Source organism: Cydia strobilella, chromosome Z, assembly GCF_947568885.1.
Source record: "Cydia strobilella chromosome Z, ilCydStro3.1, whole genome shotgun sequence".
NCBI lineage: Eukaryota > Metazoa > Arthropoda > Insecta > Lepidoptera > Tortricidae > Cydia > Cydia strobilella.
In genome coordinates, this window is record NC_086068.1 from 24,395,868 (window position 1) to 24,540,046 (window position 144,179).

General features: G+C 37.2%; 3 protein-coding genes across 4 annotated transcripts; 1 reads left to right on the plus strand and 2 right to left on the minus strand.

Annotated features, from left to right (window-relative positions):
- Positions 1–1,352: 1,352 nt before the first annotated feature.
- On the minus strand, positions 1,353–65,322 carry LOC134754147 (chondroitin sulfate proteoglycan 4). Its single transcript, XM_063690246.1, has 24 exons — positions 64,953–65,322; positions 64,634–64,770; positions 64,165–64,311; positions 63,601–63,744; positions 63,263–63,444; positions 62,885–63,098; positions 60,742–60,897; positions 60,375–60,602; positions 57,621–57,911; positions 57,179–57,376; positions 48,189–48,295; positions 45,072–45,207; positions 43,267–43,442; positions 36,800–36,959; positions 35,261–36,648; positions 22,752–22,905; positions 21,350–21,844; positions 15,835–16,030; positions 15,076–15,231; positions 13,064–14,922; positions 12,667–12,905; positions 3,433–3,583; positions 2,911–3,058; positions 1,353–2,624 (listed from the first exon to the last, which is right to left on the minus strand). The coding sequence occupies exons 1-23, from the start codon at positions 65,017–65,019 to the stop codon at positions 2,951–2,953; spliced, it is 7,089 nt and encodes a 2,362-aa protein (XP_063546316.1). The 5' UTR covers positions 65,020–65,322; the 3' UTR covers positions 1,353–2,624; positions 2,911–2,950.
- Positions 65,323–69,564: 4,242 nt separating this feature from the next.
- On the plus strand, positions 69,565–82,037 carry LOC134754443 (chromatin complexes subunit BAP18-like). 2 transcript variants are annotated; one of them, XM_063690771.1, is made up of 5 exons: positions 69,565–69,731; positions 69,809–69,900; positions 70,839–70,940; positions 74,833–75,007; positions 79,339–82,037. In XM_063690771.1, the coding sequence occupies exons 1-5, from the start codon at positions 69,711–69,713 to the stop codon at positions 79,444–79,446; spliced, it is 498 nt and encodes a 165-aa protein (XP_063546841.1). In that variant the 5' UTR covers positions 69,565–69,710; the 3' UTR covers positions 79,447–82,037. The 2 variants fall into 2 exon arrangements, with proteins under 2 accessions (XP_063546841.1, XP_063546842.1); XM_063690772.1 differs by having other exon boundaries at positions 69,567–69,731; positions 74,833–74,944.
- Positions 82,038–107,018: 24,981 nt separating this feature from the next.
- On the minus strand, positions 107,019–133,631 carry LOC134754052 (LIM homeobox transcription factor 1-beta). Its single transcript, XM_063690110.1, has 4 exons — positions 133,311–133,631; positions 112,511–112,712; positions 111,676–112,292; positions 107,019–107,605 (listed from the first exon to the last, which is right to left on the minus strand). The coding sequence occupies exons 1-4, from the start codon at positions 133,399–133,401 to the stop codon at positions 107,358–107,360; spliced, it is 1,158 nt and encodes a 385-aa protein (XP_063546180.1). The 5' UTR covers positions 133,402–133,631; the 3' UTR covers positions 107,019–107,357.
- Positions 133,632–144,179: the final 10,548 nt, after the last annotated feature.

Sequence of the window (144,179 nt, forward strand, 5' to 3'; positions counted from 1 at the left end):
CTTTTTACACGACTGCCCAAAAAAAGGAGTGTATTGTTTTCAGGCTTCATGTTTGTATGTGAGTTTCTTTATTCCTCCATAACTTCATAATGCCTTAACCGATTTAGATGTTTGATATATCATTAGAATCCTTACGTCATCCCGGGTGACATAGGCTATATGACGTCATAATAAAATCAACATGGCGGACGTAATACACAGTAACGCGCGACATTTGGAAAAAAAAAATCTGCAATTTTATCGAGTGGGGTATCAAAATGCAGAGCTTTGAGAGACGAGACGAATTCCGAAGTCGTGTTTTTAATTTTTTTATTATTTTCCAATCTTTTTTTATTAAAATGTAGAACCATATGAAAGAAATACAATTGTGTACTATAATTTTATTGTAATTTAGTAAGAGCATATTATTTCCAATCAAACCTTTACATCTAAACCCATGTCATCCAGAAAAAAATAAGTTTTCTATAAGACGATCTTTGTCTCAGAGAATACTAGCAGTCCATCATTCGGACTGCTGTTGATTTTTGACCGAATACTTGGTTCTGTTTGTTTGCTTGAGGCTCTAAAGTCTAAATGATTTTTCGTAGGGTTGTACGTTTTTATAAGAATTTCCATTTTCTTTTTTGTCACTTAGCAACTATCCTTACAGGTTAACCCTAATACAGTAGTGCCTTACTATATATACTACTATGTATAATGTACAAGTAATGCAGAAGAATTAGATAAAAAGATCTAATATAATTGATCCAAAGTTATTATTAATTTCCCCTAATTTTCATTTTCTTATTGACTGCTATTATATTGCACACAACTGTTCATGAATGGACTTATAATCTCGACAACGGTTTTATATAATAACAAATTATAGGTAAAAAAAAAATACCCGATGCCTATAACCATCAATAGGTTCTAAAGATTAAAAATACGCAGATAGATACACCTCAAAAACATACCTCAGCCTGATAATAGTTTTCGTATTTTAGAGCACAGGTCATCAAAATCACTACATATATTTTCTATAATTTAGACATAAATCATTATAACTTCATAAAAATAGCGTACAAGTTAAAACGTATTGAACGTTAATAGGTATCGAACAATCCGTCTTCAGCAAATATACCTATTCCCTCCCAGATATATCATAAGGACGGTATCATTCGTGCAAGAGTGGAAGCCACAAAAACTTCCTTCTTTCTAAACAAAAGTTAATTTTCTACATTGTAAACTTGTAACTTACATGCCAATTCGAACGCACATACACTGACATCAGAATAATATTTGAATCATGTTATTTAGTCAGTTGTTGCAGCCGGACGTCCGTGAAAACTTAAAAAATGTGTCGTTGCATGATAATTAACTGCAACAGCCCAAAAATTGCGAGCACCCAAAGGCAAGAACATATTTCCTATCAAAGATAAGTAATTTTGAAATTAAATGATGTGTAAATTTTGTATGAAAAAGTCGGCACGCTTGGTTTCAATACAAATCGTGGTATTTGCGTCATCTAGCGTATATATTAAACCTGTGTATTTAGTTATCGTGCGTCTCGCCCGCGCCAATACATGTACGGACAAGTATGGGCGAAATGCAAGATAACTGAATAACATCAGTTAGATATCAATGTACGTTCGAATTGGCCTGATCACCAGTAAAGTGTTATCTAGTTGTGTTAATTTATTGCTGTTATTTTCCTACTAACAATTGATTGAGTAAAATTCTAATGCGAAAATTTTGTTGAGATACCAATTCTACTATTAATGAATTATTCTTATGGTTAGGGGTGTGTGACCAAATCTGTCCTTCTCCAATATTATAACCTACAGTGCTCAGTCTTGGTATTTGACCAAAAATCAAATCTAGATTCTACTACGTTTATTGTGTACTTTAAGAACATCCTCGAATAAAAAAATCAAAACCGTACCTACTTTACTTCATTTATGTAGCACAAGTCCCAAACTACTAGGTATTTGTCTTTAAACATTACAAGGATTTTTGTATTCGTCTTTCATATGAAAATAAACATTACAGGCACTTTTATGTAATAATCGCAAACGAAAAGTTATTCATTAGTAGTGTATTGTTACTAGTAGTGTATAACAGCATTGATTGCCAACGGCCTTCATAGAAAGTTACCGGCGCTACTCGTATATCTGCCTGGATCCATCGTTTACCCTTCCTTCATATTATTTAAACTATACATTTACGCCGACCCGCACAGAAATGAGCTCATTAACAACATTAATTTTTCACACTATAATTAAATAATTTGGCACCACAATTGTAAAAAACAGCGAAACGCTCTTAGGCCACACCCACTTTCAACTGCGACCATCCCCAAGTCTCCATGGCGTAACTGATGATCGTAAACATATTTTATTCGGTTAAATTGCTTATTGTTATGAATGTAGAATTCCTAGGAACATGATTATTACAGTATTTTTATTCAATAGTTTTTGGTTTAAACTGTAGGGCTCAGATGGCTCAGAGTGTTACCTCACAGTTTTCGTGCTTCTTCGTAACTCCGTAGTTGCTGAGCAGAAAAGGCGTAGGAACTACGACGTAGCGCCGCTGCTGCAGCCGCCGGTTCAACGTCACGCAACCTTCTTCGTGCGTGGTGAGGATAACTGTAACGCATAACACAAAACACAATTGAGATATAACGCAAACACAATACGCATAACACAAAACATTATAATGGAAGTGGAGGTTTAACCCTAGTTATTCAGGCGTGCTACTTTCACACTGGAAATAGTGAGTTAGAGTCCAGTCCAGACAATTCGACGAATGAGCTTTCGCGGTACTTGATTGGTTGTAGATCAAATTCCAGACTTCTTTATGATGCGATCGAAAGCACTTAATAAGATGTAAGGAAAAAAATGTAATATGGTTGACAGATAGTTTTAGGGTTACCTGGTGGAGGTTGCCTGGGCAGAGTGAAGGTGTGCGTGGGTCAGACCCAGTACTGGTTGCGGCGTAGCATGGGGTTCGCCGGGGCTACCCCTGGTGCCCTGATCGGGTACGCAGTTTCACTGGCTTCGTAGCTGCTCCAGTCCTCCGCCTGTAAAACGAAAACATAATACTAACCTAAAGTTCAATAGAGATTGCAAATAACGTAAACAAACCAATTTACCTTCATTACTTCGTAATCTCGTGTTTTCTTATCACCAGTTTATATACTAAAGTATTTTATTTATATGAATGTTTATTTAAAATATAATGTTAGTTATTAATATCTTAGTGAAAGCAACATTCGTAAAAACGTTATGTTATAATGCTAAAAAGATATGTTTACATTACGAGTATTTGCAATTTATATTAAACGACGATATTATACTTTACGAGTAATTTACATTCTGCAAAAACTCATATACCTAAAGGAGATAAAATAATTGTGAGGTCACGGTTAGATTGAGCTCACAGCAGATCACTTACATCTGTGTGGTCTTCGGTGCCGTAGGGGTACCTCGCGTTGAGGTCGGGGAGCGCCGCGTCGGCCAGCGGCGTCACCTTGCAGGCCACGCTGCCGCCCGACGGCAACGGCGTGCTGGCGCCTGTGTGCACCGACTGCTCCGATGACACGTATCTGTAAATATTACATTTTAGGAAACCAACTCCTTATGTTAGGTTTCTATTAAACGATGGATGAAATATGAAGAATAATTATTTTATGTCAACACATCAATTTGCATTCAAGCTTGCTTGTGAAACAACTATTTATTTACATAACTTAATAATCATTCCCGATTTTTGCTGTATTATATTAATAATTAAAAAAAAATTGTTCCCGATATAATCCCTCTCGACCCTCTTAGAAGATTTACAAGTCCACTACCTATTTAAAAAAAAATTCGCTCCCGAAACTATTAATACAAACTTTTCAAAAACGGTGTAAGTTATCAATTTCCTCTATTTTAATATAATGCCCTTTTTACCAAGTTTCAAGTTCCTAGCTTAAAAGAAAATTTGTACCACATATAAACTTACATCCCCCTTTTAACCCCTTTAGGGGTTGAATATTTAAAAACGCTTAAATCACTTTTCTTGTATTCTAATAATATATGCCTTTATACAAAGATTTAATTCCCGCACTCAAAAAAATATTTGATCTCCATACAAACTTTCAACCCCATTTTTACCACCTTGGGGGATGAATTTTCAATAATGCTGAAATAAGTTTTTTTCTCTTTTAATTATATATATTTCTATGAAGTTTCAAATACCTAGCTTAAAATAAAATTAGGACCACGACAAAATTTCAACCCCTTTTTAACCACTTTAGGGGATGAATTTTTAAACACGCTGAAATCACTTTTCTTGTATTCTAATAACATGCCTTTATGCAAAGATTCAAGTCGCGCACTTAAAAAAATGTTTGACCTCCATACAAACTTTCTACCCCTTTTTCACCACCTTAAGGGATGAATTTTCAAAAACGCTGAAATTACTTTTCTAGTATTTTAGTAATATGCCTTTATACAAAGTTTCAAGCCCCGCACTCAAAAAAAATTATGATCTCCATACAAACTTTCAACCCCTTTTTCACAACCTTAGGGGATGAATTTTGAAAAACCCCTTCTTAGTGGATACTAACATCATAAAAGCTATCTATTGTGAAAAATTCAGCTCTCTAGTTCCAACAGTTTGGGCTGGGCATTGATTTAAGTGAGTCAGTCAGTCAGTTAGTCAGGACTTTTACGTTTATATATATAGATTTTCACAGAAAAAAGTAAAAAGATTTGCTTTGCCGCCGCTTTATTTTTTAATTAAAAATTGATGTGTATTTTTCTGCTGAAAATTCGCCAACCTATTTGAGACACCTAAATAGTCGCGGTACTAACATTATAATAATCATGAATCTAGTATTAACTCTGGATCGGTAATGAGGGGTGGGGCGAAATTACCGAATGACAGAGAGCAATATATTACCTTTGTTTTTGTCATAGTTTCAGTTTTCCACCGCTTCCACAACCGAATTTGTGGCAAACAAATAAGTACGTGACATGTAATGCTTGTTCGTTGCTTGTTTAATTATTGTTGTTTTCTATGAAATTATGCTTTCTCTTATAAAACATAGTGATGGTTAGCGTTTTGAATTGATAAAATAATGGTGGATTGTTCTGTAATCGGCTGTAATAGCCGCTCAGAGCAAAAATATGAGAACATAACCTTTCACACGTAAGTACGGTATTTTACACCTTCCTCTTAACGCAATATGTGAGAATAAAATTGTAAAATTACGTTACACTCAAAGCAATGTAGAATCAAACGATTTCAATAAAAATACAGTGGAAACTGGATAAGTGGAACCTGGGTTAGTGGAAAACCTCTTTAAGTGGACCCAAGTTCTCGGTTCCAGTCCCTTGGCTACGAATTACCTCTATAATTGGAATTTTGGGACCTCTATAAGCGGAATCCATTTTTTCGAAAATTTCTTATTTTTACCTCTGTAACTGGAAGCAGCCGTCTCCGAAACCTCTATGAGTTGAATAGCTCGGCGTTATAAAATTTGTATTTTTAATAAACCGTCACAAGGAGGGAAGTTTGTTTCGTTAACATTATGGTTCGTGTTTTAACTACGTATTTTGTATGAGATCAAACATCGTTCTCAGTTTGTTTCTTTTAGCCGTGGTGCGGATTTTTTCCATTAAAGTACAATCGGTACATTGCTTTATTTAACTATACTGGTTTCTCTTGCATAAATAAATATTAGGAGTGATTTTGTTTAAATATAAGTTACTTCATAACAAAGAACAGCTATTATTTTTGTATACGAGTACTGTGGATTATTTACAGTATTGCTTTTTTAAAGTCGGGATTACATACCTATTTTTTGTTAATACATATCTACATACATATTTAATAAAAGATGATTATTTCAGTCTTGATCTTTTATTTGACCATGTACGTGACCTCTATAAGCGACATTACTAGCATCCACAACCTCTGTTAGCGAGAGCCTCTGTAAGTGAGAAAACGTTTTATTTAAACCTGGTTACGTGGAAAACTGGATAAATGGAAAACCTGGATAAACGCAACTAAACAGCCGGTCCCTTGCGATTCCACTTATCCAGTTTCCACTGTATCACAATTATTTACGCAAATTAACAAAATATTTTTTGTAAAATTATCCGCCCAAATTACGTAGGTAGGTAGGAGTCTGAGGTCAGCCATTTTTAAACTTCTTCTTAATTTAGCTTCATAACAATCATGTTAGGGATACCAGATGAAAATATCATAATTTTATGGGTAATTTTGACCTCGAAGTTTTTTCGTACTTCTAATTCCAAAAAATAAATAAACAAATGTTGTGAAGATTAAATGTGGTGTACATTAATTGGTGTGAATAATGTGATTGCGATTTGTGATTTCTTAAAATTAAAACTCATAATACATTTTTTAATACAGTTGCTCAAAAAGTGCTACTTTTCGTGGCTGTTTAGCGTGCGGAAAGTTGGTTTTCGCGAACTAGTGTTCTTTACTTTTCCAATTTTTTTTAATTTGTACTTGTTCCAATTCATGACTACTTATGATAGAGTAACTTATACTAGAGCGGTACTGTCATAGTACATTTTGTAACCCCAGTAAATTCACTGCCATCTGTCGACACACTTTAAAACTAAAAATGAAGATTTATAAAAATACGATAAAATGTATTTAAATATGGATAAATGTTTTTTTTTATTTGCATTTATTATTTTTATAATTTTGACCCATGTTCTTTCACTTATATGCGTTAAAATTGTTAAGTAACAAACGAAACCGTCAACGCCATCTATACGACAGTAGGCCAAAGCTAGTAGCGCCCTCTGAACGAGAATCAAATTTTCTTGATTTTCGAGGCACGTTTTTTCCTTAGACTGTATCCATCTATTACGGAGTAATCAACATAAAAACCTACTGTTAATGTATGAATACGAAAAATATGCATATTTCATAATTTATTACTTACCTTTTCATCATTATAAGTATTATAACACGTTTATTTTTTATTGTTGAAAAACCGTTCTTAACAAGTTGTCTGAATGAAACGGAACGCCTGTCAAAGAAGAGGCGTATTTTCTTACTGCAAGAATGTTTTAATTTTCCAAAGGCAACATTCGATATTGTTGTTTTTATAAATATACGATACACAAATAATCATAAATAACGATATTTAGGAAATAATAGTACAATGTTTTAATATTTACAATTGTTTCTGTATTATAGAACATGCATTTGAAAAAAAAACTTGCATTGAAGAGGGTTCAATAATATAGTTTGTCAAAGGACTGTCTTATTTCAAACATAGACAGAGAGAATCATACTATCTTTATCTTACACTAGTACTAGCACCCGAAAGAAAAGGATGAGTATAGTTTTTTTTGTTCTTATTTACTGCCAATTTGGTTTGACCAACTATAATAACAAAATCTATTCTAGTCGAATAAAAGCTAGAAAAAACACTTCTTCATAATGTCAATGTCAATGATGTCACAGAATTAATAATATAAAAGTTTCGAATTCCGTCCCTTACTTGTTGCTTTTCTTATTTTTTCGCAACTGTATTAAAAAACGTCGTTCGATACACGTGCGGAAATGTCATTCTTCACTCGTTCCGAGTCTTGCCACTCGCCTACGGCTCGTGGATGGCCCCACCTCGTATCCCTGTCATTTAATTTAATTATATACATAGCTTTAGCGTGAGCCAATTCATGCCTGAATGGAGCCCCATTTCCTTTACATCAGATATTTTTGATACCTAAGACATATATGTAAAATAATACTGCTTGCACTTGGCGGGCCATAATTCTGTAACTTAAATTATATAAAATAAAGTTTTATTCTGTTCTATTCTATTCTACGGCTCGTGGCAAGATATCTCGGTACTCGTGAAATAATGACATACTTTCCGCACTAGCATCGAAATGTACTATTATTTTAAGTTTTATTTACTAAACATATTTAGTTTTGTACCACCTGCGCGAATTATAGGAGGTATTTCATTGTTCATACGCCTAAAAAGAACGGCCCATTGACATTTTATTCAACAATTTTAATACCGTCAAACAAGGGACTGACACTCTTTGATAGAGAAAGATAGTCTTATTGCGATTCCTATAAGAGGAAAGAGAAAATAGTGCCATGCTTTGTCCTTATCACCGACCGGGTTTTTTTCATGGTCGGGTTATGGCAGCATAGGAGGCGATGGCGAAATACCGAAATTTATAAGAGTGAAAGAGAAAAAGGATTATGCTGCCATACATTAACCTGTCAATACATGAATATGTCTTTCTCTTACCCCTGGTCGCTCGGTTTACATGTCTATAACTACTATACTATGTCTATGCCGTCAAACAAGCTAACTTTGCCTCCAGGGTAATCGCCCCAACGTGATATCAAATATTGGGGTAATTTTTAGCAATATGGTATCCCCACGTTTATGACGTCATCTATGTCTGTCCCTTACGGGCGCACGCGGTAGGCCGCATCTATAGAAAATATACTAGATCTATGATAATAATAAGTACTGATCATCTAAATATTTATCAGTACGGTTTTTACTCACTATTATTTTTAGTCGCTTTTGGCGACATGTTTCGGATTCTTTGGGAATCCATCCTCAGGCACGAGTGTCCGCGGCGGTTGTTCGTCGTGCACTGCCCGCGCCGCCCGCCTCGTCGCTCGTTGCGCACGCGCTGCGGGGGCGGGGGGCGCGGGGCAGTCCGCAGATGGAGTCGTCAAGTGAAGGTCTGGTAGGGCGGCTGTATCGAACGAAGTCAAGCACACTGCACTCACTATGTCCCCGTGATCGTCACAACCCACTTGCCGCTTGACCCTAGGTATTATAGGCTTCCATGCAGGTGGCAACATCCAGCCTCCGTCCCGATTGAAATTAGGGCGGCGTGAAATTTCAATCGCCTCGCGAATCTTACGCGGCACAAAACATTTTTCCCGTACCAGTAATCTCGCTTTATCGAAACGAATGAAATGGGACGCGCCTATATCGTTCGCATGCTCTGCCACAGCTGAGTTCCTGGTGTCCATGTTCTTTACGCTGCGTATGTGTTCCGACAACCTAGTGGAGACATTCCTTCCGGTCTCACCGACATACGCCCTACCACAATCGCAAGGTATCTCGTATACCCCCGGGCTCCCCAGCGGGTCCTTGTCCTTTGGAGAGCGCAGCAACTGCCTGACTTTGGTATGGGGTCGGAAGATTGTCCTAATGCTAAAACTTCGGCGTAATAGGCGTCCAATTCTATCCGTTATCCCCTTAATAAAAGGCAAGACGACAGGTGCTCTCTCGACCGTTTGTACTTGCCTTAATGTACCCGTACTTGCTGCTCGCTGACTCTGTCTCCAATTGTACCCATTGCTCTCTAATACCTGCCTTACATGCTGCAGCTCCTCTTGCACGTACTGCGGGTCACATAGCCGTAAAGCCCTATTGATGAGCGCGCGTGGAACCGAAGACAAATGTGCGGGGTGATGGTGTGAGTCAGCTTGCAGGTACCGCTCAGTGTGTGTGGGCTTCCGATACACTTTATGAGTCAACCGGCCATGCTCGTCCCGCTGCACCAAGACATCCAGAAACGGGAGTGCCCCATTGCACTCCCTCTCAATGGTGAACTTAATCTTGGCATGCCGCGCGTTCAGATGTTCGAGTAACGGGTCCAGATCCTTGTGTGGCACCACAGCAAACACGTCGTCCACATATCGCAGCCACAGTCTGGGTCTATGTGGGCAACTCTCCAAAGCCCTTTGCTCAAAATCCTCCATAAAAATGTTGGCCACCACTGGTGCTATCGGAGAACCCATTGCTACCCCTTCTATTTGCAGGTAGTGTAAAGAACATGGACACCAGGAACTCAGCTGTGGCAGAGCATGCGAACGATATAGGCGCGTCCCATTTCATTCGTTTCGATAAAGCGAGATTACTGGTACGGGAAAAAATGTTTTGTGCCGCGTAAGATTCGCGAGGCGATTGAAATTTCACGCCGCCCTAATTTCAATCGGGACGGAGGCTGGATGTTGCCACCTGCATGGAAGCCTATAATACCTAGGGTCAAGCGGCAAGTGGGTTGTGACGATCACGGGGACATAGTGAGTGCAGTGTGCTTGACTTCGTTCGATACAGCCGCCCTACCAGACCTTCACTTGACGACTCCATCTGCGGACTGCCCCGCGCCCCCCGCCCCCGCCCCATCAGCGCGTGCGCAACGAGCGACGAGGCGGGCGGCGCGGGCAGTGCACGACGAACAACCGCCGCGGACACTCGTGCCTGAGGATGGATTCCCAAAGAATCCGAAACATGTCGCCAAAAGCGACTAAAAATAATAGTGAGTAAAAACCGTACTGATAAATATTTTGAAATATGTCTCACGATAGTTTAAGTGCGATTACTGATCATCTGTTTGGCTGTTTAATGGACCTATGCCTTCATTTGAGATGGCCACTTCAACTTTTAAAAAGTTTGGAACTCGACAAATAATGGAATTTGTATGCAACATTGCAGTCCCGAAATCGAGACTGCAATGTTTTTAACTTTTTAATTTTTTGACTGATCATAAACTACGCACTTCGCGACCTACTTTTTAACCGGCAACGTCGACTTTGCCGTCCATTTTTGAGAAAAATACATTGTATAACGTGGATGGGTTCTCCTACTGGTTCTCCTCCTCGTAGTTACACGCAATATTTTTCATCATAATTGCTAGGCAACAAATATTTGTAAGCACAAATAAATGTGAAGTATAAGAAATAAATTTCATATAAGAAGTAAAAGTGACCAAGGCCTCCAGTGCCCAGGGCTGGAATCGAACCAGCGTCCTCTGTTATCGCGACAGGTACCTAAGCCCCCCGGCCACCCCGGCTGGCAGCGGCGGCGGCATGGGTCGAATTTTCCAAGTATATACAATTTTCTGAGGGCTTATGGCGCCCCCATTAATGTGCCAATTTTATTTTTGGCGTGAAGCATTAAGGCGGAGGCCCATTCGACTTCGGCATTCAGCAATAATGTCTCATTACTACAGAGGCTGGGAAGTAAGGGGTTGTCGGCCGAATGCATATAGACGGCCGAACGTAGTGAGGCCGGATAGTTATGAGGTCGACAACCCCGTTTTACGCCGATGTATGTATAGTGCTTTTCTCAAACATGCAATGAAATAAATAAAGAAATCTCCACGAAATCAAATTTTATTTCTAAATAAACTAAAAGTAAACTAGGCACAAAATATAACTACTGAGACCGAACATTTTTTTGAGAGCGGGATTTGAATTTTTGTATAAGGGCATGTATAAATGACAGCAATCTGACGAATGCTCGACTCCAAAGTCTGGAGCATCGTCGCAAGGTTGCCAGCCTGTCGATCTTTTATAGGATACATTTCGGATGTTTCGGAGAGTGTGCCGAGGAACTGCACAACCTTATTCCTCCGTCCCATTTTTACCATCGGACCACACGACAAACGGCACTCAGGCATCGCTTCATGGTAGGAACTCCAAAAATACGCACGAGGCGTTTTGCTTCCACATTTCTTATGCGAACTGCCAAGGAGTGGAACGCCCTGCCAGAGTCTGTGTTTCCGCATGAGTACAATTTGGAGCTCTTCAAGGCAAGAGTTAATAGGTATTTCATAGGTAAGCGTGCTCCACCGTAGACCACATCATCACTTACCATCAGGTGAGATCGTGGTCAAACGCCTGCCTATTCATCATAAAAAAAAATGTTATTAGAATACAAGAAAAGTAATTTCAGCGCTTTTTAATATTCATCCCCTAAAAGGGTTAAAAAGGGGTTGATAGTTTGAATCTATTACAAATGCGTTAAAACTTCTTAGAAAGGCATAATATAAGATTTAATAAAAAAAGTTATTTCGACGCTCTTGATAATTCAACCTAAGGGATATGGATGGTATAGAAAGGATGCCAATCTCTTATGGCAAAATTGTTGCAAAAGTGACCGCTTTCAGCTTTAAATAATAGTTCCTAATTTCTCCGGTGGCACTAGGTAGGCTCTGAGACCTACTGATGACATGAACCATAGAGGTATAATAATGTAGAGATGAAATGGGGGAGGGACAGCAAATAACCCGACCAAATTACGTAGGTTGTTTCTGGTATGTTGTCAGGAATGTTAAAACGTGTTTTTAATTTTGTCGCATTGCGTATGATCTGTCCCTCACGGTCGCACGGGCGCACATCTATATAAAATACTAGGTGTATGGTCTAGGTACTTCAGTGTATGGTGGCGCCGCATATTTACTGTTTTTTACGGTCACATTTTGATACATGAAGATTCATTTCCTTACCTCTACCTTCCATACTAAGGGAGTTAAAAAGGGGATAGACGTTGAAACTTGGTAAAAGGGCATTACATAACCACCAACATACAAATCCACGCGTACGAAGTCGCGGGCACCAGCTATTCGGCACTAAAAGTTCGAGTCCTGTTTATAACCATAAATTAATAAGTTAGCTATAATTAATATGTACACTTGTATTTTCATCGTAACTCTTTCAGCTTTAAAAGAAATGATATAAATGAAACATAATCTTTTGCTTCTCATGAAAAAAGCGTTGGAAGGGTCTAAGATTCAAATATAGACTCAGCCACGGCACACATTGCTCCTAGCAGCTCGTGTGGTATGTACTGGGTTTTATTAATCTCCACACTTCAACACCTACCTCTTTATGGGTGGTGTGGGGTGGGCCGGTGAAGGCATGAGATGGTCGGGCGGGCGCGGCAGCGGGATGGGAGCCACGGCGCCCTGGCTCTGGCCGTGCGCCTTGGCTCGCGCGCGGCGGTCGCTAGCCATGCAGCGGCGGCACCGCACCAGCGCCAGCAGCACAAGCATGGCCAGCACCACGCCCGACAGGGCCATCAGGATCGTCAGGTAGTACGACGCAGAGTCGCCGTTCGCCACCTGGATTTCAGCTCGAGTAAGACCATCAAAATTATAAAAACAGTAAATTATGTAAATACAAACTAGTATCTCCTAAGATTGAATCAATTCGTAAAATCTCTACTAATATAGAATCAGTATTTATTTATAATTACTAGGAAACAATATTATTAACTTACGGGTACTCCCTCGTGACTCTCAGGATCATTAGGCCCTGGCAAGTTCTTTTTCGATTTGCTCCCAATGAATATTTTAACTTCGCCTGCGGCCGGCTGGAATATCGTCGCCGCCAGTAGGAATCTGAAACTGTCCTCCATGCCGACAAGCTCGTGTGACCTCTTCTTGGTCACGTAGTAGATAACCCCCGCTTTGATATCTTCATGCGTAAAGTACGGAACTTCTCTTTCCCTCGCACTTGTATTTCCTCCAGAACTTCTAATTATGTTCTTGACAGTACCATGTTTAGGTTTACTTAAGATGGTATATATTGGATTACTTCCAGTCAACTTGGCTAGACCGGTTGCGTCCATATTGCTAAGAGTTATTCTCGACTTGTCACCTTCGACTTTTATATATTTCAAAACCATGAGAGGCTGAACCAGAACGTTTATTGTGAAAGGGTTTGTGGAATTACTGTTGTGGATGTATGCGATAAGGTCGAAGCTGTCACTAGCTGCGGTCATATCGTTCTGCATGTAAATGACCACCTTGTCCATCAAATCCCTATGGGAAAAGTAAGTGATTGGATTCCTGCCCACGTATATCATGCCGTGCAGAGGTTGTCTAGTGATATTGTACCATACTTTGTACTTTTTGGCGTTGGTTTCGATATATATTTGCTCGGTGGTCACCGTAGCAACATTAGAGCCTTGTTGTAATAATACTGGATGCAATGTAGACGCGTTCAGTGATACCGGCAACACGTCAATCGTAAATATCTTATACATAGGCTTGAACTGTCCGTCCCATACCCTAAAGTAGAAAGTGGCCGTTTGAAGCATGCCAGAATGCTCGTAGATTACACGTCCATTGTTAATATCATCTTGAGTGAATTTATTTATTGATTGTGCATCATCAATGCTCAAATTCTTGTCCATCATGACGATCCTCCCTTGAGTGGGACCACTTATAATATCGTAAAGTATGCCGGTGGGACTAGTGTCAGCGTCCTCGGTGATCAAATCTTTTTTAGTGATGGTATAATTCTCACCCTGTACCACCTGTATTTGCGGCGTTTCAGTCAAAAGTCTAAAAGGTTGGTCGTTGATTGGAATAACATGAATAGTAATAGTGACGTTACATAGGAGAACATACTCCGGTAGAAGAAAGAGGGACATTTCTATTTTGTCTTGTGTAGTATCGGAATCGTCGTGTTGGTAAAGGACGGCGCCGGACTCGAGCTGCGGCTGCGTGAGCGACGACACGGCCGGCTGCAGCGTGCCGTGCGCCGGCTGCGACCACTGCGCTTCCACCTGAGGCTGCCTCAGCCCCGCTTGACTCTCCAGGTATACTATTACGTTCGTAACGTTCACTTTAATGGGAACTTTATCACCCTCGTTCACCTTAATCTGAGGTATATGCACATATTTAGCCAAGCCTCCGGAAGATACCGATATATCGATGTTGAAAACTTGATCAGTTATAGGTTTAGCTAGGGCGGCTTCAACCGTAAATATAAAAGAGTCGTTCGTGTACAGATCTGAAAAAGGATGCGTATGTTCGTAGTAGACGAGGGTGTTATTGACGTCTTCCTGTGTAAACTGTTTGATGGATCTGTGGTGACTGTCTTCACTGAGCATAATCAGTCTGCCGAGAGATGGTGTCCTGTCTATTTTATAGACAATTGTTCTGGTGTAATCTGAGCATTTAGCCATCAGCAAATAATTGTTTAACGGTTCTCTCATTAGAGGGAAAACTCGAAGATTATGCTTTCTGATAAGTTTCAAAGATACCGATTTTGTTGTTATGAGAAACGTTATTTTAGACAGTTCGTGTAGCCCGTCAGTAACGTTGAAGATCATTTTGCCTTTTGAGCCATCTGCAACAGGTTAAAACAACCTTATAAATAGAATAGTAACCCTATTTTTATTTTTTCATGTAATTTTTTGATGAAATATTCATCATTCCAACAGTTCAAACATGGCGTGTGCCACCTGAAGGGATGACAATGATACAAATGTAATGCACTTACTTTTGTGGACAAATATCACATTCCCGTTGTCAATGTCAGCCTGAGTGAAGCGTGTGACAGGCTCGTGGATATTGCCCTTCATAGCAATATGTCCAGAAACTATATCAACCACGATTATTGTAACATTTTCTAGTGGCGTATCGATGTCGTTAACATCTGTATATGAAACAAAAAAAAGAACAAGTTTAGATTCGATTAGTAGTAGTGTTGCTATTGTTGAAGAGGCTAGAAAGTGACCAATAGATGGACGTATTAGTTTGAAGGCCGACCCAACAGGGGAGGCCCTCGAAGATACGAGTCCATCTATTGCACTTTCGACCGAGTCATTACTAAGTGCTTTTCACGACTACTGCGAGGAAATTTATTCATTATATATTTTACAATCGTTTTACGGGAGACGATAATTTCGTCTGTAAATACTTAATGATGGTCACAATGACAGTACCATTCAACTGACTTTTGACAGGGTTTAATTTAAAAAAAATTAAGAAAACAAAATGTTTTTACCATATTCATATTACTATTTATAATGTTACATTTATAAATAAATTTCTAGAAACATCTTTCGTGACAGCTTCTCCATATAAAAATTAACTACCATAGGGACCATAACGCGAGAGGTATAATGAAAATGGAAAATGATTCAGTATCCTATCAAGTCCGACGTCCGCGCAGTATACCGAAGCCGTCAAATGAGAATAGAATGCCTAACATGTGAACGTGTATATGTAGTTGTTGTAATCCACTTTATCCACTTACACAGCTCGTTCCTAGTGAACGTGAAGGTGCCGCCCTCCCAGACGCAGAGGCCGGTGTTGGCAGCCACGATGGGCGTCTCGTCGTTGACCGGCGCGATGCTCACGCGCACCACGAACGGCTCGCTCTCCTTGTTGCTCTCCGTCGCCGCCAGCAGCTTGAACGAGTCCAACGACTCCTCCGACCCGTCGTTTACATACTGTCAATAACGTAATTCTGATCAATGTTATATTTTTTAATTATTGTATTTTTCCGAATGTACAAAAACTTACGTTGAAGGTTTAACTCAATTTCCTTTGAACAAAGAGCGTGTAAGGGCCCATTACAAAAACAGCGCCCATTTTCTAGACTTCTAAATTATATTTTTAAGCATACAATCAAAGCGTCCCTTTGCCTTTAGCAAAAATACCCTTCTTGCAAAATATGTCCAGTGTGCGAAATATTTTTCTTGGGATACAAAATTAAGACTAAAAGCTCGATAGGATATAGTCACATGCCTATTGTGGAGAGTAAGATAAAAATTGTAGACGGAATGTTTTGCGACAACTAAGGCCATCATAAAAACTTGTTATGAGAAAGGTACAAAGAGATGCACAGCACACCAAAATGTAATTGTAGGGACGGGCAGCGAGGATCATCATATTAAGGCGGTGGAAAACTATAAATACCTGCAAGCTTGGTCATTCAGGCCAGAAACTACGACAGAAAATGTGTTAAGTTTCTTAAAGACAACAAAAAACTCAGGTGACTACTTCGTACAGAAGAGGGATATTAAAACCAATCAACATGCTTCATTCCTCATCGGAATTCCGGAAAATTATTTCGATGTGTTTAACACGCCCGCGGTGTCGCCACCGCGCGTCGAATTCACCGAGTGGTTGCGGAGCCAGCCCCGCTCGCCGCGGGGCCGCACCGCTGCGCGCAAGCAACAATGCGAATGAAATACCCGCCACCGCCGCAATAAATACGATCGCTCAACCAATTTCGCATGATATAATTATATGCCATCAGAACATCCGCGCTTTAGACAATAAAACGCAATGACTTGAACTTCTGCTTCAAAATGACTTGGCGTGTGATGTCCTAGGAATTACAGAACATTGGTTGACCAAGAGTAAATTGAAGTGCATTAATATTGACGGTTTCAAGTTAATATCTAGTTTTTGCTTAGCGGATATCGAGCACGGAGGCTCATGCATATATGTACGCGAAAATATATTAGTTAATTAAAATCATGACTTAACCGCTGTATCCGAGAAACGCTATTGTGAAATTTCCGCAATAGATCTCTTAGATTTAAATTTAACTGTGGTATGTTGTTTATACAGATCTAATTGTAAAGTCAGTAACAATGAATTCCTGTGGTATTTGGAACGCTTGCTTGACAAAATATCCGATCTCGACCGGGATTGCACTATAGTAGGAGACACTAATATTGATGACATGCATAATTCTGGACTGGCACTGAAAAGGTTAACGGACCTTCTTAGCTCCCACGACTTTAAAAACGAAGTGAATTTCCCTACGAGAATCACAAGCGCGACCGCCACAAATCTAGACCACGTATACAGGAATGGAACGCGCGGCGCGCTGCGCACGGCACCCGTGACCACGCTACTCAGCGACCACCACGCCGTGCGCGCCGCGCTGCGCCGCCCGCCGCCGCCGCCGACGCGGCCGCGCCACGGTCGCATATACTCGCGATCGTTTTTGGAAGTCCTTATTACATCTCCAAATTGTCTGAGCTGGTGGCACCTAGAATTTTCTTTGATGGTATACCAATTCCTTTCTCACCCACTGTCAGAAATCTAGGGGTCACCATGGATCAGACACTTTCCTGGGCGCCTCATGTCACTGAATTGAGCAAAAAGCTGTTTGGATCGCTCCATTCTTTAAGGCGCCTGCAGAACTTTCTTCCACTTGACACCAAAGCCATGCTCGCTCGCTCTCTGTTACTGCCTTTACTCGACTACGGCGACGCTGTGAATCTTGACATGACAGAAGAACTCTTGGACAAGTTAGATCGCTTACAGAATGTCTGTATAAGATTTATTTTCGGCCTACGGAAGTACGATCATGTATCTTACTACCGTCAAAAACTCAATTGGCTTCCAATCCGCCGCCGTAGAGATCTTCACACTCTTTCTCTTCTCTTCAATGTTCTTTTTACACCTTCTTCTCCTGTATACCTCTCTCAAAAATTTCAATTTCTGGCTGAAGGCAGTGGCCACCGTCTCCGTTCTAGCGCGAATTTATCACTTGCCATCCCCTCTCACAAATCTCGTGGATACAGCAAGTCCTTCGCAGTGCGTTCAGTGAAGCTGTGGAATGAGCTGCCAGTTTCGCTCAGACAGGCGCAATCGCTTGCGTCGTCCAAGGAGAGGTTAAAGAAGCTATGATTATCTGATTGATTAATGTGCCTATATTTGTATTGTATGTTGCTTTATATTTTTCTACTTCTTTCCAATTTTTAGTGTATTTTCCCCATTCCTTTTTGTGTAATATTTATATGTTTATCCTATTAATTTTGTATGTATTTATATCCTTTATCTTTCTGGTACCTTGTTGTACATTTTGCTACATTTGTCACACTCTTTTCACTTTCTCCTCTCATCTACTCAAAGGTTAACTGGAAGAGATCCCTCAAATGGATAAGTTCGCCTTTGTACATCTTATTATTTGTACCATGTAATTTTTAATATGTATATTTGTACAATAAAGAGTTTATAATATTTAAAACTTTCGCGGTTTAAACACATATTAAATCACATTTAGAAACGGGTCTACGGGTATAACGGACAAAGTAGGAGCAGTACTTAAGAAATTCTCCATTAAGGCTGTATACAAGCCGTTATTCAAAGTAGCAGATCTTTTACGCAGTCCAAAATATGTCATTCCGTACCAAAATCCGGGCGTTTACAAAATAGAATGTAGTTGCGGAAGTGTGTACATTGGTCAAACCAAACGAAGTGTGCAAGAGAGAGTGAAAGAACACATAGCGGCAGTAAAAAATCGCCAAGTAAACAAGTCCGCGATCGCCGAACATCTACTTACATGCGGCGCAAATCACTGGATTGAGCTTCATAAACCAAAAGTTGTCTCCACTGAACGCCATTATTATCCTCGAGTTGTGCGAGAAGCGATTGAAATCAAGAAGCACCCCAGAAATTTTAATAGGGAAGATGGTTTTAACTTATCGGCAACTTGAGGACCAGTGATCCAGAAGTTAAAGCCAAGGGATCTATCTTCGGATGTGTGCGCGGATGTTGTGAGTGTTGTGTCGGACTCATCATCATCTTCCTCGCGTTGTCCCGGCATTTTTGCCACGGCTCCATGGGAGCCTGGGGTCCGCTTGGCAACTAATCCCAAGGATTGGCGTAGGCACTAGTTTTTACGAAAGCGACTGCCATCTGACCGTCCAACCCAGAGGGGAAACTAGGCCTTGTCGGGATTAGTCCGGTTTCCTCACGATGTTTTCCTTCACCGAAAAACGACTGGTAAAATATCAAATGATATTTCGTACATAAGTTCCGAAAAACTCATTGGTACGAGCCGGGGTTTGAACCCGCGACCTCCGGATTGCAAGTCGCACGCTCTTACCGCTAGGCCACCAGCGCTACACTACACTACTCGGACTATTGACAATAATTAACTTTTATGTGTAGTGGGTGGTTTGAAAATGTGATGTCTACCTCGAACTTTAAATGCACTTTTCGTGGGGTAGTCACACAAATCTCTGTTTTGACATTTTGCTGGGACGTCAGTTAGCCGCGACCACGACCAGTGAAACCTGTGTCGAAACGTCGGTAAATAAAGGTAACAAAATAAATTCGCGATAGACCCGTTTCTAAATGTGATTTAATAAAGAGTTTACTACTACTACTATACTCGCCGCGCAACTACGCTAACTTTACCTCCGCCATACAAAGCGTGGACTGGAGAGCGATCTCACAACGGAACGAAACGTCGACCCAAAACTTGATCATGTCCATAATGAAATTCGAGCTATGTTTTCCCATTGTTTTGAATAATAATCGTAAAAAAGATTCCTGGGTGACGGATGACATTTATCAATATAAAAAAATATTATTTGACATTACCGAAATTGAAAAATTAGTGCCCGACAACAGCACGAACTCAAATCTAATATACGACATGAATAATAAATACTTGAAACTATTGTACATTCAAAAATCTTCTTATTACACTAATAAAATACAAGCTAGCGGGAATACTATAAAGTCCATGTGGAACGTAATCAATCGAGAAAAGGGTAAAGCTGTCCGCGAACCGCTCGAGTTCACGGACGTTATCAGGGACTCCGCAGGTAATCCGTTTCCTTGCAAGAAAGATGCGGCCGATACGATGAATTGCAGATTTGTCGCGGCGGCGGAAGCGTGCGGCGCGCGACCCGCGGCGCGCACTGCCGCGCTCGACGCGCTGCGCGCCGCGCGCCCGCCCGCCGACCGGTGCATCCGACTGAGGCCTTTCACGCCGAGCGACGTGTTTACCATCATCACATCAGGTATTGCAAGGAAAACCACGAGAGATATATTTGATATTTCTGTTGTCATGCTCAGGGCGGTGGCCGCAGACCTAGCACCGATACTGGCAACTGCATACAATAGGTGTATTCGTGAAGGAGTTTTTCCGGAAGCCCTAAAGCAAAGTCGGATAGCGCCACTATTCAAGGGCAAAGGCAAGAGGGAAGACATGGACGCGTACCGACCGGTAGCGATCATCCCCGTTCTAGCCAGTCTTTGAATATGGTCTCAGCGCAAGGATAACGGACTTCCTCGAATCCACCGATGCACTCTCCGAGCAACAATATGCGTATCGCAAAGGCCGATCGACGTCAGCGCTAAAGCGCGAAGTTGTGCGCCGGATTTTAGGGGCTCGTAAAAACAAAAACCAAGTCGCAGTGATATGCTGCGACTTGTCTAAAGCCTTCGACTTGGCGGATCACGGTGTCCTGGAAGATAAGCTGCGCCAATACGGCTTCGATAACCGAGCCCTGAGTCTAATGATCGATATGTTGTGTAACAGGACGCAAGTCATCGTGGCGGACGGGGGACGTCTGCGTTCTGACCCGGTTCGAACCCCGTGCCGCATAAGCTGGCCAAGTCGGACAAGCTCATTCACATATTGGGCCCAAAAGTATACAATCGTCTCCCGGACTCAATAGTAGTTGCTAAAAGCGTAGCAGTATTTAAAAACAAATTAAAAAAATGGTTAATCGAGCAAGCGTTCTACGACCATAAAGAGTTCTTTAAATTATAGGAACTAAGGTAGATGTAAGATATTAAATACAACCTACATTATGTAGCGAAAATTCATACTTAAATATAATCTTTATACACTGTATAAAATGTGACATGTAATTTATATTATTAATAAATATTATGATTATGATTATGATGTTTCTAAAAGGGTCAATATGGCCCCTAGCCAAAAGAGTAATAAAAGATTAGTGTGAATCAGAAAAATAAAACCACGTAAAAAGTATTGTAAAGCATACCTGAATATTTCCAGAATTAAGTTTAAGAACAGGCAGTAAACTCAATTCCTGGTCGCCCATCAAAATCTTTCCATATTTAGGTTTTTCAAGTACCTTATAGGACACCACTTTTCCTCTATAGTACTCTGTTATCGTGCGGAACATTTCTGGTTTAATACTGATGGCTTCTCCTTCGACAACAGTCAAATTAGACACAGTCACGTAGAAATGTTCTGGAATAATTATTATATTCAATTCGACATCCCTCAACCATACGATGCCATTAGTGACGTCCATTAGGATCTTGTCTCTCGTGCGGTTGACGCCAGACTGCATGTACACCAGGCGGTTGCCATTGATGATCGACTGGTCGAACACGGTCGTGTGTGCTGGCTCTTCGTTCGAGGTCTCCACCTCAACCACACCGGGGGTGGCGGTGACTTCTAGCCAGCCATGATACGGACCTTGAGTTATTTGGAAAATTATGTTCGACGGTTCGATTTGTGGATGCATGACCTGTTGACATTTTATCACATTAGCAATGAGGATATAATAAGATAGAGCGGTACTGTCATAGAAAAATTTGTAACCACTGTAAATTCACTGCCATCTATCGACATACTTTAAAACTAAAAATGAAGATTTATAAAAATACGTTAAAATGTAGTAGTAGTAGTAGTAAATCACTTTATTGTACAAAACAAAAATTGTTAACATGAAATTCATATAAATTTAGGTACAAAGGCGAGCTTATCCCTATAAGGGATCTCTTCCAGCTAACCGTAGAGTAAATAGTATTTAAATATGGATAAATTATTTTTTACCTGCATTAATTATTTTTATATGATTTTGACCCATGTTCTTTCACTGGTATGCGTTAAAATTATAAATAACAAACGAAACAGTCAACGCCCTCTATACGAGAGTAGGCCACAACTAGTGGCGCCATCTGATCGAGAATCAAATTTTCGTGATTTTCGAGGCACGTTTTTTCCTTAGACTGTATCCATCTATTACGGAGTTATATCTATCTTTGACATTAGTAACATAAGTTTTTCACAACATGACCGTTTAAAAGGAAAGGGGACAGCCGCTTCTCCATACAAACAGTCCTCATTTTCCTCTGAATATTGACATTACAAAAAGTATTTTTGCTATTATATTAACGTAGGGGCGTTTGACTTTTTCGACTTTTTGATTTTTGACGAAAAATTAGGAACGAAAAACAGATTTCATACAAATTTTTAAATGTTCCTAACTCTCATAATAATTAAAAATTAAAAAATACAGGTAGGGGCACAGCTGTGGTTGATATAATAATAAGATAACTTTAATATCCAGAGAGGAAAATGTGGACTATGTTTGTATGAAAACCGATTTCGCGCGGGTCCTCCACTTTCGTCTTAGTGAATGTTTACTTTACCTCCAAGACATCTCTGGTGATGTTGACACTTGTAGATTCCTCGACAACTAGAGCTCGGTTAGTTGTCACTTTAAGCGGTTCCCAGTAACTTGATGGGAATATTTTGATTGGATATGTCCCTTCACCCCACGCTTCCAGACACTTGACTTTAAACCTTAAACAGCAACAATTAATGTTATTTAAAAATATTCCTCAGCTATACTGACTATAATAGTATTTTATGCAAACCGTTGTTTAAGAGAGGTCAAAAAAGGCGAGTGGAGTGAGTAACAATTTGAGGCGAAGCTGAAAATTGTTAATAAAGACGCCACGAGTATTTTTTGACTCAGTTAAACAACGTTGCATACAATACTTTTTCTACGACCAAGCACTAACTTTGAAATAAAATTGTAAATTTAACAAATATTTTTCATGTCATCTAGTGGACTTCTACCTACGGTATCTACCTATTTTAATTTAAATAGTATTATCTGAGATACTTCTGTTGGAGTATGGATGGTATAGAAAGGATGCCAATCTCTTATGGCAGAATTGTTGCAAAAGTGACCGCTTTCAGCTTTAAATAATAGTTCCTAATCTCTCCGGTGGCGCTAGTTAGGCTCTGGGACATGAGTATAACATGAACCATATAAGGCAACAAATAACCCGACCAAATTACGTAGGTTGTTTTTGGTAGTATTTCGGTGTATGGTGGCGCCGCCTAATTACTGTTTTTTGATGGACACTTTTCATACATAGAGATTTGGCTCCTTTATATGTATAGGTATAGTCTCCATGTGTTGGAGGATTAAAAATAAAAATACTTTTTCTATGGTTCACTTATTTGTCAGAGATGACATTTAAAATAAGGTTGGCAAATAGTTGGCAACAATGTATTTCATACAATATTTTTTAAGTGGTAATTACACAAAGTATCGAAAAGTGCCAAAAAGATACTGGGTGTATGCACAAATGCGTTTTTGGGGAATAGACTAGACATGTCTTGACAACTAAGGTTTTAATGTGTGCACGACCCTTTAAATGACAAATAAAAGTACGGGAGTAGAAAAAGTAGTAAACAACACGAAAGCGTTAAAAAAATTACTGCCGTATTTGTTATATTATAAAATATATAAACCCTTCCTTCGCCCCATTTTGTTGGATTGTAATCCCAGTGAAAATGTAAGTAATGGTTACAATAGGTATTAGGTATTATTTTTATGTATCAGATTGCAAGTCAGGTATAGTACATTGTGCAACGTGAGGGGTAAGTGTAATTTTGCAAATGAGGTCTTAGATGCACGACAGCCGCAGGCTTACCCCCGGAGTTACACACAATATTTTTCCCCTCACTAGCTCGGAAAGTTGTCTTTTAACCTTCAAAACAAGCGGGGAAAAACGCGTTTCATCCACTAGTGGGGAAAGTAATTTGACCTTGGATGGAGCGTGTTTAAGTAGCTTGACAGATAACAAAACGTAAAACGCTCATGATAATGGTTCGTTCGATATTAATTATCATTAAATAAATGGTTTGAGAATCTAATAAAAAATATCAAATTTAGCTTTATTTAATGATTTTAAATCATAAACCTTAAAATTCCATAAGAAACGTTTGTTTTTTTATAATGATGTTAAATATAATTCTGAACGCACAAGTTGAGTCGATGCAATTTCAAAACGCATCGTTGACATTTCATACGTCAGAAATGTCAACATTGTCAACAAATTTTTTACTTAAAAACTAAAAATACACAACTTCCAGAGTTTTCTGTTATAATATCGAAAAAAATGAGTGATTCTAGTGATAAAGATGCCTGTGGATGTTGCACTTTCCTCGCTATAGTGAGGGGAAAAGTTTTGTGTTCCACACGGGTGCAAATGTATTTTACTTCTCGTGTGTTGAAGCACTCGCTACGTTCAGGATTCTATTTTAGAACCACTCGCTTCGCTCGTGGTTCAACTATAGAATCCTTTCGCTTGCTCGTGTTTCAATTCTACAGTCGCGGGTATTACGTTCCTTATATTAGACTGGGAAGTATCACGTTTCAGGCGCGGCTAGACGAGAGGTCTGTAATGAAATTTCATACAAAGTTGCAGGCCTAGGCCGGGAAGTGGCTTTTTTTAAATTTCTATTTCACATATAATTGTGGCACAGCATCATGGCATTCAGCCATTTTTTTTTTTAACCTGACGGGCTCTATGGCACTATGGCCATTCGAGCGGTAGGACTGTGTGGGGGATGGTAGCCTGGGGAAAATCCAGGACCCTTCCGCATCACACGAGACGGTTTTGCTACGCTGGAAGCTGGAATACTCCTAGTTTAAAAAAAAAACGATATTTGATTGATATATATAGTTGGTCAAGCAAATCTTGTTAGTAAATAAGAACAAAAAAAACTATACTCATCCTTTTCTTTTGGGTGTTAGTACTAGTGTAAGACAAAGATAGTAGGATTCTCTCTGTCTATGTTTGAAATAAGACAGTCCTTTGACAAACTATATACCTATATTAAACGTTTTAGAAAAGCACTATACATACATCGGCGTGAAAACGGGTTGTCGGCCTCATAACTATCCGTCCGGCATATATTCTATTCGGCCGGCAACCCCTTCCTTCCCGGCCTCATTAGTAATGTACTATTAAACGGCTCACTCGCGAGTTATAGCTTTTTTTTTCACAATCCATAACTCACGCGGGAACAATATAGGCCTTTGTCCTTCAGTACATCTGCATGAAATAAGATCTTTTTTCTACTCGTCGAGTATAATCTGTGTTACAACTTCATATGCAACACTACAACCTTACTCTTTTCAACGTTGGATAGTCTATGGCACTTCCGACTCAAGCATAAGAATTTTATCGATACGGTTTAGTCAATAGGGTATTTGACAACATTAAAAATATATAACGAATTGCTGTCATCCTGAAAGATAATAAACTAATAACCCTTCGGGTGGCAGCACTGTTACATCAAAAAGCTGTCAAGTGGCGGCGCCATTTTGCGCGAAAATGCTTAAGTGTCAGAGGGTCTGACGTAGTCTGACGGGTGGTCAATAAGAAATTGTCGGGTGTTACAAATTTGACGATTATTGTTTATTTTTGTATGAAGGTTACACATAAAACGCATGGCGCTATAATAAGAATGAGATAGGCTATTAATTACGTTGACAAACATATATTTTCGATATATGTGCAATTCGCTAGTCCTCATTTAACCTAGGCCGAGCAAAAGTTTTCCGGATTTTTATATAGAAGAGTCTAGAAATACAAAATAAAAGCACTATTTCAAAGAAAAATAATTTTATTGACAGTATTACACATGTATATACAAGGAAAGGTAATAAAATTATACCTTTGCATAAATCTTTTATACATTACAAGCATGTCAAAGTTGGATCTGAAATCTGTCACGTAAAACATCAGTCAAAAACTGAGTAATCTTTCAAATCTTGTTTTGTTATCATTTATTAATCAAGCGTTTCAAATTATATATTTATTTTGCAGAATGCCTCATAAAATATGTATTTTCACCGACTTTAGTAACAAAACTTCCGATTTCAAAAAAAAAAGAGTCGATTAATATGGCACTTGAAAGCTAAAGTAGAAAGATGACCTTCGTACATTGTTTCATAATACCAAGTTCCTAAAGTTGTTCAAATTACAATTTGTAGGTTTTACAACTACATTAAATAACATTACAAAAATTTATAAATACAATGCCTTTTTTTATTAGAAAACTGCATAACACTGTGACAAAAATCGAAAAAATTATTACTAACCCTTTTTTACCAGGGCTACATTAGTATGGATACGACTTCTGATATTTTTTTTATGTTGAATGTGAACTACTAATAAGAGGTAAATTGTACAAATTTTAGCCCAGCTTAATAAAAAAACCAGTGGTTAGCTAGATTAAAAACAAATATAGCCAAACTGAAACTTTTACGTTTTAGTTAATTAGTTAGTTAGTATTGCTGGGCATTTTCCGCAACTCGACATCCAATGTGTCTATTTTGCGTGAAACGAGGTAGCGCTACTCTAACCACCCCAGCTCCTCCACGAAGCCGAGCAAAGTCTTCAGGTTGCTAGTTGCCTCCTTTAGTGTGCATGGATTCCCTAGGTATTTGCTCCTATATACTTCTACCTGTTTACAGTCTAGGAGAATATGTTTTGTTGTTTCTTCTGCTGCCATGCACGCTCTGCACATGGGGCTGTCAGTTTTACCCATATTATGTAGGTGTTTGTTTAGTGTGTTATGTCCTGTTATTAATCCTACTTTTTTACGTAGTTGAATTCTTGGTGTTTTCAGTAATATTTTGGTAAGCTTGTGGTTCAGTTTCGGTAGAATTTCTTTGGTTTGCCTGCATGTCTTCATTTCATTCCAGTACTTTTTGTGCAGTTGTCTGTGATGTTGTTCTAGCTGGTTGTGTATGTAGGATATTGGTAGGGGCATGATTGGCTCGGGTCCATATGTGTTTCTGAACCTTTCCTGGCCAGTTCATCCGCTGCATCGTTTCCTCTTGATCCACTATGCCCCTTTATCCATTGTACTGTTACTTTGTTGCCTTCTTTGCTCACTTCAGTGAGACTCCGATGACATTCAAGTATAAGCTCTGAAGTAAGTTTGTCGCTGCATAGCGCTTGTAGTACCGATTTACTGTCTGACAGTATTAGTATGGGTTCGTGTTTCACTTGTCGTCTTGTAATAGCATTGCAAGCTTCTATTATTCCTACACATTCAGCTTGGAATACCGTATTGTGTTCACCAAGGGATTTTATGATGTGTATGTTCAGGTCCTCTGAGAAGACACCACATCCTGTCCCTTCATTTGTTTTTGAGCCATCTGTAAATATTCTTAGGTTTATTTGGTTTAGTCCTTCTTTCGGATCTTCTGTTAACGATATGGCGTAATCTCTCCAGGAGATCATAGTTTTTGGTATTTTGTCGATAGGCGCTTACAGCATGGGCAGTTTTGAGATCGTATTTTCATAGATCTTCTTGTGCGATGAGCTGAAAGATGTCCATAGGTTTAGATTTTTCAAACGAAGAGCTGTGGCAGCCGCTTCTTTCTGCTTTTACGTTTGTATCTGCTAGTGCTTTAAATCAAAGTAACCAAACGCATGCAAAACTTTTACATGTGTGTATCTAATAGGGATTCAAATTATACAAAGAAACGTACAAAGATATGGTACACGACCATCCATACTTCCATTCCATACTAATATTATAAATGCGAAAGTGTGTATATCTGTCTGTCTGTGTGTTACCTCTTCACGCTTAAACCGCTGAACCGATTTAGTTGAAATTTGGCATAGAGTCCAGGAGAAGGACACAGGATAGTTTTTATTCCGAAAATCGTCCCATAAGAGGAAGAGGGTGAAAAGCGGGGTGTAATTGAGATAATTAATGAATTGCCTGATAATTCGTTTAAACAATTAAGCATACGCTGAAATTGAATGATTGCCATTAGACTATATCCAGGCGCTATTCTTACTCTAGCTGTGGTTACTAAGTCCACGCAGACGAAGTCACGGGCCAAATCTAGTAATATATGCATAAATGATACTTACACTAAAATAATGTATATAAGCTAAATACTTTATTTTAGTGTGTGTAAGTAGATACTTACAAAATATAAGTGCATATTTACAAAGCAAGGGGAGAAACAAACAGGTTTGTTGCAGCCCACACAGTACATAGTTGTGCGCTTTTTTTGCATACAACACACACTAGTCGGTGGCGTCCTTTACTATGCGGTATGAACGGGTATTCAGCCAGGTGGTGTTGTCGCACGCTGTACACCTTTGTACTGGCAGAGCTGGCAGGTGGTGCATGGATCGGAAGACGTGGGGTGTGGCAATCTATTAGTTCTCTGATCAAGTGGCATCGGAATTCTCTATGAGGTATTTGGTTATTGGCTTTGAACAATATGCAGCAATATGCAGCATGTGCTGCCCCCTCTACCACCACGAGTACGCACACCTCTACTTCTGCTTCTTCCTCCTCGCGTGCGTGCACTTCATTAGAATCAAAGCAAAGCAAATAAACATAAATGCATGTTAGTACAAGCCAAATCCCTTTAGCGTAAAAAAAAATCTTAACCAAATCAAACGAGATAAAAAAATAAACACTAAACAGAAGTATTATCCATACTTTTCTATCTTCTTTTAAAACTGAACAAAATGGCCACACTCGCGACCTTGAATCTTGAGTGTCGGTATGTGGAGTATGGCACTTTTAAATGAAATATTATTGAGTTTTCAATTAAAATATTTTAGACTATCGTTGCCAAATAGTTAACCCAGCGATTTTAGTTTTACTTTAGGTTATTAGTATTATATATACCTAAATAAACGCCCAAATCCTCAGAACCAAACTCGTTCATGGCCCGATTCTTAGAATTAAAATACCAAAGTAATATGTAAAAACCAGTAAAAACATAACAAATGGACGGTAAAACTACTGTAAACTGTTTATTACTTACCCAGGCATATTATATTAAATCCGCATACACTTCTTTAAATAGATACACACTTAAAATCATGTTTTATTGAGCACCAAATATTTGATGATTGCCCTGTGTCCAGACGCTTTATAAATCAATGTGTTTCTACGAATATTTATATTAGAGACACTTGTTTTTATTGCTAGAAATGTTTCTTGTGTTTTCCATAAGCTATTGATAAAGTTTACGCAGCTTAGCTGCGCGCGCAAACGTTGAATTTTCCGCCAAAATATGCAATGACCAATTGCGACCAATCCGTCGACTCCCGACGCCATAGCACTTGCGAACTTTTTAAATCGGTCGGGAGTCGACAGCTTGGCACTCGCGGATTTTTGAAATATACTTTAATGAAAAGTGATTAAAGTATATTTCACTATATTTGAATGTAAGTTATGTTTATTTTTTGGAAAATAAACGAAAGAAAATTTAATATTTTTTGAAATTTCATCAGGGACGTGAACGCTCTGTGATTGGTCAACGCTCGGATGACGTCACACGCGGGTAAATTCTTGATTGTCTTGAGTGTTTTAGCAGTTTTATTTGTATTTAGTTAATTTAAGTTATTGTTCCACAGTTTTCTGATATATTCCGATTTATCCGTTTGTCGGTTTATTCGTATATTTATCGTGTAGTGGCACAATATTTATAAGAATCTCAAAATAGAGCCGAAATATGTGAAAGCTGATAGCGGCAACCTACCAGACATAGACGCATCAATGGTTGCATTTTTCTTTAAAGATAATCCGGATTACTATGCTGCGGAACTTAGAAATTTCGATGATACGAATACGACGACGATATATATATATATAATACGATGACGAGAATAGTACCTCCATACTGCACTTTAGTTTGAAAGAAAAAGTATGCTACTAACTACCTACTAATGCTGAAAGAGCTATGTTATGAGGTTATGTAGTAATACATTAAGGTGGTTCGACTAGGTTACCCAAAGCTTAAACCCCGCTAGATGGCGTCACTTTCGCAAATTTTCAGGTTTTATTTTTTTGTGGAATAGTGTTGGTATCTGTATACTTAAAAGTATGTTTAGCGCACTCTTTACATAAATATTGAACTATTATAATAAACATTGAATACTTCATTAGTGCAAAAAACACTTTTAAAGTCGACAGAGTGTTTCTGTCATGCTATTTCCTACTATTACTCACACATGCAAACAGTGTTTCCGTGATGCTTGTAGTAGACAATTTCATGCAGTGTAAGTATGCTGCAATGGCGTTGCGGTATGTTCGTGGAAATACGTGCAAGAGGATTCGGGTTCGAGACTGGTACGTCAGGGGCACTTTTTTTTGTCCTTTTTGTGTTATCTTATGTTTCTTATACCTTTTATTCTTCGAATTCTTGTCCGATTCCGATATAACCGAAATATATTTCAGTGATATCGGAAACGGCTCTAACGATTTCGATGAAATTTGCTGTAAGGGGTTCGATCTAGCTAGGTCTTATCTCTGGGAAAACGAGCATTTTTGAGTTTTTACTTATGTTTTCTTTTTCTCCCAGATATTCAGTATTATTAATAAATTAGTTTATAACGTTTTATAAAAATATGTGACGTTTTAAACTAAAAGGTACCACATTGTCGGTTGTCGATTAGGTTGATTTCATTTTGAAGCTTTATGGAAATATGACAACAATAAGTAGGTACCCGTTTGGTTGAAAACGCCACATATATTGAAAACCTGACTTTCACAAATCTCACCTTTTTGGGTTCTTCCAACTCAGAAAGGATGGAGAATACTGACGATTCTTAGTAGCACTAGCCCAAGGAAGTCCAGGTTTGTGTCAGGTATCAGTTTTTTTTTAAAGCGCTTAATATAGTTCTACAAGTAAAGCAATCCCTTACTGCCCAGCCTCTATAGTATTTTTCAAACTGGAAGGGTACGATGATAGATTTCATCTCCATACAATTTATAACCTAATAATGCCAAATGTTGCAAAATTATATTGAATTGAGATCTATCATCGTACCCTTGCAGTTTGAAATAGTTATTTACGATACTAGTGCGGAAAAGAGAAAATTCGAAAAGAGTGGCGACAGATTAAAACACGACCGCAGAGAGTGTTTTAAATCGACACGAGTTGCGAATTACCTATTCGCACGTGTATCGTACAACGTTTTACAATACATATGGCCCTTTAAACTTTCGACATATGCATGAAAAGTGCTCTTTACGCACTAGGGCGAGAAAGTTGCACCATATGTACTGTAAAATACTTTTTAGTACATATGGTGCTACATATACGTTACCGCCCTAGTGCGGTAATTAGTACAATACGTGCATATGTCGAAAATGTAAAGGGCCATAATTATGTACTGTAAAACGTTGTACAATACACGTGCGAAAAAGTAATTCGCAACTCGTGTCGATTAAATCACTTCCTTCGGTCGTGTTTCAATTTATCGCCACTCGTTGCCAATTTCCTACTTTTCGCACTTGTATCGTAATGTACTAATAATAAAGTAGTAATTGTAAAATAAAATTAAAACTTTTTTTATTTTATTTTTTTGGATTCAAGTAGGTACAGTGAGTAACAACATTGCATGGCCTTCTAATTATAACTATTATAGAAAACGGGATATTTATCATGTTTATTTATATTATTTATTTCTCGATATTTTGGCCGGTCTTGCAAGACCAGTCGTTGTGGAGATCCCTGGGGAGGCCTATGTCCAGCAGTGGATGTCTTGTTGGTGTAGATGGATTCACACAACAAATGAAATAACATTTTTTCATATTTGTTATCCGTAGTTGTCCCTGTACCTGAAAGAAAAATAATATCATGATAGCACAAATTCTCTAATGTTATAGAAAGAAAGATGATGCAACAATATGGATTCTAATAAAGTTATCATTTACTTACCTAGTAATAATTGTGTTTTTCATTCATAGACAAAATTCCATAATTTTCATCCCCAGGAAATGTTTTATTTTACTTTATTGCAGTGAGGATATCCTGATTTTTTCTGGCTAATGAAGGAAAACATTTTATTTCCAAGAATGCCTCTTCATTTTGCACAATACCTAAAAAAACCTAGAGTTAGTGACACATTGACTATTCGGCAACCAAAACAGTAATAATTACATTATATAGGTATTGTTCACTGCTTATATCTACCATTACGGAAGAAGTGAGAATTATTTTCTAAAAAGATCGGCACGAGAAAATTACAATGTACAATGAAGGAATGAAACTGTACCTACCTTACGAAACTTCACCATCATGAATTCCGCTTCAATTGAGTCTGAATTTTTCTGGATTTTCGCGGACCAGAACACCGATGATTTTTGTAACTTGATTTAGACGTTGCTATCATTTTCAATTTATACAAACAAATTGATGTCACAATAAACATGACCCTATGTGTCAGTGTCAACACTGTCAAATAAAAATGCACTAAACATGACGGCACTGCAAATCCTGCCAGGTCGGCCAGGCAACGTCGCCAACGTCATAGAGTGGCAACGCCGCACGCAACGTATTTGTACACGACATTTGTGACACACACATACGTAAAATTGATGAAAAAATTACGTTGATTTATGTATGATTTCTGTATGAAACAAAGTTTTTCTATTAATTTAGCGCAAACGAATATTCGAAAGTAGATAAATGAGCAAATATTTGTGTAGTAATAGTTTTGTATGAAAATCGAACCACCTTAAATACCTAGATCTTGTTTCGTTAAATAACAAAATCCGCTGCTTTAATTACCATATTTATTTACAGTTAAATATTACTTACATCGAAGTGGTTTTCGCACATAAAAACATTTGTATGCGCAAAAATGCTCTTTGAGGTCTCTTCGCGCTAGTTTTAAACACATTTTTATTTTTTTGGAATTCATTGGAACGGAAACAAACGATTTGTCTGGATTTTTTATAGTCGTACTTGAACATTGCGGCACTATACACTATTTATATACCATTTTACCATAGACCTAGCATTACATAGACAAGCTATACGCGTGCGCCCGTAAGGGATAGACATAGATGACGTCATAAACGTGGGGATACCATATTGGTAAAAATTACCCCAATATTTGATATCACGTTGGGGCGATTACCCTGGAGGCAAAGTTAGCTTGTTTGACGGTATTAAAAAATTGTTAAATAAAATGTCAATGGGCCGTCCTTTTTAGGCGTATAAACAATGAAATACCTCCTATAATTCGCGCAGGTGGTACAAAACTAAACATGTTTAGTAAATAAAACGTAAAATAAAATGTATTATGGGTTTTAATTTAAAGAAATCACAAATCGCAATCACACCAATTAATGTACACCACATTTAATCTTCACAACATTTGTTTATTTATTTTTTGGAATTAGAAGTACGCAAAAACTTCGAGGTCAAAATTACCCATAAAATTATGATATTTTCATCTGGTATCCCTAACATGATTGTTATGCAGCTAAATTAAGAAGAAGTTTAAAAATGGCTGACCTCAGACTCCTACCTACCTACGTAATTTGGGCGGATAATTTTACAAATAATGTTTTGTTAATTTGCGTAAATAATTGTGATATTTTTATTGAAATCGTTTGATTCTACATTGCTTTGAGTGTAACGTAATTTTACGATGTTATTCTCACATATTGCGTTAAGAGGAAGGTGTAAAATACCGTACTTACGTGTGAAAGATTATGATCTCATATTTTTGCTCAGAGCGGCTATTACAGCCGACTACAGAACAATTCACCAGTATTTTATCAAAGTTCAAGCATTCAAAACGCTAACCATCACTATATTTCATAAGAGAATGCACAATTTCATACAAAACAACGATAATTAAACAAGCAACGAACAAACATGACATGTCACGTACTTATTTGTTTGCCACAACCTCGGTTGTGGCAGCGGTGGAAAAGTGAAACTATGACAAGGACAAACAATAACAGCGCTTTCTCTGCTACTCCTACTGAAAGATACATAAGACTATCCCGTTCGTTCATTTTCCCCCACTCCTCATGACCGATCCAGTTATACTAGATTCATGCATTTTACAGTGAAATAATGAATTCAATGCACATAAACCATAAGATTAACTAAGGTCATTGACTGAGTTTACTTGCGCGTGACGTCACACGTGTCACGTGATTAGCCCCTTTGCGAAAACAGCGTTTAAGGCGCGTTCAAAATAAATAAACTAACATTGTTTTTTTATATTTAATACAGGAAATTTCACGGAAATATCAATGTAGTGTAATTATTAAGTCATAAACAACCAATTAAAACCATTTTCAAAAATTAGTCAAATAGCCTATTATAAAAAATTTGAAAATAGAACTTCATACATTTCGATATAAACACGCTGCTGCGTCGTACTGCTTTGTGATTGGTTGGCCAACAAAAACATTTTATTTTAAGTATGTTGTAGTAGAAACAATTGCTTCATAAGTCAGAAACGCGCATGTGACACCCTTCATATAGCAACATCCATACCCTACGAAAACCGCTTAGGGTCGGTTGCACCAACTGTTTGTCATTGTTAAAGAGTTCGCTAAATTTTATTGTATGGAAAGTTTCATAGTAAATCGCCGAGGCGCGCCGGTTGACGTTGATCAGTCTGTCAAGTGCGGATGGTGCAACTGGCACTTAGTGATGCTTGTTAGTCTCCATAGGCTACGGTGGCCAAAATCGAGAAAAAAACTGTCTTAAAATTGAATTTAGCGCGGAGCAGGTACCAGGGCCTCATGAGTTACGAGGAGGTGTCGTTGACCAACCCGCCGGGGGCGCCGGGCCCGGCGGCCGGAGCGCGTATGAGTATTAAGGTTTTGCGGGCTGCGGCAGCTCGCGTATCTTAGCTGTATACTTTTGGTTTGTTTACCTATATGATTCTACTAGTTGAAAGTATTATTTTGTTGTCTCGTAGAAAAAGTATTGTACACAATAGTGATATAATCAAGCTTTCCAATCTCGTACCTTACTTAAAAGCTGTCTATATATCACGATTGTATAAAATACTATTTCGAGCAAGTGTGATGAAAAGTATATATGTACCTGAACTGGTCGGCAGGAGTCCTGGGCTCGCGGTGGCGGTAGGCTACGCGGCCGGCCGCCACGTCCAGCTGCGAGAACGTCACGGCGCCCTGCCCCTCCCCGACCTCGATGGCGCCGTGTTTCGGCTCCAGCCTCACCTCGTACCGGATGTCTTCTTCCAGGCAGTTCATATTTGTATCCACTTGCATATCCCTCGTCGTAATCACAACCGCTTTACCGTTTTCAACAATTGACCCGTTTGTCGGGTACATTCGAATAAACGGTGGCGATGCTTGAATTTCAAGATTTCCATTCACGTCAAATAAACCGTCCGATATCCAAAACGCCATCTTACCATACTCTTTACCTTGATGTTTGAATAGAACCAGGTTTTTATTAATATCATCCTGGGAAAATTGAGCGAGCATTTCGGCGGGGTTATCGGCTCTGTATATACCTCCGTTTGGAGGGTCTTTAGTGAATCTTTGAATCGTGTAGATGATATCGGCCGGCTTCGTGTCTAGGTCGGCGTCAGTGTAGCTCAGGTCCCTGGCAGTGATGAGGCGGGCACCTCCGTGTACAATGTGAAACACTTTATCGTTCGCCCTCACCGGGCTGTTGTCGTTCTTTAGTATTATATCGATGTGAAATACCCCTACGTACTGAAAATCTTCGGGTTCAGGACTGAGTGCCATAAAGTGAAAAGAATCGTGTCTACTTTCGGAATCATCGTGTGAGTAGTAAACCCTATCTGAATTCAGTTCCTTTAAAGTGAAATAAGTGGTGTTATCTCTTAATATTTTTAAGCTTTCGCTTATTACTTCGATTTTTCCGTGGCGCGGCAAATGGGTTATATTGAAAACAAGATTTGTAACAGACTCCGTTCGGAAATTTAGATGAGTAGCAGGAATGACCATTCTAGAGCCTTCCATAACCTGCAGTCGTTCTAAAGTCGTATGTACACGACCCAACGAATGTTCCGAGATCGAGTAGGCTGGTGTGTGTCGGATCGTCATTACTCCAGTGATGTTTTCGCACTCGGTGGCTCCAACTACAAAAGAGAATTCGTCTTGGATGTGAGAGTATGCACGTCTATGCAGGCGGTACCACAGCTGGTCGGTGTCGATATGTTGCTGAGTAAACGTGCTGTGTGTTTGCAGATGATACTTCCCAGAAGACAGGTGCAGTATACCATACTTAGGCGACTTAAGTATCGTATAAAGAATTCTATCGCTCGGTAGGCCAATTGGCTTCGTCTTGAATTTCAAATGATGCGCCGAAATGAACGCTTCTCTGGTATTGTTTAACACCAGTTCTTCATTAACCGATTGGTAAAGATCAAGTTTGATGAAAGTAAGTCGAAAGTCGTACAAAGTGTTCGTTCGAATCGTGCCCACCGAAGCTTTAAACTGTCAACATCAAAAATATGGCGTTAGTGGGTAAGTTTCTACGGCAAGGGAACAAAAATATACATATACACGGTGGCTAAAAAATAAGTGCATTCCCGTTGCCACCCTGTATACAGTTCCGTTGAGTATACTCAACGGAAAAAATGAGTACCTTGAATTCGTCGTGGGAAGGGTTTCCGAGCAGATGCATGTACCGAACGCGGCGGAAGGTGACCATCTCACTCGTGAACGAGTCTACTGTCTGCCACGTGCCGTCCTGAACTCGCAGCCTCTCTAACACTCCAAATTGAGGAGGTTTCACTATGTCATACCTACAAAATTAAATGTCATCAATACCTAAACGTCAACGTCGTAGCTTAAAATATAATATGTAGTATAAATATACTACATATTATATTTTAATACGGACATTTCTTTTTTTATTCATACTTGTTATGAACAAAATGCTGCACTTCATGATAAAAGCAAGCCGCTTTGCACAGTGATAGTAGGGACCCAACTGAGCGATTTGACCCGCAGCAGCGGCAGTTTCACCCCTTAGGAACAGAGATGGCGCCACTTTTTTTTTAAATAGTTCAAAAAATTCTACAAACTAAACCAATGAACCGATTTAAATATTTAATATCTCAAATGAAAGCTCATTATATACATTAAATTTAAAAAAAATACATAAAAAATATATACTGAATACTTTTGACAAAAAACGGCATCTTAAGTTTTGTTTTCTTACTCGATTGATAGGTTTTACTTGATTTCTCAAAAAAATGTATGGAACATGAATAGTTTAATGCATGTGTATATTACTGAATAAATAACAAGTATTATAAAAAAACCCGACACCGATACCTCTCATACTTCACAGTTTGAATGTGAGTGTAAATTTCTTCAAAATATATTTCAAAAAATTCTACAAGCTAAACTATTTGACCGATTTCAATGTTTAATATCTCAAATAAAAGCTCATTATATACATTAATTATAAAAAAATACTCAAAAAACATAACTGAATATTTTTGGCAAAAAACGGCATCTTAAGTTTTTTTTTCTTACACGATTGATAGTTTTTCCTTGATTTCTTAAAAAAAAATATGGAACATGAATAGTTTAATGCATGTATATATTACTGAATAAATAACAAGTATTATTTAAAAAACCCGACACCGATACCTTTCATTCTTCACGAAATATTTAAGTTCAATTATGCACGCTCTTACAAATAAATTTATTTAGAAGAAATCTTCAACCGCAGTAAGTGCACTGATTTTAATTTGAAATGTGTCATATGAAAAGAAATCACCTGATTTATTTTAATAAATGAAAAATAAATAAATAAAACCTGAATAAAGTTTTTTCCGGGTGCTGAATTTCAAAAAAAATATAACAAAATAGAAATTATTTTTATTTTAGCTCGTGAAAATAAACAAACATTGTGGATGATCTTCATAGATTTAGAAAAAGCTTTTGACCGAGTACCCCGAACACTGATATGGCAGGCTTTAAGGTCGCAAAACGTTCCTGAACGATACATAAAGCTTATAACAGACATGTATCCCAACGTGCAGACAAGCGTTCGAAGCCCAGCAGGTATGTCAAAGAGCTTTGATATTGAAGTTGGGGTTCATCAGGGAAGCGCTCTTAGCCCTCTACTATTCAATACCATTATGAATTACCTCACCGAGAGAATCCAGAAACCCTTACCGTGGAACCTATTGTATGCTGACGACGTGGCTCTGATATCAGACAATGAACAAGAAGTACAGGATAGTTTAGATCAATGGAGGAGATCTCTGGAGCAAAACGGATTGCGCATAAGTAGAACCAAGACGGAGTATATGGTGCTCAACTTCGGCACTGACAAATCTAGCACGACACACACTGAGCTGAAGCTTGATGGAGAAATCCTACCAAGAGTAAAAAAGTTCAAATACCTAGGTTCTGTTATTGCTGAGGATGGCACGATTACAGCCGACATAACAACGTCGTCAACGTTAAACGTCGTAATCAACATAAAAACCTACTGTTAATGTAAGAATACGAAAAATATGCATATTTCATATTTTATTACTTACCTCTTCATCATTATAAGTATTATAACACGTTTATTTTTAATGTTGAAAAACCGTTTTTAATAAGTTGTCTGAATGGAACGGAACGCCTGTCAAAGAAGAGGCGTATTTTCTTACTGCAAGAATGTTTTAGGTTTCCAAAGGCAACATTCAATATTGTTTTTATAAATATACGATACACAAATAATCGTAAATAACGATATTGAGGTAATAATAGTACAATGTTTTAATATTTACAATTGTTTCTGTGTTATAGAACATGCATTTGAAAATATGCTGCATAAAATTATTACCAGAAAAGAAAAGGACTACGACTCTTATAAAATTTATGTACCTAAAAACAAGTTAAATGTATTTATGAGTAAGTCGCTGTGGCCGGAAGGTGTCACTTATAGGAGTTTTGTGGAATTTAAGTACAGGAAATCGGATGAGATAAACCGTGATAAAAATACGAAAAATAATGCATAAAAACGACAAGATTAGTTGTGCGTGTTACTGCAATTAAAGTTACTGCGTCAGAGCGCGCGTTCATAGTGTTTTCGGTATACATGCCTACGGATTGCGCAGACAATTTGACGGAATTCACACAGTGTTTGGGTGAAATTAACGCCGTAATAGAAAGTTATGATGTAGAATCAGTCTATATTTTAGGGGATTTTAATGCACATCCGAACGAGCCTTTTTGGAACGAACTTGTAACCTTTTGCAATTATCAAAACTGGGTCTGTGCAGATATGGAAAAACTTCAATCGCACGTATGTAACACATATACCTTTGTTAGTGATGCGCATGGCTGTACAAGGTGGTTGGACCATTGTGTGGTCACAAAAGCAGCTTGGGAGTCTGTTATTGATGTAAGCGTAAAATATGGTACATATTGGTCTGACCACTTCCCGTTGGAAATTACGTGTAATTTAAAATTGTTAAGAATTAAATTGCAAATGAAACCCACGCTTGTAAATAGTGTTGTTTGGGGTGAAAGGGACAGTCAGCAAATAGATAACTATACTAAATTGTGTAATAAAAAGCTTATAAGTGTGGATTTTCCTGAATCTCTCCGGCAGTGCTCTAGTGGTATGTGTAGTGATGTTGAACATAGGAAAGTTTTAGATGAGTTGTACAACACCATTATACAAGTACTGAGTGGAGCGGCTGTGGAGTGTTCCGGTAACAGGACGCGCAAAGGTAAGCGACGGGTTGTGGGTTGGAATAAACATGTGAAGGGTGGGAATAAACATGGGGAGGCTCGTCAGTATTTCCACGCCTGGGTTTCGGCTGGTAAACCTTCTCAAGGCCCCATTTACGAGGAAATGCGCGCGTCTAGAAAAGCCTTTAAATCACGACTCAAGTGGTGCCAAGCGAATGAAGAGCAAATAAAAATGGACATTTTAGCCTCACACCATGCCAATAAAGATTTTCGCAGGTTCTGGAATGAGACAAGTAAACACAGTCCGCGAACGAGCCTTCCTATGAGCGTAGATGGTGAAGTAGAACCCGCAAACATCGCGAACCTGTTTATGGAACACTTCAAGGTCGAGCCGCCGGACCGGCTGCCTGTGATGGGGGGGTTCGATGCTCAAAACCGTTGTGTCATGACATCGATTGTCAATATTACGGCGGCAGATGTCGCCTCTGCAATTAAGAATATGTCTAGGGGTAAGTCCCCAGGGCATGATGGGTTGAGCATCGAACACCTGCAGCACGCGGGGGTCCATTCGTACTTGCCCGAAAATCTAATGCGAACGGTTATTATTCCACTAGTTAAAAATAAAACCGGAGATGTGTCTGACAAGTGCAACTATAGGCCAATATCGTTAGCCACGATAACAGCCAAAATATTGGACAGTTTGCTTGATCGCATCTTAACAAAGTACCTTTCTTTCCATGACGCCCAATTTGGCTTTAGACCTGGGCTATCCACTGAGGTAGCGGTGCTATGCCTCAAGCATACTGTCCAATATTATACAGCTAGGAAGACACCCGTATATGCGTGCTTCCTAGACCTCTCAAAAGCATTCGATCTCGTGGCGTATGATGTACTTTGGAGTAAGTTGCGCTGTGAGACGGATCTCCCGGTCGAAGTTATCGAACTGTTTCGCTTTTGGTATGAAAACCAGATTAATACAGTCAGATGGGCGGGAGCTTATTCAGACGAGTACAGGTTGAAGTACGGAGTTAGACAAGGTGGGTTAACCTCACCTAAGTTATTCAACCTGTACATTAATAGCCTTATTGTGGGACTCAGCAATACCAAAGTCGGCTGCTCTATTGATGGCACCATCATCAACAATTTAAGCTATGCAGATGACATGGTGTTGTTGACTCCCGCAATGAGTGCTCTGAATAAGCTGCTGAAAATTTGCGAAACATATGCGGAGAGCCACGGGCTAAGGTATAACGCAAAAAAAACAGAGCTCCTCGTGTTTAGGCCGCAAGGTGGTCACGTGGGTGCGGTGCCACCAGCGTTCCTGTCCGCAAATGAGATTAAGCGCGTGTCACAATTTAAATACCTGGGCCACTGGCTCACCGATGATTTATCCGATGGAGTTGATGTTGAGAGGGAGAGAAGAGCTCTGGCGGTAAAATGTAATATGCTCGCTCGCGGGTTCGCACGTTGTACGAAACAAGTAAAAACCTCCCTTTTTAAGGCATACTGCCAAAGCTTCTACACGTGCAGCCTGTGGGTGAAGTATACGCAGAGAACGTTGAACACTATAAGAGTTCAATATAATAATGGGTTCAGGATGTTAATGGGGCTGCCGCGACACTGCAGTGCCTCGGGTATGTTTGCAGAAACGCGTACAGATGGGTTTCACGCGATTATACGTAAGCGAGTCGCATCCCTGGCGCAGCGTGTTCGTGGCAGTACCAATGGCATCCTGACCGTAGTGAGCAATAGGCTAGACTGTCCTTTTCAGAAGCACTGGATAGAGCTTCATGTTAGAGCGCCTACCCAGTCTAGGATGTCATTTTATGTTGTGTAACTTTAATATTTTTTGTAATTGTTTTGTTTTGTTTTGTTTTGTGTCCTATGTAATAACTAACCATAATTTAATTACCTATGTTACCTACATGTAAATATTAATTGTACCTATACTAACACACTATGGACCAGGGTCTGCAATAAATATTTCAATTTCAATTTGAAAAAAAAACTTCCATTGAAGTGGGTTCAATAATAATAACAAAATTTATTCTAGTCGAATAAAAGCTAGAAAAACACCTCTTCATAATGTCAGTGTCAATGATGTCACAGAATTAATAATATAAATGCTTCGAATTCTATTCCTTACTTGTTGCTTTTCTTATTTTTTCGCAACTGTATTAAAAAACGTCGTTCGATACACGTGCGGAAATGTCATTCTTCACTCGTCCCGAGTCGATGTACTATTCTATTTTGTTATATTTTTTTGTAATTCAGTACTAGGAAAAAACCTTATTCAATTTTTATTTATTTATTTTTTATTTATTAAAATAAATTGGGTATTTCTTTTCATATAACACATTTCATATTAAAATCAGTGCACTTACTGCGGTTGAAAATTTCTTTTAAATAAATTTATTTGTAAGAGCGTGCATAATTGAACTTAAATATACATTTATTAAACTATTCATGTTCCATAATATTTTTTTTTAAGAAATCAAGTAAAAACTATCAATCGAGTAAGAAAAAGAAACTTAAGATGCCGTTTTTTGCCAAAAGTATTCAGTATATGTTTTTTGAGTTTTTTTTATAAGTATTGTATATAATGTGCTTTTATTTGGGATATTAAACATTGAAATCGGTCAAATGGTTGAGCTTGTAGAATTTTTTGAAATATATTTTGAAGAAATTTACACACATTCAAACTTTCATATTTCGTGAAGTATGAGAGCTATCGGTGTCGAGTTTTTTGTATAATACTTGTTATTTATTCAGTAATATACACATGCATTAAACTATTCATGTTCCATAAACGTTTTTTGAGAAATCAAGTAAAAACTATCAATCGAGTAAAAAAAACTTAAGATGCCGCCTTTTGTCAAAAGTATTCAGTATATATTTTTTTGAGTATTTTTTTAAAAGTAACGTATATAATAAGCTTTCATTTGAGATATTAAACATTTAAATCGGTTCATTGGTTTAGCTTGTACAATTATTGAAATATTTTTTAAAGAAGTGGCGCCATCTCTGTTCCTGAGGGGTGAAACTTGCGCTGCTGCGGGTCAAATCACTCAGTTTGGTCCCTTCTAGCACTGTGCAAAGCGGCTTGCTTTTATCATGAAGTGCAGCATCCGGGCAAAAAGTGGCCATAACAAGTATATATTAATTATTAACAAGCAGAAACGTCTGCGATCGATGCTATTAAGCTTAGAATAAATTTAAAAGTGGAAAAATTACTGCCTTGGGTGAGACTTGAACTCACTGGAGTATCTATCCAGAAGTATGACTATTTTAAGCTAGACATTTTTGAGGACGATAACTAACGATTTACAAAATATTTCGCAAAAGGGATGTATTTCAGCTGTTAAACAAAAAAATTGTCTATCAGATAAATAGGCAATAACATACTTGACTTGCACATTGCTCTCGTCAGCGTTAGTGGTGAATGTCAGATTATCAGCCGTGATAATAGCGTACGAGTTGTGCACCAGTTGGAGTCCAGTGTTGTTTATTAAGCGGACTTGGAGGGGCACTATTGATATGCGCAGAATCGCTGGACCGCTAGTTTCTATGCCGTCCGAGACCTGTCAATGAGTACAAAACTTTAAAAAGGCGTGATAATAATTAAATTTTAATTATCGTGATTCATTTATCAACCCTCTTATGATAGCAGTGTTAGCTGCTATCATACGAGGGTTCCATAAATGTTTTAGAAACTTGTTACCAGTGTTTTTTTTTCTTTGTGACTGCTGCTTGTATAAAGTTAGGTTTTTTTTTTTCCACACAACTATTTTTACAGGTAAACCTAAGACAATAGTGTAACTATTAATAACAAATATCTAGAGTATGTCATCACGTCTATAACATAATATATACAATGCTGATTTTGTGAATTCATTCAGAGAACATGAGAATATGTCAATATTTTCCGCTGTTATGTTGAGGGTCCGCACAGCGCGCGTCAACGGCGCCAGACCGAGCAAGTTGGTGCGCCCGCGCGGCTCGGCCAGTAGTCGCGGCCGAAGCCGGCGCCACACATACCTGTCGGGCACATAGACACTCACATAACTCAACACCTGACTGTTGTACAATTTGCCCCTGAGTAGCTTAAAAATATATGTTACCAGGCATAGTTCCCTGCGCACCCGCAGCTCGTTGTATCCCACCATACCAAGCACATATAAAGTTGGATACATTAAGGGGTAGAAAGGGTATACACCATATTTCCGCCAGTACAAAAAACGTACAAACTTGTTCTGGATACGCTCCACCATTAAGCTATATTTCGTTTCATAGGGAGCCCAGATCACTGCGTTGCATTCAAGGCTACTATGGACTAGTGCATTGTACAAGGCGATAATAGCGCCAATATTTGTAAAGCCATGGGACCGCCGAAGCACAAAACCCAGCATTCTATCTGTAGATATTGACGATATGATCCCTAAACCTTAGATCAGCTGTGAATTTAACTCCCAAGTCTTTAACTTCTGTCACTATTTAAAATCTCCGCGTTAACTTGGTAGTCATGTGCAATGGGGTCTCGCGCGCGAGTGAAACTAATAGTCACGCACTTGGACGTATTAAAATACAACTTATTTGCTTTACTCCATGAAACCACCCTATCTATGTCACACTGTAATTTAGCACATTCCGAAGTATTTTTAATGGTTAAATATATCTTTAGATCGTCAGCAAAAAGCAGGCAAGCCGAATTTTTGATAACCTGAGGCAAGTCATTGACCATTACTATAAATTCCAGCGGACCAAGGTTATTTCCTTGACTTACGCCAGATCTAACGAAATAAGACTTAGACCTGAATCCCGCGTACTCAACATACTAAAGTCTGTCGCTCATGTAGCTTGCAAAAAAATATAGTAAATGGGGGGTAAAGCCGACGCCAGCTAATTTGCTTAGCAGAATATCATTGTCAACGACATCAAACGCTTTACGAAAATCAAAATAAGCGGCGTCAACCTGCCCCCCACTGTCCACTTCCGGTGTAATTTGGGCCACGTAACTGAGCAAGTTGCTAGTTGTACCGAAAACCGTGCTGCGCGTCGGACAGTTGACTCCGCAATTGGTTATAAATAATACTATGCAACGCGGACTCAAATGCTTTAGCGGGGGTAGACAAGACTGCGACGGGCCTGTATCCCTCAACCCCTACACTTCCCCCTCCTTTCTTTAACAATGTGAACCCATATAAACTTACCTGTAACGTGACTCTCAAAGATGTTTTGTTCAGTTGTTTCTCATTGTTCGAGCCGTGGACGTACGAGATGACTCCGGAATCAATATCTTGTTGTGTGAAGGAGTCAACTGGTTGTCCGGATATCTCAACGTGGCTACTAAAAAATAGACGTTTCCTACAGTTAATGATTAAAGTAAATGTGTTATTAATCAAAGCTTGGGCAGCTTTAAATTCCACCTAAAGCAGTGGCTTATCGAGCAATCGTTTTATAGCTATGACGAATTCATTGCGTGTAAGGCATATTGCTTACTATTATCATATGTTAATTCCACCATTTGCGGTATTCATTATTATATTGACAATTATTATTAAAACATTTAGTTAATTATTATTAATCAGAACTGTTTGTACCTAATAACTAGATCACTATTATTGGGAAATCACTATTATTAATTATTTATTATTGACGTGTAAATTGGTTTTATAAATAAATTATTATGATTATGATTATGATTCCTTTATTTATTTTTTTATGATTATTATTATTAGTGCATTTTAGTAATTAAATAAATAGTTTTCGTGCGAATGATTTCGGGGACGTAATTGAGTGAATTAAAAAAAAAGCGTTTGTAATATAACAGCTAGGAAGGCATGTATTCCCCCTATAGCTAGCTATTAAGATATTCTTTTTTAAAAGCAATGAGATAGGTACGGGCTAAAAACAGGGCTGTGCAGTAGCCAGACTCGCGGCACAAGCTGAGTCTAAATATTAACTATAATTCTAAATTGTATATGTATAGTTAAGTAGTTCCTCATATGTGTATACTGCTGTAATTTAAGCTTATTGTACCTATACTCTATAGGGTAGTTGCCTGTCAATTCAAAATAGTCAAATTAACTTCCTTTTCGAACTGTCAAGGGGTCATCCATTAATTACCTACATCACACGTTTAGTTATCAAGAAAATGTGACATGGTGTGTCATGGGGAACCCCTCCTTTAACTTATTTAAATTATTTTATTCGCTGTACAGTTAAATAACAATTTTTGGAACGATAATCGTTTTTAATCGTTTAATTTTCTTTCCTTATCAGTTTTGGGTTATAAAATTACTAATATTTCTTTTGTCATAAATATTTTGATAAAATATTAATAATACTTAATTCGATTTGCCGATTTCATTGAAAAAATGTGACGTCACACCAGGGGGGGCGTTGCCAAATGTGACCAAGTGTGACAAGGAGGGGGGGAGGGGTCAAAAAACCTCGAAATTCATGTGACGTAATGGATGAACCCCAAAACGATTAACGCCTATCAACTCCGATAATGCGTTTTCTTTATAGTTACTTCCGGTTAAATAAATAGAAAGTGTGTCAAAAGTACCTACAGAGCTACATTTTGCTTTTATTGCTATTTTGATTGCTATTGATGCGTGATACTTTTTTTATTATTATTTAAATAGTGCTTACTGTGCTTATAGTTATTGTGCGTTATTTTTCTTTGAGCATTGCTGTTTTTTGAAGTTTTCCGTTTTTTGCAACAATACATGACTTTTAATAGTTGGTCAAGCAAATCATGTCAGTAGAAAAATACGGCAAATTTGAAAAATCGCGGGTTAGTAACACTACGATTGAATTGTTCAAAAATTGCGTGTCATCTATAATCAAGGGCCTGACACTCTTTGATAGAGAAAGATAGTCTTATTGCGATTCCTATAAGAGGAAAGAGAAAATAGTGTCATGCTTTGTCCTTATCACCGACCGGGTTTTTTTTCATGGTCGGGTTATGGCACCATAGGTAGGAGGCGATGGCAAAATACCGAAATTTATAAGACTGAAAGAGAAAAAGGATTATGCTGCCATACATTAACCTGTCAATACATACATATGTCTTTCTCTTATCCCTGGTCGCTCGGTTTCATGTCTATAACTACTATACTATGTCTATGTCTATAATTATGTTATCTGTGCGTGTCATTTGTATCTTGTTCGACATACATTGCTGCTTTTTGTCCGTTTCCTAGGGATACCATACTTTAGTTTGCTTTACATTGCTACTGACATCCAGCTTGACAGACTATATTTGTTTATTTTTTCAAAATGCCTAAAACGAATGTCTAAGAAGTTATAAACCAGATAAGAAAAATGCATTAAAATCGTGTTGTCTAAGATTTAAATTGTCTAAAACGCAAAATCCTTTATAATTACTGTAAGTAAATTAGTCCATCTTTGTAAATTAAAAAAAAAAGTAAACAAAATAATTACATAGCAAATTGAATTGCATGTAATTGAATTTTCATGTAATTCAATTACAAACTATTTAATTACATGCATTTCAATTAGTAATTCAATTACACAAGTAATTAATTGCGCCCAACACAACAGCAGTATGAGTTGTGCCTTTAACTTTAAAAAAAAATAATTAAAGAGGGTAATTGTTTTTGACGTTTTTGACATGAAGGTTCGATTTGAGTGATGCTTGTTGCTTAAATAAAGATTATTTTACCTTATCTCCTCGCATGTTTGAAGAAAAGCACTATATATGCCTCGGCAGGAATAGCAATTCGTGGAGCTCTGCTTGCGTGCAGCTTTTGTCGAACTCTGCTTCGCATCGTCCAACAAAATCGATACTCATCCACGAATTGCCATTTCCCGGCCTCTGCAATAATGTACTATTTCGTTTTTTTTTTTATAATTAAAGCATTGTTTTACTGTAAAAGTGTAAAATTCCTTTTAGCATTTGAGTTACACTATAATATCTAAGTGTTTAAAATAATTGTATGTGCAATATTGATTTTTTACAGATATTTTAATGTTCAAGACATTTCTGATTGGGGAAATTACACTTCTTTTGCAATTCACTCAATTAGCAATATATTTCTTTGTCAGTTTTGGTAATAGGTATAACGTCATTTCAAATAAAACAAACTGATCTTATATTTTCGAAGAAACCTTGACACTACAATTCAAGTTTCAATGAGGTATTTTTAAAATAAAATGACCCGTTTACTAGAATATCATTATACATTGTATCACTACGTGTATAGTTGTAATTTTTTAAGCTGACCGTTTAGGACTATGAGAGCTCATAATCGTAAACGGTCAGTTGAAAAAATTTCAACTATAATGTTCCAGTTTACCTCTGCAATTCATTTTTTCCGTGCAACACAGTGTATAGCAGATCCTCCGGCGGTGTGTCAGGGTCTTCCGCTTTTAGAATATCTGAAGTTATTACTTTACGCGTTCCCTGAAATTAAAAAAGTAATTAAGTCCGACTCACGCTTGACTGCACATTTCTAATAGGTTTTCCTGTCATCTATAAGTAAATAACTATTTTGAGTATTTCTTTTTTCTAAATTTTAGACCCAGTAGTTTCGGAGATAAAAGAGTGGAAAGGTCACTGCCTTCTTTCTTGAATAACTTCTAAATGATTTATCCTAAAATTATTAAAAAAAAAACATTTGAGATTTTCATAATGAGCTCTTAAATTTTCATTTCTTTTCACGCTATGTTTTTGAAAAACCACGGAGTAGGATGGAGATGGCAAGTGGGCGTTCCCGTCTAGCCGACAGTTAGTAGCGACCGACTCACTTTATGCACAGATTATGCTCAGTTGTTGTGTAAACTTCATGCTCGAATGACATTCACGTCGTACGTACGCTCGTCTAACAAAAATTGATAATTAAATTTAAAATGCCGTATTGTGCAGTATTAAGCTGCAGAAATCACAGCGGTTTAAAAAATCTTTCACGTGGAGGTATTTCCTATCACCGGTGGTTATTTATTTAAATATAATCCGATAAATACGAAAAATCTGTTTTTAATACAGTTGCTCAAAAAGTGCTACTTTACGTAGCTGTTTAGCGTGCGGAAAGTTGGTTTTCGCGAACTAGTGTTTTTTACTTTTCCAATTTTTTTAAATTTATACTTGTTCCAATTCATGACTACTTATTGATGAGTGTTAATATTAGTTTCCTTTAAACGTCGTAATCAACATTAAAACCTACTGTTAATGTAAGAATACGAAAAATATACATGTTTTATAATTTAATTACTTACCTCATCACCATCATAACACGTTTATTTTTTAATATTGAATATTGAAAAACCGTTCTTAATAAGTTGTCTGAATGGAACGGAATAGCTGCCGAAACGCCTGTCAAAGAAGAGGCGTTTTTTCTTTCTTTTACTACCTACTAAGAGGCGGTTTAAGTTTCCAAAGTTTTTATTTCTTACTTGTTGTTTTTATTATTTTTTTCGCAACTGTATTAAAAAACGTCGTTCGATACACGTCCGGAAATGTCATTCTTCACTCGTCCCGAGTCTTGCATCGAAATGTCCTATTATTTTCCATTATTTACGAATGTTCGTTAAGTAAATCTATATTTTATCAGTTAGAACTTAGAGTTCACAATCCTTTGTCACTATTCTTTACGTTTATCTGGAATATTCGCTATCCTAAATGTCAAATAACTTCGCTACTCAGATGCTGCGCAATGTCGATATTTATATCGATAAAGTTAAAGTTACGATATTTCAAGTTTGATGTTTGGTTCGGTAATAAATTATTATTTTAGACACGTTTCTAATTATTATTTGGGATAATCAATGTCTTAGTAAATATGGCAGCTCTGGTCATCAAGCACTAAGTTAAGTCGGGGTCATTTCATGGCAACCTTTCAAACCTTCGTATTCCTTTACATACGTTTTTGTTTTTTACACCCATCATATTTTCATCGTTAATATAATTAGACTAGGTACTTAATGCACTTATGCGTACAATGCATGCAATGTGCCATGAATAAACGTTTTATATTTTCTATTTCTTTATTATTAATTATTGTAGGTTACCACAAGATGCCGATATTAAAAATAAATGGATCAATGCTACTGGGCAAGAAAATTAGTTTCCGCAAAAATATAGCACCATTTGCTAGGAGCATTTCTTAGAGAAAGATTTCTGGGGATAAAATTGCCATACATCTCATCTAGCGTCCACGCCTAAAACTTAGTTACTAATTTAGTAATTATTAGTGACATTCGGGCTCACTAAATTAATAAAAAGTGTTCCGTACCACGCAAACTAGCGTCAAATATTGGAATTTTGCCGCCCCCCTTCCTGATTTGATAGGTCACAATCTTATAATCAAATCAAGGGGAATCGATGAGCCAGTTTCATGTATGCTTTCACACCATACGATTAATTTGACAATTTAATCAGGTTGTCCCGTCTAGATTGGCCTTAAATGCTGCTACAAATAAATATATTGTTAAAGACGAATACTTACCTATGTAAGTAATTGCAGATTTGTGATTACAAAATAACAGCAATACCGAGTTAATAGACCTTTAAAGGACTATGAATTTATCTGTTTGACTTTAAGATATATTTAATGTTCACATTAACAACCTAGTTGGTCAATTAATAAGAAACAAACTTCTAGTTAGATATTTGTTGTACTGTACTACATATTATTTTTCATACAATCACGATTATCACTACCTATATTATAATCATAAATAAAGTATCATCTAAATGTGTTAAAACATACGGTAATGAAATATCAATACCTAACTGAACACACAAATATCGATAAAACACTCCGATTACACTGTCTCCTCCCTATATCGTCGAATGGAAAGAAGTTCCAACGGTTAGCTACTCGCAGGCGTGTAGAGATCTCGAAAACACCAGTGTAACGTGACCGTGAGATCCGTAACAAACCATGCGTAATTAGACCTTACTTATACTAAGTGATTTTAAAATTATATAAAATAACGCCATCTGGTGTTAAGTAGTTGTATTAGGTGAACGTTGAGCGAGCTTTTGTGAGATGAATGAGATAATGAAAGAGTCGTATGTCATATAGCTTTGACATTATATTTTAAACCGTCACTCATGTAGCCTACAGTTGATATTCGTTCGAGAAATGGCCACCGGTAATAACCTTTTAGTATGGAAAGTTGCTACGAATCAGAGCAATTTTGTAAGTGTGTGACGTATTTTAACGTGGCTATGAATGTGTGAGTTTAGCGACACTGGTTTTCATACTAAATAGGAGTCATTTCACATCCACTAGTTTATTAATTCGTGTGAAAAACTTTATTTTTAACCTTTTGACCGCCAAAGACGGTAAATCACGTCGTCGACATTTTGTGCCACTCACGCCGCCGACGTCATTTGCCGTCCAAACTTAATTTATCAAAGACTCTTTAATAAATAACTATATTTCTTTGTTTGTATTTGCATTATTTTATTTTGCCCTTCTACTTTATTGTATAACTTTATTACAATTCAACTATGAATAGAAGGTTAAAAAAAAACAACATTATGTTATAATACGACTTACCCAGTAAATAGCATAGCTAGCCACGCCAAAAACGGCACTTGACGTCGCCTAGTGATGTGACCGAGTCATGGAGGAATAATATTATTATATGAAAGTAACAATCTCCTAATAGAAATCGTTTCGCGCAGTTCCGACAAACACGCTAGCGCCATCAATAATAGATATGGCTTAATCCCATACATTTTGTAATAGGAGTTGTTTTTGCTAAAATAACTGCTATTTGTGCTGTTACGGTACTTGTTTTCGTGCTTAATTTAAACAACTTGGTTTGAAAGACGGTACTGACCTTTTGTGATAATGTAACCCCTTATGCATTTATTTTATTGTAACGATACTGCAGTTTGCTAATTAGTAGGTAATAATAATCGACAACGGGTTTGCACATCTCTGAGTAACGCGCGCTTATCAGTGTTCCGTGCGCCCATGACGGCACTTCACGTCCGATGCCTGACGTCACCACCAAGTAGTGATGTGGCATTATTGAGAGATTTGAGTGGAAGTTACAAGTACATTTTGATATTTAAATACGTTATTTAAAGGTTTTTAGTAGAGCTAAAAGCCAGAATTATCTAATATTATATTGTAAAACACCTGTGTAGTGGTTCTTCTAATCTAAGTATGTCAAAAACGAAATCAGTGAAAATATCGATATCCTGTTTTGTAATCACTATTGTTCTCTAAGGTTTTATTTTGCTTCATTGCGGTGTCACGTCTAGTTACGTCAATGCTTGGCGTTCAAAAGGTTAATTTTCTCATTTACCCCCCAAAAGTGCCCCCCATGTTTTTTTTTTGTTTACGTTACATATCCGTCTTTGGGTCACAAATTGACATATGTGTACCAAATTTCAACTTAGTTGGTTCAGTAGTATCGGAGATAATTAGGCTGTGACAGACGGACAGACAGACGAACGAGTGATCCTATAAGGGTCCCGTTTTTTCCTTTGAGGTATGGAACCCTAAAAACAGAAAAATACACTTCCAATATTTGTGTTAATGTTGCCTTGTGGACATTTATCGAAAAAGATAATTGTAGTCTTGTGGCCTCTTAGTACACTTGTAGATTGTATGTAGGTTGTAGATTGGTACCAAAGATAGATATAACTCCGTAATAGATGGATACAGTCTAAGGAAAAAACGTGCCTGGAAAATCACGAAAATTTGACTCTCGGTCAGATGGCACCAGTACCTTTGGCCTACTCTCGTATAGAGGGCGTTGACGGTTTCGTTTGTTATTTAACAATTTTAACGCATATCAGTGAAAGAACATGGGTCAAAACTATAAAAATAATTAATACAAATAAAAAAATCATTTATCCATATTTAAATACATTTTAACGTATTTTTATAAATCTTAATTTTTAGTTTTAAAGGACTAGTATAAAGATCATTTAATGGAACAAATTAAATAAAAATATAGTAACAAAACTTATAAACTAAACGTAACTAAAATATACTACCTATCCTAAACCTTAACCAAAGAGGATATAATATTATAGAGCGGTACTGTCATAGTAAATTTTGTAACCACAGTAAATTCATTGCCATCTATCGACACACTTTAAAACTAAAAATGAAGATTTATAAAAATACGTTAAAATGTATTTAAATATGGATAAATGATTTTTTTATTTGCATTAATTATTTTTATAGTTTTGACCCATGTTCTTTCACTGATATGCGTTAAAATTGTTAAATAACAAACGAAACCGTCAACGCCCTCTATACGAGAGTAGGCCAAAGGTACTGGCGCCATCTGACCGAGAGTCAAATTTTCGTGATTTTCCAGGCACGTTTTTTCCTTAGACTGTATCCATCTATTACGGAGTTATATCTATCTTTGACCTTAACTAAAATAAAAATTCGCCCCTCGGCAAGGTGCCGTAGATGCTGGCAGCATTACCCCGCTGAATTGCAATACTAATGCGCTGTGCGAGGAAGCTGCCAGCCCTACGGTCCCCAGTCACATCCACCAGCCTCTTTGATAAGGCTCCGAAAAATTTAGGGCACCGGGACCCCACGGGCCGAGTGTTTCCACACCAAAAGGGGTAAAACTATATTCCTGTAGGCCGAGCACATGATTGGCGCGACAGTATCTCGCCGCGAGATAGACTACCCGTCTTTTACTAACTGTATGAATTAAACAGGGACGGGTAGTCTATGTCGCGGCGAGATACTCTCGCGCCAATCATGTGCTAGCCCGGCTGGCCGACACAGCTGTACTTGGCTTTTTTTCTCCGCTCAGCCGCATCCGCAGCCGCACCCGGTGAGACGGAAGTGCCATGAAGATGGGACGGGGCTACTGTATCCACGCAAGTAGCGTCCCACACCAACATCCGCCCCATCTCCCACGGAATCAATGACATTCCATCCGGCCTCTTACCATCGTCCCTGAGGACGCCGGAAGGCTCCAGCAAAGCCGGCACGTTAGCGCTGGCGAGCGCGCGTCGCAAGATGTCGTTGAGAGGCGAGTGCCTGGAGAAACGCCCCGCACTCTTCTGGCACGAAAGCCCGTGGTGGCCTTGCATATCGACATCAGCACCACAAGGGCACCGGTCAGGAGCACAGACACGGACACCCAGCCGCAAGCAGGTTGCCACGCGCACGGTGTTGGGTTCCAAAAAAGTACCGGTGTGCACCGAAGGAAAAGCGTGCAACCAGGCCCCGGCCTCTTTAGTCCCCACCGCCAAGAGTCTGGCACGTTCTGAACCAGTGCTGTGGCTAAGAAGGTCGTCGTACAGAATTTTGGACTGGACGTCATCCCAGGCCCTCTGTGATTCCATATTCTCGGGCAATTCTTTGCCCGGGCAGGCAATAGACCAGGCGTTCTTGGCCTCCGCTAAGCCCACAGTCTCATAGTTTGATGGGAAATCCCGTAGTATCTTACCTATGAGAACTGCCGTGCTATAGACAAGACAAAAACGCCGGTGCGGAAACGCTCGAAATCTTGCGTACCCCTAGCCCACCGTATCGAATTGGAAGAGACGCTTAGGTCCACGAATCTTCGGCCAGCTGTAAATTCAAAACTGATTCCAAAATTGTTTTAATCATGTTATCCAATGGTGTCAATAAACTTTGGAATTTAGTAAAAGGACAGCAGCGGAGCATATACGTCAATTTGGGTACAAAGAGACAGAACCTCATTATGATAATTGCGAAATGAGGGCTTATTCGTGATAGTTTTAAATCATGTTGATAGATGGCAGTGAATTTACAGTGGTTACAAAATTTACTATGACAGTACCGCTCTATCTTATTACATCCTATTTGGTACTAAGTATGTGGAACTGTACTGTCGAAGATCTCCTATCCCCTTCATTTTATTTTGTATCTTCATTATTGAAAATAATTAATTAATATTCAGCTAGATTTCGTAATTTTCTATTAATGTTGTTTTTCCAGTTATAATCCAAGTAGCTATTATATATGAATATGATATATGAGCAAAACACGAGAAACGAATATATTAGAACATGCATTGTGAATAGTGAAAATGTGTCTACGGCATTCTTGTACTTACACTGAACTATTATTGCGGCGTGCTTTTCGTACAGTAGCTCAAAACTCATGCAACTACGCAAAGCGAAATTAATCCAACTAGAAAACTATTCCAAATTAGATTTGTAGGTTAAGTTACACTTCTGGGATTAAAAATGTATGCGAATGCTATACAGTTTAAAAAAACACAGAACACTGAAGCAGCAGGAGTACTCTGAAAAAAATAAAACTTAAAGTAACATACATTTCAAAATAAAGTAGAAAAAAAATGAATACCATACAAAACGCATCTGTCCCTAATAATAATAAACATCATACATAGTGTTAGACCAAGCTAAGTTGGCAGCGAGTTTGATTGCCCAAACTTTGCAAGTGTTATTTAAACGTCATAATTTCATAGAAGTTTGACGTTTAAAATAACATAATGCACTTGCACAGTCTGGCCTATCAAAATCGCTGCCAACTTAGCTTTGTCTAACTCTACGAATATACATTAAATTCCTAAATCTGTTTTTTAATGAGTAAGATTCTACAACACCCTTTGCCATAACTCTACATCAAAATTTAATAGATAATATTTTAGGGTTCCGTACTCAAAGGGTAAAAACGGGACCCTATTACTAAGACTCCGCTGTCCGTCTGTCTGTCACCAGGCTGTATCTCATGAACCATGATAGCTAGACAGTTAAAATTCTCACATATGACGTATTTCTGTTGCCGCTATAACAACAAATACTAATAATTTTTAAGAAAAAAAAACCGACTTCAATGGGGGATGCCGCTGAAAGTTCACTTATTGTTGATGGTGCACTCTTAGATTCCAGACAATGAAATGAAAAAGACAGCATCTTTTGCCTAATAATGTAGAAAAGGAGGTAAAACCACCCACTTTTCTTGTAGCATTTCGTTTCTGTAAGCGTCGCAGTTCTAACCTAACCTACTTTTCTGATAGCATTTCGTTTCTGTAAGGGTCACAGCTCTAACCGCTATAACAACAAATACTAATAATTTTTAAGAAAAAAAAAACCGACTTCAATGGGGGATGCCGCTGAAAGTGCACTTATTGTTGATGGTGCACTCTTAGATTCCAGACAATGAAATGAAAAAGACAGCATCTTTTGCCTAATAATGTAGAAAAGGAGCTAAAACCACCCACTTTTCTAGTAGCATTTCGTTTCTGTAAGGGTCGCAGTTCTAACCTAACCTAACCTACTTTTCTGATAGCAGTTCTGTTCTGTGAGAATCGCAGTTCAAAACCCAACCACCCACCTAACCCACTTTTCTAGTAGCATTTCCGGGTCCGGATCAGAGTCCGGGTCCGTGTCCGGCTGTCCGGGTCCAAGTTTGGGTCAGAGTTCGGTCTGGATCCGGGTCCGAGTTGGGGTCCATGTTCAGACCCAGGTCCGGGTCCGAGTCCGGGTCCAAGTTTAGGTCTGGGTCCATAAGGAAGAGAACAAATCGCCAAACGTGAACTATTTGTCATTGAAGAGTTCCATTCTGATCATCATCAGCAGTTCCCCTTCATCAAATGTCACTTTTTTAAATGTAAGTGCTTGATTTGTTGATGAAAATACTAAAATCACTATATGTATGCCTTTAACATTTGAGGAGTTCCCTCGATTCCTCATGGATCCCATCATCAGAACTGCTTTTTGACAAAAACGGGACCAATCTGTGTGTATATACTTACAATCAAAAAAATAATTTTCAAAATCGGTCCAGAAATGACGGAGTTATGGAGTAACAAACATCAAACATTTAAAAAAAAAAAACCACCGAATTGAGAACCTCCTCCTTTGAAATCTTGAAGTCGGTTAAAAAGTACGGAACCCTCGGTGCGCGAGTCCGACTCGCACTTGGCCGGGTTTTTTTTAATACATGTTTTGTAGCAAAATCGCTTTACTTGTATTTACGTTTATATTTTTTCATCGATAGTCGGGAGAACAGTTGTGACATTTTTAACCTTAGCTACAGTGTCATTTTTTTTGACACTAAAATAATGCTTCCTTGAGAGATTTATTATATGCTCGCATTCCTTCGAGTAATCGCGTGTATTTCAAGAACTGCGTATCAATCAGTTACAAAAGGGGAACTATTGATGACTGTGACAAACTACTAAAAAACATAGTGATTAGGTATTTAGACGATATTCTTTCAAGAAATACACATGCATGGGTTATGGTTATTGATCTAAAAATAAACTAAACGATATGTAAAAGGAAATGTTATCTACTGTAATGTAATAATTATGACTTTTCGTGTACATAATTATATTTTTATCCCACCTGTGTCAGTCTTAATACTTTAGCCGGAAGCAAATTGAGGACCGGAGGGTCGTTGACCGGAGTGACGTTGACATGTAAAACGAAAGTATTCCTTCCTTGTAAGTAGCTTGGTAGAGTAAATTTAGTCTCTGGAATAAGTTCCATGTCAAGTACAATTGAATCTTGATGATTTTCCGAACCGTCATGAACGTATCTCACCTGGAAATACGTAAGCAGACAATAGGATTAATTAGCATTATCATATTAGCAAGATATTATGAAAGTTAAGTATCTCAATTTCTAAAATTCGACAATTGCTACAGAAACAATGAAAAATCTGGATTATAGTTTTCGAACTTTGTAGCAGGAAATAAATAATTGTAGGAATACAGAATTCTCAATGCCCAACAAAATGATGTACCAGTACCACCCTGTTTGTGGTGTAAGACAGAACGATACGCACCTTATCTCTTGACAAATTCATGAGTGTAAAGTATTGCTTCATTTTGCCGTCACCATCGAGATAATTGGAATACTGCGGAGAGTTCCTTTGCGGAGATAAGTCGATAGCTATCCTTCCGTGTTGCGGGGACTGGGTTAGATGGAACACGACCCCCGACGGGCGCACGCCGTATTTGTGGTGGTCCAACACCACGTCGATGTTCTGCGTCGTGATCACTGCGACTCCGCCTTCCAACACTGTTAGAGGATACAGTGCTACCAGCTCCAGTTCACTGCTGGACTTTGAGAATACCTGAGGAAAAAAAAAATTCACAACTTAAACAACATATTTCAATACAGTCAATTTTTTTATGTTCTAATTATTTTCCTGAAGACCGACACACACATGACCGTTTTTTATTAAATCATTTATTCATTTGCAAGAATGTAGTACACAAAACAAGCAAAGCAAACACCACTTAACAAAGCATGCAAAGAAGGCTTAGACTAAACTTAACTAAATGACAAATATTTTTAAGTACCTAAGGAGATGATATTATTACACACATGTCAATTATCAGAATTCCAGAAAGACTAGTATTGTAAAATAAAGTAACATTATATAATTAAATTAGTAGAATGTCAAATTTTGAATCACATATAATAATAGAAATATTCATTCAATAATGAATTTGCATTATAATCAAAATCACAATATTCATTAAGGCTGTAGAAACAATTTTGTTGAAGCCATTTTGTCACTTTTTTCTTAAAGATACTGAGGCAGTCTTCTTTGAATTCTGATGGCAGTTTGTTTAATATACATGTTTTTGGCTACATACTAGATAAGATAAGATAAGATAATTATTTATTTGCTTAAACATGGTAATTTTAAGTTCACATAATCATTATAAGCAGTATCACATGTTTAGCCAATGGCAGCATGCAAATATTGATCTTAAAATTAAGCTATATACATTATTTACATTAACAATAAACTATTTCCATTGATTTCTATTCATCATATGATTTTCTATTTCTATTGATTTTCCGTTGTAGCTATTATTTAAATTGAATATACATTCATTATTTTTAGATATTATAATTGTCTTACAAAACTACACATATTTCATATAATTTTCAAATTTAATATTTATGGTCATTTATTTATTTAATTAACATTATTCGTCCAGAAATTCTTTGATTGTGTAAAAACATTTATTTACTAGCCATTTCTTCAATTTTGTCATAAATAGTGGGTCTTTCAATTTTCGCAGTTCTTCTGATATCTTATTATATACCGTGATGCTCATGCCGTAACAGTTATTTCTAAATAAAGCGGTTGAGCATGTTGGCATTAGTAATTTGTTCTCGTCTCTTTGTCTAAGTCGTTGATTGCATTTCACTGTTGCATACGATGAGAACTCTTTTCGAACATAACATGCTAATTCTAAAATATACAGGCCAGTTAGTGTAAGCAAGCCTAGTTTTTGGAATAAAGGTTTACAGGAGTCCTGCTCTTACACATTTTTTTTACACTAGGCGGTAAAATGGTGCTGCAAGTTTAAATTTATATCTGTTGGGACGATTTGAGACCTGAGATTGTAATTTAATTAGTTGGATATTTTGTTTAACGAAGATACATACTTCCCTGATGTATATGCAAGCTAAGGGCAGAATGCGTAATGTTTTAAAGTGATGCCTACAGCTTTCTCTGTGTCCACTGCCACAAATGGCCCGGATGCATTTCTTTTGAGCTTTAAAAGCATCATAGACTTCAGTCGAGTTTCCCCAGATTATTAATCCATAGGTAAGGCTCGAGTAGACGTAGCCATAATATGCGGTAATAGCTGCTTTACGTGAAACAATCTGTTTTAAGCGCCTAAATGCATAAACGAACCGGTGTAGCTTGTCACAGACGTATTTTACATGTGATTTATAAGTTAACACGTTTTCTAGCCGTATTCCGAGAAACATTGTGATATCGACTTCTTCTATCTTTTCTTGCATAAATTCAGTGTTAAGTGGAGCATAATTAGATTTTTGCGTTTTAAATTGAACAATTTTGATCTTCGCTAAATTTATCTTTGGATTATTTTTAGACAGCCATTGATGCAATTTCGTCAGAGTAGAGTTAATCATATCCTCAAGTGATTCACCTGGGTTGGCTCTAATTATTACCGACGTATCGTCAGCGAACAATATGTATTTGTCAGATGAGACACTGGGCAAGTCGTTAATGTAAAGCAGAAAGAGAAGCGGACCCAGAACGCTTCTCTGTGGATTAACGTTTTGCCGGTAGGACGATCCATAAGTCTTTAATGTTGAAACTTTTTCATTATCGGTCATACTTGGAATTCCTACACATTGAGTTTTATTACTAAGATAACTTAATATCCAGTCATGGGCCTTACCCCTAATTCCACAGCGCTCCAATTTATTAAGAAGTATTTTATGATTAACTGGATCTAATGCCTTCGACATATCAAGAAATAAGGTCCCTGTTGGTATTCTGTTATCTATACATTCGGTGACATATATTAATAGTCGTAAAGCAGCTGATTTCTTCTTTTTTTTGGCATTGATTAAGAATGTTAAGTTCCTATGACAGCAGCTAAGACGAGCTAGATCAGTTAGATCAGAATAAAGTATAGTTTCCTTCCTAAATTAAAAGTTAAGGTGACTCAATAACTAGTCTACGGTTTAGGTAGCGAATCGTGGGCTCTTCTGACACACAACTGAAAAGGCAGTAAGACAACCTCCAGGGTCTTGTTACCTTGTACTTCTCGGCATAGTCAGGGTTAATGCAGAGATCAGAGTCGCATTTACAAGTGAAGTGGTCGACGCCGTGCTGGTCGCACACCGCCTGCGGCACGCAGGGGGGGTTGGCGGGGCTGGCGTGGCACGGGTACCACCAAATGCATTTAGGACTCACGCCGTAGGTGACCACGGAGTTCGGCAGTCCATATATTTTATCATCTACTTCTATCGGTTTTATGCAACCCTGTAAGCCAAAAATAATGAATGAATTAATTAAAACACAGTTGTCTGTTGCGTTGTAAGTTCATGCGTTCCAAGGAGTTTGGAAGGAAGGAAGGAAATTGGAGGTGTGGAAACAAATGCTTATACTATTAACAGTTTACCATTATACTAGAATCTGCTGCTTTGATTCCTTTTGCGAAGGCCCGCTGTCGCTTTTCAGTTTCGATTCCACCAAGATAGAATGAGTCAGACAGGTCTAAATACCGAGTACCTCCACTTTCGATTCTTGTACTCATTGCTACATTGTCCACGGAGAGCTGTAATTTTTAAGTTGGGTAAAATGATTTAATAATAACATCAAATGTTAATCTATCAAAACATTACTAATACTTAGGTAATCAGTATGTTATGTTTGACAAGAATTAAGTAGGTGCCTAATACTAGTAATGTAACGAATTCGCAATGCATTATACTGTGCTCTTAAAGTATGGTTATATTATGAAACTGGATAGTAATAAAATGCACACTAGACTTATACTGAGTAAGCAATTGCGAATATAGCCAATATAGGCTTGCCAAGGAAATAAAATAGTTTAACTCAAGCCACATTCATGTGTACTTGGGTAGTATATTTTCAATTGGGTATACAACAGAAATCCTCAAACTTAGGTAAGAAAATACTTTCGCAATGCAGCAGAGCGCAAATACGATATAATTTATTTTCGGGCTACTAAGGCCAATAAATACATACACAGCCTAACATATATATGTACATATACAATAATATGCCCCATGGCAGTTTGTGGCGGCGAGTTGTATGGGAAGTTGAGAGAGTTGATTGAGTTGATGGAAATTGAGAGAAGAACTAAAAACACCTGGAATAAGTACTGGAGTCTAAAAGAAACCCTAAAAAGCGACCTACCTATCAAGCTTAAGAAGAAGGTAATAGATATGTGCATACTCCCAACAATGATCTATGCATGCCAAACATGGAAATTCACTTCAAAGGCCAAAAGGACGATAGTTTCATGCCAAAGGGGCATGGAACGGAGTATACTTAAAATAAGAAAAATTTACAAGATCAGACATTCCATAATCCGAGAAAAAACTAAGCTTATAGACGCACTAAGCCAGGCCCAGAAACAAAAATGGAGATGGGCTGGCCATGTTGCCAGACTCCAAGACGAGAGGTGGACTTTTCCCACAACGGCCTGGAAAGGTCCAGACGGAAAGAGGAAGAGAAGACGGCCATTGGCACGATAGTCGGACGACATAATTAAAACAGTGGGGGCCAACTGGATATGGGAGGCCCAAGACCGAAGAAAGTGGCAGATTCTGGAAGAGGCCTATACCTCTTAGGAGGGTTCTGGAGTGATCATTAGATATTAGACATATTGGGTTTAGAAAAATTTAGATTAAGTTTCAACCCAGAAATAAAAGGCTTTTTTATTTATTTATTTATTAAGAGTTGATTAGGCCCTCTCTCTGGCTTAGCTTCATTGGCCGGCCGGAGTGAATACTAATCAGGGTCCGTAGGACTCTCACCTCTGGCTTGCATTTACTGGCCCACCAGAGTGGAATATGCTCGCAAGGTGGATGTGCTGTCAACAGCCACTGGGTAGAAAACGGGTGCCATTCCATGTGTTTGGTCAATTTCCTTTTATTGTCCTATGCTAACTGGGACTTATCCTTGGGTGCATACAGGGATAATCATTGGTTGTGTCACATCACTTTTAGAGTAAACTAAAAGCCAAACTGCAAAGGCAATGCATGCCTTCCAAATATCGGGACCCCATGGTCTCGAGATTATGTAAAATACTACAAATAATAATCTTTAGCACTAAATTAATTTTGGTGACACAACAGTTGACGCAGATTTCCACATAATCAGTGAAATACCACACATAAACATACCACAAAGTTGCCAATAGCTTTGTAGACTTTACAGCCCCCCATTAAAAAATTACAAGTGAAGGTGGTATTGGCTGTATGATATTACTTTAACATATAAGAGAAAACATGAAACATAAAAAGAAAAAGGCAATAAATTGAGACATCTAATTGCATGTAGCATCTAATGAATCTAATCTAAGGTATCAAGTCCAGGTAGTTCTACATAATCCTCACTTGGATACAATATACAAATTAATGCAATGTGCAATTAACTAGGTTTTTTATACACAATTATGCATTGCATTAATACTTATGTATCACTTGGAGCAGAACTAAATGAATTGTACTTTTAGACACACAGTCTTATAGTTACTTAAAAGTCAAAAAAGAAAGAATTTTAAAAACAGGTACCTCTATTAGTGAAGGATTGAATAACAAATGTATTTTATGCCACTGTCCATCACTGACTCTCACAGTGTGTATTATTTGTCCACGCGCCATTTTAACTCTGACTACTCCATCCAGTATTTCAACACCAAGAAAATCAGACACTGAGCCTCTCCCACCTCCAGGATTGTAAAGAATTATAGCATTAGGTGTTATTGTCTTAAACTCAATCTGCCATCTGAAAAAAAATATATAATTGAGATACAGTCCTTATCTATCCCATTTTATAATGTTTGAATGGGATCTATGCTGGCACTGGCCTGAATCTACTAAAAGATTGAGCATAAAGAAAATTTTATTAAACTCACCCCTTAAAATGACTCCAAGTTAAAATATACATACCTTCCTCCAGCCCTAGAGTTGATCTTGGGTAATATAAGATAGGCGCCTTCATCAATGAAGCTGATCTCTGAGTTAATGTCTGCATCAAATTCAGGTGCACAGTTCCATGTGACACCCTCTACATGCACTGAGGCACTGCGACTTCTAGCTTTTTCTATTATTTTAACTCCATTATATAACACCTGTTGAAATTATATAAAAATAAAAGGAAGAAGACAGGTATGGTCACATAAATACAGTAACATAAACTTTAAAATAATAACAATTCATACATCTATAAAATTATAAAGATTATTCAAAAACTTCATAAAGCCATACAACATAATAATAATGCTCACATCCTCCATGCACCCTCGGAAGTTTTCCATGTGGCCCAGGAACAGTTCAGAGAAATCACCTTGCCCTCCCAGAAATACTCCAAAGTGTATGTTCAATTCAAAGAATCTTCCGGGTAGTCTTTTTCTAACAGTACTATCATCAACCTTTAAAAATGTTTAATTATCATTAATGAAATATTGCAGTGCAACTAATTTACTATATATAAAATTGTTGTCTATATTTATCATCTATCTTGCGTTATCCCGGCATTTTGTCATGGCTCATGGGTCCACTTGACAACTAATCCCAAGAATTGACATAGGCACTAGTTTTTACGAAAGCGACGGCCATCCGACCTTCCAACCCAGAAGGGAAACTAGGCCTTAATAGGATTAGTCTGGTTTCCTCACAATGTTTATCCTTCACTGAAAAGCAACTGGTAAATATCAAATGATCTTCCGAGAAACTCATTGGTATGAGCCGCAACCTTCGGATTGAAAATCACATGCTCTTACCACTAGGCCACCAGCGCTTACTTTTTGTCTATATTTTTCTGATTTAAAATTATTAGTGAACAAGGTTACCTTCATTGTTAAATTAGCTTCCCTCCTGATGATGCTAACATGGTGCCATTGAGTATCATTGAGAAATATTCCTTTAGGTGAAGACAGTTCACTTTCACCAGCGCCTAGGTTTATGTGCAATTTTATTCTCCCACTCTCTAGCTTGATCTAAAAAAAAATACTTAAATCAGGTTGGCAATCCTTGTGAAGTTTAATTCCAAAGCCATGTAATCCATAAATTTATTTAACTGTAGGGCCATTCCCCATATGGATGGAGATAATCAAAAAGACAGAAGTTGCAACAAATATGATTGATGCAAATAAACATACAATAATGTCATACACATAAAATAGGTGTTTGGTACCCAGTACCCACCATGCAATAGTCAGTTTTGATGCAATTAACATACAATAATAGGTGTTTGGTACCCACCATGCAATAGTCAGTTTTGATGCAATTAACATACAATAATAGGTGTTTGGTACCCACCATGCAATAGTCAGTTTTTCCTGCAGCCAGGAGCAACAATGCATCTGACAGATGTGTTCTAAACCGAAAACTGATGTCTGTGACACCCTTTGCTTCTTGAAGTGGGTATGTTATAAAGCTAGCTCCGTAGAAAGATGCTGAAACATTCATGAGTAAATTGTTATTCAAAATAATAAAAAAGGAATGATTGTATAATATATACAAATGATAAAGCAACAACTACAATACTTTATGATTGATTAGGATTAAGCATTTCAACGAGCGTAAACCGCTTTTAGTAGATTTGGGTTTAAACCTACGCCGGTTTTGCTTAGCTTACCTTTGTCGTAAGCCAATCCCAGAGGGATCAAAGATAAAATAAGAATAAGTTCCATTTTAATAAACATAGAGGTACGAAAAAAGTTGATCTATTCTTCTTAGCGCATCTTGTGTATCCCAGTTATAGTAGAGAAGTAAAAGTTAAATTTGTTACTCGATAATTCAAATATGATTTCACAAAGTACGAATACATTTCCGAAAGTCAACACTGTAGCCACCGAGGCGTGGCGTCAAACAAAGGCTCAACCGTACAATAATTTCCAACTATCATGTCTAACACTGATAACAATACTACACTGGCAAGATAGGACACGACTTTTCAACTTTTGTTGTAATTATAAATAAAATTATTCAATAAACACATCGTTCATCTCAAGCATACTCTGATACTCTGCTTTTAATATTTTTTAAATTTAATCATAAATCTTGCTTTTGTATTTTTGACGAGTTTTGCCTCGGAATCTAGGCTTTTTGGATAAAACCGTATAGCGATCTTTGGACAAACAATTTAACTGTGCAATATATTTTTAACGCCAAAGTATAAGTCTGATGCCCATCCAGACTCTCTACGAGGTTACAGGACGGAACGCGAGTACGAGAGTGTCGTCAAATCATCCGAACATCCCTCAGAATAATTACTAAAGTATAGAAGTCGGGCAAAAATGCTTCGCAAATATGTATACCCGTACTTTACTTCCTTACGAATTAGATAATGTGCCGAAAAGAGATGCATATATGCTTGTTATTTCTCATTTACGTACGGTGTCATAAGTTTGATAATTTGCTAGGGATGTAACTGTGTCGACTTTTTATATCGATAAATTATGCATAAGTTTATGTGCCGTGTAAAAGAATAATCACGAAATTGGCAAATTGATAATAGTCTGGCTAATGAAAGTTGAACCAGAAATAACGCGGCAATTTCAAGAAATCTGTAGCAGGCGGCTCGTTGAAATGAAATGAAATGCGTGGAATACAAGGATTGCATAACTTTTATACTTTTTATAATTTTCATATTCTAAAAATCATTAAAAAGTATAAAAATGATGCAATCCTTGGAATCAAAGAGCCGCCTGATATGAGGATTAATGCATGTACCTAGTATAGCTTTTATCTCATTTGCAGTCTACAACTCAGAACCGTCTAACTATACCTCTCGTTTTTTCATCATTGGAAAGAAGGCGAGCGATCTTAACGTGTCGTTTTATCGAAAAACACTTTGAAAATAAGTCACAACAAATATAATATACGATCATTTACATACTTTTGCTTTCATAAGTAAAATATTGCTATATTTATAAAAAAAACTTGTCAATAAAAAGACACGTGGAAATGGTTTACCGTTTTTTCTAATGCTAAAAGACTAAGTATAGTTTCTAGTCATGTATGTACCAAATAGGAAATGAAAAAAAAAACGTTCGTGTAATATATTTTTTTTATTTAATAATAGGGAATATTACGCGAAACTCGGCGTAGGTGGCGCCACTATCACAATCTCAGGGTCTATCGCGAAACAAGAAAATCGAACTTTCGTTATCTAACATCTCTGTCACTCTTGCCCCCAGAAAACTTGTCAAAAACCTGTTAAAGGTACAGTTTGAATAAGTTACTCTACGGTGCACTAAAAAAGCTAGTGCTGCACTCTGGTGGCAGAACATTGCAGTAATATCCCCTATTCCTCGTCCTTTGGAAATCTGAAATAAAAAGTTGAGTTTTGTGACCAACAATATTAATAAAAGGAACATTCATCAATGATCATTAATGTCTTTTTTATAAGGGGTTCCGTACCCAAAGGGTAAAAACGGGACCCTATTACTAATACTTCGCTTTCCGTCTGTCTGTCACCAGGCTGTATCTCATGAACCGTGATAGCTAGACAGTTGAAATTTTCACAGATGATGTATTTCTGTTGCCGCTATAACAACAAATACTAACAAGTACGGTCCCCTTGGTGCGCGCGTCCGACCCGCACTTGACCGGTTTTTAGTATTAAACTATAGTCTGGCAAACACAATCTGTCAGTAAGTAAGAACAAAGAAAACTATAGGTACAGTCGAAGGCAAAAATATCGATCCAGACAAATGGCTTAAAAATATGTGAACACGGTTTTATTATCTGAGCGTACACATATTTTTGAGACTGGGAATGTATATATATTTATGCCTTGACTGTACTCATCAATTAAGACAGTCAGACAGTCCTGGGCCAAACTATAAGAAAGCTGTAAATGTCGATAGGTTATTGATCTGAGGTCGATACATCACTATGCCAAAAATATAACCTTTCATACTTAGCAGAAAAGTTCGAAAATATATGCAAAAATCTATATAGACTTGAATGCAAGTAATAATTACATAAACAACATATCGATTTCTATGTTTAGGGTCAGGTCCTATAAATTAATTTCTTCAAAATTGAACAAAACTCACCGATTAAAGGTTATCGGTTCAAGCGTATTTTCTATTCTTCCTGTATGCGATTTACAGCCCTCGATCACACAAGACATTATCACAAAGGGAACTTCAAACCATTACAATTAAAAACTCAGCACGTTTTCCAACAAACTTTCAGGAATAGCAACAATATAATTAAAATAAACCAAGATGACCGCTGAAATTCCCGAAATATTTCAACTAAAATAATACGACTATGTCAAGTTGTTACAGTTGACACCTACCTGTGAAATAACAACATATATTTTATTTGGCTGGATTATATTATAGAACCACATAGGACCATTTGACATTTCCCTCAGTTCATCTTATGACAATACTGAAAAAAACGAAAGAACTTGCGGATTGTTGTCTCACTCACTCATAGACAAAAAGTAATAGCGTGTTGTGAATACGATATCTTTTACCAAGCTTTTATTTTTGCCCGGCTTCTTTGCTTTAGTCATTATTCTGAGGTGTAGGGTAAGTTTAAAAGTTAGAGCGAGAAAGAGATATCGCTTTTTCGCTCTTACTTGTGGGTGCGTCTGTGAGTACTGGCCACGGGCCTCGCCGCCGATCGACTCTTTGGATGTTCCTCAGAATAATGACTAACTTGTTCTTACTTACTGACAGATTGTGTTTGCCAGACTATAGTTTAATACTAAAAACCGGTCAAGTGCGGGTCGGACGCGCGCACCAAGGGGACCGTACTTGTTAGTATTTGTTGTTATAGCGGCAACAGAAATACATCATCTGTGAAAATTTCAACTGTCTAGCTATCACGGTTCATGAGATATAGCCTGGTGACAGACAGACGGACAGCGAAGTATTAGTAATAGGGTCCCGTTTTTACCCTTTGGGTACGGAACCCCTTATAAAAAAGACATTAATGATCATTGATGAATGTTCCTTTTATTAATATTGTTGGTCACAAAACTCAACTTTTTATTTCAGATTTCCAAAGGACGAGGAATAGGGGATATTACTGCAATGTTCTGCCACCAGAGTGCAGCACTAGCTTTTTTAGTGCACCGTAGAGTAACTTATTCAAACTGTACCTTTAACAGGTTTTTGACAAGTTTTCTGGGGGCAAGAGTGACAAAGATGTTAGATAACGAAAGTTCGATTTTCTTGTTTCGCGATAGACCCTCACATTGTGATAGTGGCGCCACCTACGCCGAGTTTCGCGTAATATTCCCTATTATTAAATTAAAAAAATATATTACACGAACGTTTTTTTTTTCATTTCTATTTGGTACATACATGACTAGAAACTATTCTTAGTCTTTTAGCATTAGAAAAAACGGTAAACCATTTCCACGTGTCTTTTTATTGACAAGTTTTTTTATAAATATAGCAATATTTTACTTATGAAAGCAAAAGTATGTAAATGATCGTATATTATATTTGTTGTGACTTATTTTCAAAGTGTTTTTCGATAAAACGACACGTTAAGATCGCTCGCCTTCTTTCTAATGATGAAAAAACGAGAGGTATAGTTAGACGGTTCTGAGTTGTAGACTGCAAATGAGATAAAAGCTATACTAGGTACATGCATTAATCCTCATATCAGGCGGCTCTTTGATTCCAAGGATTGCATCATTTTTATACTTTTTAATGATTTTTAGAATATGAAAATTATAAAAAGTATAAAAGTTATGCAATCCTTGTATTCCACGCATTTCATTTCATTTCAACGAGCCGCCTGCTACAGATTTCTTGAAATTGCCGCGTTATTTCTGGTTCAACTTTCATTAGCCAGACTATTATCAATTTGCCAATTTCGTGATTATTCTTTTAGACGGCACATAAACTTATGCATAATTTATCGATATAAAAAGTCGACACAGTTACATCCCTAGCAAATTATCAAACTTATGACACCGTACGTAAATGAGAAATAACAAGCATATATGCATCTCTTTTCGGCACATTATCTAATTCGTAAGGAAGTAAAGTACGGGTATACATATTTGCGAAGCATTTTTGCCCGACTTCTATGCTTTAGTCATTATTCTGAGCCCTACACGATCGTTGAAATGCACAGGAGTCTCTTATATTCTTTGGTCTCGTCTGCACTTTAGGGGGAAATATTCGAACGCATCGCTCAGAAGAGCGCAAGGCAAAACCGGGCAACACACAGCTTTGGCACTTTTCACTTGGCAGGTTTTCTCTGACTCAAATTGTACAATAGTACTGAACGCCCGGTTTTGCAGTTTCTTATTGCTTATTGCTTCGACATTAGAACTGAAACCAATAATTAATGTATCTGCTGCGTGACAGGGTTTAAGTAACTTCAGTGACACGCATAAATATTCATTGTAAAAATGAATAACTCTGCTGCGAAGGTTGGTTTTCTACAGTATGTGCCGTGGAGGTGCCAATTTTCTTTCCTATTACCTACTTTGTTCATTTATTTTGCCAGGTTGGAGAGATATTTCGGGAGGCCGGTACAGCTTTTAACAAGCTTTCTGAAATGACTATGCTGTTACATCCTGTTGGTGACTCGCAGCCTGGGTATGTCGTATCTAACGGCTGGAGAAATATCGTCAGGCTAATGAAATATCAGTCTTTAGATCTTTCAATGTAGATTTTATTGCTTAAATGCTTATTCCATATAAAGGTTATGATCACAAGAGCTGCTAAACCTATAGCACTATATCATTTATTATATGTATAGTCGTCGAGGTTTGCCGCGACCCCGGGTTTGATGTGGGACCCAATTGGTTGTTATTTTAGCCCACAAATCATCCGGCATACGGCAAACGTTGGCGAGATGACCTTGACGCCTTTCACAGGAACTGGTGGGAGACAGGTCAAGATCGGGATGCGTGGAAAGGGGGGAGGGAGGCCTTTGCCCAGCAGTGGGATACTCTAGGCTCATATAAATAAATAAATATGTATAGTATTTTTTAATTACTTACATGTGCTTTTTATAAAACTCAATATACAATATAATGAAACTCGATATACTGAATAAGTTTATAGCCACCCGTGAACATGATGCATGTAACTGCGTCGAAATATCGGAAGCTCACAAGTAATACAAAAGGTAATCACAGTCTATATCCCGGTCAATATAAGTCTAGTGAAACTAACCGTGAATCATTCAAAACTAAGTTTATAGCGTTTAAGTTAACTGACTTTGGTTACCTTTCATAGTATAAAATACCTTGTTACGCAGTATAACACTCAGTCCTTTGAAATTCGTTATAAAGAGTACACTGTAGTAGTAATCTTCATTGGGTTCAACTTAATTCAGCAGCTTCTAAGGTTGTTATGAAATACCAAAACAAACAATGAGTTTTGTTTTACAAATCTCAATAAATACTAATTAGATGGTATTATATGAAAGGTTACCTAATTTTAAAATTATAAACAAGTGTTACATTAATCTACAGAACAAATAGGAATGTTCTATTATGATTTACATTAATAATCCTTCAATTTATCAGAGGCAAGTGGACAGATGAGGAGATAGAAATGCTCAGGTCTTGTGTACACCGGTTTGCTGTGGACCTCAACAAGCTCAGCCAGCATATCAAGAATCGGACTGTGTAAGTATATTACAATATTTTTTTTACAATATTACTACAGATGTGTTGTTTTGAGGCCAAACCAACCTCAGCTCCTGTGAACAAACCTTAAAATACCGTTATATTTCATAGAATAATATCTATGTATATGTTTACAACCAACAACTAGTTTCTATGATGAACTTTACCCACTGTGGGCAGTGCTATATAACCTTTAACTGTGGTTTTCCATTTACATAATTCATAACGTTATTATATTGATAATAAATAATAAGTTGCTACCCTATCTGGAAGTTCGCTCATTTAATTCAACCCATCGATAGTCTCCTTAAGTCACAACTGGAATCGATCTTGAATGTCCGTTTTAATGAACTTGCTTGGACCCAGGCTTCTTTGCCCATTAGGTTTGGCAGGTTTAGGAACACGCAAAATATCGAGTGTTGCCCTGCCGGCATTCTTGTCCTCAATCCATAGCACGTCTGATCTCGCAGGTAAAATCCTCAAAGCCCCATCGGCAACAAACTGCGAGATCGCGTGCTTGGATGAGGCCAGGAGTGCCTGGCTAACTAAACTGCCAGATGTACCATCTAAACCCGAGAGGGCCTCTACTGCTGTGTTAAAATCTCTAATTGACACGTCGTCGGGAAGGGACCGCGCAAGGATCCTAGCTGTGTCTAGACCAGAATCTGGACAATGGCTGCACGCCTATCCTTCACCCAACACCGGCACTTTCATCGACCCGAACACGCTCAGAATTGCTATCGGTCTCCGGGTCGGGGCCGATGTATGTGTGGACCACAGCTGCGCCTCTTGTGGAGCCTCCGTTGATCATCTCGGCCACCATGGACTCGCCTGCTCCTCGGACGCCGGCCGCCTATCCCGTCATGCCGCTCTCAATGACATCCTGAGGAGAGCGCTCGTCAGCGCCAACGTCCCTGCGGCTCTGGAGCCCCAGATCGCAAGGGATGACGGCAAGCGCCCCGACGGGATGTCGTTGATCCCTTGGCGGATGGGCCGCGCGCTGGTGTGGGACGCCACCTGCGCAGATACGTTGGCGGCGTCCTACATTTCAGCCACCAGCAAACAGGCCGGGGCGGCGGCTGACGTCCGAGAACGCTTCAAGGTAAACAAATATAGTTGTCTCGGCGCACGCTACGAGTTTGTAGCATTTGGCGTCGAGACAAGGCCCGTGGGGTAGAGGGGCACGGGGGCTCCACAAGGCGCTCAGCAAACGCCTAAGGGAGGCCACAGGTGACCCTCGCGCAGGCGGCTTTCTCGCGCAAAGATTGGCCATAGCAATCCAGCGCGGGAACGCTGCCTGCGTGATGGGCACCCTACCAAAGGCACAAAATTTTGATAGGTATTTTTAATTTTTAGCTTTAGTTATTATAATTGTAGTTAGTTTTAGTTTTATTATTTATTTTATGTGTAATTGTTATATTTTTTTGTAATACTCTTTGTATTAATAAAAGTACCTATAATGTTATGAAATAATATAGATATATAGCAGGGTTTCTTAAAATTTAAACAATTAGCCTCATGCATGAAGTTTATATTTGAACGAAATTTGTTTTATTCGGATGTTTGTTACCGTTATATCATGTTACAAATGCATTTCCGTTTTTAAATTACCATTTAATTACTTAAAATTATAAATAAAAAGTACAAAAATTTGCCCGCGAAAAGCGAGTGAGCGAAACGCTCGAAACGCCACGTGACGTCACGCGTTCGACAGATTAGTGTCATTAGTAGCAAACGTCAGTTGGGCCGCCCAACGTGTGACGTCATCACGCTCTGTCGAATTCGCGCCAAAAATTATGAGCGTTTCAACCGCTCAAAAATTTTCAACATTTTAAATATTTTTTAATAAAATAATGTTAAGGTTTACAAAAGTATTTTTATCATTTCCGGTGTTCCAACGATATAAATTATGAATCCAAAAATAAAAATAAATTCATGCATGGAGCTAATTCCAAGGACCCCAGTTTAAAAATATAAAACCTTATAGGAAAATAATAAAAAACCTTATTTATATTTGGTCCGTCGCGCTTGCCACCGTCTCTGTGCCTGCAGTTTTAGAACCAGTGGGCATGGCTAGAGACGACGGCAAGCGTCCCGACGGAGCCACGTTGGTGCCGTGGAAATTAGGAAGAGCCCTGGTGTGGGACGCGACGTACGTTGACACCCTTGCACAGTCCCACATCAGGGCGACCCGCATCCAGGCTGGCGCTGCGGCTGACCAGGCCCAGATTCTCAAGCGCCGCAAATACTCGACCTTAGTTAACGACTATGAGTTTGCGGCGCTCGCAATAGAGACTCAGGGTCCTTGGTCATCCGACATGAAGATATTTATGAGAGCTTTGTCGGCACGGCTGGTAGATTCCACAGGGGACCGTAGGGCCGGTGCGTACCTCTCTCAGCGTATCGCCCTAGCGGTACAGAGAGGTAACGCCGCCGGCGTAATGGGGTCCATGCCGCAGGCCGACCTGTTGGACGGGGCATTTTTTTTATGATTGGGTTTTATGTTTTAGGTTAGTTTAATTTTTTATTTATTTAATTTTAAATTGTAATTCTTTAACAATAAAATAAATAATATTTATATTTAAAATTACTTTTATTATAAATTTCATTACACTTAGGTCTCATCAAGTTTCCTACGAGATTTCCTAATAAGTATGTTTACAGAAGGTAACTGATCTACTGCGGACCCCTGATAAACATGCTATGGACCCCTAAGGGACCCCTAACCCCTAAGGGGTCCGTAGCGGGGCACCCTGGTCGCATAATAACTTTTGTCATATTTTTAATTGTCATAACACTTTATGCAACTATTAAGTCATAAAAATCTTTTGTCAGAATTATTCCTGAGTATAACTGGGTTTTTGTCATAAATGAGTTATGTCATAATTTTTTAGTCATTAGTTTAATTCGCATAAAATTTTAAGTCATATGCTTGATATCCATAATTGTTTTTCGTTCGAAGTATTGCAGTGCATACTATTAATATAGACATAAAAAATTATGTCATATATTTAGTGGTCATAATATGTCCAAATTTTATATTAAAGGAAAAAATGGAAAAAGTAACTTTTTCCATTTTTTCCTTTAATATAAAATTTGGAGTATCACTCGCAGACGTATCTGCATGTTAAAAATTGGTCATAATATGTTTTTTTCATAAATGTTACAAAGCATAAATAATAAATATGTATGGTTGTGAGGGACCCATGAAGCAAATATTACTTTAGTCATAATTATAACCACACAAAGACCGTATAAAAGAGGCGATCGAAGGAGAGGAGCCCCCTCCAGTAGAAGTAACGGTTTTATAAAAGAAACTAATCATAGATATAGATTTATATAAATAGTAGGTAGGTTAGGTTCGTTAGGCGTCTTCAAACTACGCAGAAAAGGAGCCCCGCGTGAGCGGGGCTCCGTCGAATTAAGTGTTTGGACGAAGATTTGGGGTAAGCTTTTTTTCGAGGAGTTTCTTGTGTTGCTTATCGTTTTCTTTTAGACGTTATGGAGGTGGGTGTATGAACGGCTATGAATAACTTGGTATGCCTTAAATCATTATGGTTCAAAATTCAAAATCATTATGACACAATATAATATGACTTTTGATTTGTATGCGCAATGATGATTATGACACAAGTGGTTATGCGTATCAAAGATATGACTTTCATTTGTATGCAACCCAATATGGACCCATCCGTAGCATGTTTATCTTAAAGTGGGCTCAAAGTTTTGTTTTCATAATGTAAAGGTCTGCCTTTAAATTCTATTGAGAACTAGCCAAAGCGGTATTGTACATAGCTTTTGCCTGACAATGTTAGATAAATCTGTAATATTACATAAATTAAAATATTATTTAAGTATTAATATAATCAGCCATGCCATTAACCTGTTTCAGAACACAAATCCGTACTACTCTAAAGAAGAAGGCTTTTGAAGATGCAGGTATACCTGTCAGGCAGGTAAGCAGTACGGTGACCAGCCACAGCCAGCCTCCCCAACCGCCTCAGGTAGCCAATCAGTCTCCACTCAGAGCCCTCAACCAACAGACGGTGTTAGGAAAAAACGCAGAGGTTCAAATCTTCACTAACTACTTAGTGCAAAGTCTTTGTCACTTGTTATTAGTTGTTGTGTTTGTCTCTTGAGTTTTGGTTAGTGAAGTTTGAATATTTTTTAGATGATTTTTTTATTTTTATTTTTTTAAATCTTTTTTTCCCACTGGGCTGTTGATTGCATGTGCTGATATTTTTAAAATATTTCTACTTAGTGATTATGATTGTGTTATGATTATATTTTTTAAGATACATATATTCTGTCTCTTCAATTTATTTACGGAGTGGCCTTGAATAACTGGACGAATTTCACTTATAAATTCTGATGCCAGACTAGAGATATTCTTTTTACATCAAGGCGAAGTAGTCGCCGTTTTTGTGAGTATCTCCATTGCCCAATATTATAGGTACCCCGTTTTTTTTTCAGATTAGGAATTTTATAACCTCAAAAGTACGAGTTAAGGAACTGTTTTCCTCTAAAATTAAATCGGAGTAATTATGCATTGAATTATTGAGTCGTTTACATATTATTGTACCGCAATATTAGATATCATAGGATCCCTAGCATTTCGGAAGAAAAAGTTCATTACTACCACAACTTTTGAGGTTGTAAATTTGTAATCTTATAAAAAAAGGGATATAATAGGGTTTTTGACTACTAGTCAAATCACTGTCTCTCTGTCAAAACGATTTTGCTACTATGGAATTTATATGAAACACTAGCATGTGACGTCACAATAAAATTACCTACTCTTTATAGTTTTATACGGGTTTTAAAATAGAAATTGTGTCTAAAAATAACTGCTGTCTACGTTACTCCATTAATTTTCTGGTGCTTTATTTCATGCATTGCGTAAAATAATTTATTTTAAAAATTGTAAAATACCCTATTGGTTACAAAATCTCAAGGGAAACACAAAGTCAAGCAACTCATCAGTTGGCAATTGTTATTTATTACGACCCACTTCTGTGTTACGACCATAGAGTAACTTATACTACAGCGGTACTGTCATAGTAAACTTTGTAACCCCAGTACATTCACTGCCATCTGTCGACACACTTTAAAACTAAAAATGAAGATTTATAAAAATACGATAAAATGTATTTAAATATGGATAAATGGTTTTTTTTATTTGCATTTATTATTTTTATGATTTTGACCCATGTTCTTTCACTGATATGCGTTAAAATTGTTAAATAACAAACGAAACCGTCAACGCCATCTATACGACAGTAGGCCAAAGCTAGTAGCGCCCTCTGAACGAGAATCAAACTTTCTTGATTTTCGATGCACGTTTTTTCCTTAGACTGTATCCATCTATTACGGAGTTATATCTATCTTTGGTTACGACCTAAGGTGTTTAGTCGTTTACACTCAGACTCCAAGATCCACACCTTAAACAAAGAGGATATAATAGAATAGAGCGGTGTTTGTAACCACAGTAAAGTAAATTCACTGCCATCTATCGACACACTTTAAAACTAAAAATGATGATTTATAAAAATACGATAAAATGTATTTAAATATGGATAAATGTTTTTTTTTTATTTCCGTAATTATTTTTATATGATTTTGATCCATGTTCTTTCACTGATATGCGTTAAAATTGTTAAATAACAAACGAAACCGTCAACGCCCTCTATACGAGAGTAGGCCAAAGGTAGTGGCGCCATCTGATCGAGAATCAAATTTCCGTGATTTTCGAGGCACGTTTTTTCCATAGACTGTATCCATCTATTACGGAGTTATATCTATCTTTTCCTTAAACGAACATAAGACACAGATATAATATATATTAATATATATGATAACATATATATTAATATTATTTACTCCATTGCAATGAAAATGTGGTTAAAGTTTGGGTTTGGGGTCCACAGTGCAGTAACGGAACTTTAAAAAAAGAATCCATGAATTCAGATTAGAAAAACTGTCTCGTCCTTATAATCGCTCCAAAATATAAATTATTTGGTTAGCGGCTTTAATGTTAGCATGGTCTCGGTTTAAATATCCATACAGTTTTGATGTTACCTATCATAATGCAGGATTTATAACTGCATAATATGTAGTTATTGAAATGTGTTATGCAAATTGGTCAACATTTTGAAAAAAAAAACAAAGGACACATTTCGCCAACGATAAATAAATGAAACAATTATTAACACACCGAATTCGTTGTAACTGTATGGGCTTGTTAAAATGTGGCATGGTAGTGTAAGTAAGATAAAAAGGGGAGGGAGAAGACAAACTGGTCTGGAAACTATCTTATGCCTAGACTTTTTGATGACTGACTATTTTGACTAGGTAAGAGTATTTCAATTTCCTCTACCTTATTTTATTAGTCAAGATTTTACCATAAGATGGTTCCCCGACTTAATAGAAAATGGTGCACGAAACTTAATACAGCGTAGAAATAAACCCTTAAGTTGGCAACGGGACACAGTATGCCATCTTTTTACATTTTTATTTCCTAAACATGGAGCAAAACACAGGGTCACGGTAGATGGGCAGGATATACAGTTATATATGTTATATATGTATACAGGATATATATGTTGATGAGTACATTTACTTGGGCCAGATAGCCTCCTTCGAAAACAGGCAAACCATAGAGGTCAATAGACGTATTGACAACGCCTGGAAGAGCTTCTGGTCCATGAAGGCGCTATTGAAGGGCGACCTTCCCCTGTGTCTCAAGCGCAAACTCATCGACATGTGTATCCTGCCTATCCTTACCTACGGTGCTCAAACATGGTCATTAACTGAGGCGTTAAAGTCCAAACTCAAGGTTTGCCAGCGAGCGATGGAGCGCAGTATACTAGGTGTTCGCAGAACTGATAGAATCAGAAACACGGAACACTACAAACGACAAGGTCGAGTGGAGGAAACGAGGGGAGGCCTTTGCCCAGCAGTGGGACACTAAATTAGGCTAGTAAAAAAAAAAAAAAAACAAGCGGTGGTGGCCGAATGGATCTGGCGCTGGCGTCCGACTTTCAATCCGAAGGTCGCGGGTTCAAATCCTGGCTCGTTTTTCGGAACTTATGTACGGAATATCGTTTGATATTTACCACTAGCTTTTCGGTGAAGGAAAACATCGGGAGTAAACCTGCATACATCTGCGAAGAAATTCAAATGTGTATGTGAACCCCAACCCGCATTGGGCTAGCGTGGGGACTATAGCCCAATCCCTCTCGCGCATGAGAGGAGGCCTGTGCCCAGCAGTGGGACGTATATAGGCTGAAATATATTCCTAAACATAATCTTTGATTTGAACTCACAAGCTTGCATGTTATGCGTCAAATTAAGGGTTATATTATAATATAACAGTATTACTATACTATGATACAAAGTAAAAAGCGACATAAAAATAAATATAATTGCATTGATAAAACAATGTCACACCTATTTTTCAAATATTTTTTTTAAAGATTTAATTTAATTTATTATTTTAAACATGAGTGAGGTTAATTAGAACGCTGGTTAGGTATAGTTGGATCATTGAAGATGTCCGAATTGGAAGAGCTCTTAGGTAACGTTTCGAGACCTGTCTATTCTAAATAATAATTTTATTGCAACGTATAAGCGCAATAAAAAAATAGATGTAGGCATTTAAAAAAAGGTCCCTATTTTAGACCTAGGTATAATAGTAGTGAAGCTACTTTGTTGTTGTGGAGTGACCTAGAGTATTATCGGCTTTAGTGGATACCATTGTTAGATTAAAAATATACTGCATGTCAATAAATTAATTGTTATATTGTTACATTGATTGACGCAGCTTTAGCACATTTTACAAAAAGATGACGGGTAACAATGATATACAAAAAATCCTTTTTATTAAATGGTGGAATGTGCTTGGGTTGTATTCGTAGATGCACCGTGTAGGCTTGGTGTCTAGATATTGTGCCAGTAGGACTTTCTTAGTACCCGCAAATTTCACGGGAAACAAAAGGCAGTTCCCCTTTACTGGAAATTTGGTTCGTTTCGTCGTGATGCCGGGGCCACACTAATGGGAAACACCGTGGATTATCGCGATAATCCTAGTGTGGCCGTATGAAAAAGTCCAATTAATGCGATAATTAACGCGTTTCCCGTTAGTGTGGCTCTAGCATGAGAATTTTTCGAAAATATCCATATACCTAGAAGTTTTAAAATTTAGATACATACTTTTTGACGGTAGCTACAGCAGTAGCTCGATGTAACTAAATGTAGTCACATCGAGCTACTGCTGTAGCTAAGTAATGACTAAGAAAGTAAGTTAGGCAATAAAAGCGTACTATTAAGTTATTGTTTAAAATACTCCCGTAATATTTGCTGACTACCTGTACGATTAAAACATGTTGTGCATGTCCAGGTGACGCTGAACATGCTTAACGCCTCGGAGAACGAGGTGGATGTGGAGGGCCTCGGCGGCGACGTCAAGCTGGAGTTCGAGGCCAGCAGCGAGGAGGTGGCCACCTGAAACATGTTTGGCTTTTCCTTCTATTAAGCAGGAAGGCTTTAAAACGCACCCCAATATAGACTGAGTGTGTATACAAGACAACCTTTAGTGCCAATCGCGTGAGTTTACCCGCTCCATTTTAACTTCCAACCTTTATTGATTGATATCAATATCTGATGATATTGTGTATTTACTGGCGGCTCCGTTAAATTGTTATTCAAACTGCATCAGCATTGTTAGTACCTAAAGGCGTTAGCAAGCAACCGTATTTCATCATCGTAAGTGGCTCAGTTATTTACGATTTCGAATATCCTATTTCCTAGTAGTGATGTACTATATTTGAGCTTACAATGCTAGTGAATACTATGCAGGAAGCCAGTACCATGTTGCATTACTCTTCAGATTAGGCCGTATATCACAATCAAACTAGGACAAAGGCCGAAATCTCTAGAACAGCCCTGAAGTTTGTTATGTATGTTAATAAAAGGTCCTTTCGTGTTCAGACCATCGGACATTTGGGGACCTTGCGGAACCGCCGCCATCTTGGAAAATTTGTTTCATCCTTTAGAAATTCGATTGTGCTGTCAATAACATAGACCTGATGTCCATTGCCGGACAGTTTTAGTAGGTAGTAGTAGGTTTGCCATAGCTTTCGTGAAATATTATGATTTATGAGAAAATACCTATACCTATAGACGCTACAATTTAGAAATCCACCTTGTCAGGGTTGTCTTAATTGCGCACTGAACTCATTGTAAATAATATAAAGGGAATCTAAGGGGCGTGTGTTAAAAACCAAAAGACTGCTTCAGTGTTAGTGTACGGGTAATGAAATAATATAGTGTGCGTTGGTGACAAGTTAATATCGGGTGACGGGAAATTCTAAGGCACAAAAAAGTGAAAGTGCACCATGAAAACATAATTAATGTGAAACAGTGAGCTGTGAGAGAATCAGGATTTCTGCAGGCTTGAATTTAGGCAATTTAGGCAGGGTTTATGGACTACCTGAAAACCGGTAATTGTGTGTAAAGAGTTAGCATCAAATAAATAGTGACGGCCAAAAGTACCCAAATGTATCGGAACCCATGCTTATTTCTATAGTAACAAAGGTGTGTTATTATAGGTACTATTTGGCCACTTTGGTCGTCACTATTTATTTGAGGCTGACTGTACTAATTTCACCTACAATTAGTGTCAATGATAAAAATGCATGTTACTATTTAGCGTTTTCTAAAAAGGAACATGCCATTTTGTACCTTTTTTGGAATGCATGAAACAAAAATGTTATTGTTCTCACCCACTTCTCACCTAAGTCCTCATAATTCTGAAAAAAGTTTAGTATTACGTTAAATAATGCATCCAATTATCTATTCTTAGATTAATGTCGTAGAACTAAGTTAATTGTAGTTATTATACACAGCATGCTCCATAATAACATCACATCATCTGCAAATGCTGGAAAACTAATTGGCCTGAAATATTAATTTTATATGTTAGTGTATCCCGAATTTCGTTGCACGTATGGTTTTGCTACTCAAAAATGTGTAATTGTTTGATTTGTAAAAAAAGATACAAAACTAGTAACCTGGTTTGACCTTCGACTTCCACATTCTCCATTCTAGATAACATTAAACTGTAGAAATGAAAAGATCAGGGTTTCTAAATCTTTTCTCGAGTTGTAGATAATATTATTTTTATATAGGTAGAGTATATTTGCTCATTACAATAATGATATTGCATTTAACTAAATGTTAATCAAATAAAATAAAACAAAATGCAGTCATGACAATATAGTTTTTATATTAGGTATAAATGTAACATAACTCATTTTTATGGACTTTTGGTACCATTATTTCCGAAAATATTCACTAAAACCCATATTTGTTTTGAAAGGCGTATGTAACGTCACCACACACCATATGGTTAAAGCGAGAAAAAACATCCCCACGATTCAATTAAAACGTGTACGGGAGGCACCTTATTGTCTAATATTAATTTTACCACTTTGTTGGCGGCGCGGACGGACGGACAGACAGACACGGTGGTTTTATAGGGTTTCCTAGTTGGCTATGGAGTCCAAAAATTAAAAAAATTGCAGTTTGGAATCATGGCGTTCAATTTCTTGTAACTAGGTAATTGTTTACCTCTGCCATTTTGAGTGTTTTATACGGGAACTTAACTTTCTTTATGTAGTAAATAATACAAACATGTAAGTACAATGAGGGCTAATGCGTATGAATTCGCCGCTAGGGGCGCTAGTGTTGATGGTGGTCTTCGCAAAGTTCGAAATGTCAAATGTCACTTCAATGACTGACAGCTGTTCTTTAGTCTTTTGGACCACCATCAACAGAGGCGCTAACTGGTGAGCAAAAAAACGATAGCCCTCATTACATGGTTGTATTATTGATAAATTATTAATTTTAATAACAAAGCTTCCATGAGACACAGACATATTAAATATACTAACAACGGGTCACTCACGTATTTTAAGTCGAAAAACGCTCGACAAGTTGCACTCCGTACCGAGGAGTATCATCGGGAGCTTGCGTTGACGGTGACGGACCGGCGCAGACTGCGGGCCGCAGCCCGATGACTCGACCCGGGCGCCGGTAGCGGCAGCAAGGGGGGGGGGGGGGCAGAAACTACCCTTCTTTACGGCATTATTGTCAAATGATGGGTTGCACACTACCCGACCGACGTTTCGACTTAAAATACGTGAGTGACCAGTTCTTAATATATTTAATATATAAATTATTACATACGTAAAATAATTGGTGAAAGTATTTTCACCTTTGATTTTAATTTTACTTACTAAATGACATTGCTTGTTGATTGACTTGTGAGTTGTGTTGTGACAAATAATAAAAATAAAAATAATGTTATAAATAGAACCATTTTTCCTGCGACCAATCCTATCTGGAATGGAGTAGGTATGTATAGTCAATTCTCTAAGTTACCAACTTGAACAGTCAAGTCTAGCAACGCAAAACGACCACATGTTTTAACAGCCATTTTATGTTTACACATGGAAACTAACGAACCTACCTAGGGACCTAGTCTAAGAGTAAGAAAACCCATGAAGCTGGAGGCCTAAGACACTGATTTGATCGTTTTGTTTGACAGTCCAAGTTGGTCTCCTAGGATTGATGGCTAGTCTACTGCTAAAACTAAGTTCCGGGCTTTTACTAAAACCCACATATTGTAATGGCACATAAAAGGTCAAATTTAACATAAGTTACCTGTAAGTAGTTGTCTTTGTCATGATTGAGCGAGTATGTATCTAAATAAAGTGTGGGAAATGCATTAAAGTACGTATATTATTATTTCATCAGCTGATACACGTTCGATGCCCGATGATCCAATAATAATTCTACTGGACTTAGTATACATTATTTTATCATGAGCTTATTGTACCCATCTTGTATGAGGAGTTGAATGTATTTGAATATATATTCTTAAGATGTATAGGTATGTAATTGTATTATAGTTTGGTTAAGGATGTTGTACAGTTAAGTGTAAAAATATGGGTGCATACAACTTACTCAAAGATATGTACCATACTCGTAGTTCTTAATACGCTGATATAAGAGCTATGGGACATATTTTTACACTTGACTATGACTGTATAGTCTTTAGTTTTCAAGCTGGCCATTGTCCATTGTTAGTAACTCCGCACGTGCCACTTACCTGCATAAAAAAAGTTTCGGTCACTTTAACCCGTTACTGAATTACAACTCCTATGGAAATTGCAATAAGATTCAAAATAAACAAATGGTAAAATAATGTGCGATTTCTTGTGTAGTCCCTCTACGGTTACTGAGTGCCGGCGAGTCGAACGCTACAGAACCAGTCTAAAATGTGTCATCGAGATGCGTAATAAAGGCGCATTATCGAAGAGCGCACTTACACTGGTTTTTTGAGCGTTATACTAGCCCGCGCATTTAGAAATATACGCCAATGACCGACCCTTTTTTCGCAGGTTGCTACGTGCGGTTATCCAATATCGTAGCTGTTACATAAAACGAAGACCCTTTGGCAACCCGGGGTTGTATACCCGGCATGGAGAGACATTATCGTGGCGATGAAAATATAATGTATAGATATGCAATAGGTATACATATACAGATGTAGTGCATAGCATAATCCTTTACCACAGTATTTTCACGGAAACGTACGAACGTTTCATGCCATTTCAGTCAGTCTCGGTACAAAAAGTACTGAGGTTGCCTGAAGTAGCATGACAAATTAAATACGAACGTTTCCAAGAAAATACGATGGTAAAGGATTATGCACTACATCTGTAATCGATTATTAGTACTACTACCACTACTACTAACAAATAAGAACTTTAAAAAATCGTGTAGTATAACAATTACAATGGCCGTGGTCGGTTCAGAATTTTAGCCTTCCTTCAGTAATTTACTCTACGTTTTAATTTAGTAAGTAGCTTTAAAAATGGTAATTTCAGAATAAGATATTAAATTACGATACTGTAATATTTCTCGATCAAACTTAAATCTAATATTTCCAAAACAAAATGCCTGAATACCTACTAGCTGCAGCTGCAACTTGCGCGTGTGCCGCCCCATTGAATACCTACCAGCTGCAGCTGGAACTTGCGCGTGTGCCGCCCCATTGAATACCTACCAGCTGCAGCTGCAACTTGCGCGTGTGCCGCCCCATTGAATACCTACCAGCTGCAGCTGGAACTTGCGCGTGTGCCGCCCCATTGAATACCTACCAGCTGCAGCTGCAACTTGCGCGTGTGCCGCCCCATTGCACCTGGTAGGCAGTCCTGTTTCTGCCGTAACCCATAATCGTAAGAATGACCTAAGTCCTGAATCTGTATTTACCTATTGGGGAACTAGCACGGAGGGCATGAAATATGAATAATTATGAATACATGATTGAAAGGACAGTAAAGAAAATAATGTTATTCTAAGTAGATAGTCACAATAAGGTGGTTCCTTAGCAAAGTTTTCTAAACCTGTATGCTTCCTGTAACGTTCCTCAGGCCTAGTTCTACCTATTATTATCAATGACAGTGTTCCGGGAATTATTGTATAACAACTTTTCTCAAACATACAATAAATCTTGAACCCCATACAAACTTTCATCTCTTTTTTAACCCCCTTAGGGGTAAAATTTCTCAAAATTTTATAGCCTATAACCTGGCCGTGGTTTTTTCGACAGATTAGTAAAGTTTGCATCAAAATGCGTTCAGCCGTTTTCATTTGATGCGCGGTCAAATAAACAGACAAACAGATAAACAGACAAGCAGACGAAATTTTTAAAAACTGTTGAAACGTGTTCTGTTATCGATTATAAGTATCCCCAGCCAATTTTTTTCGAATATCTTTCATGTACAGACTTTCGACCCTCTTCCGCTTTATTATATGTATAGAAGATGTAAATACAATCAAATAATTTTTAAGAAAAAAACCGACTTCAATGGGGGATGCCGTTGAAAGGTTACTTATTGTTGATGGTGCACTCCAGACAATGAAATGAAAAAGACAGCATCTTTCATTTTCATCAACTAAAACCAACCACCCACTTTTCTAGTAGCATTTCGTTTCTGTAAGGGTCACAGTTCTAACCTAACCTAACCCAATGTTCTGATAGCATTTTGTTTCTGTAAGGGTCACAGTTCTAACCTAACCTAACCCACTCTTCTGATAGCAGTTCGGTTCTGCGAGGATCGTAGTTCAATAAAAAGTCCAGGTCCAAGTTTGGGTCTGGATCCATAAGGAAGAGAATAAATCGCTAAACGTGAACTATATGTCGTTGAAGAGTTCCACTCAGATCATCATCAGCAGTTACACTTCATCAAATGTCACTTTTTTATGTAAATGCTGGATTTGTTGATGAAAATACAAAAATCACTATATGTATGCCTTTCACATTCGAGGAGTTCCCTCGGTTCCTTATGGATCCCATCATCAGAACTCGAGCTTGACAAAAATGTGTCTTGAAAACCTAACTTGCTTAACAAACATAACGAAGAAGACAAATCGCCAAACGCGAACTATCCGTCATTGAAGAGTTCCGTTCTGATCATCATCAGCAGTTCCACTTCATCAAATGTCACTTTTTTAACCGACTTCAAGATTTCAAAGGAGGAGGTTCTCAATTCGGTTGTTTTTTTTAATGTTTGTTACTCCATAACTCCGTCATTTCTAAACCGATTTTGAAAATTCTTTTTTCTACTCGTCGAGTATAATCTGTGTATTACAACTTCACATGCAACACTACAACCTTACTCTTTTCAACGTTGGATAGTCTATGGCACTTCCGACTCAAGCATAAGGATTTTATCGATACGGTTTAGTCAAGTATAAAAATTTTGAAAATAGAACTTCATACATTTCGATAAAATATTTCTTGTTTAAGGAGACTCGATTCAATGCAAATTAGCCTACTTAAACACGCTGCGTCGCATCTGCTTTGTGATTGGTTGGCCAACAAAAACATTTTATTTTATGTTGGAGTAGAAACAATTGCTTCATAAGTCAGAAACGCGCATGTGACACCCTTCATATAGCAACATTCATACCCTACGAAAACCGCTTAGCGTTGCTTGTTAGTCTCCATAGGCTACGGTGGCCAAAATCGAGAAAAAAACTGTATTAAAATTGAATTTAGCAAGGAGCAGGTACCAGGGCCTCATGAGTTACGAGGAGGTGTCGTTGACCAACCCGCCGGGGGCGCTAGGCCCGGTGGCCGGGGCGCTAGGCCCGGCGGCCGGGGCGCGTACGAGTATGAAGGAATCGCGGGCTGCGGCAGCTCGCGTATAGCTGTATACTTTTGGTTTGTTTACCTATATGATTCTACTAGTTGAAAGTATTATTTTTTTGTCTCGTAGAAAAAGTATTGTATACAATAGTGATATAATCAAGCTTTTCAATCTCTTACCTTAACTTAAGCAACTCAGCAAGCTTCGTTGCTTAAACACGGTACTCGACTGAAAAGCTCTCTATTATATCACGATTGTATAAAATACTATTTTTGATTATAAGTATATACATACAGATTGGTCCCGTTTTTGTCAAAAAGCAGTTCTGATGATGGGATCCATGAGGAATCGAGGGAACTCCTCAAATATTAAAGGCATACATATAGTTATTTTAGTATTTTCATCAACAAATGAAGCACTTACATTTAAAAAGTGACATTTGATGAAGTGGAACTGCTGATGATGATCAGAACGGAACTCTTCAATGACGCATAGTTCACGTTTGGCGATTTGTCCTCTTCGTTATGTTTGATAAGCAAGTTAGGTTTTCAAGAAACATTTTTGTCAAGTTCGAGTTCTGATGATGGGATCCATGAGGAATCGACGGAACTCCTCAAATGTGAAAGGCATACATATAGTGATTTTTGTATTTTTATCAACAAATCCAGCATTTCCATTTTAAAAAGTGACATTTGAAGAAATGGAACTGCTGATGATGATCAGAATGGAACTCTTTAATGACGCATAGTTTACGTTTGGCGATTTGTCCTCTTCTTTATGTTTGTTAAGCAACTTAAGTTTTTAACACATATTTTTGTCAAGCTCGAGTTCTGATGATGAGACCCACGAGGAACCGAGGGAACTCCTCAAATGTGAAAGGCATACATATGGCGATTTTTGTATTTTCATCAACAAATCCAGCATTTACATTTTAAAAAGTGACATTTGATGAAATGGAACTGCTGATGATGATCAGAATTAAACTCTTCAATGACACATAGTTCACGTTTGGCGATTTGTTTTCTTCCTTATGGACCCAGACCTAAACTTGGACCCGGACTCGGACCCGGACCCGGGTCTGAACATGGACCTTAACTCGGACCCGGACCCAAACCGAACTCTGACCCAAACTTGGACCCGAACAGCCGGACACGGACCTGGACTCGGATCCGGACCCAGACCCGGACCCGGAAATGCTACTAGAATAGTGGGTTAGGTGGGTGGGTGGGTTTGAACTGCGATTCTCACACAACAGAACTGCTATCAGAAAAGTAGGTTAGGTTAGAGCTGTGACCCTTACAGAAACGAAATGCTATCAGAAAAGTAGGTTAGGTTAGGTTAGAACTGCGACCCTTACAAAAACGAAATGCTACTAGAAAAGTGGGTCGTTTTACCTCCTTTTCTACATAATTAGGCAAAAGATGCTGTCTTTTTCATTTCATTGTCTGGAATCTAAGAGTGCACCATCAACAATAAGTGCACTTTCAGCGGCATCCCCCATTGAAGTCGGTTTTTTTTCTTAAAAATTATTAAATGTAAATGCTTGATTTGTTGATGAAAATACTAAAATCACTATAAGTATGTATGCCTTTAATATTTGAGGAGTTCCCTCGAATCCTCATGGATCCCATCATCAGAACTGCATTTTGACAAAAACGGGACCAATCTGTATGTACTTACTGTATGTATACTTACAATCAAAAAAAGAATTTTCAAAATCGGTCCAGAAATGACGGAGTTATGGAGTAACAAACATAAAAAAAACATACAACCGAATTGAGAACCTCCTCCTTTTGAAATCTTGAAGTCTGTTAATAAAGAAGGCTAAACGTTTGAACTCTACGTCCTTAAAATATTGTATTGAGGTGTTTTATTGTAACATATTGTAAAAAATAAACTACTAAAGCATGGATAATTCGATTATTATTTAATTACGCAAGTCTAGAGACACTTCATTCTTGGTGGACCAGAAACACCATTTATTATATTATGAATCGCTCTTAGAACCGTTTTCGAGAACTTGGTCGTTGTTTTAAAAAAAAAATAACAGGTTAAGGGAACCTGTTGTATTTTTTTTACATTTAAGTCTCTTGCTATAGTATTTTATACAATCGTGATATAATAGAGAGCTTTTCAGTCGAGTACCCTGTTTAAGCAACGAAGCTTGCTGAGTTGCTTAAGTTAAGGTACGAGATTGAAAAGCTTGATTATATCACTATTGTATACAATACTTTTTCTACGAGACAAAAAAATAATACTTTCAACTAGTAGAATCATTAGGTAAACAAACCGAAAGTATACAGCTAAGATACGCGAGCTGCCGCGGCCCACGATACCTTCATACTGGTACGCGCACCGGCCGCGGCCGCCGCGGGCCCGGCGCCCCCGGCGTGTTGGTCAACGACACCTCCTCGTAACTCATGAGGCCCTGGTACTTGCTCCGCGCTAAATTCAATTTTAAGACAGTTTTTTCTCGATTTTGGCCACCGTAGCCTATGGAGACTAACAAGCAACGCTAAGCAGTTTTCGTAGGATATGGATGTTGCTATATGAAGGGTGTCACATGCGCGTTTATGACTTATGAAGCAATTATTGGCCAACCAATCACAAAGCAGATGCGACGCAGCAGCGTGTTTAAGTAGGCTAATTTGCATTGAATCGAGTCTCCTTAAACAAGAAATATTTTACTGAAATGTATGAAGTTCTATTTTCAAAATTTTTATAATTGACTAAACCGTATCGATAAAATTCTTATGCTTAAGTCGGAAGTGCCATAGACTATCCAACGTTGAAAAGAGTAAGGTTGTAGTGTTGCATATGAAGTCGTAATACACAGATTATACTCGACGAGTAGAAAAACAAATTTTATTGTTAGAAAGAAAGACATATTACAACTTACAGGCCATTATAAAACCAACCAATTTTATTAAGACTGCATCGACCGCCCAGTGGCGCCCTCATTGGAGGAATTGTGTTTTACATCAATAATAAACTAATTAAATTAGCCGTTTTGTTGATAAAGCGAAAAATAAGCAAAATACCAAATATAGAGAAAGACCAAAAGTAGGGGAATCGGTAGGACAACAATAGTAATATAGGTACTGATTTATTTATGCATAAATGAATTGTAAACTGAAATAGATGTCATATATTAAAGAAAAAGTGACGAAGCCCTCCAGTGGTGAAGGCCGGATTCGTGGTCTTTAGTAAAACGGGCTAACGCCTTGGACCTCTAGGGCCTCAAGGCCATCCCGCAACAGCGGAACCGGTTCCAATTTCTCGACTTTATTATTATGCCATCTTACTAAGACTAGACGTCTTTGACCAACTCTAAGGGCGAGCAGTTCCCGCTTGCACCTATACGACTGTGGACACAGGGTAAAAACGGGACCCTATTACCATGGTATAGTATCTCTGAAGAGGAGTGATAATAATGCCATCTCAGGGTTATGCTGGACATCTATTCCTCAGCCGTGGTGCCCTACTGAGCTAAAAAGTGGTATCTCAATTGAAGATTGCATGCAAATAAGTACCTTATTAAATTTTAATCATAACGTTCCATTTCCAGTTCATTCGTTTTTGAGATACCGCCTTTTAGCATAGGAGGGCTGAGTTTGGCTAGATATCATTCTTGTGTGTAGATAGTAGAAAACAAAATATACCAAAACAAATATTTAAGCAGGTGTAACTTAATCATATTTAATTAAATCTAAAAGAATATTATTTTAATAAAAAATGTTTTGATAGTGTTACTACCCTTACGTTGCAAATGAACTAGGAAACAAATTAAATTTGAAACGTAAAAGTAGTTTTTTTAATATGTAGTGCAAACACCGTACAATGACAGACTGACGTATTTTGACGAATAAAAATACTAAATGACGTTTGGTTTGACGGGAAATTTTGAAATTATTTCTAAGTTGGTTTTTAATATAAATTCCTTTTAAACATATTATTGATCAGATTTATGTTAAGATATTAACTAACAGCGTTTTCCTTATATCACAACCAACCTTGTCAGTTGTGTTGAGTTGTGCTCTTACTCATTCAACCAAACCAACGGAGGCAAGATGAAAAGCAATGGCGGCCGGGCCGCGCCGAATCTGTGTACCTTCTTGTATGTACATCGGTACAAGGACAAGGTAAGTAAATTTTCGAGTATATTATATACACCTCCTGAACATTTATTTATTATTTCATCTTTATCAAAAGCTTTGATAGAGGCTCAGGCAAAGCATATTTATGAAATGTTGGCGATGGGACATGGAACATTGTAACATTTCAAATAACTACCGTTGAATTAGCACCATTCTTAGTGCCCGTAAGGGCCCCGTCTTTAGATACACGTTGCTCTGATTAACATAACTAAGATACTATTTTCCGTGCCTAGGTCTTAATCTGATAAATCAACTACAACCTGCCAAAATTAGAAAGACCTACATCTAATGACAAAATCCAATCACAATATGTTACCTTTGTCGACATTTTACATGAATTATATCCTGATTCACTGATTTCTTGTTACCTAACATTAAATGTGACAATAGCACACCCTTAATAGTATTTTATACAATCGTGATATAATAGAGAGCTTTTTAGTCGAGTACCGTGTTTAAGCAACGAAGCTTGCTGAGTTGCTTAAGTTAAGGTACGAGATTTAAAAGCTTGATTATATCACTATTGTATACAGTTCTTTTTCTACGAGACAAAAAAATAATACTTTCAACTAGTAGAATCATATAGGTAAACAAACCAAAAGTATATCTACAGCTAAGATACGCGAGCTGCCGCAGCCCGCGATACCTTCATACTCGTACGCGCCCCGGCCGCCGGACCCGGCGACCCCGGCGGGTTGGTCAAAGACACCTCCTCGTAACTCATGAGGCCCTGGTACCTGCTCCTTGCTAAATTCAATTTTAAAACAGTTTTTTTCTCGATTTTGGCCACCGTAGCCTATGGAGACTAACAAGCAACGCTAAGCGGTTTTCGTAGGGTATGGATGTTGCTATATGAAGGGTGTCACATGCGCGTTTCTGACTTGAAGCAATTGTTTTTACTACAACATAAAATATTTTTTTTTTGTTGCCCAACCAATCACAAAGCAGATGCGACGCAGCAGCGTGTTTAATTAAGTAGACTAATTTGCATTGAATCGAGTCTCCTTAAACAAGAAATATTTTATGGAAATGTATGAAGTTTGATTTTAAATTTTTTTATAATTGACAACCGTATCGATAAAATTCTTATGCTTAAGTCGGAAGTGCCATAGACTATACAACGTTGAAAAGAGTAAGGTTGTAGTGTTGCATGTGAAGTTGTAATACACAGATTATACTCGACGAGTAGAAAAAACGCATGTTCAACACTTGTCCTGTTTCGCTATAAAATAACCTTTTTATAATTTTGATAACATCTTAACTGTAATAGTTATTTGTTATACAAGGGTGCAAAGTTGTATTTTACCCGCGAGTGTAGAATTGAAACACGAGCAAGCGAAAGGATTCTATAGGTGAACCACGAGCGAAGCGAGTGGTTCTAAAATAGAATCCTGAGCGTAGCGAGTGTTTCAACACACGAGAAGTAAAATACATTTGCGCCCGTGTGTAACACAAAACTTTTCACCTCACTATAGCGAGGAAAGTGCAACATCCACAGGCGTTAGATCATCTTCATCACTGGAATCACTCATTTCTTTACGATATTATAACAGAAAACTCTGCAAGTTGTGTATTTTTACGCGAGTCGGTGAGAAAAGGTTTTAAGTAAAAAAATTGTTGACAATGTTGACATTTCTGATGTATGAAATGTCAACGATGCGTTTTGAAATTGCATCGACTCAAATTGTGCGTTCAGAATTATATTTAACATCATTATAAAAAAACAAACGTTTCTTATGGAATTTTAAGGTTTATGACTTAAAATCATTAAATAAAGCTAAATTTGGTATTTTTTATTAGATTCTCAAACCATTTATTTAATGATAATTAATATCGAACGAACCATTATCATGAGCGTTTTACGTTTTGTTATCTGTCAAGCTACTTAAACACGCTCCATCCAAGGTCAAATTACTTTCCCCACTAGAGGATAAAACGCGTTTTTCCCCGCTTGTATTGAAGGATAAACGACAACTTTCCGAGCTAGTGAGGGGAAAATTAAGTTTTAAGAGACGCGAGTGTGACGCGAGCCCAAAATACGGTTCGTTTTGCTTTTGGGTAAAAAGCTTCAACGAATGGCGCCAAAACCCGATTTCGCTCTACCCTGATCAAGGACTCTGGCCGGCACTGTATAAAGGCTGTAATCGTTAGGTGTAGCCAGTAACAATACAAAGCGTTCGACGTCGGCGGCGCTTATGCCTATTAGACCGTGGGCCAGGAACAGATTTCCATGACCAATCGCCTCCCGGGAGAAAACTCTTATAGTGGTTAACGGCTATGTATGATGAACCCTCGTGAACGTCAGCTGCCGCTCCGTTGGTGGGTTGAGGAATGGCAGCAAATAGTCTATAAAAATAGGCGTCATCGCCTCCCGTTTGATACTTTGTCAGATGATAGTTTAGATGCTATTCTTAGTAAAACAAATCGTCAGCCGGTTGTATCGCGGTGGAAAGACCGTGTTACGCGTTTCGATGGCCATCATACACATACATAGCCGTTAACCGCTATACGAGTTTTCGCCCGGGAGGCGATGACTGACGAAATTTGCGCCTGGTTCGCGGTCTATATCATATGCTATATCATATCATATACTTACGCTATGGGTCTCCATCTTGAACTTGAAGACGAAGTTCCTAAACTTGATGGCCCCGAACACGGCCCCGAACACGGCCGAGTAGCCGGCCTTGTCGTACACGGACATGCGTTGTATTGTTACTGGCTACACTTAACGATTACATCCTGTATATGCATTTTTTGATATTTTTATCTTTAGTTTTAATTGTGTATCGATAGATGGCAGTAAATTTACCGTGACTAGAAAATTTACTATGACAAGTACCCCTCTATCTTATATATTCTTTTTGATGGTAGGTAAGTAAAACCGGCCAGGTGCGAGTCGGACTCGCGCACAAAGGGTTCCGTACCATTACGCAAAAAACTGCAAAAAATCACGTTTGTTGTATGGGAGCCCCCACTTAAATATTTATTTGTAGTATTTTCTATAAAAAAGGGACCTTATTGTCGATGGCACTTACGCCTCTATGCTTACGCCACTATTAACGATGCTCATCGGAGCATCGTTAATAGTGGCGTATACGAGTAAATACAATGCCGCGGGACGCTGTGCGGCATAAGCGCCATCGACAATAAGGTCCCTTTTCATAGAAAATGCCCCATTTTATTCTGTTTTCAGTATCTGTTGTTATATTTAGCGACAACAGAAATACATCATCTGTGAAAATGCCAACTGTCTAGCTATCACGGTTCATGAGATACAGCCTGGTGACAGACGGACAGCAGAGTCTTAGTAATAGGCATAGATTAGTATATGTTATTACTGTAATAGATAAGAAACTCTCGGATAATTCACGTTCACGTCTCTACTAGTGCTGCCCCTAGCGGTCCTGCTCTCAACTAATGAGACTGTATATGCAGTAAACACGCACACATGTATACACACACACACACACACACACATACTTATGGGTTCTTTACCTACATGTAACAATTCTAATATTAGAAACTGATTTATGTAGTAATCTTTGTCGTACCAATTTCCATTGTATATGCTTAGAAAACTACATAAATCAGTTTTTCAAAATAAATAAATGAAAACTTATGTTGAATCAAGTACAATATATTATTTATAAGTACCTACTTATTAACATACGTTCCATTCCAAGTAATTAATACAAATGCAAATACAGCGACGCTTTAAGCGCACTTCCGTGAAAATATCTTAACAGCAAGTATGTAACAATTTATTTCCTATGTTTTAAATAATAATCAGAGGAAACCTATTTCATTTCTTCTTCTTGATCCCAAAATAACTTGGAAAGCTTCAATAGTTTGATCCAACTTTTTTTGATTTAATTTAGATCCATTTTTATCGCATATTTCATAGTTTTGAGAACATTCAAGCTTTTTATCCACAATTTGTGGTCCTGCGGTGATCTGGGTGTTACAGCGAATATATAGGTAGATTTTTCCTTTTTAGGTTCACTAGAATTGCCATTGACAAAATCGAAAAACTTATCGAAGAAAAGCACGATACCTGCCTTCTCCCAACTTTATTCTGGAAGCTTTTTAATACCTGAAAATATATTTTTAGGGTTCCGTACCCAAAGGGTAAAAACGGGACCCTATTACTAAGACCCCGCTGTCCGTCTGTCTGTCTGTCACCAGGCTGTATCTCATGAACCGTGATAGCTAGACAGTTGAAATTTTCACAGATGATGTATTTCTGTTGCCGCTATAACAACAAATACTAAAAAGTACGGAACCCTCGGTGCGCGAGTCCGACTCGCACTTGGCCGGTTTTTTTTTTCATTTGCCATTTTGGCGCCCCCCTTGCCATCCGGCGCCTAGAGCGGCCGCTCCACTCGCTCTACCCTAGATCCGGCCCTGCCTGTATATATGAATAAATGATTTCTTTATTTGTATTTATTAATTTTATATGATTTTGACCCATATTCTTTCACTGATATGTGTTAAAATTGTTAAATAAAAAATGAAACCGTCAACGCCATCTTAATGATACTTAATAGGCCAAAGGTTGGTATTGATGGTAGCGCCATGTGTGCGAAAATCAAAATTTCTTGATTTCCGAGGCACGTTTTCTCCTTAGACTTAATTCAAATCCGTATAAGGCACGTTTTCTCCTTAGACTTAATTCAAATCCGTATAAGAATACGGAGTTATATAATACATAGGTCTTTGCCTACCATAAACGCTCGCTACCTACGTGGTCCTTCGTAGTTGTACCACACGCTTGCCCCCGATAACTCCAAACAGTAAAATAAAACAATGGCGTATATTTATATTTTAATTTACATCCATTTATAAAATTACCACATGTTTCTAATATGGGTACAAGTAATATTATTGTACAAGTCTGAATATATATTACCTACGTCTCAGTTACAATACGATAAGGTACAATCAGCGTCACGGAAATCGCACACCTTCGTATTTTGCGAGCGATTGCGAGCGATTCTAGCTCTTAGTGAAATAGTTTTGCCTTCTAAGTTCTAGAGGATCTTCGCGTTTTAATTGAAGAATTCCGCGGTATCGGACTAGAACTGAACTTCTAAATGTGAACTTTTCTTTTCCGATACATGTCCTGACAAAGATTTCGTTATGTCACAATCCCGTCGTCTCGCTCCTACTATTCAAATAACAGAGAAAAGCTCACTTCACCTCTTAGGGGCACCTGTGTTGGACGAATCATTTTCAGATTTTTTAGAGAACAAAATTATAAACCTTAACGAAGTTTCCGATCGCATGTCTAAAATAAATGCACATGTAGCGTACACCGTTATCCGTTACTGCCTTTTCGTACCAAAATTCACTTATGTTCTAAGGTGCAGCCATTTTTGGAAATTTCCCGCTCTTTTAGAAAAAATCGACATAATTATTCAAAATCTTTTAATTTCAGTAATCAACATAAACTTGGACGACCGCTCATGGACCCAAGCTTCTCTGCCGATAAGGCATGGTGGCCTGGGTATCAGAAAAGTGTCCAGCGTTTCGCTCCCTGCATTTCTGTCCTCAACACATAGTTCACAGAAACTAGTATCTAAAATTCTAGTCCCCTGTCGACCATTTAGACATACCTTTTAATTCAGAGGCCAGAAATGCATGGTGTTTCTTGCCCAAACACTGACCTGCCCGAAAATCCCAATTCGCAGCGCCTTTGGGACGAGCCGCTTTGTAGGCTGGTACGGCATAACCGGTATCAAATGGCAACCAGCCTTCAAGAGCGCGCTCGTCTGCTTGCCGCTTTCGAGTGGGAATCCGGGCAGTGGCTCCAAGCTCTGCCTTCCGTATCAACTGGAACACTTTTAGACAACTCCACCTTCCGCCTTTCCGTCGCTCTCCGCCTGGGAGTGAACTGTGTTGCCCCACATCATTGTCGCTGTGGTGACCCAGTCGACCAGTTGGGCCACCATGGACTATCCTGCGGCAGAAGTGCTGGACGTGCCCCCCGCCATGCTGGCCTTAATGATATCATCCGTCGGGCCTTAGCCAGTGCGGGAGCACCGGACGTTTTGGAACCGACCGGCCTCGCTCGCGATGACGGTAAAAGGCCCGACGGGATGACCCTCGTGCCATGGAAAATGGGACGGCCGTTGGTTTGGGACGCAACCTGTGCCGATACCCTAGCGCTATCCCATCTCCATGGCACCGCAGTGAAGGCTGGTTCGGCTGCCAATTCGGCCGAGCTCCTCAAGCGGCGCAAGTAGGCAACCATAAATAGTGGTTGCATATTTGAGCCGTTTGGGGTTGAAACTATGGGGCCTTGGGGGGAAAGCGCCCATAGAGTTTTTAAGGAATGTAGCCGCAGGTTAGTAGAGTTGACGCGTGACCAGAGGGCTGGTTCATATCTAGCCCAGCGGATCAGCATTGCCATACAACGTGGCAATGCTGCCAGACTTCTGGGCACGCTGCCAATAGACGGTGATTTGGGGCAAATTTTTTATTTATAGTTTATTTTTAAGTTTAGTTTTTAATTTTAGTTTTTAATTTAGTTTGTAATTTTGATTTTAATTATTTTTAGATATTTATTTATATATTTCGGGGATCTCGGAAACGGCTCTAACGGATTTGCCTTAGTCAATTTAACATTATTTAAAAGATTCTTATGAAAGATTTTTGATGTCTCTTTTGTTTACGTGTTTCATTTATTGTGAAGATTTCCGTGATGCTGAGTGTATTTCCAGTTGAAAATTCAGAATTTCTTCATTATTTGTCGGTAGGGATCGTTTTCACCCGGTGTGTCTTACTTTTTAAATCGTAGGTATAACCTCAAATAAATGAAATTAAATTGTTAATAGAGTTGCTTGTCGACCGCCATCTTGGTCGTGATAATTTTTTTGTTTTTGCTCTTTAACGTTGTTTAAATACTGATAGCTTATTATGCAGTAAAATAATGAGGAAGTGTGCGGATAATGAAGAATTAATCATTAATCTAGATACGAGTTTATCCACCGTTCTGGCGTCAACGCCAAGTAGCTCCACGTGGCCCTTGCTTGTATAGTGATGCTATCGCTTTACAAGAGCTCATAATATAACTATCGAACAACGTTGCGCTTTATGAGAATTTGCACAATTCCTATTATAGCTGGGGAGCCGGCGATGCTAAATGTGTAGTTACTCGAGCGTCGATTGGAATCGAAAGATTGGACGATGAGAAGAAAAAAAGGTTATATAAAGTTTTTTTCCAGCGAGCAGGAAAGCGTACACAATTTTTTTTTAAATTTCAGGGGGTTGGTGGAGGGTTAAAAAAATAGTTGGGTAGATTGTGGATTTGGTCGTTTTGGTCCAAGTTAATGCTATAATTTTTCTATAACTTAATACGACTTATTTGTACGCATTTCCTTAATCTGAAGACCACAAGTTTGACGCCCGATTTTGACATTGTAACCGTCAGATTAAGGAAATGCGTATAAATAATCATCAGCTTTAACAATAACACAATCATAGCATTAGTTTGGACCAAAATGGCCAAATCCACAATCTGATAGCGATTTTTTTAACCCCCCACCAACCAACTGCTCAACATAGAAGACTTAAAGTGGTAAAGGTAGACTCCATGGGGTAGCAAGATATCACTCATATCTTAATCTGACGCGCTCGAGTAACTACACAAATCCCCTCTTGGGCTCCCCGACCATTACCAAATCAAAATACGTCGTCATTGGCAAAATCCTTCCTGAACCTACAAGAGGGGAACGCCACATTTTAATAAAAAAAAAGGTAATAATATAATATTTTCTTAATTAAATTCAACAACTTTTGAAATTGTTCTTCGGCTTGAGGCATTTAAGTATCTATACACTTTCAGTAACATTCATGAATGATACGGTGATTTTGGTATTAATCGATAAATGCTGAATAGCAAATTAGAAGTTATCGTATTGTCGTACATCGATATATACATATAAGTATAGATAGAAAACCAAAATTTTGACTAGAATATTTCTTCCTGCTTAACTCTTAAACAATTTATTCTTAATAAATATAAAGGATGAGATGATATTTCTACACGATCAACCAGCTGATTGTTTGAAATAATTAATAACGCATAATTATCGGGGTGTTAATTAAGGTTTGAAAACTGGTGTCTAATATTGACAATAGAATTCATATAGGTAATGTTATTAACTTATTAGGTGTAGAAATATTACATTGTTTAGTGTCAATATGCTACGTAGCGAGACTACATTATTTCCTTATTTCTTGTGCGGGTTGTACCTACACACTCGTGGAGACCCCGAGGCAGGCCGAGAACGAGTGTGTACAGTTAGCTGCAGAGAAAAGTTACCCCCCCCTGCATAGAAATTTGTATGCAAAGGTGCTAAGCGAATAGTATTGAAGACTGTACATGCTTGTCCCTTCTCGGCTCGCTCTTCCACGTCTCGTCTCGTGCTTCTCCGAATGGATCGGAGCGGTGCCGAGACTCGGCGAGAGGCTCGTCTCGACGAGTGTGTACAGCCGACATTAAATCGTTTCAACGATCAACAAGTTTTATTATGTAACGAATTGTGTATGTTATGTATGTAAGTTAAACGACTCCCAAACCACATGTTATGGTACAGATTCTTCTTGGACGGTTAGTTATCACGTGGTATCTCAATTTTCAATCTCATGGGCCTTACGCCGCGAGCGAAATCGAAGGTCTCCGTTTCAGCTTGGGACAAAATACTTTCATATGGCCGTCAGCTGTCCTCTACAGGTCGCATTTTTCAATCGATTCTCGTGAAATTTTGTGAGCAGGTTCCATATTTACAATGTTTACTTTTTTCACACACACACTGCACCATATATATATATATATATATATATATATGCTTAGATATATTATGCCGCTTAAGGTCATTGCGAGTTCGTTGTGAAAATATACTGGGTGCGTAGGTCTTATCAATTCACCAGAGCGAGACAAGTAAAAAGTAACTGAACGACCTTTTTGTTATTTATTAAGTTTAAAGATTTAAAATAAAAACAGTACGGCTACCACCAGTTTTGACATTGACACATTCGCTCACGTCTATATAAGTAACTACGTAACTTACTTTTTGTGCATCTCGCTCGTACTGGCATATTAGTGCAAGATAGAAAGTAAGTTACGTAGACGTGAGCGAATATGTCAATGTCAAAACTGCTGGTAGATGTACAGTAACGTCTCAAGTAGTGTTGTGAATTTAAGCATCGAGGCGTAAACTACAAGACTCGAGTCGCGACTGCTGAGTCTACAAGCTTAAGAACCTTAAAGCCTCGAGCGAATAAGCCTCAAATTAAAAAGCTCGTGTTGCTGCTTACGAGCGCAGAAACCTCGAGCCTTAAGCTTTAAAGCCTTCTAAGCTTTGAAGATGTAAATCTATAAGGTTTGGAGCATTTAGAAAGCGTTAAAAGCCTTAGACAAATGAGATCAATCGGTGACAGGTAATTTTATTTTATTGGGGGATTTTTTATGGAGAGGAGAGGAAGAGAGAAGCTACATAAGCTGTAGTAACGGCACCAGTCATGGGACTTGTAAGAGGAAATTTGGAGTATTTGTGATATTTCCCTGATACATGTAAAATGTTACCGCTTTGCGTGTTAGAAGTTGAATGTCCTATCCGTCTTTTATGTTTCAGGCGTGCTGTATCAAAAATTCAGCAATTAGTTTCCACATAAATAACAAATTAAAACTATGTTTTTTTTTCTCCAGTCATTCAGCAAATCTCCAGTAATGGTACCCCGGTAATGGGCGTGGATCCAGTAATGGGCCCCCTATAATGGGCATCCCTATCAGTATAAAATATTGGAATAGGGAATAAGATTTTGGGGGTTAAAAACGGGACCCTATTACTAAGACTCCGCTGTCCGTCTGTCTGTCTGTCACCAGGCTGTATGTCATGAACCGTAATAGCTAGACAGTTGAAATTTTCACAGATGATGTATTTCTGTTGCTGCTATAACAACAAATACTAAAAAGTACGGAGCCCTCGGTGCGCGATTCCGACTTGCACTTGGCAGGTTTTTGGTATAAGCTTTTATCGCTGAATGTATTTTTCTTTCCACAGCCAACTAATACTCATCTAGATAAGTCCGACAACCCCAAACACAATTAGTTTGAGTTTATCACAGAGTTCCCATGACTATCTCCTGTCTCCATCGTCAGATCAGGTATGTGTTATCATAATATTGCATTTTCACCCGATTTGCATACGTATGTAAATTTTTAACTCAATCGGAAAGTGGCTCAAATACAGCTTCCAAAATTTGACCCACTCTAATAGACCGGGAGCCAGGAACAGATTTCCATGACCAATCGCCTACCGGGCGAAAACTCGTACTGCGAGCGACGATTAAAAGTGACGATTAATTAGTTTTATTCGAAGAGTTTTGATTAACGTTAGTCGCGATTAAATTAATCGTCGACTAATTTCCAGCGACTATTTTTTTCATTCGAATAATTATTCGAGTAATTTTCTCTCGATTAATTTTAGGAACAAGATCATGGTTGTTTTATAGGTTTAAGGGAGTGCAGATTTCGAAAATGATGACCATTTTGGAATCCAAGATAGCGGACATGCACTGTGTCATAAAAGTCGTCATGGATGTCGTTTTATGGGTATTAGGAAGTGCTAATTTCGAAAATGATGACCATTTTGGAATCCAAGGACATGCACTATGTCATAAAAGTCGTCATGGATGTCGTTTTATAGGTTTAAGGGAGTGCAGATTTCGAAAATGATGACCATTTTGGAATCCAAGATGGCGGACATGCACTGTGTCATGGATGTCGTTTTATGGGTTTTAGGAAGTGCTAGTTTTGAAAATGATGACCATTTTGGAATCCAAGATGGCGGACATGCACTATGTCATAAAAGTCGTCATGGATGTCGTTTTATAGGTTTAAGGGAGTGCAGATTTTGAAAATGATGACCATTTTGGAATCCAAGATGGCGGACATGCACTATGTCATAAAAGTTGTCATGGATGTCGTTATATGGGTTTTTGGGAGTGCAACAAGCGGCCAGTACTGGGAAGAGGCTACGCCTATTGGGGAAGATGTGGTAGATATTTAAACATAGAGGATTGATCTTCAATATATATTTTTTTTCTCACAGGTTAGCTAATTGACAAATCATCTATACAGAATGACTGCCTCTTCAGAAATGGCGATCACGCACCCCCGTTCCATTTGACAGGGCGATACGATTCTGAATTCAAAACGTGGCTGTTGCCAGTTACTGATAAAAAAGGCTGTAAAGGTTACAAAACCTTTACAGTACCTATCAAAAGAAGCTATGTAAATATAAAAAACGGATTAAGGAATATCAGACCAATTTGTCTCGGGCCCTCTATGACATTTGGTCCAGCCCCCCCCCCCCACCCATCTCGCACCGTTAAGAATTTGCTATACAAAATAAGTGGCAGTTTTTCCATCTGGGATTTTTTCAAACATTTTTTTTATAGCAATCCATTGGACCCCGAGTTTCCGTGACCAACATTTTAGCGCGCTAGTAAAAACTTGAAAATCGGGCGCCATTTAGAATCAGCCATTTTGAAATAAAAATGGCGGCGTCAGAAACTGCCAGGGTCCCTCTATGACATTTGGTCGAGCACGCCCCACCTAATTCTGACCGATTGGCTGGGCCGTCGTAAATTTGCCATCTTGGATTCCAAAATGGTCATTGTAATGTTCGGTATTTACCACAGTAAATCATACGATGTAATGTATTTCCAACGGCTCGTCAACCCAAACATCACGTGATACGTTTCCCCTTCACAGTACTGGCCGCTTGTTGCACTCCCTAAACCCCATATAACGACATCCATGACGCCTTTTATGACATAGTGCATGTCCGCCATCTTGGATTCCAAAGTGGGCATCATTTCCGAAATCTGCACTCCCTTAAACCTATAAAACGACATCCATGACGACTTTTATGACATAGTGCATGTCCGCCATCTTGGATTCCAAAATGGTCATCATTTTTGAAACTAGCACTCCCTAAAACCTATAAAACGACATCCACGACGACTTTTATGACATAGTGCATGTCCGCCATCTTGGATTCCAAAATGGTCATAATTTTCGAAATCTGCACTTCCTTAAACCTATAAAACGACATCCATGACTTTTATGACATAGTGCATGTCCGCCATCTTGGATTCCAAAATGGTCATCATTTTCGAAACTAGCACTCCCTAAAACCCATAAAACGACATCCATGACGACTTTTATGACATAGTGCATGTCCGCCATCTTGGATTCCAAAATGGTCATCATTTTCGAAACTAGCACTTCCTAAAACCCATAAAACGACATCATTGACGACCTTTATGACAAAGTCTTTGGCTGCCATCTAAACTACCATCTGACAAACTATGAAACAGGAGGCGATGACTGACAATATTTTTTTTACATTTTCATGTGACCAGCTGACGATCTTTCCACCGCGATACAACCGGCTGACGATTTTTTTAATTCACAATAGCATCTAATCTAAACTATCATTTGACAAAGTATCAAGCGGGAGGCGAGTGACTAAATGTATAACATTTTTTACGTGTTTCGGTGGCTGCCATTCCTTAACCTACCAACGGAGTGGCAGCTGACGTTTACGAGGGTTCATCCTACATAGCCACCACTACCACTATACGAGTTTTCGTCCGGGAGGCGATGACTGACGAAATTTGCGTCTGGCTCGCGGTCTATAACTAGCATACAAACTAAGAGGGCAAGTTCAATAAAAGTTTGTAAAAACGATATTAATTTTATCTGAAGTCCGAGCATACCTCCTGACAAATTTCAATACTACATTTTACTTCTGTATTGTTTAAACATGAAATGACGGCATTGGAAGCATCATTATGTAAATTGTCCCATCATAGGAGGCATTTAGTTTTACAGCTCCTATAATGGGATTGGGCAAAATACTACTATTTTTTTACATCTCTGGAGTCACAAAATAGTGTGTTTTGTACCTTATCTCATGGTGAATGCAATTAACAAAACGCATTCTAGTTTACACCAAGTAATAATTAATTAAAATTAAATATATGAACTCACCTCTCTTATTGAAGTTGTTAAGAATTCTTACTGGTTATTTTTTTCAGTGACACGACAACTTTTGGGTTGGCTTCAATTTCTTAAATAATAACCGAATTTCATATAAAGTCAAACTTAAACAGCTCTATGACTCTTGTTTATGGTAAAATATTTTCAGTGTTTATAAACTACTTTTAGATAAATTAAAAACTGTAATAGATGTCATATATTAAAGAAAAAGTGACGAAGCCCTCCAGTGGTGAAGGCCGGATTCGAACCGGCGTCTTTAGCTATCGCGGCTAACGCCATGAACCCCTAGGCCACCCCGCCACGGCGGTGCCCGTCCGAATTTCTCGACTATATGCCATCTTAGTAAGACTAGGCGTCTTTGACCAGCTCTAAGGGCAAGCAGTGCGCGCTTGCACCTCCTAAACGAACTCCTTACGGATTTACGTTGTAGCGAGAGAGACTGGTGCTGCCATCTATGAACAAGTTTGGGAACAAATCAAATTATTTTATTAAATATTTTGATTTGTGTTTTTTCATGTAGTCAAACTACTATATATAAATTAAAAACTGTAATATATGTCATATATTAAGAAAAAAAAAAGCTGAAAAGAGCTGGTCAAAGACGCCTAGTCTTACTAAGATGGCATATAGTCGAGAAATTCGGACGGGCACCGCCGTGGCGGGGTGGCCTAGGGGTTCATGGCGTTAGCCGCGATAGCTAAAGACGCCGGTTCGAATCCGGCCTTCACCACTGGAGGGCTTCGTCACTTTTTCTTTAATATATGACATCTATTACAGTTTTTAATTTATATATAGTAGTTTGACTACATAAAAAAACACAAATCAAAATATTTAATAAAATAATTTGATTTGTTCCCAAACTTGTTCATAGATGGCAGCACCAGTCTCTCTCGCTACAACGTAAATCCGTAAGGAGTTCGTTTAGGAGGTGCAAGCGCGCACTTCTTGCCCTTAGAGCTGGTCAAAGACGCCTAGTCTTACTAAGATGGCATATAGTCGAGAAATTCGGACGGGCACCGCCGTGGCGGGGTGGCCTAGGGGTTCATGGCGTTAGCCGCGATAAATAAAGACGCCGGTTCGAATCCGGCCTTCACCACTGGAGGGCTTCGTCACTTTTTCTTTAATATATGACATCTATTACAGTTTTTAATTTATATATAGTAGTTTGACTACATAAAAAACACAAATCAAAATATTTAATAAAATAATTTGATTTGTTCCCAAACTTGTTTACTTTTAGATACTTATTTTAGAGGATTTGTGGTTTTTTGTCCCATAACCGGTTCCACGCCCATTATAGGGTCCACTACTATACCCAAATTACTAATTCTACCCAGACGAAGTCGCGGGCAAAAGCTAATACATAATAATACTTAATGCCTAGAGCGCTCATTGTTTAAGCTTTTAACGCTTGACTCAGGCCTTCGAGGTTCGGGGGGTTTGAGCTCTCAATAATAGGACCGAGTTCTCAGAGCTTGAGTTCTATGAGGTCCGAGTCTTAAAGACTTACTCTTAAAAGCTCATTAATAGCATGAGTCTAGAACGTTTTCACATTGTCCGAGCCGATATTGGATGTAGGATCCTGCATCTGCGTAGTCAGGCCGCGGGGCGCCGGCTGTAGTGCTCACGCACACTACAACAAACATTATACCTGCCCATACGCACACAAACAAATATTATTGGTCCGACAGCTGACGGGGGGCTCCGACATGGCTGAAATTATCGGAAGCGCCTTTTACGAGGTGCCTATGAGAAAAACAGCTGTAGGATAGTGCCATGTGGCATCAAGTCCGCCTTTTTACGTTATCTATCGTTTTTTTAGTAAAAATGATTTATTAAATGAGTAAATAAATATAGAAAAACATATGTCTTATATTTTACTTCCATTCGACATCCGATATCGGGTCGGTTAATGTGAAAACGCTCTGGGTTCTGAACCCTATTTTAGCTCAAACCTTTACCGCTCGAGTCTTCAAAGCTTGAACCTTCAAGGTTTGCGAGTCTATAAGGTTCGAAAGTCTTCAAGACTAGTCTTCTAACAACACTAGTCGCAAGAACCTCTACCAATTAATAGTTTAAGTTTTGTTTGTTTAGGACTATTTCAATCTGTGTAAGATTTATTTTAATGTTAGTCATACCTTCGAATACGTACCTATATACATAATAATATTTTGTAGGTATACAGACACTTAACTTTTTAAATTTAAGAGTTAGATTTAAAATAACCGAAGAAAGTTAATCGCTGGGCAATATTCAAATACACTTCAATCGATATTCATGTGATATTAGGTAAAATACTGAAAATTTTACCAAATAAGAATAGAACACCAGTTTTTTTCAGAAACATGCTAAGTACCTATATATCTACTTTATATATTACCGTCTACAATGATAAGTTCTGTAATTTTGCAATAAGGATGACATTTTGTTCTTAAGGAAATGATGTTAGGTAGGTACCTAGTCTTCTTACGTTCTTTTTATGACTTAATAACGATACAAAACAATTATTAGGTAGGTTATGATCTTAAGGGAAACATATCTACTATTTTCACTGCACTAAGCCGGCTCATGTGGCATTGCATTAGATAGATATTACCTATTAAATCTATTGGACGCATGCTATGTATTTCACATTTTATACCTATTTAACACCATCAAAACGCTTCACGTAAAAAGCTCATGAAAATGCCAGCCCAAAAGTCTTGCGGAACCAATTCCGAGTAAAAGGTATATCTAACTAGAGTAAATACTTACACTACGAACTGAATATTTTCGGTGCTTACGATTTTCCTAATATCTAGCAACCATATCATTTTTATTTTAAATAGGGAGTTGCCATCAGATATTTGTGAGCACCTTAGCCGATCCGATATATCTGATGGCGACTGTACAATAATGATAAAACATGAAATGAAATCTCATAAAATTAAGAGTTTTGAATGATTCACTGTTAGTTTCACAGACTTATAGGTATATTGACCGGGATATAGACCGTGATTACCTTTCACCCCCCCCCCCCGTTTTCAGTCACCCGTGAACAAGATGCATGTAACTGTGTCGAAATATCGGGAGCTCATAAAGAATACAAAAGGTAATCACGGTCTATATCCCGGTCAATATAAGTCTAAATCTCATAAAATTACCTATATTACACAGTTAAGTACATTTTCTGAATTGTCCTGCTGTTATATCACCTACTTTTTCTTTAGTAATCATCAGTAAAATAGGTAGGTACCTATTGCATACTTGTAGGTATAATAATACAACTACAGTATTACTGCGACATACTCGCTAATATCTACGCTTGATTTGTAGTTTTGTACACTATATACAAATTCGAGATAATTCTATTACTACATTTTGGCGCCTACAATACCAATAAGGTTTACGATTTTCTCATAAATTATCATCATCATCATAACTTAAGAGCTTTGCTCTTGTCGGTGGAGTAATTGCCAATCCTTTCTTTCCTGAGCCAGTCTTTTGATTTGGTCGTACGATGCATTCTCTTTTACTTGGCTCAGATATGTGATTCTAGGCTTTCTATTATCATATGAAGTATATTTCATATTGAATAAGAAAGTCCATGTATGTACTATATTCTTACTATATTAGTATCTTTTTTTACATTTGGTACCTACTAACATTTTTACAAATACACAGGTATTGAAAGTCCACTGCCTTTATTGATTAGCATTTTCTTCTTTGGTGACATTGGCTCGGATAGAAACACTTGAAAAGTTTACATCCTGTTATGAACAGGCACTTCACCAACCTATGCCATAAAATATTTATCCGAGTAATAGTTATTTAAGTTCACAAGTGAATTCCATAAATTGAATTCACTGGGTGAATTGGTAGTTGCATTGAAGATATTTTGGGGTTGTGCATTGGGCGCCGTGGTTGACGCGTGTGGGCCGCGGAGCCGCCTGCGGTACCGCCGGGCCGCGCCTCCGCTCCCGAATCAGTGATCAGTACTAAAATACGAATTCTGCATAAGGTATAATTTGTCTATGGGATTTACCACCGCGCCCGTGCCTAAGTTCAGGGGCTCGTGAGCAGTGTGCCCGCCGTGCTGGTGAGAGTGATGCTGGACTTCTAAGTTTTGTAAACTCATGGTGTCGGAAGCACCTTCGTCGAGTTGATCGAAGTTGCTACCATCTAGTGATATGTCTGAACTGCAAAAACTGTCTCCAGAATGTGCTGGATAGTCTGAAACACACAAAAAAATAAATGAATATAAAAATGGCTAATTGGTTCAAAGTTATAGTCCAGACAACAAAATTCAAAATCGCCCTCCTTCTTGATGCGACTAGCAAATCATGTTACTTTTTGGCAACTGGCTTTATTAACCTAATTTTACCCCGCTAAATCTGAATTTGCCGGTTGCCGCATCGAAATCTTGACCGGAAGTGAGATATTCAAGATGGCGGCCATTATTACCCTACATATGAGTTCCTTGTATGGAGACCTATATATATATATTTTGATAATCATTATTGCACGGAATAACAGTTGCAATAACACGTATATTCTGAAATTTTTGAGTACTAATTTGTTATGGGTCAAACTATACAGTCCTTTAAAGGTGGAAAATATCATCGTCAGCGCCCCACCGCAATACGAATTTCCGGTTGGCCTCGTTATGTTACACAACTCACTTGAAGGGCTTTAATTCTATATTTTCCTTTATTTTCCTTTAATTATCTTTTATTTTTAAAAACTGTAATAGATGTCATATATTAAAGAATAAGTAACGAAGCCCTCCAGTGGTGAAGGACGGATTCGAACCGGCGTCTTTAGCTATCGCGGCTAACGCCACGAACCCCTAGGCCACCTCGCCACGGCGGTACTCGTCCCAATTTCTCGACTATATGCCATTTTAGTAAGATTAGGCGTGTTTGACGAGCTCTAAGGGCAAGCAGTGCGCGCTTGCACCTCCTAAACGAATTCCTTACGGATTTACGTTGTAGCGAGAGAGACTGGTGCTGCCATCTATGAACAACACAAATCAAAATATTTAATAAAATAATTTGATTTGTTCCCTAACTTGTTTATCCTTTATTTTTTAAATATATTTATTTACTTAAATATTTATTCAATGGTTGAATCTTTTAGCACGCAATTGAAACCTTTAATCTATGTGCGCGGAGTAAGACTCTTTTGGTGAATAAAAAGCGTCTAGTATGAGAAATATGAGAATAGGTACGAATATTAAATGAATTTATCGTTTTATTAAGCAATTAATCGGGATTATAATGTGTACAATGACACTCCAAAACCTAAAACCTAAAATATTGTTAAAAACAGTCAAATTTTCATGTTTCACGCACGATTTAGCCTCGTAAACCAAAAATTGTTATAGGTACAAATGTTAAGGACTTGAAAGTGAGTATGATTTTATTTTACCTATTTTATGTATTTTTAAACAAAGTCATTACTTTTACCTACGCGAATCAAACGCGTATTTCAAAGTATCTATAAATAGTTTGATTGTAATTAACTTAACACTTCAAACTCGCGTTTTGTACACATAATTAATGTGATTAACGGGTCTAACGCGATTAAATTTCATTCTTTACCTTTTTTCCGATGTTTCAGCTAGGTTGCACTAGTTGTGGTCACGGAAGACTGACGTCCCAGCAAAATATCAATTGAGATATTGGTAAACAACACTAAACTACCCGACATTAGTTTATATAAATGTAGTAGACAATTAAAGTTATCTACCCATTTTTGATTAATGTAAAAAAAGTCAAAAAATAAGAAAAAAAAAGGAAAAAGGAAAACGAAATTTATTCGCGTTAGACCCGTTAATGACATTAATTATGTAATTAACTTTCTTCCTTTAATATCGTTTTGAATATTAATTCTAGAGAAAAGTGTTTCGAATGTTTTTTTGTAGAAAATTGTATGTAGATTATTTATTTATAAGAACTTATTTTGGCTTTTGGCCACCGTTTACGAGTTTGTTACGAAAAACTACAAAGTAACTTTATAATTGATTAAAATTAACTTTCCCTCTTTAATATTAATCCTAGCGAAAAGAGGTTCACATGTTTCTTGTAGGAAATTCTATGTTAATAATTTGTAACAAATTTTTTTTTGCTATGCGTCATGCTTTACAAATTATTTACGAAAAACAAAAAAAGGAACCTTAGAATTGATTATAATTAACTTTCCCTCTTTAATATCTATTTAAATATTGATCCCTGCGAAAAGTGTGTTAAATCTTTTTTGTAGAAAATTTTGTGTAGATTATTTAAGTTCCACAACATTTTTTGCTATTGGCCGCCGTTTACGAGTTATTTACGAAAACCTAAAAAAGGAATCTTAGAATTGATTATAATTAACTTTCCCGCGTTAATATCTCTCTGAATATTAATCCTATCAAAATATTGTAAAGAATCTTTCTTATAGGCAATTTTATGCAAATTACTTGTGTAGAAAAATTTTTTTTGCTGTGCGCCACCCGTTTACGAGTAATTTACGAAAACCGAAAAAAGGGACCTTAGAATTGATTATAATTAACTTTCCCGCGTTAATATCTCTGTGAATATTGATCCTACCGTAAAATTTTATGGAATCTTTCTTGTAGGCAATTTTATGCAGATTACTTGTGTAAAAGAACATTTTTTGCTATGCGCCACCGTTTAATAGTTATTTACGAAAAACTAAAAAAAGCTTTTGTTTAATCTTTAAAGGATAGCAGAGAGCAGATAGGAACCATAGCAGATGGGTACTGCAAACTTTCAGAAAATACGTGTTATTATTACTGCTATTTTCTGCAATAATAATTATAAAAAACCGGCCAAGTACGAGTCGGACTCGCGCACGACGAGTTCCGTACCATTACGGAAAAAAACAGCAAAAAAATCACGTTTGTTGTATGGGAGCCCCATTTAAATATTTATATTATTATGTTTTTAGTATTTGTTGTTATAGCGGCAACAGAAATACATCATCTGTGAAAATTTCAACTTTCTAGCTATCACGGTTCATGAGATACAGCCTGGTGACAGACAGACAGACAAACGGACAGACGGACAGCGGAGTCTTAGTAATAGGGTCCCGTTTTTACCCTTTGGGTACGGAACCCTAAAAAATATATTAAAAAATATGGGTCTCCATACAAGGAACTCATTAGGGTCGGTAATAATGGCCGCTATCTTGAATACAAACCACTGTGTGGTTTGGCAGAAGAAAATATGTATTTAGTTGTTAGTAAGATCTTTGAATAAACGTTTATTTATTTTATTTTATTTTTTTATATCTTCCGGTCAATATTTCGATCGAGCAATCGGCAAATTCGGATTCAGCGGGATCAAATTAGGTTTAAAAAACCCGGTTGCTAAAAAGTAACACGATTTGCCAGTCGAAATCGATTTTGTCAAAAATATGACCTGACTATTAGGACGCTAGTTAGACGGCTGCTTCTCCATACAAACGTAGTCCCCATTTTCCTCCCCGGGCTATTGACATTATAGAACACATTTTTACATAATTTAATGTACCTATATTGACCTATAGCTATGCCCCTTCGTTTAATATTTTTCAATTCCAATCCAATCCCATCTGTATTCCCTGATCAATATGACCTCGGTCTCTTTAAAACAAGAGTGAATAGGCTGTTACTGAACCGGTGAGCTCCATCTTAGGCCCTGTCTTCACTTTCCATCAGGTGTGACTAGGGCCAATCGCCGATCAGTTTATATAAAAAAAAAAAAAAAAAAATTATAAGAATTAGAATTAAAACTATAAAAACGGATTATGTCGCGTATATTGAATTTATAAAACATCCCGACGTTTCAAACCCATTCGTGGTCAACGGGTGACTATAAGAATAAGCTTTTAAAAATATTTGTAAAAATTTGTTTTTCGCTCCTAAGCTTTAAAATAATCTAAAACCGACAAAAACCAAACCCCCTTCGTTCGATTTTTTCGATTTATTTTATAGCTATGAAAATTTAATTTTATAATAATATTTTATAGGAAAATGGGGACTACGTTTGTGTGGAGAACTGGTAGTCTCCTTTCATCTTAAGGTTGTATGGGGCCTTCGTTTATCTAACATATGCTTGGAGCAGTAGAAGAGGCGGTTTTTGGGGTACAATCGATTTTATGGTGAATTTTGATTTTATTTGAAATTGTGTTCCGATTTTTCAACTACTTCCGCGGAATTAATAATTGGAAACGTTCTGAGTCGGTAGACTCTCGGTCCACGTTTGCATGCGCGCTCGACCGATTCAACCTTATTTATGTTATTTATTTCGTAGACTTACCATCGGGTGAGTACGGCAGATTTGGATTAAGGGGTTGGCTGGACGCTGAGAACGATCCGTCAAGCCCTAAGTAGTTCCCATGCTCGCTCGACGGAGATTCCTGTTTGATACTTTTTTCATCCTTATCTTTATCTTTGTCATTATTTTTATCTCCCTCTTGTTTTGCTTTTCTTTGGATTTTTTTCATTTTAGCTCTCTGGTTTTGAAACCATACTTGTACTACTCGCACGCTCAAGCCAGTGTCTTTTGCGAGGGCTTCCCTAACTTTGCGGCACGGTTTAGGACTAACTTCGAATGACGCCTTAAACTGCCTCCTTTGGGCAGATGTTAAAATAGTGCGAGGGCGCTTGGGTCCTCGGCGTCCGTCCCGCGGCCGCTCCGAATCGTCTATAATCATGTCATCTTCTGCGTGCTGCATAAGATACATTTCTTTTTCAAAGTCTTGCCGACAAAATATTTGGCCTGCCCTTATCACGTACTGTTCGCCTTTTTGAAGAGGTTGGCAGCACATGACGCACACGAAGCACTGAATGTGGAAAACGTACTGTTGAGCTCGCATTACCATTTCTTGTGGAAGGAGGCGATCACCGCATCTCGTGCATTTAACTCCAAACAATCTAAAGGACAAACATGAATTGATACTAATGAAATTCCACTCGAAAAACACAAAAATAATTATGACATAAAAACGAATAAAATTACTGGAAACAATCGCATAGTTCGCATTGCATTAATATTCGCGGCTACTTCGCAATATTGCTTACGCTTAAAGTTAACAAACGTAAATGTATAATAATGATTATTATATTTTCCATTGCAGGTAGTCAGTGTTTACCTGTCGTAGTCGGGTTTACAGTAGAGCTTCGCGTTGCGCGTGAAACAGGTGTGTGCGAGCGGGCAGCCGCACACGCAGCAGCTGAGGCAGTGCTCATGCCACGACAGCTCTCCCACCCGCATCAGGTATCTATCTTGTATCTTTTGTCCGCATCCCTCGCAGATTTCCACTATTTTTTCCCGTTTGATACTTGCACTGAGTTCTGAAAAAAGAAAGCCTGAGTTAATAGCTTCTTGAAGGTAAAGTATATCCGATATAAGTATCAAAATGACCAACATGTGATATACATATTAATACATAAATGTTTCTGCGTTAGAATGAAAAAATCTTGATTGTTATCTATCATTATAGTCAGGACATTTTCAAAATGGATTACATAAATCACAATGCATAATAACAATATTTGTACAATTTATTACTTAACAAGTTTCCATGAATGTTACAATAAAGTATTAAATATAAGAATTCGCTAAAGCAACATTACGTATAAGATCAATATAAAATAACCAAGTAATTTGATTGTTTGTTGAAATAAAAATCCATATAACTAATTGCTAATTGGACATCCAAAATTAATGATAAGTCATAACTGTAACTTCCTCTGCATCTGTATTCTGTATTATCTTAATTTATGCCCTTACATTTGTTGAAAGGGCCTTTACATTATTGGCTTCGACTCCACACATGCTTTCAAAATGGTGTAAGTACTTCCCTTTGGGCCAAATACTCTTCGCCAAATTTCACTTCCCAACAAACTTATCGCAGTAGTTTCATTTCCCCAATGAATCTTTAGCAAATTTACACTTCGCATTATTTATTTTGTCAAATTATCATTTGGTATTTTTTTACAAATTTTAGTATGAAAAAAATGTATTTAGCAAATGTTTTTATTGCCTAATATTATATTCCAAAAATATGTTTGATCAAATTGTCACTTCGCAAATTTGGCAAAATAGGCATCTCTATTTAGTACCAAAAATTGTTGTGTTAGAATTTTTAATTTTTATATCATTTCTACTCAGAATCACGAGCTTTTTTCATTTTTACTGAGATAAAAATATCCCAAAATTTTTGGTCCATTTAGATACGGATCCAAGTTAGGATACCAGTTAGGACGACTAAATTAAGTAAGGTGTGTAAAGCGTTTAAAAAACATCTGTAAAGTGCTTACTTAATTCAGTCTTTCTAACAATAACTAGCATCCTATCTAGTATCCTAACTAAAATACATAAAAGTTTACCGGTCACACTACACTCAATTGATTACTGAATCTTAATTACTGAATTTTCATTTTAAGTCCTTTAAAATTCTAAAATTTTTATTAGTTACTATTTTAATGGTTATATTTCACCAAATTACATCCGTTCGCGTATATTTAACATTATGATATTATGAAAATAACCAAAATGATAAAAATAACCAAGGTCGGGATTATTTCAAATGAAAGCAATAAATAAAAATAGTGCAGGCTCTCTATTGGGATGTAAATCATATGCCATGCAATATTTTGGGAAACGTAAGTTATGCCTAACGATTCATTTGACTAAATAATACTTGGTAAAATGAAACTTGACCAAGTAATTATTTGTTAAGCAATAACATGCCAAAAAAGAGTTTTGCGAACTGTAAAATTGCGATTTGCGAGAAGTGGTTTTGCCAAATATTTTTATGGGTAATGATAATTTGTGTAAAATAGTTTGGGGTGTGATACTTTGGAAAAAGTTTTTGGCCCATTCATTAGTAAACCTATCAAAATATGTATTTAAATATGTTTTTTTACTATTTGGTGTTTGGCAGTTTATTTAAGATGTGTGCGGTTAGGTAGTTTATCATATGTTTATCATATCGTATAGAACGTATTATATGTATTATATATTATAACTATACATAACTGTTAATATATTTTCCCCTCACTAGCTCGGAAAGCCGTCTTTTATCCTTTAAAACAAGCGGGGAAAAACGCATTTTATCCACTAGTGGGGAAAGTAATTTGACCTTGGATGGAGCGTGTTTAAGTAGCTTGACAGATAACAAAACGTAAAACGCTCATAATAATGGTTCGTTCGATATTAATTATCATTAAATAAATGGTTTGAGAATTTAATAAAAAATACCAGATTTAGCTTTATTTAATGATTTTAAGTCATAAACCTTAAAATTCCATAATAAACGTTTGTTTTTTAATAATTATGTTAAAGATAATTCTGAACGCACAAGTTAAGTCGATGCAATTTCAAAACGCATCATTGACATTTCATACGTCAGAAATGTCAACATTGTCAACAAAAATTTTACTTAAAAACTTCTCACGTAAAAGTACAGAATTTCCAGAGTTTTTTGTTATAATATCGTAAAAAAATGAGTGATTCCAGTTGATGAAGATGATATAACGCCTGTGGATGTTGCACTTTCCTCGCTATAGTGAGGGGAAAAGTTTTGTGTTACACACGGGTACAATTCGCTCGTGGTTCAACTATAGAATCCTTTCGCTTGCTCGTGGTTCAATTCCACACTCGCGGGTAAAATACAACTTTGCACCCTTGTATAACAAATAACTATTGTTTTATTTTACATAAATCCCATGCCCATGCTATATACTGTAGGTTATAGGTTTACCTGTCTTTTAGGAAACTAAATATTTTCTTTTATGCCGTTTAGTACAGCTTTGAGGTCTACCGTTCTCCAACTCTCCCTCAATTGCTCAAAGGTTAACTGGAAGAGATCCCTGAAAGGGATAGGTTCGCCTTTGTACAAATGATGCGTTTTTCTCTTGTTTTATGTTTATTTTTGTACAATAAAGAGTTTTACTACTACTTTACTTAACCGAAACAGCGGTGTTCCGTGGACGGGAAAGACTGTAGGTAGGTACTCGTAATGTGTAGAAAGACTGTAGTGTGGTAATGTAATACCTACTTTAAGTAACGTTTTGATTTATTTTTTTAATTCAGCTCACACGCTTAGCCGATTTTTATTATTTGGTGTTTGGCAGTTTATTTCCATTTATATTAGGCTGGTGCACTCCAGACAATGAAATGAAAAAGACAGCACCGTTTGCCTAACTAAAACCACCCACTTTTCTAGTAGCATTTCGTTTCTGTAAGGGTCACAGTTCTAACCTAACCTAACCCAATATTCTGATAGCATTTCGTTTCTGTAAGGGTCACAGTTCTAACCTAACCTAACCCACTTTTCTGATAGTAGTTCGGTTCTGTGAGGATCGCAGTTCAAAAAAGTTCCACTTCATCAAATGTCACTTTTTTATGTAAATGCTGGATTTGTTGATGAAAACACAATAATCACTCTATGTATGCCTTTCACATTTGAGGAGTTCCCTCGGTTCCTTATGGATCCCATCATCAGAACTCGAGCTTGACAAAAATGTGTCTCTAAAACTTAACTTGCTTAACAAACATAAAAAAGAAGACAAATAGCCAAACGTGAACTATGCGTCATTAAAGAGTTCGATTTTGATATTTTGACGATTTGTCCTCTTCTTTATGTTTGTTAAGCAACTTAAGTTTTTAAGACATATTTTTGTCAAGCTCGAGTTCTGATGATAAGACCCACGAGGAACCGATGGAACTCCTCAAATGTGAAAGGCATACATATTATACTTATTATTATACAAGAACTCGAGCTTGACAAAAATGTGTCTTTAAAACTTAACTTGCTTAAAAAACATAAAATGAAGACAAATAGCCAAACGTGAACTATGCGTCATTGAAGAGTTCCATTTTGATATTTTGGCGATTTGTCCTCTTCTTTATGTTTGTTAAGCAACTTAAGTTTTTAAGACATATTTTTGTCAAGCTCGAGTTCTGATGATAAGACCCACGAGGAACCGATGGAACTCCTCAAATGTGAAAGGCATACATATTATACTTATTATTATACAAGAACTCGAGCTTGACAAAAATGTGTCTTTAAAACTTAACTTGCTTAAAAAACATAAAATGAAGACAAATAGCCAAACGTGAACTATGCGTCATTGAAGAGTTCCATTTTGATATTTTGGCGATTTGTCCTCTTCTTTATGTTTGTTAAGCAACTTAAGTTTTTAAGACATATTTTTGTTAAGCTCGAGTTCTGATGATGAGACCCACGAGGAACCGATGGAACTCCTCAAATGTGAAAGGCATACATATTATACTTATTATTATACAAGAACTCGAGCTTGACAAAAATGTGTCTTTAAAACTTAACTTGCTTAAAAAACATAAAATGAAGACAAATAGCCAAACGTGAACTATGCGTCATTGAAGAGTTCCATTTTGATATTTTGGCGATTTGTCCTCTTCTTTATGTTTGTTAAGCAACTTAAGTTTTTAAGACATATTTTTGTCAAGCTCGAGTTCTGATGATAAGACCCACGAGGAACCGATGGAACTCCTCAAATGTGAAAGGCATACATATTATACTTATTATTATACAAGAACTCGAGCTTGACAAAAATGTGTCTTTAAAACTTAACTTGCTTAAAAAATATAAAAAAGAAGACAAATTGCCAAACGTGAACTATGCGTCATTAAAGAGTTCCATTTTGACATTTTGGCGATTTGTCCTCTTCTTTATGTTTGTTAAGCAACTTAAGTTTTTAAGACATATTTTTGTCAAGCTCGAGTTCTGATGATGAGAACCACGAGGAACCGATGGAACCCTTCAAATGTGAAAGGCATACATATAGTAATTTTTGTATTTTCATCAAGAAATCCAGCATTTACATTAAAAAAAGTGACATTTGATGAAGTAGAATTGCTGATGATGATCAGAATGGACCCGGACCGAACTCTGACCGAAACTTGGACCCGGACAGCCGGACACGGACCCGGACTCGGATCCGGACCCAGACTCGGACCCGGAAATGCTACTAGAAAAGTGGGTTAGGTTGGTGGGTGGGTTTTGAACTGCGATTCTCACAGAACAGAACTGCTATCAGAAAAGTAGGTTAGTTTAGGTTAGAGCTGTGACCCTTACAGAAAAGAAATGCTATCAGAAAAGTAAGTTAGGTTAGGTTAGAACTGCGACCCTTACAAAAACGAAATGCCACTACGAAAGTGGGTTGTTTTACCTCATTTTCTACATAATTAGGCAAAATATGCTGTCTTTTTCATTTCATTGTCTGGAATCTAAGAGTGCACCATCAACAATAAGTGAACTTTCAGCGGCATCCCCCATTGAAGACGGTTTTTTTTCCTAAAAATTATATAAACTATATAATATATATAAACAGGCTAGAAGAAAATCCAAAAAAAGGAAAATGGTATATCTCCAATCATCGACACTGAATCTCCAGTAACCAACACCCGGTTATCGACATTAACAGTTACCGACACCCAGTTATCGACTATAAATTACCCGTAATGTGCATCTGCCAGATAACCACAATGATACCATCACAGACCTAAAATTTTGTCATCCTAGTTCTGTGGATACCATGATACCTTAGTCGGTAATGAAATAAAATTAACTTTTTAATAACTATTAATTTATTGTCTACACTACCTATTATATTAGAAACATGCTAAAGTGTATTAATTATACAACTACACACACATATTAAGTATAATAGGGTCTGGTGCGTAAAAGGGAAATCGTGGATTAGAAGGGAACTAAAGCATTTTCTGACCTTTTCAGCACAGACTTGCGAACTCCGGTGTTCGCGGTAGGCCCTCTGGTAGCTCTACTTTGATTAATCTATTTCAAATATATTACCAAATATCTACATAAATAAATATCTATATTTTGCATAATCAAAATCAAATTTTGCTTATGCAAAAAAAAGGAATCGTATTAGCTTGCCAAATGAAAAATGTTTTGACCAAATATTTCCAACACGTGATACCAACAATTTCTATCAAAATAGTTAACCTTATACTTTCGTTATAACAAAAATAAATCCCATAGTTCTTATAATAACGCGTGAAAAATATTAAATTCGAGTAAATCACATTGCATTGGGATTAATAACAAAAATAAAATACTCTTCCTTTAGGATTTCTATAAGAAACTGTTATTTTCACCAGATCTCTAACCGCACTGGATTTTCACGCTGCCATTTTCAAACAAAAAGACAGATTTAGCTTAAATTTCAATGGGTGCCAGTCAACAGTATGCTGTCTAGTGCACAGTGCTGCCTGCAAAAGTAAGAAATCGCTTTGTATCTTAGGTCAAAAAAAAGTGTCCGTTACTGATTCTTGTCGATCATTGGTGCCTCTAACCTAAATATATTATTTTATTATTTGGTATGGAGATAGTTTGAGTTGAGGAGAAGGATAAAGAATAGTACTTATTCCCGAAATCATCCCGTAAGCTTGTAAAAAGGGGGATGGAAATCTGTAAAGAGAATCAATATTTTTTTATAACTGACTATTATACTTTTATTATTTAACTTTTTGTAACAAATAATATTAGTGCATTTTTGACTTTAGCCTCCTGACTCTCCTGAGTCCCAGAGGCCCTTAAAAAGGCTTTATTGCAAAATTTAATTTTAACTTATAATAAATAAGACAAGGTTCCAAATTCAAAAACAAAATTAGGGTGTGAAAAGAGGATGGAAGTTTGTATGAAAAAAAAAACAGATTATAGTTAAAAAAATCCCCAAATTACTAACTACACGCAGACGAAGTCGCGAGCAAAAGCTAGTAATAATAAAGTTGAAATAACATTATTTCCATTTTATAATTATCTGCGACGGTGAAAAAAACTGGCTGCTGCGAGGCTCTTTGTAACACGATGAATACTGTGCAAGTGTGCATCTCTTTTTGGCTCGCCAGTGCGAAGGGGAAGGCCGGTTGCGAGCTGCGCCTTTATGCATGTCCGTTATCACTTTAATATTAATATTTTGGCAGGAAATATTTCTAGATAGGGTTATATTTTTGATGCGTAAAATATGTTTATGTATAAGATGTCAATTATTTAATTTATAGTTTACTTGTGGTTTACTCACTCTCAAAATGACTAAATAAAATTAACGTATAAACTGAGCGGTATATATCGCGTCGTTTGAACCTTTAAATTGTTGTAGACTAGGCTTTAGAACACTCAGATATTAGGTAAGTATTGCATTAGATCTTTAAATAACGAAATTAATTAATACCTATCCACAGCTTTTCACAGAAACAATGTGCTTGTCAGGTAGCAAGTTAATACAGAAAAAGATCTAGACATTTTAACTAAGATAGATTCTAAAAAACGTTAGTCAACGGAGAAATAGCATAGCGTTGGAAGCAAAATATAAAGCAGAGGCGCCTCGAAGCCCTCCTTGGAATGGTGGGGATGCAGGGGGGCCCGCCCAGAGGGAGGGGCGTGTCCCGGTCACCCGGGTCACGGCACCGTACTGAACAAAATGCCGACGTGAAGCTGCCTTTTCGAGGTTACCATTTTCTATAATTATCATCCACGACTCGGTTTTCTCGCAATTTAATCTAGGACTTCGTAATATTAGTTTACTCACATACATTTTACTTCCGTTCATTTTGACAGCCGGATGAAAATTTTAGATCACAGATTAAATCACATTTACAATCGGGTCTATCAAGAATTTATTTTGTTACCTTTATTTACCGACGTTTCGACACATGTTTCACTGGTCGTGGTCGCGGCTAACTGACGTCCCAGCCAAATGACAAAACAAAGATTTGTGTGGCTACCCGACGAAAAGTGCATTTAAAGTTTGGGGTAGACATCACATTTTCAAACCACCCACTACACATAAATGTTGATTGTAAATGTGATTTAATATGTGTTCAAAACGCGAAAGTTTTAAATGTTAGATCACAGAACCAGATATTCTAAACCTTTTCTATGAAGTTGTACAGCAAATAACTAGGGATGTACCGACTAGTCAGGGAAGCCGACTATCCGGCCTCATTTGTAGTCGGTGATTAGTCGGCAAAAAAGGCCGATTAGTCGGCACTTTATTAGTGACAGAAAAACAGGACACAAAGATATAAACAGCCAACTGTTACCGTACGTAATGCTTTATACCTATTTTAGTTTAATATCTAGTTACCCATAGCAAAGAGAATAGAGTGTATAGAGGGTTATTGTCATAGTAAATTTTGTAGTCACAGTAAATTTACTGCTTACTGTCATCTATCAACACAGGATTAAAACTAAAAATGATATTGTATAAAAAAATAAAAAAAATGTTTATTAATGTTGTTTTTATTTTTTAATTTTTAGTTTTTAAACGCCATATGACTTTGACCCATGTTTTTTCACTGATAGGTATGTGTTAAAATTCTGTCTGATATCAAACGGTTACGCCATCTACACGAGTATAGGCCAAAGGTATGGCGCCATCTATTCGATCATAAATCTTTCTTGATTTTCCGAGGCGCGTTTTTTCTTAGACTACTTATCTTATACGGAGTTACAAAAAAAATAAAACATCGATTTTCGCAGCTAAATCAGTGTTACAATTTACATAGGGTAAATCATAATTTATGTAAATATACAATTATTGGTAAAAGATATGAAAAATCTTACTACCATTAGAAATTTACACTATATTTTGTAATATACCTGTTATACAGATTTTTAATGTAAAACAATTGGAAACCCCGAAAAAAACCTAAATTATATGCTAAAATCATATTTTTTTCCAAATTTTCCCAAAATTCCGCCATTTTCGCCAAAACTAAAATACTGCGCAAGTTTGAATAATACATCGGAAAGTGTATTAATTTACGATCATAATAAATAAATAAATAATTATTATTATGCAGGACTAAATCGATTTTATCTAATTATGCATAAAATTATATGTTTTTTGTTGTATACAGACTATACCTACACTATAGGTACATACATCACTAGTGACAATGTAGTGATTGGAATGAAGAAATGACGATAAATAAAGAAGTTACCTTATAGATTGTTAACCAAGGGATGAAAGGCACTCATTCCTGCCGACGTATTTTGGCGCTCGAACGCAGTGAGAAAAACCTGTACTACTGAGATACTTACGTAATTTTCTTTAATTATTTAGGTTTTATAGTAGAATAGTTATTTGTTATACAAGGGTGCAAAGTTGTATTTTACCCGCGAGTGTTTTAACACACGAGAAGTAAAATACATTTGCACCCGTGTGTAACACAAAACTTTTCCCCTCACTATAGCGAGGAAAGTGCAACATCCACAGGCGTTATATCATCTTCATCAACTGGAATCACTCATTTTTTTACATTATAAAAAAAAACTGGAAATTCTGTACTTTTACGTGAGAAGTTTTTAAGTAAAATTTTTGTTGACAATGTTGACATTTCTGACGCATGAAATGTCAATGATGCGTTTTGAAATTGCATCGACTTAACTTGTGCGTTCAGAATTATCTTTAACATAATTATTAAAAAACAAACGTTTATTATGGAATTTTAAGGTTTATGACTTAAAATCATTAAATAAAGCTAAATCTGGTATTTTTTATTAAATTCTCAAACCATTTATTTAATGATAATTAATATCGAACGAACCATTATTATGAGCGTTTTACGTTTTGTTATCTGACCAGCTACTTAAACACGCTCCATCCAAGGTCAAATTACTTTCCCCACTAGTGGATAAAATGCGTTTTTCCCCGCTTGTTTTAAAGGATAAAAGACGGCTTTCCGAGCTAGTGAGGGGAAACAACTATTACTTTCAGATGACTCGTAGAAAAAGTATTGTATACAACAGTGATATAATCAAGCTTTTCAATCTCATACCTTCATCAATTAATTAACTATTAAGGTTTTATTCATTAATTATTATTAAGGTACGAGACATCAAAACACGGTACTCTATTGAAAATTTTATACAATTGTGATATAAAATACTATTTCACCACACCTGCTAGCTGGTAAAAGTAGAGGCTCTCTTGATTGTTCAAAAGCTAATAAGAAAGTTGCACTACTAATACTATTGTATTCACATGTGAAGCAATCAAATGCAAATTTTCAGTTGCTTTGTTATGTTTGCTGGTAGAATTGACTTTTACCTATATGATGATTTTCAATGATAAATATTTAATAACATTAATTATTTTTAAATCGATTTGCTTTAATTTTGTTTCATATTTTACAGTAAGTGTTTTGCACCTCTTCACCAGACGAGTAGAGGGCAAACGGAAACATGGACATCCTTTTCGCCGCTGGAAATATGACGTCGTGTCAGTTGCTCGAAACAGTAGGCCGAGCACATGATAGGCGCGACAGTAGCTGGCCGCGAGATATACTACCCGTCTTTTACTACTGTATGAGGCGAGATACTCTCGCGCCAATCATGTGCTAGCCCGGCAGGAAGGACTGGCAGTCTGGCATGGTATGGAGGAGGCCTTCGTCCACACATGGATGATCCCCGCGTAATTCATAAACTAGGTATGTATCCGGTCTATATCCCGGTAAATTTATAAATCTAGGTATGCAATTATGACTATCTACTATTACTACCAAATTTGTTTTTAATTTTGTTTTTATTTTTATACGTCAAATAAGTTAATAATTATGTAAACTTTTCAGGGAATAAAGGCTATTTTTTTATTATTTTTATTATTTTACAGTTTCCTCGTGCCTTTTCGCCTTTCAGTCGAGTTAAAAACTCTACTATTCATTTCGAATACGAGGAAAGTAAAATTGCATTTTTTAAAAAACATGACTAGTATACATTTTTATAGTATTTCTTGAGGGTTCTTTCAATTAACAATTCAGACAAAAGTATCGTTATTTATGAAATGGAGAGTCAAATATCAGAATGGAAATGGTATAACAAATCCATTTAAACTCAAATTTCAATTGCGTATCGTAAAAAAATTAAAAAATAGATAGATAGATAGATAGCGTTTATTCGTGGCAAAAAAGAGGAAAACACGTACATAGGAAACACAACATAAATAATATAAGCCACGAAATGGTCCCGACTCAGCATTGTGCTAGCCTGGCTGGGCTAGCGCTGATCTTCCGTCGGGGCCATGAACTAGTGCAGTTCTAAGAATACTAACACAATATAAAACAAACAATAAAAGACACGTCAAGATTAATTATAACAAACAAGATGCAAAAATAAAAATAAACAACAATTCGTTAAATAATCAAAATGAGAGTGAGTGGCGGTTGCGGAAGGGACAAAAAAGGCAGCAAGTACATACTTAATACACTTATGTAAATATAATAATCTATAATGAATCTAAATGTAGGTTGTCTCAAGTTTGAGGCATTCCGCGTTAAATTGATGTTTAAGCATAAACTTTTTTAAAGTTGTTTTAAAACTATGAATGCTTTGCAGGTTTCTGATAGGAGGTGGGATGTTGTTCCAACACCTAGTGGCTGCGTAACGAAAACTGCCTCTGAAGGCTGCTGATGCGTGTCTAGGAGTTAGAAGTTGAGTCGCAGACCGCCGACCTTCGTAATAACAAATAATAATAACAAATCGTACTTCGAACGTAAAATGCTCTAGTGCAGACACGTATCATTTTCTGCACACCTTTTAGAACAACAATAACCCTCTTTCAGAGCATGAGAAATGAAAAAATATCTTGCTAGAGTATTAGAGAAATGGCAAATTAATTTTTAAAGTAATGACAGTTTAATAACATTCTATTGATAATAAGTGGAGCCCATCATTTCAATCCCTCATTCCGTCACTCAAAGTACGTGGTTATAATTCGAGTTACACACCTTTTCCTTGTAACTCGTTGCCATGGTTACGTTACGCCAAATTATTACACATCCCGTCATTTCATTGTTATTAATTATTTTTCAACACATTTCCTCATACGTTTTGAACATACACGCGCTCATGAACCCATACCAATCCGGATTCCGTACAGGCCACAGCACAACTACTGCTCTTGTAAAAATTACTGACGATATCCGGGCCGGTATGGATAATCGTAAGATCACGGTATTATCGCTTCTGGATTTCAGTAATGCTTTCAACACGGTTGACTTCGACATCTTGTTAGGCATAATGCGTTCACTTAATGTATCTCCTGCGGTAGTTGACTGGTTTCACAGTTACTTAGTAGGGCGTCGGCAGCGTATAAAGGCGGATTCCTATCGATCTTCGTGGTGCAACACGCTTGCTGGTGTCCCACAGGGCGGCGTGTTGTCTCCTCTTCTTTTTTCTATCTTCATAAACTCTATCACTTCCAATATTTTGTCCTCCTACCACCTTTACGCTGACGACCTTCAAATCTACTCTCAGGGCTCTGTTACCGATCTATCATAGACTATCTGCGCCATGAACACTGACTTGGAGAGTATTTTAAATTGGAGTAAACGTTACGGTCTCAAGGTTAACCCTACTAAAACTCAGGTTATAGTCATAGGTAGCTCAAAGCTCACTGCCCGGATTGATTTAGGTTCTCTACCTGCCATTGTGTTTGACGGTATTCAGATTCCCTACTCTCTCCAGGTAAAGAATCTCGGTGTCATGATGGACCAGAGTCTCTCTTGGGTACCTCAGGTGAATGAGGTTAGCAGGAAAATGTTTGCTGCAACTGCATCACTCCGCAGACTCCGTAATTTCTTGCCTTACGCCACTAAGATTGCGCTAGCTCAATCCCTCTTATTGCCCATATTAGATTATGCCGACATTTGCTATCTGGACCTTACGGAGGACCAGCTGAATAAGCTCGAGCGCCTCCAGAATCTCGGTATAAGGTTTATATTTGGTCTGCGCAAATTTGACCATGTGTCACAGTTCCGTTCTCAGCTCAAGTGGCTTCCTATTCGTCTTCGCCGTGATTCTCATGTTCTCGCCCTTCTCTATGGCATTCTCTTTAACCCCGCTACACCACCTTATCTCAAAGAGCGTTTCAAGTATCTCTCTTCTATCAGATGTTCTCAGACTCAAATTCTTGCTTCTCCCTCATCTACTTCTAAATTTTATAATAGCTCTTTTACCTTCCGGGCTGTTCGGCTGTGGAATGCTTTACCAGTAGAATTAAGATTAGCTAAATCTCTCCCCATATTCAAAAATCAGCTAAAACTATACTTTCTATCTCTGCCTTAAGTTGCCATTTTATATATTGTATATATGCTTGTATAAATATATATTATATATATATATATATATTGTTTGTTAGTGTGTGTTTATTTGTGTGTTAGGTTTCGTTTTAATACTTATATGTATAAGTAGTAATTGTAGTATGTGTGTTTGTGTTTAATAGTCTCCATATTTAGCTCTTTGCACTACCTGTTGACTTTTGTATGAGTTCTACATTTCCTGCTACCCAAAGGTTGTCTGGAAGAGATCGCTTTTTAGCGATAAGACCGCCTGTTGTTACCTGGTTCTATTTTTTCTTTAAATATTTCTTTGTAGTTTTACATGTATGTAAAATGTATAATTTTGGTGCAATAAAGAATATTTACTTACTTACTTACTTACGTAACATGCAAATTATTGAATCGCTTTTAGGCTCATAATCCTAGATATTAAACACGCGTGCTTTTTCATTATATGTATTATAGAACTTGTTAAGTAACGAATGATAATCCGACTGACTTGAGAAGGTAACTGATTGCTAATAATATGTATGGAAACAGAGCCTTCTTAAATTTGTCGAGTAGATTTTACAACACGGACTGGCGGGCGGCGGCGATTAATATGAAAGTTTCCTTTTTTTCCTCGCAAGTGTGTTGAAAATCGTCGTATGAAACGCGTGTGCATTGGTAATTACATACATTGGCTTTCTTATTATGCGCTTGCTTACAGCTCGCGCGCACATTATCGCCTCGCGTGTGATGACTAACGTAGCACACTTAACGGGCCCACTGACTATCAGTCCGCCGGACGATATCGGCCTGTCAGTTGTTCGGAACTGTCAAATTTTTGTTCTAACCGACAGGCCGATATCGTCCGGCGGACTGATAGTCAGTGGGCTCCTTTATATCACAATGTACTATTGTGCAACAAGTTGTACCTAACCTAAACCAATGACATGTCCATGTCAAGTCAGACATCGATATTCCGCGAGACTATATATCGAGGGTTGCCTGGTGAAACCCAATAAATATGAGAAACCTAGTTTCGAGAAAAACGATGTTAATTAAAGGTTTATGGTCATCAAACACTAATTTTGATGAATAAATTCGTAGTTTTATAAGTTATTCGTGTAAGGTAATTTCATCCACTTTAAGTTAATTTGTGTTTTAGTTATGTAACTCATTTAGTTTTCCTGTATGAAAATGATTTTTACCAAGGGGTCTTGACTAATTGGGTATACGCAAAAATAAAAATGCCGTTAATGTCACTAAGAGGTTTTATTACTTACAAAAACTTAAAAAAAGAAGTTAATCTACAAGTGAGAATGGTGTTATTCTTCATCTGAATCATTTAGTGCTTTGCCGGCAAATGTTTTTAGGCTTCTTATCTATCGATTATACTCCTCAGGTATACTTTGTTTCCTGCACATGGTTTCTAAATATATATTTTTAGCAATGCTTATAGGTAAGGCTACTGTATCTTGGCTCTAACTCTTCTGGCCATGTCATTGCAACTGATGGTGGTTTAGACTGTTGTTCCATGTGTATTTGGTTTTTTTTTAAAACATCTAACTGACGAAAATCCTCGGACATGTCGTAATTAAAGTAAATTTTAAAATCTCTTTATATATAATATATCCTTTTAATTCTCAGCCAGTTCACGGCCTCATTCGTGGTATATTTGTTTTAATTATTCATTATAGCAGCACTTAGCTTTTTCAAGTCCAACATCTCGTTATATTTAAACTCTTTTACTTTATAGCTATCGATTTCAATTTTTTTCTTTCCTTCGTCAGTGGTAACGAACTTTGTTTTTTTAGTTCTAGCAAATCTAAAGACATTTTTCCCATAAGAAACGCTATTGATTGATACGTTTTTCGATGCATGTTCAATAGCTGCATGCATCGAATCAACTTCCATATGGCTATGCCCACTTTTAAGAAACTTTTGTTCAATTATTTGTAGGTGGTCTGTCTTTTGTACTGCCCAGAGTAAGAGAGCAGAAATATATTGATTTCGGTTCTGGCCGCTGCACGTATCCGAAAAAATGCTTAATTCTGTCATGGCCTTAGACAATTCAGACAAGTAGTAGAAAAGGCATGTTCCAGTTTCGCAACTGCCTTTATTAAAACATGCACAATAAACATGCATCGAAAAACGTATCAATCAATAGCGTTTCTGACTGAAAAAATTACTTTAGATTTGCTAAACTAAAAAAACAAAGTTCGTTACCACTGACGAAGGACAGAAAAAAATTGCAATCGATAGCTATAAAGTGAAAGAGTTTAAATATAACGAGATGTTTGACTTGAAAAAGCTAAGTGCTGCTATAATGAATAATAAAAACAAAGATACCACGAATGAGGCCGTGAACTGGCTAAAAATTAAAAGGATTCGTTATATAAAAGGAGATTTTAAAATTTACTTTAATTACGACATATCCGAGGATTTTTGTCAGTTAGATGTTTAAAAAAAACCATATACACCTAGAACGAGAGCTAAGAGACAGTCTAACCCACCATCAGTTGCAATGCCATGGCCAGAACAGTTAGAGCCAAGATACAGTAGTCAGTTACCTATAAGCATTGCTAAAAAAATATTAAAAACCATGTGTACGAAACAAATTATACCTGAGGAGTATCATGGATGGATAAGAAGCCTAAAAACATTTGCCGGCAAAGCACCAAATGATTCAGATGAAGAATAATACCGTTCTCGCTTGTAGATTAACTTCTTTTTTAAAAGTTTTTTTATAAGTAATATAAGACCTCTTAGTGACATTAACGGCTTTTTTTATTTTTGTTTAACCCAATAAGTCAAAACTCCTTGGTAAAAGACATTTTCTTACAGGAAAACTAAGTGAGTTACATGACTAAAACACAAATTAACTTAAAGTGGATGAAATTACCTTACACGAAGAACTTATAAAACTTCGAAATATTTTCATCAAAATTAGTGTTTGTGAGTGACCTTTAACATCGTTTTTCTCGAAACTAAGTTTTTCATATTTATGGGGTTTCACCAGGCAACCCTTGAGAAAACAGCTTATCTTTTCATTTGCCGTTGAAACACTAGGTTCAGTCATAGAAAATCTGTTATTAGAAGCACCTGATCCCGCTGGAACGCAAAAAATAATCAATATTATTTAATAATTTAATCAAACATATTATTAAGTTAAACTACATTTTTATTATTTTGTACCGTAAGCATCACTCAAAGTCGCGTAGTTTGATTATTAGCTAGTGCTAAATCTCTTAACGAAACAGCAACAATGCTTTTCATATTAACGGTTACAATAGCTTAGATTTATTGTTATTTAAAGACAGTAAGTACTCTAAACACGATGTATATCGTTAAGGCGATTAGGTCATAACATGATTAAGTATCTTATTTTGTACAACAATTCTCTTCTATTCTATCGAGGCGGCGCATGACCTTGCGGTCGTCAAACATCCTTATTGGATTCTTTCCCGGACAACTTTTTGAAAGAAATTTGTTAAAGGCCCGTGCAAGAATCCGATAACTAGACTTAACATAATATTTCTTAAAGATTTGTTTCCGATAAGTACTATAAGTTTGTCTATTGGGTTTCTCTTTTAAGTAGTTTGTACGTTTAGTAAATAATATCTTAAAAGTAGAATCTGACAAATGCTTTTAACGTATTCTAGTTCTTACTAAAATCCTTTTAAGGTCCGAATTGTAATGAGGTAACACCGGGTAAGTAATAGTAACTGGTTTTACGTTGTGTGTTTAGTTTAATTTATCGTAAATATCTCTGCACTAAATACCTATAAATGTGTATTGTGTGGTTCTTCCACTAAGTAATACAAAAAAATGAAGCCTTAAATGTACTTGTAGTATTTAGTTCTAAATGAAAACTTCAAATCAAGTACTTATTGGGTTATCAACTCGGCATATTTCCGTAATACATGTCAAATCCGCTTATCCGATATTACCATTAGATTAAGTGATTGCGAATTAGTCTAAAACTGTTTTTACTTTAAAATCTCACTATTCGTCACTTATTGGGTTTTACCAGGCAACCCTCGATATGTACATACATGCTATTTTTTTTCCTTCGTTGCTTTAAGCATAGAAAATTAAGTAAGCTTAGAGTGCTCACTCCATACATCAGTTTCCTTACTTAATAAATTTAATAATAATAAGTTGTATGTTGCGCCTGTGAACGGGTTCCAGCAGGCATTCTACATGACATTAAAGCTCTCCAAGGGGCCTCTACGTGTTGGATCTATATCCCCACGCAAGCCTATCAAAAGACCGGGATTTATAGGCCCGTGAAATCCAGAAGGAGATACAAATAAGTTGTATAGGAGGTATAGAAAAACGTACTATTCATAAGTTTAAATCTTATTAAATACAAATACGTTTTCGCATAATTCGCTTATAATTTATTATAAATGGGTTTTCATTTATCTATGGAGCACTCTAAACTTACTTATTTCTCTATGCTTTAAGTATAGTAATAGGTAATGTAATGAGACTTTTGGGTAATTTATAAACTGAAGAACCTAACTCGACTTATTCATTAGAACGGTACATCTTCGGTCATCTATAGATAAATCTTAAGGTGCCGTAGGTTCAGAGAGTTGTATTTAAAAAATCTTAGCGCTTTTTCAGATCACAATACGGGTGCCAAACATTTAATTAGCAATATTTAGGCCTTTCTCTAGTAACTTCATCGATTTGAATCCTGATTGATCCTGATGTAACTTGATACAAAAACCACGAACATAGGTCAAAATGTATCTTAATTTTTTTTTTACATAGTTTGCACAAAAGCTAAAAATATAAAAATTAGTTCTATTAGTGAGCAAAATGATGTTTGATCGAACTCGTCGATTACTTTTTTTTATTTATCTTACAAAACCTCAAATTCAAAAACATGATAACTCAATGTGTTAACTCAAAAACATGATTCGCAATCCCCGGAACGCACATCCATCTCGCTCACGCTTGCGCTCAGTGACAATGAGAGAAGAAGAAGAGCCCGGACCTATGGGGAATTAAGATCTTATTTAACAACTAATTTTAGTTCTTCAAGCTTCTTTTAGCCTGTATAATATTTAAAAATTGTGAGTATACATTTATAAATAAATATATATAAAAAAAGTTAATTTATTCTTATCTAAGGAAAGTTTTTTGTCGAATATCGGTAGTAAAGTTAATAATCTACAGCTTTCAAGATACTATTTTTATATCGTATGATGTTTTTATCACATAATTAATCTAAAACTTTTAAAAATACAGGAAACCCCAATCAATTATCAGCATCACACGCACACAGATATGATGGCTGAAATCACCGAAACTTACTCCTGTTAATTTTATTACAATATTAACAATTTCATTATATTCCTCAGTGAATACTTAACAATAAAAACTTCCCTTTACGCTTAACTAACAGAATTAATGAAGAAAGATTAAGTTATTGTGGCCTAATTTTCAAAAACTAAGCTGATGGGATTATAAAACAAATGTAGAGAACCTTAATTTAATAGGTACGTAGCGTTGCTGCGCTACGAGTAGGTACGATATGCTACGCGCTGTACAAGCGACGGCGGCCGTAGAGGCTCTACGCGCAGGCTTCCTTCTTTATTTCTGCTTTCTGCCTCAAAAAAATAGGAAATCCGATTTCAAAAAATAATTACCTTTTCAAATTTTTCAAACCAATGCGTATTACCGCTAAAATAATAATGAACATATTAATGTATGGAGAAAAAACATAAAGTTTCTTTCGAAAACCACGCCAAACAATAATTTTTAAATTTTAATTAGTATGTGAAAGCGTGTAAATAATGTTAATGGCATATTTTTATATTTATGATGTGGCTTTATATATCGTGTAAACGTACGGAAACCATTCATTATGCGTGGCCTGACACGCTCTTGGCCGGTTTTTCAATCAGATGGTGGAAGTAGAAGGTTTATGTTAGTATTTTTTCCTTCTTTGCTTTAAGGATAGAGAATTAAGTAAGCTTAGAGTGCTCACTCCATAGTCCATACATCAGTTTCCGTACTTAATAAATGTAATAAAATAATCATAAGTTGTATGCATGGGAGTATGAGTATGGAAAAACGTACTATATATTAATAAGTTTAATCGTCGCTTAATACTAGTAGATTGAAGGTAGAAGTTGAGTTCTTTAGGATTTTTTTAAATGTTAAGTAATTGTTATTTATTAAAAGTTTATTCATAAATAGGTACACCATAGTTATTCATTATTCTCAGTATAAATAACTTGACATATTGATTAAATGATAAATTGTCAGTAGATTTGTTTACATTTTTCTTATTATTCATAAAATAATCTTTTTACATATAATAAGTTACCCATTTAAGAATTGTGTTTTCTTTTTTTTAACATCAATAAGGTTATAATAATATTTAGATATATATATATAGATTTCCGAGAAAATAAAATGGCAAACAATTATGCACTACATCTGTACCCACGATATTTATAACTATTAGTAAAGATCTCATTCGCGTTAACTACTATAATGTATGTAGGTATATGTTATGAAGGAGTTGCATTTGTTTTATTTCGTTCGATTTTAAAACAAAACAAATGTTGATTTGCATTGATACAAATTTGACTGCCAGTTTGTCTTATATGTGTAGTGGGCCGCTAGAGGTTATACATATATCTAGAATAAGGAATATTACGCGAAACTCTGCGTAGAGGGCGCCACTACCACAATCTGAGGGTCTATCGCGAAACAAGAATTCGATCGAAATTTCGTTATGTAACATCTCTGTCACTCATGCATATTCGAGCGGTAAAAAAGCAGATAGTGAAATTTCGGATTCGCGTTTCCCGGTAGGTCCTCTGTAAATAAACCGCCTTGATGAATCAATGTCATATTTTATTATCTCTGAAAACTACCTGTTAAAGGTACAGTATGTATATCATTAAAACTATTGTAACTAGTAGTTTCCAATCCATTCTTTTTAAATAGGGGATATTACTGCAATGTTCTGCCACCAGAGCGCAGTACTAGCCTTTTTAGTAAACCATAGAGTAACAGTATAAGTTACAATAGTTTTAATCAGTGCAACATTAAAATACTGGATGGAAAGGCGCACCTATATATTAATTAACTACCCTTTTTCTCAATCAGTATATAAGGTTGTAGGTATTCTATTACATTGCCTACCAAAGGTACAAATTTTGAAATAATTGTATTATTTATGTGCCTATAAATATTTATCTGACTACTTATCGCAGTTTACATACTACCTATAACTAGATAGAGTTCAACCTAAAACTTGAAATGCACCTCACTCCGCCAATGTTTTGCGTTTATATAGATGTGTCCATTAATGCTGGTTAGGGTTTGTAAGTACCTAATCGTTCCATTTCGGATTCAACTAGTATACAATTATTTAGTTTAGTTTCAGATCTGACAGGTCTTAAGTAGGTAGATACGTAGGTAGGTATTGTACTTTTGGAGCCGCATTACTTACAAGTACAACGCCGACTAAGGCGCGTGTATTTTGTTTAAGAATAGTTGTATGCTACATAGTTATACTTAAGTGTATTCTAGGTATAATGTAAAGTTTTGGATGTGCAATACTTGGATAAATACCTATTGGATACAAATTGTTAGGAAATACTTTAATCACGTTTTAACAACAATCAAGCAAGTCATATTAGCAGGCAACTTAATGATATTTAGGTACATCCAAAATCAGATTGTGTATATTATGATAAGTTCAATATATTTAATGTCATGGTCGCACATGTGTAAAATGTTTAGGTTGCAAGCTATGCTAGGATACATACTAGAGATAGTGAGGTGTCGGTACTGACCTGTCCTGGCCGAGCAGGAGAGCGGCGGCTGCATCCCGTCCTGCATCAATCCCGCGTTCATATTTGTGTAAAATTCCAACATTTTGTCCATACAGTCCACGTCACTGCACCCCGAGACACTCGCGCCGCGCCGGCCGGACTCACAATGGCGAGTCTGACAATCTTCGACCCACGCCGCGGCGCCTCTCTCTGTCCCCCTTCATCCCACCCGACCAATCACGAGGCCCCCATTACGAATAACTCCGCCTTTATCACCCGTAACCCAACCTACCCAATACAGATCAAAGCTATGATATTTGCCGCTTGGCTGAAACGGCACCAACAAATCGTATTTATTCATTTGAAAAAAGCCTATGTGTTTCGCACCAGACAGCAAATAGTGATAACGGTGATATCACTGAATTTTTACAATGGAATGGTTCTCGTTACTGTGAGACTTATTTTAGACAAACTATTTGAACTATTATCGGAAATTTTCACACAGTATAATTGGAAAGTTAAAAAGAATAAAATGGAGAAAAAAGGGCATCGAATGGACTGTGTACAATATCTACCTATGTAGTCTTTAACGTAGGTACAGTCAAAGAATTATTAATAGTATGAGATCTCTAGCAACTTTCAAATTGATTGTCACTGTGACAAGGTACCAAATTAAATTATTTGACTGTACCTGTCTTTAATGAGTAACTTTCCAGGATAAATTCCCAAATAGAACATTATTCTTGGGGCGTACCTAATTAAAAACATACCGCATCTTAGTAGGTACTTATCTGATTTAAGCATTAAGCATCTTGCAAGTATTCTCCAGTTGTCGAGTAAAATTAAGTCAATCTGTAAAATTATACGGACCAGACCAACTTTCCATCCCAATTTTCAATCACTGTCAATAGTAGTGTCACCTTACAGACACCTAGTCTGGTCCGCAACAGAGATAGGTTCACGTAAATAGTAGTGTCACCTTACAGACACCTAGTCTGGTCCGCAACAGAGATAGGTTCACGTAAATCTGATTTAAGTTTCCTCTTCTTATACATTATTTTATTACATTAAGTATATGCTAGGTTTTTTATTAAGTAGAGAAAATGTTGTTTATGTAATATTTTTAACATTTACCTACTATTCAAATTAAATTTGCCACTGTAAATATGATTTTTGTATTAGTATTTTTACGTATTTTTAGATGCCAGTGTATCTTCTTCTTCTTCTTTTAAAATTATGGCTTCAGCCCAGTGGGACTATTTCGCCAGTATCAAGGTATTGAGAGGTTTACAAACGACAAAAATTGTACGGTTGTACAAGACAGTGTACGGTGATTTGTTAGCTCTTGTAAATCGATAGCTAGACTTTACAAGAAGCACGTGGACTACCGGCCGTTGACTCCAAGATGGTGGTTAAACGCGCTTCAAAATTAATTCTCCATTCACTGCACACTACCACATTAGTTTACTGTATAATAAGCTATCGATATTACACTTTAAACAATATTAATAAGCAAAAAACAAAGTAATTAATCACGATGCTAACTATCAAGATGGCGCTCGAACCGGAAGTCCGCCAGTGTATAAAGAGTGAAAATTAAACCTAATTGTAAGCTAATGTCAATGTCAATATGTATATCTGACCTATGACTTTCATGCGAAGGAAAACAGGACCAGTATTATAAGCCTCACAACTTCTATACCATCCATACTCACAACCATCCCCGCCCTCCCCCGCGCCCCATGTCAATTTTCATCTCGACATTTTTTCAGACCCACAAGGTACAACTGGTGCAGTCAAGGTACAGTGAATACTACTCGCAATATAAATTTAAGCTTTAAGTTTGCATCTCAATCCATCCAGTTGTTTCAGTTTTTCATAGTTCATGTGTACCTACTTCAAAAGTGCTAACTAAAATGAATTCAATCAACCAATCAGAAGTGGACGATTATTTGCTGCTCAATCACTTAATAACGGTCGGATGGATTGGGTGAAACACACAGATTGTTATTAGGTACCTGTACTGAAATCCTTGGAGGATATAACCAAATGGAGGCGACTTGTCTGTAATTTTCTGTACAAAACAGTCGATTGCCGATTTTTGCAGGGGAGAGGCACATCAAATGTATACGTACCGTAAAAATAGCCATGTCAGATAAACGTCAGTACATACAAGGTGTATGACCATTGGTCATAGAGTTTCGACAGAGGGGAACGCCTAATGGCTACTCCGTTTGGTTAGATACTCCAAGCTGAAATCAGACTAGATATTTTTTTATCCCATGATTCATCCCCAGAGGGAAATGCGAGTTATACCTATATAAGTATTGTACCTACGGGAGCACTTATTTAAACTTTTATTTACTTATGATATACACTTTAATGTATTTTATAATTTTTACTTAGCGTTAGCCTTTATGCAGATACCATGAAAACAAAATAGCTTCATCGAACTAAAAAAAACTATACTTTTGGTAAAATATATCCACGCGTCGTAAATTCGTCGAATAACTATGTAGAATTACCTAAACTCTTTCCAATAGGGAATATTACGCGAAACTCTGCGTAGGTGGCGCCACTACCACAATCTGAGGGTCTATCGCGAAACAAGAAAATCGAAATTTCGTTATCTAACATCTCTGCCACTGCATATTCGAGCGATACAGAGGCAGATAGTGAAATTTCGGATTCGCGCTTCCCGGTAAGTCCTCTGTAAACAAACCGCCTTGATGCATTAATGCCATATTTTATTATCTCTGAAAACTTGTCAAAAACCTGTTAAAGGTACAGTATGTATAAGTCACTCTATGGTTTACTAAAGGCTAGTGCCGCACTCTGGAGGCAGAACATTGCAGTAATATCCCCTATTTTTTCTGGCAGGCATTGTTTTCTACTCGAATTCATGAGACGGAGACAAAGTGTTACTTTTTTGGCGAAGCTTACCTTGTCCAACGTGCAACTTTCTAAGCATAGATGACTTTCATAACATCTAGCTTTTTAAGGGAATCTTTTATGAATAGTGAAGCATTACTTAATTATGCACATCACGCTAGTTGCGTATATAAAGTAGAGATCTGCACCAGAGCCTAGCAGGAGCTATCTCAGTTGGAGCTTGGAGGAGCTTTTGTGCTTCGAGTGGGCCAATTCTCCCATTGAATCCGTACTTGCGCCTTCCGCCGTGTAAACAGATGAGCACCGCTAGGCTCGTTTCATTTGCGGATGCGGCACTTTAGGAAAACAATTTAGGTTATTTTAAAATAAATAAATATTTGGGGACAATTTTACACAGATCGACTTAGCCCCAAACTAAGCAAAGCTTGTACTATGGGTACAAGCCACCAGGCGTCGATAAACGTTCTTATACACACTTATGATATACACTTTAATGTATTTTATAATTTTTACTTAGCGTTAGCCTTTATGCAGATACCATGAAAACAAAATAGCTTCATCGAACTAAAAAAAACTACCTATACTTTTGGTAAAATATATCCACGCGTCGTGAATTCGTCGAAAAACTATGTACAATTACCTAAACTCTTTCCAATCGACTGATATTAAAATAGCTTAAACAGATAAATACATACTTAGATAGGTACATATATAACATTCATAACTCAGGAACAATTATTCGTGATGAACACAAATAAATGCCCTTAAGGATGCCTCACGTTAGACCGGGCCGGGTCCGGGTCGGAGCTTACGGCGCTTACTTTTCTATGGCAGATGACCGGTGATCACGTGATGCTTTCCATAGGAAACGAAGCGCCGGAAGCTCCGGCCCCGACCCGGCCCGGTCTAACGTGAGTCATCCAGTCGGTTATTTTTGAGTTAAATGTTAATAGATATATTTTTTCTTCGAGTTAGATGTTTTTTACCCCCGATGGAATGGAAACGTTATATGCAATATGCATTTTGGGAGAGAGGCTTCTACATATTTGGGATTGTGCATACTCCACAGCCGATCGATAAAGTCAGCTGAGGTTTTATGTAAAAGATTTGCGCTGTACATTCACATTTCAACAAACTTACCGCGTCCAACCAAACGCTCCATACGCTCAGTGGGCATGTGATACGGTGGAATTATTATTGTGTTTTCGTTGCTCAAGCGCAATGAATAGCCCCGCGTGTGTTTTTTGCCCCATTGTACCGGCCTGGCCACTTGAAGTCGAACGGTGTGGTGATCACGAAAAATGCCAAACGTTGACGGGTTACCATTCGGGGTTTTGTCCGCAGAGGAAATATGCTTGAATCAGCTCAATGCAGTTATAATAGTGTTGGTTATACAATCGTAATTTCTATTAGAGCTTCTAGGGCCGTAACAATTTAAGTTTTTTAATAAGCCAAACATATTTTAGGCACTGACAACTATTGTGGGAGCTAGCTGTGATTTGCTGAATTGGGCTTTTTCTACATGTTAAAAAGTGCTGTGTTACTATTTTATTTAACAACATAACTGTAATAAGGTTCCTATATTTTAAGTCCTCATTTATATTTTTTACGCGGTTCAATAAAAGCTTACCAAAATGCCTACCTACCCACATACTTATAGCAACTTTTGCTATGTAGTTCGAAACAAAATATAAACTTTTATTATTTTATAATAGGGTAGGTATTTGACTAAACTAGTCAAATCAGTTTCTGTTTTCGAACTGTCGAAACAATTTGCTACTATGGAATTTATATGAAATATTAGCTTGTGACGTCACGATCAAAATACCTACTCTTTATAGTTTTATACGGGTATTAAAATAAAAATAGTGTCTAATTACTGCTGTCTACGTTTCTCTTTAATATCTTCTGGTGCTTTATTTCATGCATGGTGTGAAATACTTTATTTTAAATACAGTCAAATACCCTATTATGTACAGTTACATACAATATTTTATCTACACACATATTATAAACTCTCTATATGATGTACCTATTCACTAACCGCATGTTACAGCCGGCATTGGGGCAGGCGGCAGCTCTCTGGCGGCACTCGCGGATATGAGGTGGCGTCTCCGAAATATCTTTATCGGTAATTATACACAAAGTTCTGCTATAGTTAGTTAACAAACAACAAAATAAATTAATTTTATATATACAAAATAATTAAAAGATAAACTGTACGACAAATTACGGTAAATAAAACGTTTTTTCACGCATGTCGGGGGCCGATTTCCATATCGTTCCATACCAACTAACATGCGAGATTTGTTAAAATTGTTTACAATTTGATTGATTGATTGATTGTTGATTTGCATTTCAAATAAAACGTCATCTCGACTGATATTAAAATAGCTTAAATCAAGTCGCTTTTTTTCTCAGAGATGTTCTAAATTTGAATGTAATTATAAAATCGATTTCGATATTATTATTACGCAATAATAACATTTTTACAGATGAAATGTGTGGTAACAAAACAATTTATCTTAATGCTGCGGATATTTGCGGATTTTGAAAGCATCATAGAGGTTATATGATATGTGTGTAGATAAAAACAATGAAAATATTAGGTATGTTTAATACATACTGTTCGGCTGACAGACAGCGTTTTTGCATACCAATAAAGAGGGGTACGTATTTAGAGCAGGTGGAATTTCATTTGCCCCCTTCGAGGGAGGGGCAAGTTCGCCGTCAATAAAGGCCGTGCACCACACGTGCCGCCGATACGGAAAATTCCGGTCGTTTCTTACCCGCCACTCAGATGTGAAACTACTCTCATTGTAAGAAGGTTTGATTTAGTTTACTCACCCTGGAATCTTATGCGAATAGGGACCCGCTTTCCCCAACGTAAACACAGGGTCGTATTTTCTTGTAGATCAGTTACCGAACAGAGGAACAGCTTTCAGTGAAAATTGCTTTAACGCATTTGTCAGATCGAACTAAATTATGTATACCTGCATAACTGAGACTGTTTACATTATTTATATAGTATAAGATACTAACAATGTACCTATATTTGTTGTATTAGTTTTTTTCTGAACAAGTGACACATTAAGTACCTACTCTACTATATCTATATCTAATAAAATCGTGTTGTATTTTACTTTTAGTGACATTAAATTTTCACTATGGCTTTGATGTTTATATCGGAAATACATTAATCATATAAAAAAAACAATTAGCAGGACGAATGTCAGCATTTTTCACTGCTATAGGCGAGAAAGAGAATCAGTTCAAAAGTATCGAAATATATATTTATACCATACCTATATTAGTAGGTATATCAAGGTCCTTAATTAATTATTATTTTCTTTGTCAATGTAATCGTATCTCACTTAGCTCAACTAAATCATTGAAATATAACTTTCAAATTATTTACTTCTATTCGCCGATGAAGAAAACCCCGACGACGGGCCCAATAAGAAATGAAAAGTTTTACCATAAAAATATTCCGGGAAAATGAAAAAAAATAAAATCGAAAATGTAAATAAAATTATTGTTTTTTAAACGATTTGTAAAATCACTTATGTTACATAAACATTATTTTTATACACTGAAAATCAACGTCTGCATGTCTGGGGCCCTATTCGAGATGCACAACTGTCAGTTTCGGCTTCAACATCAGTTCAACAGTGGAATGAATCATTTGTTCATCAACTGTGGAAAGTATCATTTGGTACAACCAAAACTCATTCATTGAAAAAATTATGCAACAAAAATCAACTTTGTTTTCTTACTACTATACGGTTTAAAATGGCTCTGAACTATGCGTGGTTCGGTTTGGTTTCGTTGTCACCTAACTGTGGATTGCTAATGTCAAATTTACCTATTCGACAACACACGATTTCTTCCATTCAACTGAAGTTCAACACGAAACGTCACTTAACGCATGTCGAATACCGCTCCAGATCTGAATGATGTCATTTAATCTTAGTTATCGTGCGTCTCGCGTGCGCTAATACATGTACAGTCACCTGCAGTAATATGTTACACAACGAAGGCCGCAAAAATATGTGACACGATCTTATGGCTCTACAAATAACATCGTGTCAGATATTTTAATATGTGACGCGATCTTATGGCTCTACAAATAAGATCGTGTCAGATATTTTTGCGCCCTTAGTTGTGTAACATATTATTGCAGGCGACTGTACGGACAAGTATAACGAAATGCACGATATCTGAATGACATCATTTAGATGACATTCTGATATCAGTGTAAGTACGTTCATATTGGTTCATACTGTATGTCATGACTTATGGTCAGTGGTATTATAATATATTCGGCTTAGTTATGCATTGGTATGATATGATGGTTTTGGTCCAAATATTTTATTTTTATTTTTATATTTATATTTCTATTTGGTGCAGTTTATAATACTTACAAGTATGCCTTTTAAAAAATTACAAGTCCTCTTTAGATAATCATTTGAAAATCAATGTCCAGAAAACCTGAAATCTATTTTTTTGTCTTTGTGACGAATACCATTAATAATGATCGTTACTTGAGTCTTTCGCTTTAAGAACCACTGCACATTTTTTTTCAAGTCTTCATATAATAAGTCGAATAAAACAAAAGCAGTGGCACTCCGGGAGTGCCGACAGAAAAGTGAACAGAAGTGAAAACTTGAACAATTACGTATGTATAGTTTTAGAATCGTCAGGAAATATTTTATTGCGCAGGAAATACTTTTAAATGAAGTTTGTTTTTATTCATTATTATAAACTACTACTACAGGTGTCGGTTACGGTAAAAGTTTCGCCAGTTCAATGGTTTTTTCCCATCTCAAAAACACGAGAACCCGAGAACACGAGAACCCGAGTACACGAGAACACGAGGACCCAGGAACACGGGAACCCAAGAACACGAGAACATGACACCCATCACAAAACTAAACAACTAGACCCGAGAACACGAGAATGGTGTCGGTTACGGTAACAGTGTCGCGAGTTCAATGATTTTTTCTCATCTCAAATCTATGTTCTGTATTTTGACAGAATTTATTTGAATTTGACAGTAGCCTTACCGTATTTAAGGTTTATTAACCACCTTATTAGGTGGTCTACTGTCCTTAAAATTTTGTATGAAATGACAAGCAAATGTCAGCCTTCGTGACCTTAGTCCGACAATTATGGATGGTATAGAAAGGATGCCAATCTCTTATGGCAGAATTGTTGCAAAACTGACCGCTTTCAGCTTTAAATAATAGTTCCTAATCTCTCCGGTGGCGCTAGTTAGGCTCTGGGACATGAGTATAACATGAACCAACAAATAACCCGACCAAATTACGTAGGTTGTTTTTGGTAGTATTTCGGTTTATGGTGGCGCCGCCTAATTAGTGTTTTTTGGTGGACACTTTTCATACATAGAGATTTGGCTCCTTTATATAGTCTCCATGCCGACAATGATGCTTATTTTAAAGTAGATACTTATATACACTTATATAGAGAGGTGTCGGTGTAGGTACCGTTACCTACACTACACCGACACCTCGGTAACAGTGTCGCGAGGTCAATGGTTTTTTTCCCATCTCAAAAAATGCCCAACGCGCCTAAAGAAGTTTTCACTTCAAAAATTAAAGAAACCCTATTGCCTTGAGATTAGAAAACAATTTTGTTCCGATATTTAAAAAAAATACTAAACTACATTATAAGAAAAGATTATATTATACTTATGTATGATAAGATAATATTTTTTGTTTTTACAATGGTAATGATGCAATCTATACTTAAATTACATTGTGACAAATATAAATATTTGTGAGCGTTCACTCTTTCAAACCACACTCGAGGCTTTGAATATTTGTGCCACAGAATTAGACCAAATTAACGTCATGCTCTCTGGCATTTTAGCATTTAATTTTTTATTTAAAAAAGGATTTAGTACACACTTGGTACTGAAAATTAAGTACACAGTTAGGTAAAAAATATGAAAGTTTGTAAGAGTCGGTCTCGATCTCTCTCGTCTGACTTCCGCAGCAAAATCCAGAATACAGAAACTCATATCAATAATTTGTGCCTCTACTGTCCCTTACCTTTTTTGATGCACATATTTATTTTGTATATATTACCTTTCAAATGTCTCAATCAAATATTCTCCAAAGACATCTTGAAACATCAATTGCGTAGAAATTCGTATCACGCAAATTGCCGGTGTCCTAACAATTCGCAGCCAAGCTATACAATACATAGTTACACAAATTTAGGCAAGTAGATTGTACTTCCATATAGGCTACAAAGAGCCAATTTGTAGGTACCTTATTACAAAAACATCCGTAAAGATTTTCATAAGTACCTATTTGGTTTGGTTATACATATATCATTGTGTATTGTAGAAAGCGCTAGTTTGGCCTGGCAAGTCACATAAGACCTTATAAAAGGTCACTGATTGGATTTAAAGTCGCATTCGTATAATCCTAATTTATATTTTCTACATCTCCAAAGCGTTTTGTTATGAGAAACAATAGGTACACGAAAGGAGCACAGGGTCTCGTATATTACACACGCCGCCGCGCCGCGGGGTGATCGCCGGATGGTCACGGTCTCCCCTACAAACGATCTAAGCCGAGTGTTTACCTTCTATGCTTACTATCATTTATTGCATTACATTGAATTGAAATTGAACTTTATACTGCACTGGACAGGGTTGCTCTACGAAGTGGATGGTTGGATGTGATACGAGGAATTCTGAGGGACGCGGACCATATTTGCAGCATCCTGGCCTATTACTTTATAATATAAAGTTTATATTATTGCTGTATACACGCTGTAGTCGGTGTCGGTCGCAAACGCTTCCGTCTATGAACATGAACGACCGTCATTTTTTTATTTTCTATTAGCTCACTAAGCAATAAATCACTTAACAAATGCCTGATCAATTCGGGCCCAGGTAATGATTGTAGTTTTAATTTTAAACTAACACGGGACTTAATCGCGCCTAAAGTTTCGAACGTGACGTTACGTTTGTGGTCACAGGCAGACTGGCGAGGAATTATATCAACATCTTCTTGCTGAATTTTATGAGTGAAAATCGTGTTTAGTTTAAATCATTAGATTGTAATTTTGTTTTTAAATGGTACCTACCTCTAAAAATGATGCATTTTAGAACAAGTTGGCTTTTTAAGGTAATGTTATTAATTATTATTTGTGTCATTTTCAATCAAAAGGTACCACATTGTCGCTTACTGTTGCGACTGCGACCCTCAAGAAAACGAACTGTCGCCAGAAAAGTGGGTTAGGTTAGGTTATAACTTCGACCCCGAAGTAAATGAACTCTTGCCAGAAGTGGGTTAGGTTGGGTAAGAACTGCGACCACCAAGAAAACGAACTGCTGCCAGAAAAGGCATTTCTGCTTACTTTAACGACTTAGGTACCTTCATATATTTAACAATAAATTCGGAATATCGTTATATTCGGAAATTAAAACATTGGGATATTTAAAATAGGAATCACGTCAAATCGGAATTAAAATTTTCGGAATAAAGGCAATTCGGAATTCGTGATTTCAAAAATCGTAAATGTTTAATTCGGCGTTTGTCACTGTCGGAATTGTTATTCGACATATCCGACACTCCGATTGAGTTATGTGGTTCGAAATTTAAAATTTCGGAATAATGGCAATTCGGAATTCGTGATTTCAAAAATCGTAATTGTTAAATTTGGCGCTTGTCACATCACATTTACAAAATTCGGCTTTTCGGAAATATTAATCTTCGTGATTTTCATCATTCGTAATTACGACAGTCGGAATTTTGATGGGTCGAGCATTAAAAATCGGAATGATAAAATTCGACATTCTAAAATTCGGCATAAAATTTTTCGGAATTATGTAGTGTACCCGTAATTGGATAATAATGTTATATCATGTATTGTTAATTTATGTAATTTAATAAATAAACTCTTAAATTTGGTTATTACAAAGGTACATGACAAAGTCACACATTTGTGATAACTATAGGA

Coding starts and splice junctions, on each gene's coding strand:
- LOC134754443 (XM_063690771.1), top strand. CDS start 69,711: ATGAATAACTCTGCTGCGAAG. Junction 69,732..69,808: donor TGAATAACTCTGCTGCGAAG/GTTGGTTTTCTA, acceptor TTATTTTGCCAG/GTTGGAGAGATATTTCGGGA. Junction 70,941..74,832: donor CATATCAAGAATCGGACTGT/GTAAGTATATTA, acceptor AACCTGTTTCAG/AACACAAATCCGTACTACTC.
- LOC134754052 (XM_063690110.1), bottom strand. CDS start 133,401: ATGGACAAAATGTTGGAATTTTACACAAATATGAACGCGGGATTGATG. Junction 112,293..112,510: donor TGTAAACCCGACTACGACAG/GTAAACACTGAC, acceptor TTTGTCCTTTAG/ATTGTTTGGAGTTAAATGCA. Junction 107,606..111,675: donor TCTGCCGTACTCACCCGATG/GTAAGTCTACGA, acceptor TGTGTGTTTCAG/ACTATCCAGCACATTCTGGA.
- LOC134754147 (XM_063690246.1), bottom strand. CDS start 65,019: ATGTTTATTAAAATGGAACTTATTCTTATTTTATCTTTGATCCCTCTG. Junction 63,745..64,164: donor AAGCTAATTTAACAATGAAG/GTAACCTTGTTC, acceptor ACATTTTTAAAG/GTTGATGATAGTACTGTTAG. Junction 21,845..22,751: donor TCACCAGAGATGTCTTGGAG/GTAAAGTAAACA, acceptor AAATGTCAACAG/GTCATGCATCCACAAATCGA.